Raw genomic sequence first — 143633 nt, 5'->3', positions numbered from 1 at the left:
GAGCTTGATTCCAATCGTGTGTTACATGAATGCTGCTAATTCCGAACTTTATTTCCTCAGGTCCCCCCTGCTCGGCAATTTGCTGTTCAGGTCTATAGTCAAATGGCCATGCGTCAGGCACTGGATGCAGCTAGACAGGAGATAGTGAGCATTGCCCGAGCTCCCGCCCCAGCAGCAGCAGCGGGGACGAACCAAACGGCGGGTTTTCAATATGCACAAGTATTTAAGGTACGATTTAATACTCTTCCGATTGATATGAAATACTAGATGTTTGCCACAGGTGCGTAAATTTGATGCATGACTTACTTTATACAGGATTTTGTCAAGAGAAAGGCTCACAAGCTTTTGACGAGCAAGAATCTGAAGGTGTACAGTTCCGATGTTCTGCGAGGAAGTCCAAACACTCTCAAGGGCTTGTTGACACTTGTGATGGTATGTGGCTTAGGAGGGCCTAGTCTTTGTTTCTGGGGGAATGTCGGCCGACTTACATATTTCCTTTCTGCAGGAAATAATAAACAATCAGCCAAACCAGTTTCACACCGATTATCTTCCCTGTGGGTACCATGTAGGTGAGCCGACCGCTGTGGACAGCGTATCACGGTTTGTCCGATGCAAGCTTAGGAACAGCCGAGGCAAATTGAGAGACTTAGTGAGCCAAATAAGTAATGTGTTGCAGGCTGACCTTCCAGCTAACGTACTGTGTTCGGTACTTGTCTCCCAGCTGCTCACTGGCATCCAGGAGGTGCCGGGGAGGGACATTAACCATCCTGTTCCAAGCATTTTGGCCTTGCTTGCCGAGGTGAGCTCTGATTTCAAGTAAGACCCTGTTGGCCTGTTGTGGCAACTGATACTTGCATGCTTTGTCCGACTCAGATGAATTCAAGCTTGCTTCCGCCTTTGCCAAACAATCATGGAGGGGAAGCAGCAAATAGACCGGACGCTCCGCGCGGTAATCAGACCCATCTGAAGGCTCGGCTGGCTTACTTGTGAATCCTGACAATTACTCAGCTGCACGGTAGAGGCCCAAGGGATTCTGGGAAGCAGTGGATTAATATTGATGCTCACTTGCGTGAACTGGCTACCAAGGGCCGAGCTTACCGCACTGCGTGAGTCTTATATCTGAGCAGGCTGACTCACATTTAACTCTAACTGACAAGGAAAAGATGTGTTCGCAGTTTCTACCAACTTGTCTTGGACTTTGATCGTGTCACCTTTGGTCACAATACGTTTGATGAAATGGATCCGGATACAATCAAGCTCCCTACGGATGAGGAAGTGGAAGCCCAAATGGCACTTGCCGATGCCGTTAATCCAGGTGTGGTTGCGGATGAGGACGATGAAGGTGGCGAGCTTTGAGGTAGACTTTTCAGCAGAGCGGCACTTGGAAACGAGGACCCACTTCTGGTTTCACTTTTTCTGTTACGTTTTGCACATTTTTTCTTCAAGCCTCTGAAGCACGGTAACAAACGCTGTGATAGTTGCATTTGCCGGTCAATTGTTACTGCACCGGCACAGCTGGGGGGTCATACTTTCAGTTTCTTGTTTCATATTTTTTGTTTTTTGTTTTTGTTTTCTTTTGGCTCCCGTAATGGATGCCTATGTCACTTGTTATTTTATGGCGCGGGTTTCCCTGTGTCACGGGTTGTTTGTAAGCGTCCCAGCGGTGTGTCTGCTGGGCAATAGGCACATATATACATATTTATTTATGTCAATTGGCGTAGCGGAGCTACCTGGCAAATAGTGTAGACGAGTGTCACAGGGGTAACCCAGTGGGCAATTGTGATTACGAGCGTGTCTTGGCTATCAGCGGGATGTTGCGGTGCCGTCCGCCATTTGGAGTTCAGGGAAGACCCGCTTCCAACCGGCTGTCGCGCTGCTGCATAATTGGTATCCTCTGCTGAAGAGTGTGGGCCAGGTGCAGCGCTGGTCTACCTGTGGCACGTGGTGGCTGGGTGTCATGAGGCTGCCGTGTATGGCTGTCGCTGGGGTGATTGTAATAACCCGGAAATGGATGATCCTGGGTTGCCTACCTCGCTACCGCGGATCATCCCGCAGATGGTCCACTGAGGGCTGTACCAGGGATACCAGACTGCACCCGCGGTGTAGACGGGTGAAGAAGATGAATCCTGGCCACGGCGTCGTCCATTTCTGTCACCCCATGAGTCTTGAGAATTGCTTGGGCACCGCCAAGTCAGAATCTCCTACAGAGATTTCCCGGTTTCTGAAAAAAAAAATCCAACATTTCTCTCTCCTGAAGGCTACCCATGTGAGTCTGAAACTCGGGCGCCTTGCCTCGACCCTCTTCCCGACAGCCTCTATTTATACCTTTTCTCTCCCCCATATCTACAACGTATTCCCAGTACCCTACTTCAAACCTTTGTTCTTCTCTTCTGGAAATTGATCTTGTTGTTTGTTCTCTGCATCAAGGAACTCTAACCTTAATTTTGACTATTCATTGTACTTCCTTTACCTCAAAACTGAACTCAATCCTGCACCGTACGAATGCACAACCGGGCTGATCCTGGCCAATCGTGAACCACATGCAACAACTCTCTCACACAGCTTCCAATAGCAACTCTTTTTGTGTTACATACATAGAAAATGTAATCTTTACAATACCCTTAACAACAATAGGAATTCTTAAACTGACTATCATACCTTTTCAAAATGTACAACAAAAAAAAATCCTTTATGAGACCATAAAACAACATCAGCAATAATTATTAGACGTTCATTCCTTTTCCGAGCCATAAAACAAAACTCTCCATGCCTTTTTTGACATCACAACAACAGCATATCCGGTCATCCTCTCGCTTGCTTATCATTGCTCAAAACAAAGCACCAACATGGCCAAACGGCGAATGATAGCAATAATTATTAGACATTCATTCCTTTTCCGAGCCATAAAACAAAACTCTGCATGCCTTTTTGGACATCACAACAACAGCACACCCATTCATCATCTTGCTCGCTCATCATTGCTCAAAACAAAGCACCAACATGGCCCAACAGCGAATGATGATACTATTTTGTTGAGTTTTTCGCCCTGACAGCTCTGCAAAAGGGCTGACTCGTGTAGAATTTGAAATAGTCTCTCAGTTCGCTCACTCCATCCATTGGTTGACCTCCTTCAATCCCTCCCTTCCTTTGCTCTCCCCAAAAAACCACTATCAACTATCCTCTCTCTCTCAGTCTTGACATCGCTCAAGACATAATAAATCTCAGTCTTGACATTGTTCAAGATTGAATCTTCAAACCGCTACTCTCTCTCGACATCGTCCAAGCACTCTCTCTCAACATCACTCAAGCTCCTTGGCAATCATTGGATCGGCTCTTCTCTCCAATTTGGTGAGAAAAGAAAGGTGTTACTCTTGTTCCCTTCCTCCCTTGACTAATACCTTTTCACTTCTTTCTATTGTTCTTCAGTGTCGTGGTCCCACCTTCTCTCCTGTCCTGTCCTTGGTTGTCTCATTGTCTTAAATCTATTGTGGTGTCTGGTTCTAAATTCTTCAGCAATACAGTCTAAATCTTCACACTATTGTTTGGAAACTCCACATTGCTGGCCCACTTTACAATTACATTATTCACCTCTCAACCAAAACCAATTTCAAATATTCTTCTCACCCAATCACTGGTCCTTCCTGAAAATCTCCCCTCACTGGCTTTCAGAAACCTAATCTCCACCTCCGTCATAGTGTTTCAAAACACTAACATCAAGCCCATTCCCTTTACCCAATTGCCAGTCAAATTCACTCCCCTTGCACAATGACCGGACCTGTTGTCAGCACCTGTCTTCTTATTTCAAAACTCCACCTTGTCACTTTCACCCCTTCATCCATCACATACTTGTACTCATCCGCTTCACTTCCCCCCTCTACAACTACTGATCCTCTGTACAAGATCAAACTCCACCGTTCAACTGAAACATCACATTACCTCAATAATTGGCTGGTCTTCAAAGGCCACCTCGATCTGTCAACTATTAATTCTACATCCATCACCGCCCACGTAGATGTAAACTCACAATCCTGGACCTTTGCCAAATATCCATCCCCCACAACTCATAATCAACTTGAAATTGCTGGCCACCTACGCCTCTTAGCAATAGAACCCAATTCCCTTGAAAGTCAACTCTACCTCAGTATGCACATGGGAGCCTTGATCAGCTCTGCGCCTGGACCTGGATCAAATAGACTTGACTGTGTGGGACAAGATTTCACTGCAGAATTGACTCTTGGTAGAAGCAGTGGATAGGTCTTTTCGTGACTTGAAGGGGTGCAATGTTCCATTTGGTGGCAATTTTTGACAAACTCTACCCATTGTTAAGTTGGGGGACATGTTCTCACAATATAAATTATGCATGTTAAATTCTTCATTGTGGAACAAAGTCCGGAAATATCACTTACGTTGCAATGCTCAATTATTGGGCCCTCGGGCTGGGTCAGTCCCAAATGGAGCTGTCCAATTCAAAAAATGGCAGCTCAACGTTGGCGAAGGTACAATTCAGAGGGAATTGGTAGATCAAATCCCGTTGTGTTTTTGGTCTCTGTTCAGGAACAGTTCAATCAAAGCCCTGTTTTCCAACATAATCAACTTTGTATATGGTGATTTGGCCACAGCTGGACAGGACTTTTCAGAAGAGTTTCTGACAGGGTATTACAAATCACAAGCAATAATTGCGCCTTTAAATAAATATGTGAAATATGACCATTGAAACTCCACACCTCAGCCGCAATCAATCAGATAACTGATTCTTCTGAAAAAGCTCTGCCTGAAGAAATTCTGAACAAGATTGACACAGCCAATTTTCCTGAATACAGCCTGGAATTGAAAGTTGGGCAGCCTTTAGTATTACTGCAAAACCTATGTTTAGAGGTTGGGCTAGCCAATGGAACAAAGCTTCTCCTCCTTGACATTGAACGTACTGTTTTGTGTGTCAAAGTTTTGACAGGTACTGCAGCAGGAAAAATTAAAGCTTTGCCTTGAATAACTCTTAAATACAAACCGGATATGGAGTTTGCCTGTACCTTTACTCAATTCCAGTTTCTGGTTGCCAGCGCTTTTGCGATGACTATCAATAAATTTCAAGGCCAGTTGTTGGATCATGTTGGGTTTCTTTGCCAAGGCCTGTTTTTGCTCATGGGCAATTATATGTCGCCATCTCCAGGGCTACATCTGTAGCAGGGTTAGGGATTGCCTATGTTCCCAAGCAAGACACTGAAGTGACCACCAATGTTGTGAACAAAAGTTTGCTCTCATCACATCTGAACTCATGATTTTCAACTGTGCCCATAACCTGTCATTATGTTTTAATTCTCAATATTTGTGTTTCTATAATGATATGTTCAATGTGCCTGCGATGGATTTGTTATATATATATTTTTTCTGAAGTAACAATCATCGGCATGTTCCGCGGCGCAGCCGCGATTTCCCTAGTCATTCGAATAAGTCAGCGAGATCAACAAAATAGACGAGCTTGAATCATCTTTGTCCGAGGATTCGGCTTCTTCTGCCTCAACCGCTTAGCCACACTTAACATATACACAGACCAAAAAAAGATGCCACAAAAGTCAATGAGGAAATCAAGAAGTTTCTGGTCCCAGAAAGGGAGCATGTGTAAAACACTCACCATCCTTCCTCAATAGTAGAGATAGCGAGTGTAACATAGTGAACAACGGCAGGTGAGCAAAGGCTACCAACACTTATTCTGCTGCTTGAAGATGGCATCAAAGAGATTAATGAGAGTGTCTGCACGATTACCACCCAGACTGCTGGCGAATGAGGCGCAGCGTGGACGCTGATGAATGCTCCGTTGGTGATGTTCGCACTTTTTTTTTTCCCAATCCGGGAAGGCTGCCTGATTTTCGACCAGGTACAAAATGCGCATCCCAGCCGTAGCGCGATGGCCAGAGCTGACACGAAGCCAAGAGTATCTACATGAACCGACAATTGTGTTCAGAGTCTTGCCTGCCGCCTTCAGCTGGGGCAGGACGGGCTGGGCTGATGTGGTGTACAAGTCAAAAGCCGGCGTCGTTCGATACTGCCACCAGTAAGTTGGATCAATAATCCGCTTGCTCGGATGTTTTCATGGCGGTGTATATGCCGGAAGATCAGCAAGAAATCAGGAATTGATAGAGATTCATTGACATTGTTATTTGGTTGCAATCGAAGTCAAGCGGGGGTTGAGATGGACAAGCTGTCAATGATGTCCAGGGGGTAGACCCTCCGCAGGATGATGGCGGTGTCGACACCGTGGCGTGACCGGGCTGTTGCAACGTTGGGCAAGGCGGTGGTGATTTTTACTATACATAGGTTCAAAGGGAAGCTTGCAACCATGCGGGTGGTAGGTGATGAAGCCAGGGCAACAACTGTTGGCAGCGAGGCAGTGTGGACGTGAGAGCTAGTGTCATGAGGTGGCCGCAGGGCAATGGTACTTAAAGAGGTGGAGGAGCTGGGTCAATCCCCCAGGGGTTCCGGTTTCGTCCTACCCCCTCCCTGGAAGCCCCCTAGTTGCTTGATTAGGCCCCTCCTTGACAGCTCTTTCACAGAGTCTTTCAAAACCGGCCCTTTTTTGCTTGTTGCTCTGGCACAGCTGGAGGGTCATCCATAGGGCCTTTGGGTCTTTGGGGATATTTTCAACTGCTGTGTGTATTGTCCAAATTGTGTGCTCTTCTGTTGTGTTATTTTTTAATTGAAAATACGCCAAAACTCAGATCTAGGTTTCCGCGTTTGTGTGGATTTAATAAACTTGGATTGGCAGGCCATCAATTTCAACATGCAGCACCATGCTGTGAAATTTTTGTGGCTACTGGGGCACAGGAAGCGGCATTACAGCTCCCTGCCTCATTAAAATATTGCTTTTTCTTCTCAATGCTCTCCAGGCTCAAGGAGACCCCCAAGTGACTTGATTATTTTTTTGGGGCTTTATGAAGGGTTGTTCTATTGATTCGTGAAAAAAAATCCAGAGAAAAAGGAGCCGTTCTTTCGGGGGAATGGGCAGTGCGCAAAGAGCCGTGGCAAAGGCGCGCACTGGGGTCTAGACGTCGAGCGGGCGACCCTCACAGTGCGCGAAGAGTTTTCGGCAGTGCGCAAAGTAAGTCCGTTTCATGAAAGAATATTTTCAGCTATTATGCACTTATTTTTTCCAAAAACATTACTTATATTCATTCTTTTGAAACCTTTCTGTCCATCCTCCCAATAACTCAGAACTTAAGAGGCATGGTTTGTAAGTCTCCTATTCAAAAGAAATGTCATGAAAACTTTCTTCCAGGAACTGTACACACCCTTGATGAACGGTCATTGAGAGGGGTGCACACCCTCGATGAACAGTCATTGAGAGGGGTACACACCCTTGATGAACGGTCATCAAGAGGACATACCCCCACATCCCACGCGATGATCGGGCATTGAACGGGGTGATCACAATGGCCGGCCACTGAGCGGGGTGTGTACTCCGCTCGATGATCGGCCATCAAGAGGGGTGCGTACATACCCCATTCAATAGGCCACTTAAAATGCAGTGGCGGTACCCGCGGTACCTGCCTCAAGTACCGCCGGTACCCGTCGGCGGGTGCCGTGTCTGGGTCCAGGTGTCCAAAACTGGAGAAATTTGTAGCAAGTACCCGCACCCGTCGCGGGTACCCGGACCCGTTTGGCCATCTCTAGATAGAACTCTTGCCAACCTAGCAAGTTTATCTGTGTTCTATAAAATCTTTTAAAATCAATATTATTTCTCACTCAACAACTTCATGGTGAAAATTTGCAGTCACCTCAGTTTCAGTAACCTGGTTCTCCTCAAAATATGCTTCTCTTGATGCCTGGAGCTGACCAGCCATCAGCGGACTGTGTGTATGTCCTCTCAGTGAACAGTCTGTCTGGCCATTAAGAGGGGAGTAAGTCATTATTTACTTGCTTTGGGGCTTGGGGATGAGTTTTGATGGAAAAAAATTGGGCTGGTACCCGTCTAAAAGACCACTGGTACCCGCCAGGCGGTGCCGGATGTGGTGCCAGGTGCCAGTATTTCGCAAAAAAATGTTCAGGTACTGGTGGTGCAACGGGTACCTGTTTCCAGTTTGACATTCACTAAATTACAGCCTGGCACTCTCTAGAGGGTGCAACACTTTCCTCCCTGGTGTGGGTTTGGTGATTTTTTATGTACAGTGGAGAGTGAATATTTGCTAATGGTTTGTTTTTGGGTTTTTTGAAAGGGAATCTGATGAAAAATTGGGGGCTTGATGCGCAGGATTGGAGAAATAATTGAATCTATGAATTTCTTTACCAACTCTATCTGAAGATCAGAACAGAATGCTATGGACTACCATCTTGCAAGCTCACACAGAACTTGTATTTGGGGATGCCTGTCACATACATGACATCCCCCCTATACAAAAAGAATAGAAGGAGAAAGAAACCAGACCACTGAAGAAGGAAGAGAGGATGAAAAAAGGACAATGATATATAAGATGAAAGAAAACACGAATCATAATAAACCCACATGATATCTGTGTTAGGACCAAGAAAAATAAGAAGAAAGAAGAACAGCAAGAGTTAAAAAACAGAGAAGCTGAGAGACAGTGGAGGTTGAGAGGTCTGGGGGAGAAGTCTGAGAAGTGAATTTTGAGGCTTGAAGATGTTGTGGAAAATGATGAAGCTTGATTGTATTGAACTGGAGTATCTGAAGGCTGATGATCTCGAAGTTGCTGGTGGTAAACTAATTTCCTGACTGGCTACCAGCTTGGACACCACACTGGCCAGTAGGTAAGGGGGGGGGGGGGGGGAATGTGATTGAGATATTTGTTGGCTTGAGATTGGTTAAAGATTCAAGTGTAGTCCATTTTAAAAATAGTGACTTTGTGGTTCAAGGAAGCTTCAAGGGATCAAGATAAGTCTTCCATGAGATTTCTTATTTAGTACCATAGTAGATATTTAATACTTGAAACAGCCTATATAAGGACAACCACTATTATACCCATGTGAACACTTTATACAGATCCCTTCAGCCATTGAATCATTTTCGCCATGAAGTGCATTTAGTGTAGTGGCTAAAACAATCATTACTAGAGTGATATGACTTAATGCTGACATCACTTGTAAGGGTTATGTATTTATAGAGTACTGAAGTAAGGGTGTTTTGTAAATCTGGGATGACTGTAACTGGTGAGTGATGGACTGAGGGAAAGAAAACAGAGAGGGAGAGTTCCTTATATAGACAAATGTGGGGGAATCTAGCCACAAAGGGGTCCCTGGGTGATCTATTTTAGCTGGTGGGCTGGGCATGTCATATATTTGGTACATGCATAAAAAAGGTGGGGAAATGTCAAATACAGGGGTCTCTCATGGATGGGGTGCATGAGTGAAGCAATATAAAATAAAGGGGATCATTTTGCAGGGTGTGAATGCATGATTTCAAATTGATGTAAGCAGCGAAGAATTGGGTCAGGGGTCTCTCATGTATGGGGTGCATGAGTCAAGCAATTTCAAATATAGGAGACCTCTCTGAAGGGTTTGAATAAATAATGTCAGATTGATGTAAGGAGTGAATAATTTGGTTGCTCTCTCATGTATGGGGTGCATGAGTGAAGCAATGTCAAATACAGTGGAACTCTCCTCAGGGGGTGAATAAATGATGTCAGATTTATGTAAGGAGTGAAGAATTGGGTTCATACATGATACAGCTGCAAGAGGACCCTGGAAACCCTCTATAAATGGGGGTAATGTAAAATCTGGAATTTTGCCAAAATCCATGCATTTTCTGACTCAATTCATACATGTTTTATGTGTACACTCATGGGATTTTCCAGTTTTTCATCCAAGTTTATGAAAACTAGAGATTTGTAGAAACAAATTCAAGGCTTTCCCCATATAATCCAAGTATATTAAATTCTGTGAATTGTAGAAAAAAAAAACAAGCGTTATCCCTACAAATTGACCAAAAACACAAAAAAAGGCCAAGGGTTTCCCCTCCCACAAAACAGCAAGCAAAAATCAGAGTATACCCATACGAATGAAAATATTACAATGAAACAGTCACATTTACAAGAACACAAAACCAAGCCTGCACCCTGCCACCCAACGTCAGCAAGCTGATGTACCGTGGCCCACTGCCCATCCTTGTCTAGCAAGGTTAAAAGGGTCAGCCTAAATGCACTCCAAAAAAATCCCAAAAGCACTCCAAAAGTGAGTGTATGGAGTGTGCACTCCAATGATTGTTGGAGTACAGACTAGAGTACTCCAAGTCAATTGGAGTGCAGAACCGGGGACTCAACACTCTTTGGAGTGCACCACAAAGAACTCCAGTGGCCAGGAAATGTAATGAGTGCCCATGAGTCTCACTCCAGTGAAAACAACAAAAGGGGCCAAGGGAGCCCTCAAAGAGGGCAAAAGGTACTGCTAGCTTGCATGGCGGAAAAGCGCACACGCTACAGGAGGTTGTATACTGTAGAGACCTCAGGGAAATGCGCGCAGAAGAGCAGATGAGTTTTATTTCTGTCGAAGCCGTGGATATATGAGCTATTACAAGTGGAGGGGCCAGAATGTGGGACAGAAGGTGAACTATGCATATGCGATCTGGAGGGAGTGAGGGCGTGACAGGGAGAGGAAAAGTGTGACAGGGAAGGGAAAGCAGAAGAGGGAGAGACCGGTAACACTGGAACTTCAACACCCATCTGGGGACTCCATGTTTTGGGAGTACAAAATCAAGGCACTCCAACTTTTTTGGAGTGCTGGCCCCCCAAAGCCAAAAATGTGGAGTGCACGAAGTAAAAGTTTGGAGTGCATTTAGGCTGACCCAGGTTAAAAAGCAGTGAGAGGAAGACCCCCAGTCGTTAAGCACAAGGGGGGCCCACAAGTATTGCCCCACCAGACTGTGCAAGTGCAACAGCGGACAGGGGTGAGACAACCCCCCAGCTGGAAGCCAGCCCGGAGAGTTGCCTGAGGAAATATCCATACCAGGTGGCTTCTATTTACAGGCATCCAAATTATCCTCTTCAGGCACTGGCCAAGCGCCCACGCCAATGCCCCACCCAAGCCACCACAACAGTATCACCTCTCCTTGCCAGCGACTGCCATGCCGCACAACACAAACAGGCCCCTCCCACAGCATCCTGGCCATGATGTTTGGCGGTCAAATACCAGCAACCAGCCAACAATTTTGGGCCATCGCCACCTGCCCCGCACTCCCACCTTGCTTTGAATGTGCTCCCTGGCCCCCGGTCGCCACGTCGCATGTCATACACATTCCTGTTACCCGCCGTGGCATCCTGGCCCTGCCCAATACCCCCCACAACCAGTTCTTGTTGTACATACCAGCCCAATCAAATCCTGACTCAATCTGTAGCAAGCAGGCAAAAAAAGTCTTGAGATGACCTTTGCAAACATTTTCTCCTTGTAAGCTGTTTCCAACCGGGGTGTAAGGGTCCAATGGACCCTCACTGATAGACCGATAAAAAAGAGGCGCGGTGAACGAGCTATAAGCTGTCCAGATGAGTTCTAGGTCCAAACTATATGGGATTGGATTTCAGAGCTAGCCGGGAGAGATCAGTATCTCTCTATTTACAATGGATAAGGAATCAACAATGAAAAGGAGAGCGAAATCGCTGAAGTGCTTACCTAGCCAGGAGAGATCAGTATCTCTGCCGGACTAGGGAAGCAAGGGGTCGAGTATCTATAGTCATGTCCGCGCGGGGGGTCACCTAGGACTGTGACCCTTTGTGTGAAGTCCCAATCTGGAGGGGGCTTCACATGAGATAAAACCACTCGCATTTCCTGGTTCCAATTTCCTGTTCTTGAGCATTTGGGGGGACTCAAACTCCAGGTCCCAGGAATTTTTTTTGGCGGGGGAAATTTTTCCTGGAAAGTTTAACCTGGAAGACTTCCTGGAGGCGGTTTGAAACCCCCTAAGATTTCTAGGCTGTGATCTGAAGTTTACACAAAAGAGCCATCATTCACCATGCAAGCTGTTGTTCTTGTATATATTCATACAATTCCATCCTCACTCAGGCTCGGCATCAATCCTAGTAAAAGTATAATTATTGTAGCCGCGCTATCCCTTTTCACCCAAACATCCCTTGGTATACTTTTTTCTTTCCAAAGATTTTGGTCTTCTTGTTTAACTCCAGTAACTCAATATGCACTTTGTCAAGTCAATGATTAGTGCCACAGCACTTTTTGGGCTGCCCAGCGCGTTTGGTTATAAGAACTTGAGTTGACTTGTACGTATCTCTTACATAACAATGTGATGTATCCCAATGCGTTTTGCGTAACGGTCCATCTCAAATTTGGTGCATCCCAGTGGTTATGTGAGTTGAACTCCCCTCTCCAACCCAGTACCTCTTGCATGTCTTCCTACACCACAGCCGTTGTAAGACTCAAAAGAGGTTGCAAAACCCTTTTGCTGAATGGAGAAGGGGATAATGGAGGTGCAAACTCTTCCCTTCTATACTATCAGATAACAAGACCCACCAAGCTAAGCTTGGCAAGTTTTAATCAAGTGATAGGTCTGGTCTAGGAAGTTTTTCAATGACAGGTATGTGAAAGATGAGAGAGTTTTATGAGGAGTGGAAAGGGTAAAAGTTGACTTGATGTTTCCGGTGGGGATTGAACACAGGTCCTCAAGAGGGTGATATATAGAGTTGAGAAGAGTGCCTAGGCTGAGAAGGGTATATGACTCAGTTTGTAGTTGAACCAGGAACCGTGTAACTTGTGACAGGTATGTGATATGCCAACCAAGAGATATGAGAGTATGAGAATATGAGAGTGAGCTCAGTGGTTATTGCAGATATGAGGGATGATATGGTATGTTATAAGGGTTGTTATAAAGTGTAAGGATGATGATAATGACGGATGGATGGTATCTGTATAACTGGTGCCAGGTGGGTACTGAACTGAGGGAAAAGCAGCTGGGGGAGAGAGCTCCTTATATAGACAAATGTGAGGGATTTTAGCTACAAGGGGGACCCTGGATGAGGCATTTTAGCTGGCGGGCTGCGTACAAGTGGTTTCAGAAGATACTAAATACAGGCAAAAAGTGGGGTGAGAAATGAAAGATGATGTCATACTAATGCAAGGAGTGCAGAAATGGGGTCAGAAGACTGCATGCAGCTGCAAGGGGTGCATAAATGAAGCGGGGACATGTCAAATACAGAAGAAATGGGGTTGGTCACCTGCATATGCAGTGGAGATAAGTAGGTGTTTGGCTGGGGCTGAGTATGTATACCCTGGGAAAGGTGACTTGAGGGGTGTGACAGGTTGATGACTGGGGCTGGCCGTGTCCATGAGGGTCCAAGAGGGTGTAACCTCCAATCCAGCAGGGTTCCAGCAATGCTTTCAGTGGTGAATAGGGGTAAAATTGGCCGTAGAATCCATTTCTGAGGTCAATTTGGTGGTATATTGAGGCCTAGGGTGAGTAAATATATGTATGAGAAAAAACCTTTGATTTTTTACTTTTCCGTCTACCACATTGGTGCAACAGTTCTTGGGCTTTGACTTCTTTCAAGTATTTGGAATATTTGCTCGAGGGAATGTGGTATTGTTCAAAGGCTTTTTTGACAGCTAAAGAATAAGATTGCTCAGGGCCATCAACAAGATCTTCTGGCTTAAAAAAGAGGGCAGTGTGTACCTTGATCAAACGTGATCAGCTCGACGGACTTGGTCCACCACCTCTTCATCTCATTGATCTCATTGCCCAACGCGCCGCGCTCCTCAGCCTGGATGATTTCCTTTGCCCAGGCAATATTTTGATGATGAGGCTGGGCGGTTTGGAAGCCCAAGATGAAGCAATGGTTGCAGGGGTCATGGTTGGAGCTGATGAGCTTAGCGCTTTCAGCTTTGGTCTGGCCAATCAAGAGGGTCTTGAGGTCCATGATGTCCCATTGCATCCGTGCCGCTTGCATGTCGGCACCAACACTTTGCCCGCTTGGTGGCTGCATTTCTTGCCCCCCACCAGCTGGTCTTTGAAATGCACCCTGGCTACGCCAGCTTCATGACCGTCGATAGGCTCCTGTATCTGTTGTCTCCCTCGGCCACAATTGGCTTGAGGTAGTCCACAGATGGGCGGCCCATGTCGGGCTCAGACGCGTGGGCATCCCATTCTTTCCGCTTGTGTAGTTGCTGGGATTTGACAAGTCTGTGGACGGCTGTGAGCACAATGTGGTATGGATAGTCTGCTGGGTTGGGTCCGACTTCGTGCATTCTGGGCACAAAGGTGCTTGAGGCTGCCCAGCCACTGACGTAGATGCAACGGTGGGCCGCTACGCTACATTTAGTCTGTAGTTCAGCGCAGCGTAGCAGATCTAAACTACAAATGATGGGGTTTTCTGTTAGCGGACAGTTATTGCCCGCTACCGCTAACAGGCACCCCTTGAAACTACAGGGCCTCTATCGCCGCTATCAGCGCTAGCAGTGCTATTCAACCGCTAAAAAGGCTAATAGCGCTGTTAGCGCCTGTTAGTGTAGCGTAGCGGCCCGTAGCAGGCGCTACAGCTAACGGCACTGTGTCAGGAACTACGCAATGCTAAACTAGCGGATAGCGCACACCACAGATAGTTTAGCGTAGCGGCCCACCGTTGCTTGAATAGATGATTGGAAGATGATGGGCCATCTGGGATTGCTGAACTGGGTCGAGTGCGCCCATAGTCAGGACTGGCTGGTGGGTTTGTTGGGCCTCAACAATCAGTTTCCGCAGCTTCCGTGCTTGGAGGTTGGCATAGCTGTCCAGGCTGCCCCGCTTGGTGGAATACGAGCATTGAGTGTTGGCAAATCTGGGTGAGTCGAACCACTCCTGGATGGACCCAGTGAGCTGGGCAAGGTTATCAGCATGAGCTCCAGTCATGATTGGCCGGATGGTCTGGGGCTTCGAAGCAGACCGGCTGAGTCTGTGCCTCGATCATTGTGGTGTGGTAGTGCTGGGCAGTTGGCCGGAGACTGGCCGGGACTATGACACAACTCCCCCGGGGGAACAGGGCAGCGTGTATGCGCCAAAAGGGCCAGTTGTATTTAGGTTGAGGGAAATTACAGCCATTCCGAAAAAGCTTGGTTCCTTTGAAAGGAATTTCCGCTGGGAATTCCAGTGGGATTTTCCAACCTTGTATGCAAGGAAGTATCAAGGTTGGACATTTGGATATCTATGCCTACATCATTGGTATATGCAGGACACATATATCACGAGTAGGTGAGCTCAATCACTGACTTCTACTCATTTCCCCCCTTTTTTGATTCCAGAATTGGAATCCTTGACCAATTTTTACCCCGGTCTGCCATCATGATGGACGCACCCAGGTGTCAGGATGCCGGTCCCCCCGCTGCCAGCATTTTTTTTTGCTACCAAACGGCTTGGCCAGTAGCATCCTCTAAGCGGCTGCGCTTGTGGGGATGGATATCCATCTGTCCAACCTTGTTGTTGGATACACACAAGTTGGAAATTCCAAAAAGAATTTCCACTGGAAATTCCCTCCAAAGAAGCCAAGCTTTTTCGGAATGGCTGTAGGTGGACAAATACAATAAAACAACACCACACAGCAATACGAAGCACGTCTAAGGAACTAAACGTTCAAAAAAAGAAAAAAGGATGACAATGGGAGGGAGAAAACCATGAGATTTAAATACTATGATGAGCTGAGGAGAATTGAGTGGAAGAACTAGCAGGGCCTTTGACCCATCGAACCACAGCCAGTTTGAAATCCCTGCACAGGTCCTTCGCATCCTCCAGCAACTCTTCAAGGTCCCCGCCTTCATCAGTCTCATCTTGTCCATTGTCCTCATCATCATCATCCTCTTCGCCGTGGCGCGCGGAAGAGGGGTCATCATCAAGTCGCAAGCTCCGGCCCGGCCGGCGAGCACCAGTCTTCGAGCCCCCGTTTGCCTCGTACCTCAGCAGATCTTTCAGCGTAATCAACCCGACTAACGATCCATTAGACTCGACCAAGACCATCCGAGGCCTAGGATGAAGACGACAGCCACTTCATCAGCCATCGATTCAAAAACCCGATCCAAAAGCAAAATCAAAACCCACCCGATCTTCTTGAAGAGTGAGACGACCATCTCGAGCGGTTGTTTTGGATTGACTCGGACTGGAGTCGGGTTGACAAGATAGGAGAGATCAAGCCGCTCGAACATCCGACTCCGTCCTGATTCGACCCCCTCCTCAGACCCTTCATCCCCTCCTCCGCCTTCACACTCCCTCTCTTTGCCTGTCTTTCGTGAAAGGACCACAATCACGTCTTCTGAAAACCTCGTCAATGTCGCATCATCTAACAAAAACCAATCAAATCATAACATCGCATCAATACAATGGTCCCACAGAGAGAGAAAAGGAGGGGGGCACTAAACTGATAGTTTTTGTGAGATCAGCGGACGAGACGTAGCCCAGGATAGACAGATCGAGCGCATCAGAGACGACAGGCCAGCCGGAGAAGCCCTTAATGCGCCCATTGCGTTCGGTCCCAAGGATGGTCTTGAGTTCGTGTAGGGGGAGCTGTCTAGGCAAGGCTAAGGCGGTACTATGAGGATGAAGATGGCCTGAACTCGCCGAGAAATCGACCCGATGGGTCTCATTGGCAAGCTTCACCCCATGCGTCCGACCTGTCATCACCGCCCCAACGGCCAGTCCGTGCAAATGATCTTCTTTTTCAAGACAGGGGAAACCGTTCATGTGGATCATCTTGTCTGCGATTCCTCCGTGCCCTTTAACCAGCTGATCGGAGACTGCTTTGGTGACCAAAAGAACTACCTATAAAAGATAATCAAACATCACTCATATAAGACTTTGTGTTGGATAGAAAGATGTTTACCATTGTGGGTAAGATATAAGTCAAGGCCCCAGTGAGCTCGAACATGATCACCACGACCGAGACGGTGATCCGCATTATTCCTCCGAGGGCAGCGGCAGAGCCCAGCAAGGCGTAAGTGCCAGGCGTGATACACGGCTTCTCAGGATCACAGGAGGAGAACATTGCCCAATGGGGAAACGCCCTAGGAGTCAAGCGCAACAATAAATGATCAAATGCTTGCTATGTGAGACGATTGGGGAATGTCTGCTGCAAAGGATAGAGAGCGAAATGAGCTTTTGGTCTTACCGGTAAAGAGCCTTCACGAGGATGCCTAACATCCGGCCAAATGTGGCACCGACGGCCATTGAGGGAATGAATATCCCAGCGGGAACCCGGCAGCCAAAAGAAAGTACCACTAGACACGCTCTGATGACTGTTGCAAGCAGTAGTGAGTTGACCATCTGCCACTGAGCCCAAGACCTTTTCGCGATAAGAAATGAGCATGAAGCCAAGAGAAAAGGGGTGATGATCAGATCAACTGGAGAATGAAAGTGATTGACGAGTGCACTCACTGACACAAACCGTCGTAGTCTCCGCCGCCTTCACATTCACGGAACAAGATCTCGAGACTTTCAGTCATATCGATCCTCAGAAACATGTTGAAGTATCCGATGATTGCCGTCAGACCGGCGAGGAAGATAGCCTCGGAGATCGCTGAGTTGGCCAGATGACGCCGTCTGAAAACGGCCACTTGCAGGTTGTACTTCGTCACAAACGCCCCATAAAGGCCCCCGAAGAGGCCGATCAACACAAAAAATCCTAACTCGAAAAAGTGCCAGTCTCGGTCGTACGACACTTGAAACAGGACCAGCTTTCCCGTCCGGAATGGGTTGACGGCCTGCATGCCCATTTTCCGTGATTTCAGTGGGTTCTGCTCTGTTCTGTGCATTTACCGAATATCACAGATAGGGAGCCAACTGACTGATAGGGTGACTGTCGCAATCAACGCACAGAAGAAGCTTCGCCACATGGTTTTGATCGGAAAGGAGATCGTCATTTCCTAAGATAGTAAGAATAAGGTCGCCACCAAAAAAAAAAGGCAGAGTTGTTAGAAAGGTGGACAATCAAAACAGAAAACAGATAAATAGATTTGAAGAAAGAGAAGTAGAGTGACCCAACTGATTCATACCTCAAAAGCAAACAATACGCCACCGACCGGACTACCAAACGCGACCGCGACGCCAGCTGCGCTAGCGGCGGTGACGAGTTCCCTCATTTTGCGGCGACTCTTGCTGAAGCGCTGGAACTGATTAGCGAGGACGAAGCCGATGGAAGCGGCCATATGGACGCTGGGCCCTTCTTTTCCGATGCTGAGGCCACTAGCGATAGCGAGGGGGAGGGTGAGGCTCTTGATGGCGAGGGTAGGGAAGCTGAGGAAGCCGGGCTTGTCGAAGCCTGAGAGGATGCATTTGATTTCTGAGATGCCTGAGCCGGCGGCGGCGGGTGCGAAGCTCTTGACCAGCTTGGCCGACGCGTAGGCGAACAGGACGCAATAGAACACATAGGCCAGGTAGCGCACCGGCCCGAACCGCGTCCATGTCTGCCAGTCCTCGCACCCCTCCTCCGTCCCCCCCGCCCCGATCACCCCACTCGCTCCACCCAGGCCGATCATCACTTCTTCCCGCGAATGTGTGCTTCGCTCGATCTCCCAGCAACAGAACTTCTCGTTCAGCCACCATCCCTGCTGACAATATCCCATCTTCAGATTCGATAACCACGCAGTGATGATCGAGATCAACGCCGCATTCAGCCCGATCGTCGCTCCTATACACAACATTCCTGGTTATTCCTGCACATCCGTGCCTACAGTGGTGGATGCTCCGCTTACCTACTAACCCTACTACCAGCCAACTCTGCGCTGAGCCGTACAGATTCACGATAGATTTAATGGGCGCCGAGCTGGAGTGATAGCGGTATTCGAACTTGCGCCGATTGCGTTCCCGAAAAGCATCCTGAAACCAATCTGTGTGTGGCAGGCAAAAAACCAACGCCGTGTTAGTGTGGGGTAAGATAGCAGTGCATTTGGGACGGACCGATGGTAGTGAATTCCAGGAATCTGTCTGGACGCGTTGAGGAGCTCGACGAGGCCATCGAGCCGATAACAGGTGGATGCCGTGGATCAAGCTGGCGGCCTGGTTCGATATGGTCCGGACTCCGATCGCTTGATATGTAATTGGATGGCCTGGCTGAGTTCTGCCGTCGGGTGATTGGTTGTTGTTCAGGATGCAAATGGGTCGGGTCGACCCGGAGGCGACCCGAGACCCGGCGGGTCTCGGGTCGGGTTCGGTCAGCCTGACAGCTGAAAAACCAATTTCCGACCCGACCCGGCAAGACCCGATTGTCAATCGGGTTCGGGTTTGGGCAGGCCGATTCCACTTCGGGTCGGCCCGATGACCCGACTATGACCCGATTGAGTCAGCTGTAATCGCCGATCGGTGACTTAAGTCTGAGATATCTGATATCCCCTCAACCCACAGTCACACAATCACCCATCCTGCGCCGAGTCCCAACCATGCGACGGTCCAAGAGGAAACAACCGGCCGCGGTAAATTCCAGTTCGTCTGATGAAGAGTCTCCGATCGAGGTTTCCCAATCCCAAGTCACCACCAAGGGCCAGTCTCAGCCGCCAAGCACTCAAGAGGTTGCAAAAACCACCGAAAAGGATCCTGAACCATCAAGTGCGCAAGAATCTCAATCTACCAGTCGAAATTTGAAAAAACAAAAGACGACGAGCGACATTTGGGAGCACTTCACCAAAAAAGAATCCGGCAAGTCTCCTTGTTTTTGTGTTTGTGGGGGCCACTTTTGAAGAAGCTTTCTGATAATTTTCTTTTTTTAACAGGTCAGGGTACCAAGGCACACTGTCATTACTGCCAAGACCAACTCGAGGGTAAGAGCTCCAACGGCACCAAGCACCTATGGCGTCACCTCGAACGTTGCAGCTCCTACCTCACCTCCAGCAAGCAAACCATGTTGAAACTCTCGGCACCCGCGGATGGATCAAAACCAACCAACTGGATATTCTCTCAGACGACCTCGCGCGAGCTTCTTGTCAAAATGGTTATTGCTCACAAACAGCCATTCGTCTTTGTCAAACAGCCGCTATTCCGCGCCTTTGTCGCCTCACTACAACCAAAGTTCAAATTCTTTACTCGAACGACCCTCAAGACCGAAGTAATGGCTTTATACAACTCGATGAAGGAAAAGCTAGCTGTTGAGATTTCTGGTGTAGATCGAGTTGCCTTAACAACTGATCTCTGGACCTCGTCTAACCAGTCACCTTATATGGTAATTTTGGCTCATTTTATTTCGTCGGACTGGACGCTGAAGACTCACATCATATCCTTTAAGGAGCTTCTCACTCCTCACACTGGTGTCGCTATCGCTGAACAACTCGTCAACGTGATGAACAAATGGAAAATATTGGATAAGGTGGCATCTATCACCGTCGATAATGCCGCAAGCAACGACTCCGCAATCACTCGAGTAATATCGTCTATTTCAGCCCGGAGAAGTCTTCCCCTTGAAATGAAAGGAATTTATTTCCATGTCCGATGTCTTGCGCACGTTATTAACTTGGTCGTGAAGGATGGCCTGAAGATCTTCTCCGAAGCTATCAACAAGATTCGGGACAGCGTTCGTTACACCAAGAGCACCCCTTCGCGTAAACAATCCTTCAAGGAGGCGATCGATCTTGTTGGAATGGACCAGCGAGCTCTCCCATCAGTCGATGTTCCCACCCGCTGGAACTCCACTTTCCTCATGATCAAGTCGGCCCTCCCGTATAAGGAAGCGTTTGATCAGCTCGCCATTCAAGACGCTAACTACACTCATTGTCCTAACTCAACCGAGTGGGAGGAGATTTCAACTATGAAGGATTTCTTGTCTGTTTTCCACTCGGGTACATCATTTCTTCTTTGTGATCATTGAATTCCCACAGATCAATTAGCTGACATTTCATTCACTGCTTGTTTGATTTAGCTACTTTAAAACTTGGAATGACACGATACCCTACTGCACATCTTGCCTATAAAACGATGAAGAAGATTGACAAACAGCTCAAAGAATCCCGAGAAAATGGCTCGCCCGAAATAATCGAAATGATCCAGCTGATGCAAGAAAAATTCGACAAGTACTGGCTTCCGATGGAAGACTTCACGGCAATCAACCAGGTTTTCGATCCCCGTTGCAAGTTCCAGCGCATAGAATTTATTCTATCTGAAGAGGTTGGCGAAGATCAAGCTACACTCACCATCAACAGAATCAGAAAAACCCTTGCCAGCTGGTTCGATGACGTGATTGGCAACAAAAACAAGCTTTTCTCCAAAATTCACTCGAGCCTCGATTGCAATGGAAACAACTTGACCATTCAAAACGACGCTACTGCTGATGAAGATGATCAGCGCTTTGAGCAATACCTCAAGAGGAAGAAGGTGGCCCAATCGGTATCTACTACGGCTGAGCTTGACTTGTATCTCCAGGAGCCTCCAATTCTCATTGAATTGGCTAATTTTTCGGTCCTCACCTGGTGGAGCACCCACACCGATCGATTCCCAACACTCGCCATACTTGCAAAATCTGTTTTAATGACTCCGATGACTTCGATCGCATCAGAATCAGCATTCTCCACAGGTGGAAGAGTCCTTGGCAGTAATCGAACCCGAATGCAACCAAACACTCTTGAAGCACTTGTATGCGCGCAAAACTGGATCCGCGCTGAAGAGGGGATCATAATGAACGAAGATGATGACTTTGATAATGTATCTGAGTCTGTTTCTGGCTCATCATAGTATCTTTTCTTTGATTTTATCCTCATAGGCTCCCCTGTTGTATATACACGAATGCACCAGGACCAGATTGCTGAAAATTGGCACAATCTTATTTCCTTTCTCATTCAACGGCCCAAAACGCTCGGGTCACCCCTGACCCGACCCTGACCCGACCCGACCCGCTGCATCCTTAATCGGGTTCGGGTTTGGGCAGCCTGTTTGAGATTTTGACCCGACCCGCCCCGACCCGAGATTTACCTCGGGTCGGGTTCGGGCACTGTTTTCCGACCCGAACCCGACCCGTTTACATCCTGAGTTGTTGTCCCTTGGTTGGTCGATCGGGTATCCCCGGAGGACACCCCATTCCCAGTTCCAACAACGCCACGGGCTGTGCCACCCACATGGGGATTTTTTTTTTGGTGTATCATACATACTATTTATGGTGTTCAAAGTTGGTTTGCATAATTTTATACATGCATAAATCATAAAAATATGTTGGTGAGGAAATTTTGTATTACATAATCAAACAGTTATATCCCCTGCAAAAAAGATTTTATGATTTTATGATTTATGCATGCATAAAATTATGCAAACCAACTTTGAACACCATAATTGTGTTTTGAAAAAAGCTTGGACACTTTTACACGACTAGTTCTACAGTGGAAAGTCTAAAAGCTACACTTTTGGGGTCTGGGAGGCACTATTAGTTGGATATGAGCAGAATCTGTGGGTGAACCCCATTTTTGGAATACATCAAGTGAAGTTGATGTTTTTGTGATGGAGGGGGGGATTGCTCAACTGTCCAAGAATTATTCAAAACACAATACATAGGCCCTGTTTGGCACCAATATAATCAGCGATGTATTTCACAGATTATATTGCTGAAATACCGATGGTGTTTGGCGGAGCAATATATCCAATTTCCTGTAATTACATTATTACCCCTCGATACAGCAATAGCGAAAAAGCTTGCGGGTGGGCGAGGCTGAAAATCCAACAGACAAAAATTTTTGCTTCAGCCCCGCCCCCTGTATTCTTCCAAATCTTCTCAACTTCCAGCCCCTTTGCACTCGACCATATCCCATATTGCCTCCCACCTCCGCCATCAGAAATGGCCCCCGACCGAATTCCCCCCGCCGGACCCAACCACTGCCCAGCCGCCAGCCAGGAACTGATCCAGCAGCCGCCCAATTTTTTTTTTTCACCGGTGAGTTGGCCCCCTTTTTCCGCATCCATGATCAATCTTGATCACTCACGTCCGCTCTGCAACTGCCCAGCCGCTGCAAGACATCCCAGCCACCACCCAGGATCCCATCCAGCACCCCCCCGGCCCCCCAAAAAAATTCAACGGTGAGCCGCCTTTTTCGCATCCTTTGACCGCCGCATCAACCACTGACCAGAGGTTGTTTGCTCCCTCCTTGTCCCCGGCCCAATTTTGTAGCTGCTGCCTGATTATTGTGAGTGTAGTTTTTTATCCTCCCCACCCCGCCCCGCAAACCATTGCTGACTCAAATCGTACCCCCAGACAATGTCAATTCCATCATCCAACAACCGATTCAGCGTCACCCGCTGAGCGGACCCGCTGCCGTTCGCCAATGTGCATGGCGAGCCGCAAGAGTCATACCTGCTGCCGAGTCAGCCGCCTGACTCTCAGGCGCAGGCCTGCCGGTTGTTCTTCGAGGATGGCGACCCAGCGGCGGCAGCGAATTCCACTGAACGAACCGCGCCCGCGCCCAACGGGGGCCGACCCGTCCCAGCAACTCCTGGCGCTCCCCATCAACCCGGCCGCGGGCCACCCTCCACCCCAGCTACCCGGGTGATCACCGTGGAGCATCATGTGTTCATCCGAACCCCTGCTGGCCAGCTAGCTCTGGCCAATCCAACCGCCCCCATCGCCTCAACCACCAAGATTTGGGAGCGGGTCATTCCAAAGGGCGAGGCAGTGCTGAAGACAATCCTCCAGCACACCACCTGGCCCGATTTCAAGACGAACTGCATTGCGGCAATTGATGCGACGATCCCCCTCCTCAGCAAGCACCTCCTCTCTTGCGAGGAAGAAGGCCTGCTCAAGTGGCAGGGGATTATCCCGAGGGACGAGGTGTACGGCAAGGGAGTCAACGCGATGATCATGGCACCCGATGATTTTTGTGCATTTGTTGATGCGTGCCTCGGCAACCCGTTGCGCAAGGTGTTGGTGAAGGTCTCAATGGCGGACCCGGGAAAGGTGGCAAAGGCCCTAGAGGTGGTGAGTCTGCTCCTTCACTCTTTTCTCCTCCCCACCTCTCAATCATGTACATCACTAACCACTATTCCTTGCACACGCTGGCCTTCCCAGGAACGCGCCCAGCGTGATAGCTTGGAAATGGGCTACCACTACAAACATGGATGAATTTGGGAAGGCATATATTGATCAATATGGCATATATTGATCGTATTATATTGATCATTTTTTTTTCGGACATACTTCGCGCACTGTGAAAAACACTTTGCGCACTGCACAGTGCGCGAATTCCCAAACACTTCGCGCACTGCGGGTAAAATACGCAACTTTTTGAAGCTTTTTTTTGACCAATCAATAGACAGGCTTCTCATTGGCCTCTCTGAATTTTTTGGGAGTTTTTTGAAGCATTCTTCTACGTTAAAAAAATCATTAAAAACCAGCAGAAATGTAGGATTTGGGCGCCTAAAAAACAAGGTTCTCATAGCCCCAAAATTCCAAATCATTTATTGAGTAATGAAACATGCAAGAACACCTACTTCAGAAGTTTTTAGCCACTTTTTGCAAGAATACAGGTCTGAAAAATCAGGATAATTTAGATGCAATGTGCTAATATGTGGTGAAGTTTGTTATTTTTCAGACCCGTATGCTTGCACAAAGTGGCTGGAAACTTTTGAAGTAGCTTTTCTTACATGTTTCAGTACTCAATAAATTATTTGAAATTTTTGGGCTATGGGAACCTTGTTTTTTAGGCGCCCAAATCCTACATTTCTTCTGGTTTTCAATGATTTTTTTTAACATAGAAGAATGCTTCGAAAAACTCCCAAAAAATTCAGAGAGGCCAATGAGAGGCCTGTCTATTGATTGGTCAAATAAAATCTTCAAAAAGTTGTGTATTTTACCCGCAGTGCGCGAAGTGTTTGGGAATCCGCGCACTGTGCAGTGCGCGAAGTGTTTTTCGCAGTGCGCGAAGTATGTCCGTTTTTTTTTTTTTGAAATTTCCCTTTAATTTGTTTCCTTCCTGCAACATTATAACCCTTCTATCATCTCTCTTTCTCTTGATTTCCTCCTTTCTTAGTTTTCAACCATAGTAAAAGCTTCATTTTGTTGCCAGATCAAATAGGTCATTTGTACATACTCATATGAATTATTCCTGAGAAAAAATAGTCTATTAAGTCAGGCAGGGAGGGGAAGGGGGGAGGAGGAATGGGGAGGCATGAATTATTGTCACTTGAACCTTGCAGAAGTGTTGAAATATACTTTCCAAAAAAAAAAAAAAAAAACAATCAGTCTCGATATATCATGCTACATCAATTTTGTTCATATTTAATGGCTTGTATATATGACTCATCATATCCAATATCATAAATTTCTACTAGGCCTGGGATTGATTTAACATTTGTACCAGATTTGAGTAAGGTGTCTTATATCATAGAAGAACTCCCACGCGGCACTGAGATATAGTGGGAGAAACACCAGGAAACTACCAAATCAGTGATATTTGGCAACTGATCACATTGTGGTTGCTACATTTGGAGGTTTTGAGGTCATTAGAGGTACACCATGATCCGTTGAGGCCATTTGGTCATTTTTGTACCAATATCATGGAAGAACTCCCACACTGCGCTGAGATATAGTGGCAGGAACACCAAGAAACTACCAAATTAGTCATATTTGGCAACTGATTACATTGTGGCTGCTACATTTGAAGGTTTTGAGGTCATTCAAGGTAAACAATGATCCCTTGAAGCCATTTGATCATTTTTGTACCAATATCATGGAAGAACTCCCATGCTGCGCTGAGATATAGTGGCAGAAACACCAAGAAACTACCAAATTAGTGATATTTGGCAACTGATCACATTGTGGCTGCTACATTTGGGGGTTTTGTGGTCATTCAAGGTACACAATGAACCTTTGAGGGAATGTGAACATTTTGGTACCAATATCATGGAAGAACTCCCATGCTGCGCTGAGATATAGTGGCAGAAACACCAAGAAACTACCAAATTAGTGATATTTGGCAACTGATCACATTGTGGCTGCTACATTTGGGGATTTCCTGGTCATTCAAGGTACAAAATGAATCTCTGAGGGAATATGATAATTTTTTTAGGAATATCATGGAAGAACTCCCATGCTGCGCTGAGATATAGTGGCAGAAACACCAAGAAACTAGCAAATTAGTGATATTTGGCAACTGATCACATTGTGGCTGCTACATTTGGACGTTTTGAGGTCATTTAAGGTACACCATGATCCCTTGAGTCCATTTGATCATTTTTGTACTAATATCATGGAAGAACTCCCATGCTGCGCTGAGATATAGTGGCAGAAACACCAAGAAACTACCAAATTAGTGATATTTGGCAACTGATCACATTGTGGATGCTACATTTGGGGGTTTTGTGGTCATTCAAGGTACCCAATGAATCTTTGAGGGCATGTGAAAATTTGGGTACCAATATCATGAAAGAACTCCCATGGTGTGCTGAGATATAGTGGCAGAAACACCAAGAAACTACCAAATTAGTGATATTTGGCAACTGATCACATTGTGGCTGCTTCATTTGGGGGTTTTGTGGTCATTCAAGGTACTCAATGAACCTTTGAGGGAATGTGAACATTTTGGTACCAATATCATGGAAGAACTCCCATGCTGCGCTGAGATATAGTGGCAGAAACACCAAGAAACTACCAAATTAGTGATATTTGGCAACTGATCACATTGTGGCTGCTACATTTGGGGTTTTGTGGTCATTCAAGGTACAAAATGAATCTCTGAGGGAATGGAACATTTTGTTACCAATATCATGGAAGAACTCCCACGCTGCGCTGAGATATAATGGCAGAAACACCAAGAAACTGCCAAATTAGTCATATTTGGCAACTGATCACATTGTGGCTGCTAAATTTGAAGGTTTTGAGGTCATTCAAGGTACACCATGATCCCTTGAGACCATTTGATCATTTTTATACCAATATCATGGAGAAAATCCCATGCTGCGCTGAGATATAGTGGCAGAAACACCAAGAAACTGCCAAATTAGTGATATTTGGCAACTGATCACATTGTGGCTGCTACATTTGGGGTTTTTGTGGTCATTCAAGGTACACAATAAATCTTTGAGGGCATGTGAACATTTTGGTACCAATACCATGGAAGAACTCCCATGCTGCGCTGAGATATAGTGGCAGAAACACCAATTAACTAGCCAATTAGTGATATTTGGCAACTGATCACATTGTAGCTGCTACATTTGGGGGTTTTGTGGTTGTTCAAGGTACAAAATGAGTCTTTGAGGGCATGAGAACATTATGTTACCAATATCAGGGAAGAACTCCCATGCTGCGCTGAGATATAGTGGCAGAAACACCAAGAAACTACCAAATTAGTGATATTTGGCAACTGATCACATTGAGGCTGCTACATTTGGGGTTTTTGTGGTCATTCAAGGTACCCAAGGAATCCTTTAGGGCATGTGAGCATTCTGGTACCAATATCATGGAAGAACTCCCATGCTGCGCTGAGATATAGTGGCAGAAACACCAAGAAACTACCAAATTAGTGATATTTGGCAACTGATCACATTGTGGCTGCTACATTTGGGGTTTTTGTGGTCATTCAAGGTACCCAAGGAATCCTTTAGGGCATGTGAACATTTTGGTACCAATATCATGGAAGAACTCCCATGTTGCACTGAGATATAGTGGCAGAAACACCAAGAAACTACCAAATTAGTGATATTTGGCAACTGATCACTTGGTGGCTGCTACATTTGGACGTTTTGAGGTCATTCAAGGTACACATTGATCCCTCGAGGCCATTTGATCATTTTTGTACCAATATCATGGAAGAACTCCCACACTGCGCTGAGATATAGTGGCAGAAACACCAAGAAACTACCAAATTAGTGATATTTGGCAACTGATCACATTGTGGCTGCTACATTTGGGGGTTTTGTGGTCATTCAAGGTAAACCATGATCCCTTGAAGCCATTTGATCATTTTTGTACCAATATCATGGAAGAACTCCCATGCTGCGCTGAGATATAGTGGCAGAAACACCAAGAAACTACCACATTAGTGATATTTGGCAACTGACCACATTGTGGCTGCTACATTTGGGAGTTTTGTGGTCATTCAAGGTACACAATGAACCTTTGAGGGAATATGAACATTTTGGTACCAATATCGTGGAAGAACTCCCACGCTGCGCTCAGATATAGCGGCAGAAACACCAAGAAACTACCAAATTAGTGGTATTCTAGATTTGGGCGTTTTGAGGTCATTCAAGGTACGCAATGTTCCCTTGAGGGGATTTGGGCGTTTTGAGGTCATTCAAGGTACGCAATGTTCCCTTGAGGGCATTTGATCATTTTTATACCAATATCATGGAAGAACTCCCACACTGCGCTGAGATATAGTGGCAGAAACACCAAGAAACTACGAAATTAGTGATATTTGGCAACTGATCACATTGTGGCTGCTACATTTGGGGGTTTTGTGGTCATTCACTGTATCAATGAATCTCTGAGGGCATGTGAAGATTTTGGTTTCAATATCATGGAAGAACTCCCACACTGCCCTGAGATATAGTGGCGGAAACACCAAGAAACTACCAAATTAGTCATATCTGGCAACTGATCACATTGTGGCTGCTACATTTGGACGTTTTGCGGTTGTGATCTGTTGCCAAATATGACTAATTTGGTAGTTTCTCGATTTTTCTGCCACTATATCTCAGCGCAGCATGGGAGTTCTTCCATGATATTGGTACAAAAATGATCAATGGCCTCAACGGATCACAGTTTACCTTGAATGACCACAAAACACCCAAATGTAGCAGCCACAATGTGATCAGTTGCCAAATCTCACTATTTTGCTAGTTTCTTGGTGTTTCTGCCACTATATCTCAGCGCAGCATGGGAGTTCTTTCATGATATTGGTACCAAAATGTTCACATGCCCTCAAAGATTCATTGTGTTCCTTGAATGACCAAAAAACCCCCAAATGTAGCAGCCACAATGTGATCAGTTGCCAAATATCACTAATTTGGTAGTTTCTTGGTGTTTCTGCCACTATATCTCAGCGCAATGTGGGAGTTCTTGCATGATATTGGTACTAAAATGATCAAATGGCCTCAAGGGATCTTTGTATACCTTGAATGACCACAAAACCCCTAAATGCAGCAGCCACAATGTGATCAGTTGCCAAATATCACTAATTTGGTAGTTTCTTGGTGTCTCTGCCACTATATCTCAGCGCAGCATGGGAGTTCTTCCATGATATTGGTACAAAAATGATCAAATGGCCTCAAGGGATCATAGCTTACCTTGAATGACCTCAAAACCTCCAAATGTAGCAGGCAAAATGTGATCAGTTGCCAAATATGACTAATTTGGTAGTTTCTTGGTGTTTCTGCCACTATATCTCAGCGCAGCATGGGAGTTCTTCCATGATATTGGTACCAAAATGTTCACATGCCCTCAAAGATTCATTGTGTACCTTGAATGACTACAAAACCCCCAAATGTAGCAGCCACAATGTGATCAGTTGCCAAATATTGCTAATGTCAGCCTCAGAGTCAACACAGCTGACCTAAAAGCTGCCTTTTCTACCTTTCTACAAATGAATTACTTCATATCTTTTTCATCTTAAGAGATAACCTTGTTTTGACTTCATATTCTGTTTTCCCATGCAATTTTAACCCTAGTTACAACTTACCACTTCTTTGTAACTCTACTCCTTCCCTGAGTACTTGAGTTATGGCGCGCATGCGCAGTTGTGACGTGGCAGCGCTACCAGGCGCGCCAACCACTTGTACATATGTAATTATGTAAGCAAACTCTGAAAATTTTTGAAGTCTGGATCTCCCACTGCCTGAGGAGGATCTACAGACTTCAGCACACCAGAACCATACCCCAGAGACATCCAGGATCACTAACCAGAGGCCACTTCACTCCCAGTATCACCACAGGATATTGACAGTAAGTACCCTCTTCTACTGACCTTGTTTATCTCAGAGGAAAATCTGTTGCTCTTGACTGCTCTCTCCCTGCTTCTGTTTCTCTCTTCTGCATCAAAAGATTCACAGGTTATCTCTTGTTAAGACCTTTAAAACCAGAGCAGAGTAGTCATCCTACTTCTGAATCCCACCACCGTTTCCTTGGTGAGAGTGGAGACTGTTGCATTTCTAGCACAGTTGGCAGCCTACTTTGCCAGGTAGAGCTTGGCCCATATTAAATCATAATTAAAACAGATCAAGTTTCACTCTTCTATTTCTCTTCTCTCCACTGCTTGTATTTCTTTATCCCAAGAAATTCAATCAGTGTCCCCCTTTTTTCTTGTGTCCTGTTGTCACATAAGAGACTCAGGCTCACAGCTAATTTGGTAGTTTCTTGATGTTTCTCCCACTATATCTGAGCGCAGCGTGGGAGTTCCTCCATGATATTGGTACAAAATTGATCAAATGGCCTCAAGGGATCATGGCTTACCTTGAATGACCTCAAAACCTCCAAATGTAGCAGCCACAATGTGATCAGTTGCCAAATATGACTGTTTTGGTAGTTTCTTGGTGTTTCTGCCACTATATCTCAGTGCAGCTTGGGAGTTCTTCCATGATATTGGTACAAAAATGATCAAATGGCCTCAAGGGATCATGGTGTACCTTGAATGACCTCAAAACGTCCAAATGTAGCAGCCACAATATGATCAGTTGCCAAATATGACTAATTTGGTAGTTTCTTGGTGTTTCCGCCACTATATCTCAGGGCAGCGTGGGAGTTCTTCCATAATATTGAAACAAAAATCTTCAAATGCCCTCAGAGATTCATTGATACAGTGAATGACCACAAAACCCCCAAATGTAGCAGCCACAATGTGATCAGTTGCCAAATATCACTAATTTCGTAGTTTCTTGGTGTTTCTGCCACTATATCTCAGTGCAGTGTGGGAGTTCTTCCATGATATTGGTATAAAAATGATCAAATGGCCTCGTGGGAACATTGTGTACCTTGAATGACCTCAAAACGTCCAAATGTAGCAGGCACAATGTGATCAGTTGCCAAATACCACTAATTTGGTAGTTTCTTGGTGTTTCTGCCGCTATATCTGAGCGCAGCGTGGGAGTTCTTCCACGATATTGGTACCAAAATGTTCACATGCCCTCAAAGATTCATGGTGTACCTTGAATAACCACAAAACCCCCAAATGTAGCAGCCACAATGTGATCAGTTGCCAAATATCACTAATTTGGTAGTTTCTTGGTGTTTGCCACTATATTTCAGCGCAGCGTGGGAGTTCTTCCATGATATTGGTATAAAAATGATCAAATGCCCTCAAGGGAACATTGCGTACCTTGAATGACCTCAAAACGTCCAAATGTAGCAGGCACAATGTGATCAGTTGCCAAATACCACTAATTTGGTAGTTTCTTGGTGTTTCTGCCGCTATATCTGAGCGCAGCGTGGGAGTTCTTCCACGATATTGGTACCAAAATGTTCACATGCCCTCAAAGATTCATGGTGTACCTTGAATAACCACAAAACCCCCAAATGTAGCAGCCACAATGTGATCAGTTGCCAAATATCACTAATTTGGTAGTTTCTTGGTGTTTCTGCCACTATATCTCAGCACAGCATGGGAGTTCTTCCATGATATTGGTATAAAAATGATCAAATGCCCTCAAGGGAACATTGCGTACCTTGAATGACCTCAAAACGTCCAAATCTAGCAGGCACAATGTGATCAGTTGCCAAATACCACTAATTTGGTAGTTTCTTGGTGTTTCTGCCGCTATATCTGAGCGCAGCGTGGCAGTTCTTCCACGATATTGGTACCAAAATGTTCATATTCCCTCAAAGGTTCATTGTTTACCTTGAATGACCACAAAACCCCCAAATGTAGCAGCCACAATGTGGTCAGTTGCCAAATATCACTAATGTGGTAGTTTCTTGGTGTTTCTGCCACTATATCTCAGCGCAGCATGGGAGTTCTTCCATGATATTGGTACCAAAATGATCAAATGGGGTCAAAGATTCATTGTGTACCTTTAATGACCACAAACCCCCAAATGTAGCAGCCACAATGTGATCAGTTGCCAAATATCACTAATTTGGTAGTTTCTTGATGTTTCTCCCACTATATCCGAGCGCAGCGTGGGAGTTCTTCCACGATATTGACACCAAAATGTTCACATGCCCTCAAAGATTCATGGTGTACCTTCAATGACCACAAAACCCCCAAATGTAGCAGCCACAATGTGATCAGTTGCCAAATATCACTAATTTGGTAGTTTCTTGGTGTTTCTAGTGCCACTATATCTCAGCGCCGCATGGGATTTCTTCCATGCTATTGGTACCAAAATTTTAACATGCCCTCAATGGTTCATTGGGTACCTTGAATGACCACAAAACCCCCAAATGTAGCAGCCACAATGTGATCAGTTGCCAAATATTGCTAATTTGGTAGTTTCTTGATGTTTCTCCCACTATATCTGAGCGCAGCGTGGGAGTTCTTCCACGATATTGGTACCAAAATGTTCAAATGCCCTCAAAGATTCATGGTGTACGTTGAATAAACACAAAACCCCCAAATGTAGCAGCCACAATGTGATCAGTTGCCAAATATCACTAATTTGGTAGTTTCTTGGTGTTTCTGCCACTATATCTCAGCGCAGTGTGGGAGTTCTTCCATGATATTGGTAACAAAATGATCAAATGGCTTCAAGGGATCATTGTTTACCTTGAATGACCACAAAACCCCCAAATGTAGCAGCCACAATGTGATCAGTTGCCAAATATCACTAATTTGGTAGTTTCTTGGTGTTTCTGCCACTATATCTCAGCGCAGTGTGGGAGTTCTTCCATGATATTGGTACAACAATGATCAAATGGCCCCAAGGTATCATGGTTTACCTTGAATGACCTCAAAACCTCCAAATGTAGCAGCCACAATGTGATCAGTTTCCAAACATGACTAAGGCCCCGTTTGGACTCCCAGTGTTATATGATAAATTGCATCATAATATACATACCACCCAATGTGCAATCCAACTGTAATAAAGCCAATCAAGAAATGATTAGATTTATAACATGGCTGTTTGGTGCATCCGCTCCAGAATAATGTCGGAGTCCATTTATAACAGGCTGTTTGGAGAGCAGACAGTATCATACATGTACACACACCTAGTACACATCTCGATGACCTGTTCAACTGGATATCCGGAGGAGTAACACCCTCTCGATGACCGGTCATCTGGTCATCGAAAAGGACTTCACCTCTCAATGACGGGTCAACCGGTCATCGAAGAGGACCTAACCTCTGGATGAATGATTCGGCCGGCCATCCAGATGAGTTCACCTCTCGATGACTGGTTGATTGATCATCAAGAGGTCAAGTCCTCTTCGATGAACGGTCCATCAAGAGCGTTCAGCTCTGACCGGCCATCCAGAGGAATTCAGCTCTTGATAACCGGTTGATCGGTCATCAAGAGCTAAACTCCTCTTTGATGAACGGTCCATCAGGAACGTCTCTTGGTCCATCAAGAACGTTCACCTCTCTTGATGTCCGGTTGATTGGACATCGACAGATGAACTCCCCTCGATGACCGGTCAACCGGACATCGAGAGAGCTGAACTCCTCTCGATGTCCGGTTGAGAGAGCTGAACTCCTCTCAATGACCGGTCAACCGGACATCGAGAGAGCTGAACTCCTCTCAATCATCCGTTCATCGAGAGGAGCCCACCTCTCGATGTCCGATCACCCGGTCATCAAGAGCTGAACTCCTCTGGATGGCCGGTCAAACCGCTCATCTAGAGGAGTTCAGCTCCTGATGGTCGGTTGAACCGGTCGTCCAGAGGGCTTCAGCTCCTGTTGACCGGTTGACCGTTCATCAAGAGCTGAACTCCTCTCAATGACCGGTCAACTGGTCATGAGGACACAACCTCTCGATGACCTGTTGACTGGTCATCAAGAGGTGAAGCGGTTGACTGGCCATCGAAGAGGACACAACCTCTTGATGACCGGTCATCCAGACTCCCGAGGTTATGTCCTCTTCGATGACCGGTTGACCAATCATCAAGAGGGTCTGTCCTCTTCAATGACCGGTTGGCCGGTCATCAAGAGGGTGTGTCCTCTTTGATGACCGGTTGAACCGGTCATCAAGAGCATGTGTCCTCTTCGATGACCGGTTGAACTGGTCATTGAGAGCATGTGTCCTCTTCGATGACCGGTTGAACCGGTCATTGATAGGATGTGTGTCCTCTTCGATGACCGGTTGAACCGGTCATCAAGAGGTGAAGTCCTCAGGATGGCCGGTCAGAACGGTCATCCAGAGGTTGTGTCTGGATGGCCGGTCCAACCGGTCATCCAGAGGTTGTGTCTGGATGGCCGGTCCAACCGGTCATCCAGAGGTTGTGTCCTCAAAGATGATTGGTTGACCAGTCATCAAGGGGTTGTGTCCTTCTTGATGACCAGATGATCGATCATCGAGAGGTGCAGCTTGATGACTGGGGGGTGAGTACATACATATGTAGTCACCGATATATCACCCAGAAATAGAGGTCCTGACCTCTATTTCCAAAATGGCGGGGGTGATATTTTTTCGGTGATGTGGGGTAATGCATTTTACAATATCATTGGCAGCCCCAAACACCAAATAAAAAAGTGTGATACCCCGGGCGCCCCCCGTTATAAATTGCCCAATTTATCACATTACATCGCGCGGCCAAACGGGGCCTAATTTGGTAGTTTCCTTGTGTTCCTCCCACCAACGGTGCAAGAGCTACGCTACGCTACAAAAAGCGGCGCTTTTGGGTAGCGTAGCGGAAAACCGCTGCTCTCAATGCAGAGTAGCGATAGCGCTAGCGGGAAAACACTACATAGAGCGGTAGCGAAGCGCTACCACCGCTACTGCAAAAATCACCTGCGCGTAGCGCAGCGATTTTTTTGCGCTTTCGCTACAGAATATCGTAGTGAAAGCGGTGTAGCGCAATGGTGCGCTATTTGCCGCTATCAGCGCTAAATGGCGCTAATTAGCGCAAAAGGCGTAGCGCGTGGCCCCGCTTTTCCAGCTAAAAGCGCCAAGAGCGTAGCACAGCGGATGTCTTTGCCTTTCCAGCAGAAAGCGCACGAGGGGCGCCATCCGCTAAAGCGCAGCTATTTTTGTGGTTGTACATACCAAAAGTCTGCCCACAGGTTGAACCAAGATGATCACATATATAAATTCCGCCTAAATTCCAACATCAGTAGTAAGCCAAAGTGCCATCAGATCCCCTATCCCCTTGATTTTATTGCCCTTGCCCTTCTGCCTTGCTTCAAACTTTGAGATTTCTAGCTGACAAGTCACCCCAGAAAACCAAAAGGGCTCAGATATCCATACAGTTGGTGATGATACCCCTAATCCGTCCATCCCAATCCGTCAATCTGCCCGAAAAAGAACTGTCATCGTAACTCCTGGCTTTGTTCCTACTCAATCCGACTCCAGACGGGCTCTCCATACTAACGTCCCACCCAGACCCAAGGGGCCTGTAACCTCTGCTAGTACATCTACTCGGAGTTCAACTGCAGCTTCAAACCTCCAGACCTCTCAAGTGAGTAATATTTTGGTAGAGCCTCATTTCATGTCAGTGTAGTATGTAATCTGAATTTAATTGTGATAATGTTTAATATTTATCAACTGAAATCAGGATCATAAAAATTCCACCCCAGAATCCAACTCGAAAGAACTCTACAACATTAATCAAGACTCTGATGAGGAAAACGCCAAGGCCGCTGAACGCTCAATGAATTTCAAGTCCAAGAAGACCTCGCAAGGACGGCACCAATAGCGTACTTTTATATTTTGTGCAGGTGGAGGATACTACGTCGTACACCTGTTCCTGGTGTCCAAAGATTGTGAAGGCCTCGAACTTGTCATACTACAACCTGAAGATCCATCGTGACGGCTCGAACTGCAAAGGAACCATTCGCGCTGCTTGTGCTGGTCGAACCCAAGCGATTGCCGATGGTGCCAAGCTTCCTCTGACTGCCGCTCAGGCCGATACTCAGAATAAAACCGAGTCCATGAACAAACCGGGTACCACAATTGCCTCATACATGACCAAGGGCCGCTTCGACAACAACACTTTCAACAAGCTCATTGTTTTCTGGTTGCTCCAACACTCCCTCCCATGGCTTCGAGTTGAAGACGAAACCCTTCGCATTGTCTTTGATTACCTTCAGCCTTCAACCTACCTCCACTCGCGAACCTGGGCAGCAACAACTGCACACAGTCTGTATCTTTCGCTTCAGCGTGGTGTCTTGGAAGGTATCCAGGTGTGTTGAATCTCAGTCCAGCGGGGCTCATATGATTTCATGTTTGATTTGTTTTTGGATGATGCACTGACCAAGTTTCATCAAATCTTTAGGACGCCGAATCAAAGATCAGCTTAGTATCTGATGTGTGGACGACCAAAGGGGGCCATAAAGCCTTTTTAGGCATCTCTGTATGCTACATCACCAAATCTTGGGAATATCGTTCACACCACTTATCAATAAAGTATATCTCCTGGCATCACAACGGAAAGTATCTCGCTTCCCCGTTTGCCAGAGTCCTCATCAAGCACAATCTCCACCAAAAGATACGTACATTTTACTACCTCTCTTGTATTTTACCAATGTAAGACTCAAAAGTGGTTGTGAAACCCTTTTGCTGAATGGAGAAGGGGATGAAGGAGGTGCAAGCTCTGCCCTTCTATACTACCAGCTACAAGACCCACCAAGGTAAGCTTGGCAAGTTTTAATAAGTGATAGGAGTGGTTAGCTCAAGATAAGTTTCTCGTGACACAGTATAAAAAGGTTGTTATTCAGTATGTAAGGGTTGTTATATGTAAGTAAGAGGGTTGAGTGGGTACATAAGTGTTTTGGGTGATGGGTGAGTTTAAAACTTGATGAGTAATAAACTGAGGAACTACAAATGGGGGGGAGAGAGCTCCTTATATAGACAAATGTGAGGGATTTTGGCTCCAGGGAAGCCCCTGAGGGAGGTATTTTAGCTGGCCTGGGCTGTACAACATGAGGGAGTTAAGAGGGAGTGGCTGTGTACAATTTATGCAAGGGGTGCATACATGAGGAGGGGCTGTGCCAAATGATGTCATAGTTCATGCAAGGGGCGCATAAGCTGTGCAGGGAATGATCATGTGATGTAATAAGACCAAACAAAGTGGAGTTAGAAGGAACTAGAATGTGGGGAACCATTCAGTTGAAGGGGCACAGCCTGCAGGGGCAGTGCTGCATGATGTCATGTACACAACAAACAAACCCAAACCAATATATGTAGTGGGGATAGAATGGTGCGGGGAATGTGTCTTGAGGCACCTGACAGGTGGTTGACTGGGTGCTACAGGTTGTCCAAAGGGTCTAACTTCCAGTGTAGTGGGGCTTCAGTGATGCTTCCAGGGGGGACTAGGGGTTACTTTAGCCATGGAGTCCATTTATGGTGTCCAATGGATGGTATCTTGAGGCCTTCTGTATGTACATGAGAAAAACTTTTGATTTTTCCACATTTTTGCGTACCACACCGACCGCAAACGTTTCTAAATCTTCAATAAGCTCACTTTACGGTTTTTTTCTTGTTTACATCCTTTCGAAGACGACTGATTCAGGTTCAAACAACTTCACCATGGTGAAGGAGTTATCAAAGCTGATCAAACAGCACGATGGAACTACCTGGGACCCTTCGGTGAGCCACCAGCGCTGCTTTTGCCACGTTGTTGCTTTAGTTTGTGGTGCAGGCCTCGCTGCAATCAAGCTTTCCACCGCCGATGGTCCCCCCCACTCAAAAAAACCCAAAAACTTCCCAACCCTTGAAACGATCAGCAAAGAGGGAGAGATGATCAATGATGGCATCAAGGCTTCAGAAGCTGAGGACGAAATTGATCCCAAAGATGTATCTGATGAAGAGTCGCAAGCCGAATCCAAATCTGAAGTTGATGATCAAGACAGTTCCGGGGGCGGGGTGACTAGTAGTAGCAAGAAGTCCAAAGCAAAGTACGCAACAAGTGGTATTGGTTCCACTTTAAAAAAGGTCGGTCCAATCAGTCTCCATATGTCATTTCAGTCTCATCAAGCTAAGTCAACTCGCACCTTTTGCTTGATCCCTTCTAGATCGACTATGTATGTCGCCGAATAGCTAGTTCCCCTGCGAAACAGGCAGAGTTCCAAGTCTGGGCGCATAAGTTGGGCTATGATGGCCCAGGGATCATCGGAGGCTATGGTATACGATGGAATATTGCATACGAGAGTAGGAATCGAGCATACCGAGCGCGAAAAGTAAGTTGAATGCTTTCTTTCAGTCAGATTGACCGACCATCAAGAGTCTTAGACTTGATGTTGTAGGTTGTGAATCAACTCTTGGCCAACAAAAGTGAGAACGGTAGGGGGAACTTTTTCAAACGGTATGAGTTCTCATCCGGAGAATGGGACAACATCAAGGTTTTGAACAGCGTTCTCAAGGTACTCCGCAGCTTTTTTATTGATGCATTTATGATACTCACGTTGATCGTTTTCTTTAACTTACCCACGACAGATATTCCTGGAACTGACCAAACGAATGGAGGGTGATGGACCCTCTTCCTTGATGGTCCTTTACGAGAACAGCCGCCTTCTCAATACCTTAGATCAGCTCAAGACAGCATGTCAAGGCAACATCTTGGAAGCTATGTTTGATCCGATGATCAAGGTGGCCACCAAATATCAAGATCTTGCTCTTCAGTGCAAGCCTATACTGATGGCCACGGTATTACGTCCTGCATGGAGGCTACTTTTGTTCACTAACAAATTCCCTTCACATCTCGCGACCGTTCAAGACCTCCTCAATCAAAAATTTAAAGAATGCCAGCTGTTGCTCAAGCCAACCACATCTCCATCAACCAAGGAAGCATCGCAAATCGTGGCCCCCGACGATGATGAATACAATTTTTACCCAAGCAACCTTGGACCCGACAATGATGAACAAGAACTGAGATGATACCACGAAACAAGCCTCTCCCTCAGTATCAAAGGGAAGGTCTTGCTCTGGTGGAAGGTACATGTCTGCTTGTCTCTACTTTTTGTCTGATTATACCCTCTAGAACTAACACTCATCTTTGCCAATCCTGTTGTGTTTACAGGCTCAGGCCCCATCCTTCCCTGTCCTCGCCTCCCTTGCCAGGGACTACCTCACATGTGCGAGCAGCTCAGCCTGTGTTGAGCAAACGTTTTCAGCGGCTTCTGACATCGCCACAACTGGATGTGGCTTGCTTTCACCCCGAACAATTGAAAGGGGCATAAGCAGCCACTTGTGGCTTCGTCAAGGGGTCAGGGCTGTGGGAGAATTCGATGACTGTATCGCCGTTCTCGATGCGGCCAAGAACAACAAGAAGTTCCATAAATCCCTTCAAAATGAAGACTGCTCTGCTTCATTTGCCCTCATTTCACCAAACATACCATACACAAGAATCTTGTAGTAGAAACACAACACATATACACGGAAACCTTAGATTTCAATGAAATATTTTCCTTTTTCTCTGCCCGCCGCCCTCTTGCTAAATAAGCGTCAAATAAATCGCTAAAGTAGCGTTATTACCGCTACTTTAGCGGCTAGCGAAGCAAAAAGCCGCTCCGTCAGCGGCAAGCGAAGCGCCAAGCCGCTACTGGCCGCTATTATTAGCGCGCAATTTTCCTGTGTTTTTTCGCGTAAAAAAAATCAGCGAAAATTGGAGCGCTGAGCCCGCTACTTAAAGTGTAGCAAACAGGGCCAAATTCGCTACGCTGCCGCTTTGTGTAGCGTAGCTCTTGCACCGTTGCTCCCACTATATCTCAGTGCAGCCTGGGAGTTCTTCCATGATATTGGTACCAAAATGTTCACATGCCCTTGAAGATTCACTTTTTACCTTTAATGACCACAAAACCCCACAATGTGATCAGTTGCCAAATATGGCTAATTTGGTAGTTTCTTGGTGTTTCCGCCACTATATCTCAGCGCAGCATGGTAGTTCTTCCATGATATTGGTACCAAAATGATCAAATGGGGTCAAAGATTCATTGTGTACCTTGAATGACCACAAAAACCCCAAATGTAGCAGCCACAATGTGATCAGTTGCCAAATATCACTAATTTGGTAGTTTCTTGATGTTTCTCCCACTATATCTGAGCGCAGCGTGGGAGTTCTTCCACGATATTGACACCAAAATGTTCACATGCCCTCAAAGATTCATGGTGTACCTTCAATGACCACAAAACCCCCAAATGTAGCAGCCACAATGTGATCAGTTGCCAAATATCACTAATTTGGTAGTTTCTTGGTGTTTCTGCCACTATATCTCAGCGCAGCATTGGATTTCTTCCATGATACTGGTACCAAAATGTTCACATGCCCTTAAAGATTCATTGTGTACCTTGAATGACCTCAAAATGTCCAAATGTAGCAGCCACAATGTGATCAGTTGCCAAATATCACTAATTTGGTAGTTTCTTGGTGTTTCTGCCACTATATCTCAGCACAGCATGGGAGTTCTTCCATGATATTGGTACCAAAATGTTCACATGCCCTCAAAGATTCATTGGGTACCTTGAATGACCACAAAACCCCCAAATGTAGCAGCCACCATGTGATCAGTTGCCAAATATCACTAATTTGGTAGTTTCTTGGTGTTTCTGCCTCTATATCTCAGCGCAGCATGGGAGTTCTTCCATGATATTGGTACAAAAATTATCAAATGGCCTCAAGGGATCATTGTGTACCTCAAATGACCTCAAAAAGTCCAAATGTAGCACCCACAATGTGATCAGTTGCCAAATATGACTAATTAGGTAGTTTCTTGGTGTTTCTGCCACTATATCTCAGCGCAGCATGGGAGTTCTTCCATGATATTGGTAAAGAAATGATCAAATGGCCTCAAGGGATCATGGTTTACCTTGAATGACCTCAAAACGTCCAAATGTAGCAGCCAAAATATGATCAGTTGCCAAATATGACTAATTTGGTAGTTTCTTGGTGTTTCCGCCACTATATCTCAAGGCAGCGTGGGATTTCTTCCATGATATTGAAACCAAATTGTTCACATGCCCTCAGAGATTCATTGGTACAGTGAATGACCACAAAACCCCCAAATGTAGCAGCCACAATGTGATCAGTTGCCAAATATCACTAATTTGGTAGTTTCTTGGTGTTTCTGCCACTATATCTCAGCGCAGCATGGGAGTTCTTCCATGATATTGGTACCAAAATGTTCACATGCCCCCAAAGATTCATTTCGTACCTTGAATGACCACAAAACCCCCAAATGTAGCAGCCACAATGTGAACCGTTGCCAAATATCACTAATTTGGTAGTTTCTTGGTGTTTCTGCCACTATATCTCAGCGCAGCATGGGAGTTCTTCCATGATATTGGTACCAAATTTTTCACATGCCCTCAAAGATTCATTGTGTACCTTGAATGACCACAAAACCCCCAAATGTAGCAGCCACAATGTGATCAGTTGCCAAATATCACTAATTTGGTAGTTTCTTGGTGTTTCTGCCACTATATCTCAGCGCAGCATGGCAGTTATTCCATGATATTGGTAAAAAAATGATCAAATGGCCCCAAGGGATCATGGTTTACCTTGAATGACCTCAAAACCTCCAAATGTAGCAGCCACAATGTGATCAGTTGCCAAATATGACTAATTTGGTAGTTTCCTGGTGTTCCTCCCACTATATCTCAGCGCAGCGTGGGAGTTCTTCCATGATATAAGACACCTTACTCAAATCTGGTACAAACGTTAAATCAATCTCAGGCCTAGTAGAAATTTAGGATATTGGATATGATGAGTCATATATATAAGCCATTAAATTTGAACAAAGTTGATGTAGCATGATATATTGAAGCTGATTGTTTTTTTTTTTGTTTTTTTTTTTTGGAAAGTAGATTTCAACACTTCTGCAAGGTTCAAGTGACAATAATTCATGCCTACCCATTCCTCCTCCCCCCTTCTCCTCCCTGCCTGACTTAACAGACTATTTTTTCTCAGGAATAATTCATATGAGTAAGTAAAAATGACCTATTTGATCTGACAACAAAATGAAGCTTTCACTATGGTTGAAAATTAAGGAAGGAGGAAATCAAGAGAAAGAGAGATGATAGAAGGTTTATTATGTTGCAGGAAGGAAACAAATGAAATAGAAATTTCAAAAAAAAAAATGATCAATATAATTTGATCAATATATGCCATATTGATCAATATATGCCTTCCCAAATTCATCCATGTTTGTAGTGTACGGGCCCAACGATACTCGATTGGCGTTGGAACGCACGGCGACTCGGCTGGCCCGTAATGTAAGCCGCTCCGGAATTGTGTGGTGAGGGTCTGTGAGCCTTGACTGACTTCGTTTGTGTTTGGTCCAGCCGCATGCCGACGTGACTGAGGGCGAACGGTCGGCTGAGCGCATCAAGATTTGTGCAGAGCTGCAGCTCTACCTGAAGGGGAAATACAGCGGGAATGACGAGTCACTCCAAATCAAAAATCCGGCTGATCCCGCCACCTCTATCCGCGTGACTCGGGACGGGTTGAGGTGTTGGAGTAGATGCATACTCCACGAGCTCAAGGGGGTCGATTTCGACAATCCCCCTGAGGTACCTGATCTCTTCACCAAGGACCCGCGGCCGGCGCCCACGTTGGCGGAGTTGGCGGAAAAACAGACGGCACGCCTCGATGTCCATAGGTCGGCCTCCACCCCTTCAACGCCTAAGGGGGTTTCCGCAGGCGGTCCGCCTTCATCTGCGCCAATGGTCGCTGGGTCGCCACTCAAGCAAGCCCACTTGGCTGCCCATCCCGCTGTTCTCTCTAAAATTTCGGAACCTGGGACAGCGGCAAAGATTTTCACTCCTCCCTGCCGATTACCGTCAGGCCAATTCGCCCCGCCACGCCCCGTGGCGAGTCCAGCTGCCCAAGCTCCTTCAGGTCCTAAACCCAGTCCACGATCCGCAGCGCTATCCAAGCCATCTGCAATCCCTGCGGGTGGGGCTGCATCTGCCATTGCGACCGACCAGACTACCCCTACCCCGGCCATGCGCACGGCGGCTCCTGCGCGGGAGGCTGCACTTGCTGCACTCGTCCCTCAAGCAGATGAGCTAGAGTCTGATCCCTCGGACGACGAAGTTGAAATGGTCAGCCCGGCTACCAGGGCCCCCAGTCCAACGAGCTCAATTGAGCTCATGTCACCGCCGGACGCCCGAGATGCAGATGTTCATCGGTCCCCAGCCCGAAAGGTCCCTCGAGGCCGAGCCGATGGCATTGTGCACACAATCAGCCGGCTCGAGTTGGCCCGACCAAGGTTGCCTCCCCTGTTTGCTCGATCCCAAAAGGTGCCCACACCTAAATCCAACACCCTCAGTCTCAGCTCTTGGATCAGCAATTCGTCCCCAACCATGCAACTCCAACTGAACGAGGCGGGCAGGCAATTGAAGATGAACCAGTTCCTCAACCTCTGCAACTTCAAGGCCGATGATCCCCTCCCACGCGGTTTGATCAAACTGGCCCACATTGGGAGGTGGGATTTCTTCTTGGAAACCAACGACACCCAGCTAAGACAACTGAACTTCCCACTGGCCGTGGCGTCCCAGCTCATGAAAGGAGCGCGCTGGTTAATTCCAACGCATGCGATATCCCCCACCCCTGCCAAGCATATGCCGTCCGTTGCCCATGAGGAAACGCAAGCGCCCCCGCTCTTGGGAAAGATAGGCGCCCCGCAGGTAAACACCGACCCCTTGATCTCCCTCCCCCCTGCGGAGACTGGCAAAGCTGCTCTGGCCTCGCCTGATACCGTAGGCGCCCCCCAGCCTGGATCCACCAACCCCTTGATTGCCCCCTCCGCCGCTTCCGCCAAAGGCACACCTGCCCCGGGTTCACCTGAATCCGAGCCATCCCATAGTATGGTCCTGCGGGCCCAAGCTGAACCATCTCAGGAGGTCTGAGGTAGGCCAATTGTGCTCAAGTAAATCGGGTACTAGACCCGTGGTAAGTTTTTAGATTAGCTATATAGTTATCATTGTTTTTCCCTTCCATCGCTGCATCTTATAGCAGCCGCGACAGCAATGAGACACATTCCTCACAAGCTTGCGCCCCCTCCCCCGCCAATCTGCACCCCGCAAAGCGTGGTGCAGAGGGGACGCCCGTGAGATGGTGTTAAGCCACCCAGGCATATGTGTGACCCCAAGGCGCAGCCCCTTGATTGGCTGCCACTCAGAGAGGCATTGACACCAGCGCGTGGCAGGAGTCAATGCCTCTCTCAACTTGGGGCGGACATGCAACTTAGCCTTGTATGATTGCACCAGCGTATGGGCAGCGAACCGGTGACTTGGCCAAATCCCTATCTTTTGGCCGGACCGCGCCACAGAACCGGGGACTTGGCCATATCCCTTAAGGGAAGCAAACCGGTGACTTGGCCTAATGCCTATCTTTTGGCCGGTTCGGCCGGACCGCCCCACGGACTTAAGCGGTTGTGGCTCTCCCCTCCAGGGCAGCACCCCTGGGACTTGTGTTGGGAAGATTATCATATCTTCATTGGCCATAATAGAAAGAACAAATAGACAAAACCAAAAAAAGAACAAGAGTGACCCCGCATCTGAAGGGTTAAGAACCCATCAGATACAATGGAAAGAGCCCCAGACTTGCCATCAATGTGCGCCCTCAGAATAACCGCTGCCTTGGTAGAGGCCCCTCATCAAGGCCGGGGTGACAACCGTGGGCAGGAAGGCCTTGACCAACTCTGCGTCTGCCCGAGTACCGGTCAGAATCTGGGCGCGTTTGAGCTGGGACTTGAGCGCCAAGAACACCTTCTCTATTGGGTTGAAATCCGGCGAGTAGGTCGGGAGGTACTGGAGCAAAACTCCCGCGGCCGCGCAAATCTGCGGAACCCGCCCGCCATGATGAATCCGCGCGTTGTCCAGCACCAGCATTGAGTTCCAACCCGGGAACGGATTCATCTCGGGGAGCTGGGGGAATTGACAAATACATAACATCACACGCCCAGTGAGCATGAGCAAAACTTCCCAGCAAAGGTCAGAGAGGAGGGTGACAAGCTTACCAACATGTCTTGTATGAAATACTCTGTGTCCACGCGGCTCATCGAACCCACTTGGGCTATGCAGCCCATCAAGCCGTCTAACGATACGGCGGGCATGACCGTGACCCGATTCGCGCGAATGGGCTTTGGGATCCTTTTTGTGCGCCGGCCCCAAAGCGCCCAAGCAGTGTCTCGGGAGTGGGACCCCAGGGAGACACCAGCCTCATCTGTTCCAAGGGTAGTATCAGCCACCCATAAAATCCATAAGTTTCATGGGTATGTTCAAGGGAACTTACCCATGAACACAAGATACTCAATGGGAAACCCGCCGATCCTGTTGGTATATGCAATCCGAGCCGCCTCATCTTGGTTCGGGTTGACTGTTCGGGCCTTCTTCTTGGTCAAGAGCAGGCGGGCCCTCAACTCGTCTCGGATGGTGGAGATTGGATGTCGAGTTCCGGTCATGGCGTGGATGTGATTCTGGATTTTGTCCAGGTAGAGTGTTGGTTTGGCCTCGAGTGCGGCCAAGACAAACTCCGCCTCTTCACGGGTGAAGGCCAATGGGCGGCCCTGCTTGTCGTATAGGGCCGGATCCCTCACGACATCTCTGGTTTGGCGGTACAGGTTGTTCCAGCGGGTGAGCAAGTCGGCCGATATGTTGTAGTCAATCAGGTTGTTGATCTCTGCGAGCGACATCCCTCGCTGGCTGAGCTTCACCACAATGGCTTTGACCTCCCGCGGGTATTTGACAAACGCCATTGTACCTCTAACCTAATCAAAAGGACCAAAGCCTCATCAGCTAATGAGTCACACACCAAGATAGCGGCAGGGGGCGCACCGGAAGGCTGGCGGCTGGGGTGCCGGGTCGATTTGTGAGTCGTGGCTGGGCGGGCTGGGATGTCTGGCCCCGGCTAAGCAATTGCGGAGCAGATTTCAATGGTTGATCCGGCGGGTGATGGGTGCAAAAAATGAGGAAAAGGGGGGCGGCTTACCGGTGCAATTTATTTTTGGGGGGTGGCTGCTGGATCGGTTTGGGCCGCGGCTGTGCAGATGCAGAGCAGGCGTGAGTGGATTATCCACGGGCAATCACTACCAAGATGGATGAATTTGCAATGTTGTATATTGATCAATATAGCGTATATTGATCAATTTATATTGATCATTTTTTTTTTTTTTTTATTATTCCTCTTGATACCTTTGTCTGTTTTCCATGTCTCCTTGATACTATTCTATGATCTCTCTCCTTCTGCCTGTGTTAGCTTCAAGCCACAGGAGTTTTTTTTTCTTTTGCCTGATAACATTCATAAATTTCTACATACACCACTCAATTCTTCCTGAAAAAAAGAGCTTGCAAGTTTTACGATTGATCCAGGGTAGCTGAGGGGTCTCAATTTTTTTTTCTTTTTTTTTTACTTCAACAATTGATGTTATCAAAAGTCTCCAAATCGACTTTTTTTCAAAAGAAGAAAAACATTGACCCCTGACCTCTCTCATGATACCATCCTGCACACATTTTGAATTTGGTTGGTTGAACTTGCTCAAGATATTGCATATCATACTTGAAGTGCTACATGCATAGAAGGCCTTTTTGAAATTAGTTTACCATGGTTTAGCATATTTTTGTCAGGTTCTTTTTTTTATCTACTTTTGTTATCAACCACAGGTTAATGAGGAATATTTCCACATAAAATTTCATTGGACAACTTTTCTGCATATAAAACCCAGAAATATTTTAAAATATAATTTATTTGGGGTTGCATCCATTATGCAGCAGCAACAATGTGATCAGTTGCCAAATATCACTAATTTGGAGTTTCTGCCACTATATCTCAGCGCAGCATGGGAGTTCTTCCATGATATTGGTAACAAAATGATCAAATGCCCCTGAAGATTCATTGTGTACCTTGAATGACCACAATACCCCCAAATGTAGCAGCCACACTGTGATCAGTTGCAAAATATCACTAATTTGGTAGTTTCTTGGTGTTTCTGCCACTATATCTCATCACAGCATGGGAGTTCTTCCATGATATTGGTACCAAAATGATCACATGCCCTCAAAAATTCATTGGTACCTTGGATGACCACGAAACCCCCAAATGTAGCAGCCACAATGTGATCAGTTGACGAATATAACTAATTTGGTAGTTTCTTGATGTTTCTGCCACTATATCTCAGCACAGCGTGGGATTGCTTCCATGATATTTGTACCAAAATGATCACATGCCCTCAACAATTCATGGAGTTCCTTGGATGACCACAAAACCCCCAAATGTAGCAGTCACAATGTGATCAGTTGACAAATATCACTAATTTGGTAGTTTCTTGGTGTTTCTGCCACTATATCTCAGCACAGCGTGGGAGTTCTTCCATGATATTGGTACCAAAATGATTAATCACCCCTGAAGATTTATTGTGTACCCTGAATGACCACAAAATCCCCAAATGTAGCAGCAACACTGTGATCACTTGCCCAATATCACTAATTTGGTAGTTTCTTGGTGTTTCCGCCACTATATCTCAGTGCAGCATGGGAGTTCTTCAATGATATTGGAACCAAAATGATCACATGCCCTCAAAAAATCATTCAGTATCTTGGATGACCACAAAACCCCCAAATGTAGCAGCCACAATGTGATCAGTTGCCAAATATCACTAATTTGGTAGTTTCTTGGTGTTTCTGCCACTATATCTCAGCCCAGCGTGGGATTTCTTCCATGATATTGGTACCAAAATTATCACATGCCCCTGAAGATTCATTGTGTACCTTGAATGACCACAAAACCCCCAAATGTAGCAGCCACAATGTGATCAGTTGCCAAATATCACTAATTTGGTAGTTTCTTGGTGTTTCTGCCCCTATATCTCAGCCCAGCGTGGGGGTTCTTCCATGATATTGGTACCAAAATTATCACATGCCCCTGAGGATTAATTGTGTAGCTTGAATGACCACAAAACCCCCAAATGTAGCAGCCACAATGTGATCAGTTGCCAAGTATAACTAATTTGGTAGTTTGTTGGTGTTTCCGCCACTATACCTCAGCGCAGCATGGGAGTTCTTCCATGATATTGGTACCAAAATGATCAAATTCCCTCAAACATTCATTGAGTATCTTGGATGACCACAAAACCCCCAAATGTAGCAGCCACCATGAGATCAGTTGCCAAATATAACTAATTTGGTAGTTTGTTGGTGTTTCCGCCACTATATCTCAGCGCAGCGTGGGAGTTCTTCTATGATATTGGTACCAAAATGATCACATGCCTAAAAAAAATGGAGTACCCTGGATGACCACAAAACCCCCAAATGTATCAGCCACAATGTGATCAGTTGACGAATATCACTAATTTGGTAGTTTCTTGATGTTTCTGCCACAATATCTCAGCACAGCGTGAGAGTTCTTCCATGATATTTGTACCAAAATGATCACATGCCCTCGAGAATTCATTGGGTACCTTGGATGACCACAAAACCCACAAATGTAGCAGCCACAATGTGATCAGTTGCCAAATATCACTAATTTGGTAGTTTCTTGGTGTTTCTGCCACTATATCTCAGCACAGCGTGGGAGTTCTTCCATGATATTGGTACCAAAATGATTAATCACCCCTGAAGATTTATTGTGTACCCTGAATGACCACAAAACCCCCAAATGTAGCAGCGACACTGTGATCACTTGCCCAATATCACTAATTTGGTAGTTTCTTGGTGTTTCCGCCACTATATCTCAGTGCAGCATGGGAGTTCTTCAATGATATTGGAACCAAAATGATCACATGCCCTCAAAAAATCATTCAGTATCTTGGATGACCACAAAACCCCCAAATGTAGCAGCCACAATGTGATCAGTTGCCAAATATCACTAATTTGGTAGTTTCTTGGTGTTTCTGCCACTATATCTCAGCCCAGCGTGGGAGTTCTTCCATGATATTGGTACCAAAATTATCACATGCCCCTGAAGATTCATTGTGTAGTTTGAATGACCACAAAACCCCCAAATGTAGCAGCCACAATGTGATCAGTTGCCAAATATCACTAATTTGGTAGTTTCTTGGTGTTTCTGCCCCTATATCTCAGCCCAGCGTGGGGGTTCTTCCATGATATTGGTACCAAAATGATGAATCACCCCCGAAGATTCATTGTGTACCTTGAATGACCACAAAATCCCCAAATGTAGCAGCCACCATGTGATCAGTTGCCAAATATCACTAATTTGGTAGTTTCTTGGTGTTTCTGCCACTATATCTCAGCACAGCGTGGCAGTTTTTCCATGATACTGGTACCAAAATGATCAAATTCCCTCAAAGATTCATTGAGTACCTGGGATGACCACAAAACCCCCATATGTAGCAGCCACAATGTGATCAGTTGCCAAATATCACCAATTTGGTAGTTTCTTGGTGTTTCTGCCACTATATCTCGGCACAGCGTGGGAATTCTTCAATGATATTGGTACGAAAATGACCAAGATGAATTGTTTACCTTGAATGACCACAAAACCCCCAAATGTAGCAGCTACAATGTGAATGGTTGCCAACTATCACTAATTTGGCAACTGATCACAGTGTGGCTGCTACATTTGGGGGTATTGTGGTCATTCAAGGTACACAATGAATCTTCAGGGGTGATGAACCATTTTGGTCCCAATATCATGGAAGAACTCCCACGCTGTGCTGAGATATAGTGGCGGAAACACCAAGAAACTACCAAATTAGTGATATTTGGCAACTGATCACATTGTGGCTGCTACATATGGGGGTTTTGTGGTCATTCTAGGTACAAAATGAATCTTCAGGGGCCGGTGATCATTTTGGTACCAATATCATGGAAGAAATCCCACGCTGTGCTGAGATATAGTGGCAGAAACACCAAGAAACTACCAAATTAGTGATATTTGGCAACTGATCACATGGTGGCTGCTACATTTGGGGGTTTTGTGGTCATTCAAGGTACACAATGAATCTTCAGGGTTGATTAATCATCTTGGTACCACTATCATGGAAGAAATCCCACGCTGTGCTGAGATATAGTGGCAGAAACATCAAGAAACTACGAAGTTAGTGATATTTGGCAACTGATCACATTGTGGCTGCAACATTTGGGGGTTTTGTGGTCAGCCAAGGTACTCAATGAATCTTTGAGGGCATTTGATCATTTTGGTACCAGTATCATGGAAGAACTCCCATTCTGTGCTGAGATATAGTGGCAGAAACATCAAGAAACTACCAAATTAGTGATATTTGGCAACTGATCACAATGTGGCTGCTACATTTGGGGGTTTTGTGGTCATCCAAGGTACTCAATGAATGTTTGAGGGCATGTGATCATTTTGGTACCAGTATCGTGGAAGAACTCCCATGCTGCGCTGAGATATAGTGGCAGAAACACCAAAGAACTACCAAATTAGTGATATTTGGCAACTGATCACCTTGTGGCTGCTACATATGGGGGTTTTGTGGTCATCCAAGGTACTCAATGAATTTTTGAGGGCATTTGATCATTTTGGTACCAGTATCATGGAAGAACTCCCACGCTGTGCTGAGATATAGTGGCAGAAACATCAAGAAACTACCAAATTAGTGATATTTGGCAACTGATCACATTGTGGCTGCTACATTTGGGGGTTTTGTGGTCATTCAAGCTAGACAATTAATCTTCAGGGGCATGTGATAATTTTGGTTCCAATATCATGGAAGAACTCCCACGCTGGGCTGAGATATAGTGGCAGAAACACCAAGATACTACCAAATTAGTGATATTTGGCAACTGATCACAGTGTGGCTGCTACATTTGGGGGTTTTGTGGTCATCCAAGGTACCAAATGAATATTTGAGGGCATGCAATTATTTTGGTACCAATATCATGGAAGAACTCCCATGGTGCGCTGAGATATAGTGGCACAAACACCAAGAAACTACCAAATTAGAACATTTGCCAACTGATCACATTGTGGCTGCTACATTTGGGGGTTTTGTGGTCATCCAAGGTACACAATGAATCCTCAGGGCCATTTGACCATTTTGGTACCAACATCATGGAAGAACTCCTGGGCTGTGTTGAGATATAGTGGCAGAAACACCAAGAAACCACCAAATTAGTGATATTTGGCCACTGATCAGATTGTAGCAGCTACATTTGGGGATTTTGTGGTCATTCAAGGTACACAATGAATCTATGGGGGCTTTTAAACATTTTGGTACCAATTTCATGGAAAAATTCCCAGGCTGTGTTGAGATATAGTTGCAGAAATACCAAGAAACTAACAAAGTAGTGAGATATGGCAACTGATTAGATTGCAGCTGCTGCATAATGGATTTGACCCCAAAAACATTATTTCTGGGTTTTATATTCAGAAAAATTGTCCAACAAAATTTTATGTGGAAATATGCCTCATTAATCTTTGGTTGATAACAAAAGTAGATAAAAAAAAGAACCTGACAAAAATATGCTAAACCATGGTAAACTAATTTCAAAAAGGCCTCCTATGCATGTAGCACTTCAAGTATGATATGCAATCTGACAAAAATATGCTAAACCATGGTAAACTAATTTCAAAAAGGCCTCCTATGCATGTAGCACTTCAAGTATGATATGCAATATCTTGAGCAAGTTCAACCAACCAAATTAAAAATGTGTGCAGGATGGTATCATGAGAGAGGTCAGGGGTCAATGCTATTCCTTTTTTGAAAAAAAAGTCAATTTGCAGACTTCTGATAACAGATCAATTGTTGAAGTAAAAAAAAAAAGAAAAAAAAACAATTGAGACCCCTCAGCCACCCTGGATTAATCCTAAAACTTGCAATGTCTTTTTTAGAAATTTATGAATGTTATCAGGCAAAAAAAAAGATTCCTGTGGCTTGAAGCTAACACAAGGGGAAGGAGAGAGATTATAGAATGGTATTAAGGAGACATGGAAAACAGAGAAAGGTATCAAGAAGAATAATAAAAAAAAATTGATCAATATAAATTGATCAATATACGCTATATTGATCAATATACAACATCGCAAATTCATCCATCTTGGTAGTGATGTTGAGGTGGCTCATCTGTTGTGTGCTTCGATCTTCTCTTTGTGTACATGTCACATACAGTGACATATTGTTTTCATTTCACATATCTCTATTTAATCTGGAGCAGCAGTGTTGGTTGGACTCTTTTCCTCATCCTTCCAACACACTCCCTTCGGTCGATTCTGCTGCTCCAGGTAGGTTTCATTTTCTTGTTCTCTTTCTCATATTTTCCTTTGCCTATGTTGAAATGATTATCATCCTTCCAACACACTCCCTTCGGTCGATTCTGCTGCTCCAGTCTATCGCAACAGGTTATGAGTCCCAGCTGCACTTAAACCAGCGCAACCTCTTGAAATAAAAACAGACAACCAGAACAGCAGTGTGTTCAAATCATCAAGGATCAAAACTATCTTCGTTTTACCATCACAACGAATTCTGTCACCATGGCAGAACAAGCTCAACCCATTGCTCCCGACTCTTCAGACAACTCGTCTCTTAGGGTCACCGGGATCCCTCAACTTCAGGCTCCGGAGGCCGACTCCAACTATCTCAAGTGGAGTTTTGTCGTCACTGTCCACCTGAACTCCATCAACCTTGGCTACCTCCTCAAGGAAGTCAAGCCCGAAGACCGTACCGCCAAATGGACCAAAGATAATGCCGATGTGTGTTCATTCATTGTCCGAACCATTCACCAGGACAATCTCCATCTTATTCAAGCATTTCCCGAAGACGCTAAGGGAATGTGGGATGCCCTTCACGAGGCTCATTTGGATTCCACCGCGGGGGGTCGAATCTACTGGCTCCGCAAGCTCGTCCTCCTCCGTCTAGCTGGGGACGACGTCGAAAACCATATCAAAGAGATGGCGTTATGCGCCGAGCGACTCAACTCCCTCATCACCGCGAAGAAACCACTCACTGTCGACGACATTCACGCGACTTCTCTCCTAGGTTCACTCCCCGCTGATTGGCTTCACTGTGTGTCCGCCATGATGAACGAGGAGAACGTCACGCCGGCTCGCATTGTGGCAGCGCTCAAGGCGGAATCTCTTCGTCGCAAGGCTTGTGTAGAAGGCAATGTCTCTGTCTCGGCCTCCAAAGCAAGAACTTCCTCTGGGGGTAAGATTCAACCTCCCTTTGATGACTCTCTCTATTGCTCTTTCTGCCGCATCAGAGGCCACGAATTACCTGCCTGCGATTCTGCCGCTCGCATTCTGAATGATCACCAGTCAAGACGCCAGGATAATGATCCCAAACGCTGTTCTGGTTCGGAGAGAAGTTCCAACCGCCGTGAAGGGACTAGTCGTTCCTCTTCCAACCGCAGCCGTCCACCGTCTCAGCCCACCGCCAAGGCTGGCCTTACTACCGTTGTCGAACTCGGCAGCGACTCTGAGAGTGCCTCGGATCACTCCGGCTCTGAATACGCCAGCAAAGCATCCGCTGCCGTCCATCTTGTCCAAGCGCACAAAGCTTCCATGGACGCCAATATCGACTCGGGCTGCTCCATGAGCATGACACCCGACGTAACTCAGGTCACCAACATCAAGGTTTCCACCACTCCCGTACGCCTAGCAGACCACTCGGTGGTTCATGCTACTCACAAAGGCCTCTCGTCTCTTCCTCTCGCCGTTCCCAAATCCATCAAAACCCTGGTAGTCCCGGATCTGGCCGAACCTCTTCTCTCCGTGGCCGCAATGTGTGACGCCTCTCTCCGCGTTGTCTTCACACCCACTTCGTGTGAGGTCTACGACGCCAAGGATTTTGGTACCACAGGATCCGTTGTTGGGCACGGTTACCGAAAGGGAAACCTTTACTATCTCCCTTCCGCCGAGGTGACGTCCCGGTCTACTTCCTTGGGCGCCACCCATTTGGCTGACAATTCTCTATTGGGTTACCACTTCCGCCTATCTCACCTAGGGCTCAAAGCACTCAAACGACTCCTCAGTTTGAACAAGATCAAACCCTCAATCATGAACGAGTTAGAGGTTCAACAATGCCCTGTTTGCATACAGTCTAAAATGCACCGTTCCCCTTTCTATTCTCGGTCTTCTTACCGCTCCTCTCTCCCCGGTGCTCTGATCCACTCGGACGTAGGCTCTTTCAAATATGTATCTCGAGAAGGATATAAATACTTTGTAACCTTCATTGACAACTGTTCCAAGGCAGTTTCCATCATGCCTATGAAATGTAAAAGTGATGTTTTTCGCTGCTTCAAAATCTTCAAAACCACTTTTGAGAAAGATGGTCGCCACAAAATCCTCTCCCTGCGCTCGGACAATGGAGGCGAGTATCTTTCAAAGGCCTTCGAGAATTTTCTGCTCGAGTCCGGCATCAAACATGAGCCGCGCCCTCCTCACTCTCCCGAGCTGAACGGCGTCGCAGAAAGGGCCAACAGGACGTTTGGAAATCTCATTCGCTGTCTGCTCCTCGGTTCCAAGCTGCCCAAATCATTCTGGGCTGACGCTCTCCGTCACATCCTTCACTCTTATAACTCCATTCCGCTCTCCACACCCTCTGGCTTCCACGCTCCCAACTCCATTCTCGGTACTGATCCAGTTTCTCTCCACAACCTCCACCCTTTCGGGTGCCTGGTGTGGTATAAAGTCCCTGAGGCAAACCGAAAAAAAGCTGGATCCTAAGGCCCGAGCCTCCCTTTTCCTTTCATATCTCTCGGACGGCAACGGGTACCGACTTTGGGATCTTCAGACCAAGCAGGTTCTCAAGTCACGAGACGTTCTTTTCAACGACGCCGTTTTTCCCTACAGCCATCGCATTGTTGGCCTGACACCTGAGATACACGTAGAAATTCCTTGGCCCCAGGACTCCTCTGCTCGCTTTTCCCCTGGTTCCCTTCCCCCTCCTAACCCCTTCTCTCATGAGCCTGCTCCGCGACCGTCCATCCTGGATTCTCCCCCACTCCACATTCCTCTTAAGGATTGCTTTGACCAACGATTGACCGCTTCAATGCACGCTCCACTCAACCAAATCCGCCATCCCTCCCCCGCCTCTTCCCTCAGCTCCCCTGAGTCGACTTCTTCGGAGGGTAAGTCAGCTCCTTCCCCGGTTTCTTTACCATCTCCTTTCCTTCGGCCGGTGTCGCCACCCCCCCTTATTCCGTCTCGTGCTGCCACACCGCCGGCTCCCTTATCGTCTTCTGATGCCCGCGGTCTTCCCTCCCCAACTCCCCCCGCCAAACCTGCCTTACCTCCTCCTGAATCTTTCCCTCTCCCGCCCTCTCCGCCTCGTGTTCTGACACCTCCGCCGGCGCGTCGCTCTAACAGGTCCCGGAAAGCCCCAGATAGGTACGGTCAGTGGTCCAAAGCTGCAGTGTCTTCGGAGGATGTTGATACTCCAAAAACGTGGCGTCAAGTCCAGCGCTCCCCCAACAAAGATCGCTGGCTGAAAGCTGCTGCCGATGAGTTCTCTTCACTCGTGGGTATGGACACCTGGCGTCTCGTGCCCCGTCCGGACAAGCGAAAGATCATCAAGTCCAAATGGGTCTTCAAAATCAAACGCCGCCCGGACAAGTCTATCCAGAAGCTGAAGGCACGACTAGTTGCTATGGGGTATTCTCAAATTCGCGGGGAGGATTACGACAAGGTGTTCTCCCCCACCCTTCGGATGGAAACACTGCGACTGATATGTAGTCTTTTAGCTGTGCGTAAGTGGACGGGCCGACAGGTTGACTTCAAAACCGCCTTTCTCAACGGCCAGCTTGAAACACCCGTATACATGGAGCAACCCGCCGGGTTTGAAGACTCCGAACACCCTGACTATGTATGTGAGGTCTCCCGTTCTCTTTACAGTCTGAAGCAATCTCCCCGTCAATGGAACCACAAACTCCACGCAGCTTTCCTCGATCTCGGTCTTCAACAGTCCAAATATGATCCAACACTGTATTTCCGTCTTCAAGAAGAAAAACTCATTGGAGCGGTTGTTGTGCACGTGGATGATCTCGCTGTTGTTGGCGAAAATACATATGTGGCAGACCTGATCTCTGCTCTCGGGGCGCGGTTTCAAATAGGTGCGGACGAAGAGCTTCACCATTTCCTTTCTATCAAACTCACTCGAGATTTCGACCATTGCCTTATGTACATGTCTCAATCTCACTACATTAATGATCTTGTTGCGCGGTTCTGTCCCGGAAAATCTGTGTCCACGTCGACTCCAATGGATACAATGTTCAAGGATCTCCGTCGGCGGAGACCGGAGGATCCTTCATCTCCTGGTCCTTACAATCAAATTATTGGATCTCTTCTCTGGGTCGCACAATGTACTCGACCTGATGTGTCGTTTGCGGTAAATAAACTATCTCAATTTCTCAGGGATCCCTTGGCTGCTCACTGGTTTGCTGCGGTTCGCGTTCTGAATTATCTCCACTCTACCAAAGACCTCCGTCTTCGTTTGGGCGGTACACTTTCATGCAGCGGCTTCTCAGATGCGGACTGGGCTGAAGATCGCGAGGACAGACGTTTGACATCAGCTTACACGTACCGTATTGTTGTTGGGGCAATCTCCTGGAAATCAAGAAAGCAAGCTACTGTGTCACTATCCAGCACTGAGTCGGAATACAAAGCCCTCTCCGACTCCTGCAAAGAGGGACTTTGGCTCCGCAATGTCCTGACGGAACTACGTCTTTGTCCCCAGCAAGCCCTTCCCTTGCATGTCGACAACGAAGGCGCAGAGGCTCTGGCAAACAATCCCAAGCACCACTCCCGCACAAAACACATTGATGCCCGGTATCATTTTGTTCATGAATGCGTTAAGGACGGCAAGATACAAATCTTTCACGTATCCACTCATGATATGCTAGCCGATATGCTCACTAAACCGCTGCCACGGGTCCTTCTGGAGAAACACCGGTCCATGTTTGGTGTTGTGTAGTGTCTTTTCTTTCCATTTCTTTGTTCTTCTGTCTGTCTCTCATCTCAGTTCTCAGCAAGGGGGGGTGTTGAGGTGGCTCATCTGTTGTGTGCTTTGATCTTCTCTTTGTGTACATGTCACATACAGTGACATATTGTTTTCATTTCACATATCTCTATTTAGTCTGGAGCAGCAGTGTTGGTTGGACTCTTTTCCTCATCCTTCCAACACACTCCCTTTGGTTGATTCTGCTGCTCCAGGTAGGTTTCATTTTCTTGTTCTCTTTCTCATATTTTTCTTTGCCTATGTTGAAATGATTATCATCCTTCCAACACACTCCCTTCGGTCGATTCTGCTGCTCCAGTCTATTGCAACAAGTGAATGGGTCAGGAAAAATGGGGGGGGGGGGGGCAACTGACCAGTGAAAAATGTTTTTGGGCGGCTGCTGGATCGGTTCCTGGCTGGCGGCTGGGGGCGGCTGGGCAGTGGTTGGGTCCGGTGGGGGGAAATCAGTCGGGGGGCATTTCCGATGGCGGAGGTGGAAGGGGATATGGGATATGGTTGAGGGCAAAGGGGCTGGAAGTTGAGAAGATTTGGAAGAATACAGGGGGCGGGGCTGAAGCAAAAAATTTTGTCTGTCGGATTTTCAGCCTCGCCCACCAGCAAGCTTTTTTGCTATTGCTGTATATCGGCAGCTCAGACCCGGCACACACATACATATCATACACCCTCTCCACCGGTCATGGAGAGGATTGACCGGTGCTCAATGTGTACACCACCTCTCGATGATCTCGATGACCAGTCAACCGGCCATTGAGAAGGAGGATACATACACCTTTTAATAGATGACGGGTCACACAAGTCATCCAGGTGTTGTATATTCCTTCTTGATGACCAGTCAACCGGTCATCGAGAGGTTGGGTTCCTCTGGATGACCGTTTGAACAGGCCATCCCAAAGCCTCTTGATGGCTTGTTTGACCGGTCACAGAGATCGACCGGTTGATCTTGTTGACCGGTCATCGAGATCGATCAAGAGGACTTCAACCTTTTGATGACCGGTTGACCGGTCATCAAAAGGGTGAAATCCACCAGAGACCAGTTTAAAGAGGTCAAGTTTCCTGTTTTTGCTTTTGACGACCGGTTGAGCGGTCATCGAGAGGGAGAAGTTCCTGGCAGGGATGACTTTTTGGAATGGTCATCCCAAAGGTGTACAATCTGCGTCAGACCGGGGTGAAGTGTACATAATAATTATTCCGCATGTACTGACAAACGCTAGCAATATATTAATTTAATTTTTATTTTGGGTGTAATAATCAGCATGTCACAGATTATATCGCTTGTGATTATTTCACTGATTATATTGGTGCCAAACGGGGCCATATCCTCACCGAGATTGGAGACCAAAAGAAATTGAGATTGGAGACCCCAATAGCTGATCTGCGACGGGACTGTATCAACCAGTTTCCCATTTGCCAAGCCCATACAGCATCTTATACTCCTTAAATATTCAAGCCCTGCAAACTTTTGTCCAGGGCTCTGTAGGCGTCTCTGGTGCCACGCCCACCATATCCTCGACAACCCCACGCCCACTGCATCATTGCCAACACCACACCAAGACCTTTGCAGCCGCCCCCGCTCAGCTCATCTTCTTAAGGCGTGCAGGTATGTAACCGTCGGATTCCAGTGTCCCACTCCCCCTCAACAAATTCCTATCATGAAAAACAAGCACGACTGCAATCCTGGCGAGAAGCCCTTAGAAAACTCGGATACCAAGCCCAGTACCTCGGAAACATCCGACGCCAACTCGGCAGCAGATCTCCAATATGCCAATAATTTGAGAGAAGATTTGCTGAAAGCTTTTGAATCCATCACTACTCCCGGGACGTTTGCTGCGTGGGAGGCGCTTGCGACCCCTCCACCTGCTGGGCTCCACGTCGAAGGAGCGGGCAACATCGCGATGCCTATGTGTGAAGAACAAATCAAGCAACTTATCGCCAAATCCCACCAGGCCCCCTTTGGCTGCCGAAGCGAGACACTGGTTGATGTTTCTGTCCGCAATACTTGGGAAATCAACGGAGACCAGCTGCGCTTCTCCGACCCGGCATGGCAAACTTACACCCCGGGTGCACTAGAACGTCTGGGGACGGGCCAATCCTTACGTCTCACGACAGGACCTCCCCCGCAACAACATACGGCCCAGTCACGGGCCCCGTGCCAGGCCCCACGACGGCTTCATGAAGCCGTCTCCCATTCCCTCGCCCAATCCGCCGTCCAAACCCCACATCACCAGACGGAAGCAGCCGACGTTAGTCGGCTGCTTGCAGCCTGTCCACCAAACGGGGTGGCCAGAACAGACGGCCAATACACAGTGGCCCATAAACCTCACGGCCAAAACATTGGACGCCATAGGTACAGCACCCCACCACAACTACCGCGTGCAACCGTCCGCGGCAAGATGAAACTGGCAGGTATTGCCCGCTCGCTCGTGGACCTGGTAGTGGGGCGCGATGTGCAACGCGCAATGCCACCAACAACTGTGAGAAATGTTAGAGACAGTCATTGTTTTATTGCGCACACATCCAAGGCAGGAAAAAATCTACCCGGAAAACACAATACAACAAAAAAAATATTGTACACAAAAGGGAAGCTGGAGGCGAGGGAAGAAAACAGAAATACAAGAGCTATGTACAGGGGGGGTCAGAAATTTGGAAATACATGTGTACAAATGTGTACAAGAGGCTCGCCGGGAGGCAGAGCAGCATTTTTGCCATCTTCACCATGACTTCGAGCTCGGTAGGTGAATGATGTCCACATCAAGGTGAGAGGAGAGAGAATCCCCTGTGGCCAAAGAACCAAGCTCCTTTTATGCAAACTGACCACCTGCCACCCGTGGAGCTGAACAGTTTGGCCTCTTGGCGACACTTTGATAATGCAAACAAGGATCATCGCTGACACGCTAATCCGCAACCCACATCAAATTTTCTTCAAATTCCAGCGCTCATCATCCATGTCCATTGCAGGAGGGTGTGCAGCATCAGCCACAGATCGGGTTTGTGTTCAGCGGAAAGAAGCCTAGGAAAACAACGCCACTGTGGCACATGAAGATGCTGGTACACATATTTGTTGTCAATTCTGGCAAATTTCCCGGGAATAAGGAGGTCGCCAATGTCTCGAGGGGAGAAGAGCACATCCAACACCTCATTCTGATGTTAGAGGGAGGATTGGCTGCCTGGCTTGAGGCAGGTGGGAGTGTTTCCAACAACGAAGAGGCCGCGGAGAATGAATGAATTCAGAATGCAGAGTTATGGTCTGTTATGGTTAATTCAACATTGTTACATTACAGTTTTTCTGTACAAACAACTGTTTTTATTTACATATCTATGTACATAAATGCGTGGCGGGTAGCCATGCCCGTGATGGGGCTGTGCTGTGATGCCATGCCCGTGATGGGGCTGTGCTGTGATGCCATGCCCGTGGCTGGGTGGTATTCTTGCCGGGACGAATACAGGGCATTTTGTTTTGGACAGTGGGCCAGCACAGTTTTGCAGCACCGTCGTAAGGTGGTGAGATTGCCGGCTCATCGATGGCAACTCCTGCCCGACGGGGCTAGGAGGTCTGCTGTGCGGAAGGCTAGCCTTACCCCGTCCGGAGATGGTGATTGGCGGTCTTGCCTCACTGGGACCGCTTTTTGCCGTAGCTGCGGCGAGTCGATGTCAAATCATTGCCTTGGGCGGTTCGACGACAAACTTTGAAAATTATGCGCCCGTGGTGTATTTACTTGACATTAACAAGCGCGTCGCGACCAGTCTCGGCATTGATGTGCCCATTCAATCGGAGCTGTACAAGATGCTCATCTATGAGGAGGGGGCAATGTTTAAGCCCCACACTGAGTAAGAGTCATGTCTCCTCCCCTTTTCCAATTTGGGTAACTGACTGATGGTGGATTGTTTTTTGATCGCAATACACAGTACCGAAAAAATCCCAGGCATGTTTGGAACTCTAGTAATATGTTTGCCGTCAGCGCACACCGGCGGAGAAGTTGTTGTGAGGCACCATGGCCAATCCAAGACTTTGAAGACATCAGACGCAAATCAGTCCTTTGCGTGCTGGTTTTCAGATGTGACTCACGAGGTTCTGCCGGTGAAATCTGGCTACCGATGCGTCCTGACTTACAACCTGGCCCTTCAGCCTGGTATTACCCGACCACTAGCAAGTACACTCGCCACAAAGAAGGAACTCCTCCGAAAAACACTTAAGATTTGGCACCGGGATCTGGCTAGCGGCATCAATGTCGAAGATGATCATCTTTACTATCCCCTTAAACATGAATATACTCAAGCTTCCATCTCCCTCCAAGCCCTCAAGGCTGAAGACTTGGTGCAGGTACAGGCAGCCCAAGAGCTTACGCACGAGCTTCCTTTTGTTATATTCTTGGCGTTGCTGGAGAGGGAAGCGTGGGGATGGGTCTACTATGAGGAGGGTGATGATGAGTGTGTGGATGAGATCCATCAACTTGATAAAGCGTTGGAGTTGAAGGATACTGTGAAGTCACTTCACGCACTGGACGGTACTGTCATTGCCGAGAATTATCACTTGTATCGTGATCAAAGTCTGGAATACGATCCCTTCGAGGATCTGGAGGTCGCCAAGGAAGACTACAAACCTTACATGGGGAATGAGGTATGTCTTTCTTCCCTGTATGGGTCCCCAACATTCCAGAGCAACATACTCATCAATATTTGTGCATTTACTCATATAGGGACCTCATGCCACACATTGGTATCGCCGTGCAGCTCTCGTCATGGTCCCATATGGAAGCCAAGTTAGAGCCTATCCGCCTAAGGGTACATTTGACAGGGCACTTCAAAAGAATTATATACCCCCGGCGCTTTCCTACCTTGGCCAAATGTGCTCGCTTCCTTCAGTCCAGACACCTCTGCTTGATGCCTTAAGCAATCTCTGCAGACAAGAGTCCACTGATCACCTACCCCCGGCAATAATGGCGGATATCCTGAAGGCCGCCTTACAACACACTCACTACGCACTATTCAAAACAGTCGCAGGACGCCACCATGGCAAGTTACCCGCAAGCTTCTTTGACTGGGCCAAGGAATGGCTAAACAAGCTATCAGATGCGGACCGCGCTGAAAAGTATCAGTCATGGTGCGTAGAAGTGCCAGTATATGACTGAAAATATAGGGTCAGCCTAAATGCACTCCAAACTTTTACTTCATGCACTCCACATTTTTGGCTTTGGGGGGCCAGCACTCCAAAAAAGTTGGAGTGCCTTGATTTTGTACTCCCAAAACATGGAGTCCCCAGATGGGCACTCCATGTTTCTTGGAGTACACAACTGGGTACTCCAAAATTGACCAAAATAGGGGAGTGCAGCTAGATGCACTCCAAAAAAAATGGAGTGCAAGCCCAAGCACTCCACCTTTTCAGTGAAGGATTTTGGCTTTGCACTCCAGCTAGCAAATACCAAACGGAGTGCATTGGGGTGCACTCCAAGTCTCCTTTTTTTTGGAGTGCCCACAGCAATCACACCTCTTGATGACCCGTCTGGACCGGTCATTGAGGGGACTCACACGACCGGTCATCCAGAGGACTCATACCTCTTGATGACCGGCGCGGACCGGTCATCAGTCACACCTCTCGATGACTGGTGTGTACCAGTCATTGAGGGGAGGTGCTACTCTTGATGACCGGTCTTTACCGGTCATCGAGGGGACTCCCACCTCTCAATGACCGGCGCGGACCAGTCATCAGTCACACCTCCCAATGACCGGCACAGACCGGTCATTGAGAGGACTCACACCTCTCGATGATTGGTCAGATCGGTCATTGAGAGGACTCACACCTCTCAATGACCTGTCATCACCGGTCATCGAGGTGAGTCACATTTCTCGATGACCGGTTAGACCAGTCATCCAGGGTAATAACACCTCTTGATGACCGGTGTGTACCAGTCATCAAGGGGAGGTGCTACTCTCGATGACCGGTTGGTCTGACCGGTCATCGAGAGGAGATGTTACTCCCCTCGATGACTGGCACAGACCGGTCATCAAGAGATGTGACTCACCTCAATGACCGGTCATCACCGGTCATCGAGTGTTATTACCCTCGATGACCGGTCTGACCGGTCATTGAGTGGTGTGAGCGGTGTGAGCCCTCTTGATGACCGACCAGTCATCGGGAGCATCGAGAGGTGTGAGTCCCTTCGATGACCGGTCTGTGCCGGTGACCGGGGGGAGCAGCACCTCCTCTTGATGACCGGTCAGACCAACCGGTCATTGAGAGTAGCACCTCCCCTCGATGACTGGTACACACCGGTCATCAAGAGGTGTTATTACCCTGGATGACTGGTCTGACCGGTCATCGAGAAATGTGACTCACCTCGATGACCGGTGATGACCGGTCATCAAGAGGTGTGAGTCCCCTCAATGACCAGTCTGACCAATCATTGAGAGGTGTGAGTCCTCTTGTCAGCCTTAGAGTCATCACAGCTGACCTAAAAGCTGCCTGTTCTACCTTTGTTACATATAAATTACTTTATATCTTTTTCATCTTAAGAGATAACCTTGTTTTGACTTCATATTCTGTTTCCTCATGCAATTTTAACCCTAGTTACAACTTATCAATTCCTTGTAACTATACTCCTTCCCTGAGTTACTGAGTTATGGCGCCCTTGCGCAGTTGTGACGTGTCAGCGCTACCAGGCGCGCCAAACCACATGTACATATGTAAATTACATAAGCAAACTGTGAAAATTTTCGTAGTCAGGATCCCCCTTGCCTGAAGCGGATCTACAGACTTCAGCACACCAGAACCACCACCCAGATAACCCCAGGATCACCACCAAAGAGCCTACTCTACTCCCAGTATACCTACCGTCACAGGCGCCTAGGATATTGACAGTAAGTAACCTCTTTCACTGAACCTTGATTATCTCAGAGGTACAACTCTGTGTCTTGCTTGATCTGCCTCTTCTTCTTGCTTTGCTTCCTCCTTGATCACAGGGCTGTCCCTCCAAATCTATAGGCCTTTGCCTCCATCTTGATTACAGGGCTGTCCCTTCTTATCCTCAGGCCTTTGCCTCAAAATCTAGGTTCAGGGCTGTCCCTCAGGTTTCCCTTTAAGAACCTTGACTGTCCAGAGAGAAGTCTAAAAAACTGTGGCTGGATTAAGACTTATCTAATCCAGATACCCTCCTGAGAGGAAGCTGTAGCACTTCTTGCACAGATTAGCAGCACTCTTCTGAAGAGTAGCATTGCCAGTGGACGTGCATTCCCACTAGAATAACCTAGTACTTCTCTTCCTTCTTATCCTGCTTGGTTTCTCTCTCTCTTTCTCTCTTTTTCTTTTATAGTTGTAATTTCTTTATCCCAAGAAATCCAACTATTGCCCCCCCATTTCTTGTGTCCTGCTGTCACTATAGAGACTCAGGCTCACAATTGGGGGCCTCATCGGGAAAATTACTCACCTTTTCATAATTCTAGACTGCTATAAAGCCAAAGGACTGATCATCCTGACTAAATCAAACAAAAAACTCTTAAAATTCGAAAAAACCACTTAAAAATTTTTCTACATATCCTACTAACGCTGAAATTCTCCCAAAATTATCTAAAATTGCTTTTATATTGATAAATTTCCTAACTGAACCCTTGAAAAAATTTTTTTACGTCCTGTGTACTCGTGAAAGTGCAGAATTGCGACTCCTCCGTGCCGCTATTCACCCCTTCGTCGGACTTATCCTCCCCAGAACCCTCCATATCTTCGAATCAAGAGGAGATAGAGAAAAACGGAGTACGCTCAAAAGATTCTCCTGCTTCTCATCTACAATTACCGCAGTTGACCGTAAAAAAATTCTTGACGGCGCAGAATAGCGCAGACGAAGAAAACTACGACGACAAAATAGTAGCAAATCCTTGTAACGGAAATTTGATTAGTAGCACCGCGTGGACTCCTATTGCTACCGCAAAAGCGCCGAAAACTCGTCGAAAAAGGACCGTAGCTCCTGTTAACATAGCCGAGTGGACCTCTAATTCCTCTGCGAAGCCAAGCGCAAAAGAAAACAAGAAAAAATCGTCTTCTACTACTAGGAAAAGCAAAAGGATTTCCGCTAAATCCAGATCTTCAGGTATTTAACTTTAAACAACCCTTAATCCTCCTTTTTACCGCTTAATTACCCTCTTTTCTTACATATAATCATCATGCCTCCTCACCTTAGAAATGGCCGAGACCTCTCCGAAGAGCTCCGCCACCGGTACCGCCTTAGCCCAGCCGCCGAAGAACGGCTTCGAAGGGCTAGAAGCAGCCTTGCCGCCTCTACAGGAGGATTTCCTCAAGCTCCCGGAAGAGGAGCCGCTCCCCCCAGATACCGGGATCCCTCCGGCCCTATACCAGCCGAGGGAAACTTCCATAGCCCTAGCGTCGAGCAGATCCACGCCGGTTCCGCGGCCTATCGACAGGGAACAGATAGACTTGACGGTGAACCTTCCTCCGACGAGTCAACCGCCCTCCCAGCCTATCAACCCAGAGGGCATGAGATCCACGGCGCCGCCCAATCTAGCCCTCCTTCCGTACACTCAGAGCCCTCGACGGGAGGAGTCCTCCGGTCCCATGGACCTTATCCCGGAAGAGGAAGAGCTCTCCAGCCTCATCAGCATGTTCAACGAACAGTTCGACCTATTTGTCCGCGCCAGGGAGGCGCAGAACACGTTAACCATGAGGCGCCTCCTCTCCCAAGCAGCTATGACGCAGGAAATGATAATAGAATTAGTTGGGAGGAAAGACGGTATCCGTCTCTGTCAAGAATGGATACCCAGAGACGAGCTACACAACCTGGAAGTTTCTCTAATGAACCGGAACAACGGCCTAGGTCCGCAGAACTCCACGGCGCAAGTATCCCGGCCTCATTCGCAGCTAGCTTTAGTGCCGCACGCCAGCCAGCAACCCATTCTAGCGACGCCAACGCCAGAACCCACGGGCTCTCAGCTACGAGCTATAGCGCAGGAGTTCCAGGGTCCTATCCCCTCCAACCAGGCTCAGTTTCAACAGCAGCCTCAATCCCAGCCGCGCCTAGAGAGCCAACACTATCAAGGAACTCCCTTGCCGCCGCCGCCACCGCCGCAGACGCTCCAAGTGAGGCCGCCACCAGCTTCTATACCGCGGGAGGTAGTTCAATTATTCCGCCCCAGCCCGCATCTTCAAACTGGCGGCTACAATCCACCCCATTATCCTCAAATGCCGCAAGAATTCGCAGGCCACAACCCCTCTCATCCTCAAAGCAACTGGAGAGGATCAGGGAGGAACTGGAGACGCCCTCAGGACGACACTCAGAGAGTTCTGGAAATAGGAGAATACTTGATGAGAGCCACCAGAGGAGTGAGGAGAGGCTATGGACGCGGGAGAACCAGAGGGAGAGGCCCCTATTAGATGAATCCTTGCCTAAAAGTTCCTTAAGCAGTGATTCACCTCTAGGCCTCAGTTTAGATATTGATAACCTCTCTGATCCTTCAAATAGAGAATTTTTTCTAAATAATCTTAACTCTGAAATGTCTCGAAATGGTCCTTTGTTTCTAGAAGAAAAATTACAAGTCTTGTTCTCTAAATTTCTCTCTGAATTATCTGGTACTGTTGAAACCATCCCTGGTACTCTTCTTGAATCTTGTGTCAGCAATTTTAAAGATGTCCTGAATCATTCCATTCTTGATCTGTTTAAAAATGAATTCATTCCCTTTTTGCTTGATCAAATCCTGAACAACATAGGTGAAAGTGCCAGAGAGAAGTCCACAGTGAATAACAATGTGTTAGAACAACTGAAGAAACACATAGATGATAAGTTTGAGACTGTTCAAGATTTGATTCTGGTAAATGAATCACAATGTCATTCTAACATGGATACAATTGGCCAAAATCTGAAAGATTTTGAAGAGAAAGTGAGCAACAATCTTACTTCCATTGGTAATCAGATCAATGACCTTCATGCCAATGAGCACAACAGATTTGAACAATCTAAGAGAAGATTCAGTGACATATCTTCTGTAGTAAACACTGTGAGCTCAAAGCTGGATTCAGTGTTAATACCAGATGACAGAGACCATCCCCCTCATCTCTTATACAATAATCCCTTCCAGAATGTCCACCATGAGCAACAACATGAACACAGACCACCTCCTCCTGTTCCTACTCCTGAACCCCAGAGACCACCAAGAGATAGCTTTCCTAAACCTGCTAGCAATACTCCTGACGCTAAGACCCAAGAGGAATTCCCCTACATTGATCATGGAGCAATAGACTTTGAAATGAGGAAAGAACTGTGGAAAAGTATCCCCAAAAATGGAGACTGGGAGAAATTCTCTGGAGAATTGCCTTACAATCATGAGCTTTGGATTAAAAATACTGATATCCTAGTCAGAGACTACTTGATGCTGGATAACATGATAATCAGTAGATTAACAATCTTGTTAACTGACACTGCAAGGAATTGGTACCTAGGCATTAGAGATGAATATGGAAACAAATCTTGGGCTTGGTGGAAGAATGCCATCAGAAATAAGTTTGGCACTGAGAACTGGAAATGGAAAATGCAACAAGAGTTTGAGAATGATCACTTCACCTATGATGGGAGGAAAATCCACAAATGGTTTGGTAATCAGAGAGAAAGACTGAAAGCTTATCAACCTGAACTCAATCAGTATCTTATTTGTGAGAAAATCTTAAAGCAGTGCCCTCCAAACCTTGAGCATGCTATTAAAAGCAGATACAAAAGAGATGCCACTGAAATGAGTTTTGAGGATATGGTTATAATTGCTGAAGAGGTTATAGACAGAGTCATGAAAAGGAACAAGCCTGTGACAAACAATTATAACACTCCAAACAGATCCCAATGGAGAAGCAATCCTGCCCCTGAGAAAACTGATAAGCCAACTGACTCCTCTACCAAAAAGAATCCTGTCTCTGCCCCTGAGAAAGAAAAACTTATATGCCATTTCTGTAAACAAACTGGCCACTTCTCCAGAGAATGCCCTAAGAAGAAGAACAGGATCAATAATGTAGGAATGGATGATGATGATGATCCCAAGAGTGACAATGGAGAAGATCAAGGTGAACCACATAAATCTGAATCAGAACTAGATGAAGAAGAAGAGAATCATAGAACCAATCACATGATTCTTGCCATGGACAATGGAAATGGTGCCAATTATGATCCATTAGTTGATTTTGACTTTGGAGCACATGCTGTAGAGTGTGAAATAAACCAAGATTTCTCCATTGCTGAAATTCAAGCTGAAACTCATCAACCTCAGACCTGGGACAAATCCTGTCAGTCTTCCCACATAGAAGATGCTAGACTGATGAAATGTAAGCCTGATAGAGGAAAAGCTCATCTTACTGGAAAAGCAAATCTTACTACTGTCCTCATTGAATCCAGAGAACAATCATGTCTTCTTGATAGTGGAGCCTCTTGCTCAATCATCAGCAACAAATTGCTAGATTCTATATTACCAGAATGGGAAAATAAGCTCATGCCAATTAACCATGCTAAATTCCACAGCTGTAGTGACCGATTACAGCCCATGGGCATAATAGAAATGGCTTTGATTTTTCCTCACACTAAAGGTTCCATTAGAATTCTAGCAGAATTTGTAGTCATGAGAAATGCAAGAATTAACTATCTTATCCTTGGAAATGATTACATGTCTCTTTATGGCTTTGACATCACAAACAGCAAAGAGAGATTCTTTACCATTGGGAATGAGAACAAGAGGAAGAAATTCAGCTTTAAGTCTCATCATCTGGAGAAAATGAGCCCTTCCAATGAAATTTCTGCTGTAAAGAAGTCCCATCCTCAACTGCAGAAATTTATTATAGAAGAACTCTGTGAAGCCAAGTTCAGTGATAAGTTGACTATTGAGCAAAAAGAGAAGCTGTTTGAAGTCCTCTACAATAACAACTTTGCCTTCTCCAACACCAACCAGCCCCTTGGTGCCATTAAAGGTCATGAAGTTCATATCAAGCTGACAACTGAGAGACCCTATCCTCCTCTCCTCAGAAGACCTCCTTATCCTGCCAGCCCCAAAAGCAGAGAAGCTCTTGAGCAACACATTGAAGAGCTAGTAAACCTGAATGTTCTAAGGAAAGTTGGTCATAATGAAGTAGTTGAGATCACTACTCCTGTAATCATTGCCTGGCACAATGGAAAGTCCAGAATGGTAGGAGACTTCAGAGCTTTGAATTCCTACACTGCTTCAGACAGATACCCCATTCCTAAGATCTGTGAGACTCTGAACAACCTGGCCAAAGCTAAATATCTGACTAGCATGGATGTACTCAAAGGTTTTCACCAGAATGTCATTGCAGAAGATTCCAGACATCTACTCAGGATTATCATGCACAAAGGAATCTATGAGTACCTGAGAATGCCCTTTGGGATCAAAAATGCCCCCTCTCATTTCCAGAGAATGATGGACATTGAATTCAGAAAGGAAATTGATGAGAAGTGGGTCATTATCTACATTGATGATATCATCATTATGTCAAACACCTGGGAGGAACACCTCAGTAGGATAGACAGGATCCTGAAAGTTGTCATTAACATGAACATGAAAATCTCCTTGAAGAAGTGTAACTTTGGATTTGATCAGATCAAAGCTCTAGGCCATCTTGTGTCTGGTATTGCCATAGGAATAGACCAGAATAAAGTAGCTGCTGTCCTCCAAAAGCCTGTGCCTAGTAGTAGGAAAGAAATGCAATCATTTCTTGGTTTTGCTGGTTACTACAGACAACACATTGAGAAGTTTGCAGAGATAGCAAAACCTCTGACTGAACTGACAAGGATTGATGTCATATATGAGATGACTCATCATAGAATAGTAGCCTACAACTTGTTAAAAGAGAAACTGACCACAGCTCCATTGCTACTGTTTCCTGACTGGGCCCATCCTTTCACACTATATGTAGATGCTAGCATGACTGGTCTAGGTGCTGCTTTACATCAAGTCCAAGTCATTGAGGGAGTGAGAAAAGAAGGACCCATTGTTTTCATATCCAGACAACTGAAGGACAGTGAAACAAGATATGGTGCTAGTCAACTTGAATGCTTATGTCTGGTTTGGGCCCTGGAAAAACTCCATTACTACTTAGATGGCAGTGTCTTTCATGTTGTAACAGACTGCACAGCTTTGAGATCACTGCTGAACATGAAGACTCCCAACAGACATATGCTCAGGTGGCAGATTGCTATTCAGGAATACAGAGGCAATATGACCATAATCCACAGAGATGGGAATATTCACAAGAATGCTGATGGACTGAGCAGGTGGGCTTTACCAAATGATCCTAGTAACCCTGCTTATGACCCAGAAGACAAGGATGATGATAGATTCCCCATCATGGGCATACATGTCTCTACTTTCAAGAATGAGTTCTTTGACTCAGTGAGAGAAGGCTACAAGCAGGACAAGAACACTACCATATTGTCTGAACTTTTGTTGAAAGATGCTAAAGATGCCCAGCTAAAAAATTCCTTACAAGATCCTTGGAGAAAGCTATATGATGAAGGAAGATTCTCTATATTTGATGGCCTCATCTACTTCAGAGAGAAACACAACTCTGTCCTAGTCCTAGCTGACAAAGAAAGTATCAACACCATCTTGCATGAATGCCATGACAGTGTCTACTCTGGTCATCTTTCTGAAGATAGGACTTTAGAAAAAGTAGCTGATACTGCTTGGTGGGATAACTGGAGACAAGACACTAGTGAATACTGCTCTTCCTGTGATAGATGCCAGAAAGCAAATAAAGCCACAGGCAAAAGATTTGGACTGCTCATGAAAATTGAGGAACCTTCAAAACCATGGGATGTTATTAACATGGATTGGGTAACTTCCTTGTCCCCTGGAGGAGCTGCTAGTTTCAATGCTTGTCTGGTAATAGTGGACAGATACTCTAAGACCCCTATATTTGTACCCTGCTTCAAGGATGACTCTGCCATGGACACTGCCATTCTGTTTTGGAACAGAGTAATGCCTAGGACTGGCATCCCCAGAATCATCATCTCTGATAGAGACCCTAAGTTCACATCTGAATTCTGGACTGGTTTACATAGTATGTTAGGAACAAAACTCTCTTTCTCCACTGCTTACCACCCTCAAACTGATGGATTAGCTGAAAGGATGATCCAAACACTTGAAGATATGATCAGGAGGTTTTGTGCATATGGTCTAGAATTCAAAGACAATGATGGTTACACTCATGATTGGGTTTCACTTCTACCAATCCTTGAGCTAGCATATTGCACCAGCATACATTCAACCACTGGAAAACCTCCTGCCATCCTGGAAAAAGGCTGGATCCCAAACCTTCCCAGGAATTTCTTGAAGCAAGACTCTGTAGACATTCATCCTACTGCTCTTGCCTATGGAAAGATCTTTGAGAAAGCTAGAAAACATGCTGAGCAATGCATAACAGAAGCTACATCTTACAACAAAGAGAGATGGGACAAGAGTCACAAAGAACCATCTTTAAAAGTTGGTGATAAAGTCCTAATATCCACAGCAAACTTCAACAACCTGTCTGGCCCTAAGAAGATGAGAGACTCCTTCACTGGACCATTCCTTGTAAAAGCTTTACATGGGAAGAATGCTGTAGAAGTGATACTGACTGAAGAGTTTAGCAGGAAACATCCCACATTTCCTGTCAGCTTGGTGAAACCATACAAAGACCCCAATCCAGACAAGTTCCCTTTGAGACAGAAAGTCAAAGTTGTCATTCCCCCCATGGATAAGACCCCTCAGAGTAAAGTCATACAAAAGATTCTCAGAGACAAGAGATTGAGAGTGGAAAACAGAGATGTTATGATGTACTTAGCTAGATACAAAGGTATGAGTGCTGATCATGATGAATGGCTCCTTGAGAAAGACATCCCAGACTCTGCTATCCTTCTCAGGAAATTCAGAAGTGAGAAGAGGTCTAACCCTGTGGTTTAATTTCTTACAGAAATCCAACCCTTTTGGTGGTAGGGAATGTCAGCCTTAGAGTCATCACAGCTGACCTAAAAGCTGCCTGTTCTACCTTTGTTACATATAAATTACTTTATATCTTTTTCATCTTAAGAGATAACCTTGTTTTGACTTCATATTCTGTTTCCTCATGCAATTTTAACCCTAGTTACAACTTATCAATTCCTTGTAACTATACTCCTTCCCTGAGTTACTGAGTTATGGCGCCCTTGCGCAGTTGTGACGTGTCAGCGCTACCAGGCGCGCCAAACCACATGTACATATGTAAATTACATAAGCAAACTGTGAAAATTTTCGTAGTCAGGATCCCCCTTGCCTGAAGCGGATCTACAGACTTCAGCACACCAGAACCACCACCCAGATAACCCCAGGATCACCACCAAAGAGCCTACTCTACTCCCAGTATACCTACCGTCACAGGCGCCTAGGATATTGACAGTAAGTAACCTCTTTCACTGAACCTTGATTATCTCAGAGGTACAACTCTGTGTCTTGCTTGATCTGCCTCTTCTTCTTGCTTTGCTTCCTCCTTGATCACAGGGCTGTCCCTCCAAATCTATAGGCCTTTGCCTCCATCTTGATTACAGGGCTGTCCCTTCTTATCCTCAGGCCTTTGCCTCAAAATCTAGGTTCAGGGCTGTCCCTCAGGTTTCCCTTTAAGAACCTTGACTGTCCAGAGAGAAGTCTAAAAAACTGTGGCTGGATTAAGACTTATCTAATCCAGATACCCTCCTGAGAGGAAGCTGTAGCACTTCTTGCACAGATTAGCAGCACTCTTCTGAAGAGTAGCATTGCCAGTGGACGTGCATTCCCACTAGAATAACCTAGTACTTCTCTTCCTTCTTATCCTGCTTGGTTTCTCTCTCTCTTTCTCTCTTTTTCTTTTATAGTTGTAATTTCTTTATCCCAAGAAATCCAACTATTGCCCCCCCATTTCTTGTGTCCTGCTGTCACTATAGAGACTCAGGCTCACACCTCTCAATGACCAGTGGTGACCGGTCATCGAGAGGTGTGAGTCCTCTCGATGACCGGTCAGACCAATCATCAAGAGGAGGTGTTATTAGCCTCGATGACCGGTGTGACCAATTATTGAGGTGTGAGTCCCCTCGATGACCGGTCTGTGCCGGTCATCGGGAGGTGTGACCGGTCCGCGCCGGTCATCAAGAGGTGTAAGTCCCCTTGGTGACCGGCACAGACCGGTCATTGAGAGGAGATGTTACTCCCCTTGATGACCGGCACAGACCGGTCATCAAGAGGTGTGATTTCTGTGATTTCCCTCAATGACCGGCGGTCCGGTACAGACTGGTCATTGAGAGGAGATGTTAATCCACTCAATGCCGGTCTGTACCGGTCATGGATATCAGGAGGATCAAGTTGGGTGTGTTTGTACATAGCCCAGTTGAAGTTGTAGGCACTCCAGCTCTGGCTGGAGTGCACAGTACTGCACTCCCCTTTTGAGGAGGAGAAATATCAGGAATGGAGTGCTGGGGGAATGCACTCCAATCTGATGGAGTGAGACTCATGGGCACTCATTACATTTCCTGGCCACTGGAGTTCTTTGTGGTGCACTCCAAAGAGTCTTGAGTCCCCGGTTCTGCACTCCAATTGACTTGGAGTACTCTAGTCTGTACTCCAACAATCATTGGAGTGCACACTCCATACACTCACTTTTGGAGTGCTTTTGGGATTTTTTTGGAGTGCATTTAGGCTGACCCAAAATATATACCAGAGGTCAAATCAGGAGCTCACAATTGTTGTATTTGCATGCTCAATAGGATACCATTGCTCATTCGCGGTTATCCAACTCCGACTCAGCGCCTCAACGCCATCGAGTGGATTTCTGACCCAACTGGTGACGCCGTTGTTCCAGATGCAGCACCCAGAAGCAAGCCCTGGGCGGAGGACCTGATCCGTGAATGTATCACCCTCTTACTTTCAACCACTCAACCGCCGACTGAAGCCGACGCGGCGGTAATTGTGTCTGCCGTCTTTAAGCTGAATGATATGTGGACAAACACATCTGCGCTGTAAGTTCTTGATTGGTGATGAACTCCATTAAATCATGTATCTGGGCGATCTCTGAATTCTGTTTATTTCTGTTTTACTCAGTCTCACATCGATATATGAGCGCTTCCAACAAGAGCAAGCGACTCAATTCTTGCTCGCTTTCCTGTCTCAGATCAAGATTCTTGGAGAAGCGGCCCATGTCCCAACTTCCGACATCATGGAACTCAGCCGAAGCCTGAGCGTGCCCATTTCAACTGACAAGGAAAGCCTCAGCTGATAACCGAAGAGAACACTCGAAATAGAGTTTTCTTTTCTCAGTTGTGTTAAGGGACAAGCCTACCAGTTAAAAAATCTTAAGGAATGAATGTACGGCAGCAGTTTTTCACACTGAGTTGGTATCTTTTCCTTATCCATAGCACAAGGATTGTCAGTTGTATCTTTTATTCTTTTCTTCAATCTCCTCTAGGCGTGCGGACTACAGGCCCGTTTTAGTTACTTTGTTCCGTAGGAGCTTTTCTGGGTCCTTCTCCAGCTCACTAGAACATTCTTGCCACACAAGCCGTAGTACTCAACTTCAACCCAATTTTCTTATACACCATCCATTCAAAAAAAAAAAAAAAAAAAGAACTCGGGAAATGTTAACAATCACAACAAGAAAAGATTAAACAATTGAGGATGGAAAAGGTCAATTTGTTCTCAAGCCTTCACGAGTTTGAGTGACCAAAAGACGCAGCTCGGCCAGCCGATCAGCCTTCCGTTTCTTCTTGTTGCGTGGACTAACTTCCTCGACTATTTGATGATTGTCGGTATCTCTGACGGATAAGGTATCCGATATCCTGATGGTTTGGGTAGTGATTAGGGGTAACAAGAGGCAAAAGAAACACGTCGTGATCAGAAAGAAGATGGCGGGAAGGATTGTCAATCAATATCGAAATACGTGAGAAAAAGGAAAGAGGCGATGATATCTTCCCAAGTAATAGTGATGAGAAGGGAGGATCTTACATTGCATGATCAAGAGTGAGCGGTCTGGGGAAGATGGCAATGACCTGGCGTTGGAGGAGCTGGAACAATGAATCGAGTTTTGGACGAAGTTGAGCTTGCTCATGGAGCCCGGAATCCGTTTTCCGTGGGGACACGAGCACCCGAGTCGGAGTTCTTGGGCTATCCAGATCGCTGTCGGTGGAGGACGAAGTCTGCAGATAGGCGGTGACGGAATCTAGCCAAGCCGCTAGTAGGTGTTGCCCAAACAGCTGAAAAAACTCCACTGTCCCCATAACCAACCAGCCAAACAGCAGCTCCAGCTTTCGGTCAGTTCTCCCATACCTTAGTGCAACAGGCTATATGTACTGTCTGCGCGCAAAGAAGATTCAAGGTACTCACCTAGAGACAATTGTGTTTGTGACTCGAATAGATGCAAAAGGTTGAATGAGAACGTGCCAAGGGGCAAAGAAGATTGGTATTCGGATAAAAGGCGATCGACGTTATCCGGTCGTCTGTGAGTACATGATTATGGAATTGAGGATCCAAGTTCAGGTCTGCTAATCGCTGATTTGATAGGCAGCTTGAACGGAGTGGTAGAGCAAAGAAACGGGCGTACATATCCGACAGATGGGCTATACGTAGTGCTTGGACGACGGATGAAAGCAGGGCGTCGTCGGGCGGATGTAGCATCCTGCTAACGTGCTCAGTTATTCCCTTGAGAACGTCTACACTAAATTTCAGGAGCCAAGTCTTGAGTTGTGACTTGGTCTCAATTGTCACACCAAAGTCGTTGACGGGGACATATGCGTGCAGGAGGCTGACGGCTTTCCGGTGCACGCCTCTCCAACTATGCGTCAGAGGCAGCAGCCGATCTAAGCAGGGAACGGTCGTACGTGGTTAGACAGACCACCGCGTGTCTAATCGCAAGAGTCCTTGGGGCGTAATTCTCACCTGCATTGTTCATCGACAGCGCTGTGTTGACTAGTGGGACTGGCCAGCGATCTTGAAGAGCTTGCTCGAGCTGAACTTCGGGTGTTTCTAGGGACAGATAGACTTGATCGAGCCCATCCCGCCCGTCGGGGTACGGAAACATGTTGGGCTGCTGAGTTTGCCATGATATACCAAGACAACAGATATGGTGAAGGGATCGGGCCTGGAGAGTCTCCATTATCTGAGTGGAAAATCTGTGGTAACACATTAGCATGCAGACGCGTGGATATAATTCATTCAGCTGAGCACGGTCACGTACAAATTTGTTTGATCGGTAGGCTCTTGCCAGACTAAAATTAAATCATAACGAGATAATTCCTAACAAACGGTCTCAATGGCTACTTACATAAAAGCGAGAATGAAAAAATAGGATTAAAGTTTTGCTCACCTGTAGATCAACATGTTGGTCGACAAGTTCCATGGAGAAGGAAACCTCATTGATGCTCGATTGAGTGCGACTCTGACCGGCGGCGATGTCGAATTTACAGCGGAGCCAAGCTTGAACAACAGGGGCTTTGATCGGAGTGATAACCAAGACCCGGATCTCTCGGATCGAGAGCTGATGGGTCGAGAGCACCTTTCGGTACAAGTACTGGCTCACAACTTTTTTCATCTTTCCCGGATTCCAAATCGAAGATAAATCACCCACCGCCTGGAGTGTGCAAATAGTCATACCCATTTTTCTAAGTTCCCTTTTTCGACCATGAAAAAATGGTTGAATGGCATCAAACTTACCAGGCTTTGAACCCTCGCTGAACTGATCACTTTCCAGGTGAGTTTTGACTTGCACGAACGAGAGATGGTCTTCCACTTTTGAAAGGTAGATTTAAGTAAAGCGCGCTGTTGTTTGGTGTGGTGAATAGCCAAAAGAGATGAAGATGCGAGGTCGAAAATGATGTCCTCCACCACCTCTGATAGAACCCGCTCTTCTAGGCTGCGGGAGAAATGAGAGATGACTTTTTCAGTCATCATTTTTTGCTCAGCGGATGCTTTTATGGACCTTTTCAGGAGGGTATTCTGTGCCACTTGTGAAATCGATGATTCCAGGATATTTGATAGCAGTTCCGCGCTAAGCGTGGCGATAGCCTTATCGTGATTGACCACTGGTGGGCGTGCCGGTTGAGTTGCAAAGGGTGATGGGGGCACAAGAGATGAAGCAGGAAGTGAACCAGGCGGGAGTTTTTTCAAGGCGGATGTTGAGCCAGTTGGACTGGGAATGGCGGGAGAAGCCTGTATTGATTTCAAAGACGCAGATCGCTTAGTTCTTTCTCGGGTCAGGCCCAGCTCAGCAGATCTAAGGTTTACAGGCGACAACTGGAGAGCGCGTGATGGGGTTGCGTGGACCGTAGATGAGAGAGTCATCGAAGGATTGCTTTTGATCGGCGAAAATACTGATCGGTCGACCGTTACTGACTTTTGTGCCGAAGGGGCAACAGAGAATGTGGGAGAAAAAAGAGGCGAGGCAACTGATAGCGTAGGTGGGCGTTGAACGGATTTTGGAGCTTTCAAGATTGCAATAGTCGGCGGGAGAGGAGACGCAGCAGGTTGGGCTCCATCTATCAGGTCTATGATTGCTAGATGGGCTCCCTTTGCGGTGACGAAAACCGACTGGCCGGTCCGAAAGGTGACAGGCTTATCTGTGGTTGTGTGGGATCAGCGAGATGGGATGGACCAAGTCGTTCAAACAGGGATAGACTCGCCATCAAAAGGGGCATGTCTATGTAGCGCCACCGTACATCTTTCCAACTCTTCTGATGACATGGTCAGGCCACACGCGGTGCAAAACCCGTATGATTCTTCGAGTGACATGTAACACAACTTCGCGATTTCAACCAGCGGCACATGAGCGCCGTACTTGCGGGATTGGGCCGAGCGTAGGGCTTTGAGGGCAGAGACACGGATCTCGCTGAAATGAGTTTCGAGGAGACATGCATTGAGAAAGGAGGTTTGTGTGGAGCTGACTTTCTTGAACAGACGGGTGAACGCATTCAAGGTTGCTGGTGAATTGGCAGGTCTCCGACCGGCAGCTCGACTCATATTTCCGCATTGCGCCAAGATTTGTAACTGTAGAGCCGATTGTAGCCTTTGATCGCTGAACACCTTTTCCGGTAGGCGCTCGGTGGCACGTGCAGCATCCGAATCTCTCAGATGAGTTAAGAGATAATAGGCACGAAACTCGGCTTCGTTGGGACAAAAGCAATCCGATCCCCGATAGTCGTCATAAAATTCGTTGAGTGACTGCAAAACTGTGAAGACCCATCAGTCCACAGATCACATTGTCATGACGCGTTGGGGCAGGAAGACTAACCTTTGCGGACCTGCTCGAGCTCTTGCTGTTCCTGATAGCTCCCAACGCCCTCCTTGTCGCGCAAGAAATGTAGACAAAGGATGTGGTAACGCGCGATCCGTTCGTGACATTCGATTGCTATCGGGCCCCGATCGTTTTGAAGCGTAAAGTCTTGGCGGATTGAACGTGTTCGATCACGAATGAAGCCGTGAGTATCAAACAGAGACTCTTTCGCGAGTAAGATCTTGAACAGGTAGTCCAACGTGCTCTGAATTTTCCGAAATCAGCGTACAAAGAAAAATCCCCGTGGATGTTTGCTAGTTGAGACGTTGCTTCAGTACCTTAAGGATACCAGGAGGCCGGACATCTGATGGTAAGGGTTGATCGTTTCCTGCAGCTGGCCGATGGAACGCTTTGACAGCTTTTTTTGGGTCGATGCGATATGTGCCGGGATACTAGCAGTGGTGATAGATCTCAGCTTGGGTCCAATAAACTAACGAAAAAACGATGCAGAATGGAAGCTGGCGCACTCGTTCCCATCTGTCCGAGTTGTTCTGATATTCCCTCTCGTGTCGTTCGAACTCGGGGCACATGTCAAGACAAGTGCCCAAGAAAGGCAACGCCTCATCCAGTCGGCGTGGCTTGAGCGGATCAGGTATCAGCCCCTCACGGACCGCACTCTGTCTTTCGGCCTCGCGGTGCGGTTTCAACTAGGAAAATTGAAGACAAGATACCATAAGTTTCGGCCGGCAGAAGATTCAGGCTAATTTGAATTCTTACCTCCAAGAACCGATTGCCTGGGAAATCAGATCTCGACCGCGAGGAGAGTTCTTCCGAGACTCCCCCATGAAGAGAGTCACTTTGCATGTCTTGAATTGCTTATTCCTCCGTTAGCTGCTGGGGAAATGAGTCGCCAGGATTGAGTCGGAAAGTCTTGAGGGAGTATGTGTGTTGATTAATCCCCGAGTGGCCGAGTACCACCGGGGCCTTGATAGGCAGGCCAAACGGGGCGAGACCGGGACTGACCGGGACCGACGGCAGTTTCAAAAGACAAGGGAAATTGCCTAAACTACACAAGACCCTCTTTGGAGGGCCTGGTGCAGCCTGGCTGGCGCGGCCTCCGAAGGAGGGACTTGCGCCGTATACCCCCCTACCTGCCCTACTCTTTTTGGCATTTGGCAGGGCATTATTTTAGAAACACTATCAAATTTGATCCACTCAACCTTTTTTTTTCTTGTTCAGTGTCCCATGACCACCTGCTTCTCCTCTACAAGCATGCCAAAAATCAAGTGTGCCGCTCACTTTAACATTGGTCTTTTTCATTGTTTTCCATTGGCAATACATCTGCAGGCTGCTTACGTGATGTAAAGCCACCAGTCAGAGTACAGGGAGTGGTGCCATCAAACCTGAGCACTTTGAAAGTCTTATTACAACAGTAAAAAATGGTGAGAAGGTCCAAAAATAATGCTACATATTCTACAAGATGCAGGAGAAGGAAGTGGTCATTTGGCTCAGCGGAACCTTCATGCTATTCCTCACAACTGAGGAGGTACAAGCAATAGAATGGAAAACAGCAAAAAACAAAAAAGAGTAGGGCAAACACTGGCACATAGTGTATAAGTCCCTCCTTTGGAGGGTCCCTGCGGGACGGCGTTCCCCCTCCACAAAGAGAGGGTCTTAGTTAAGTTAGGGAAATTGTGAACTTAGAGCTTCTTCACCCAGGGAGGTAAAACTGGGTTGCTAAAACCCCAGGATGGCAACTCAATTTTTGCATATACAGCCATTCCAAAAAGGCTTGGATGCTTTGGAGGGAATTTCTACTGGAAATTCCTGTGGGATTTTCCAACCTTGTATGCAATAAAGTCACAAGGTTGGACATTTTGATATATTCAGGATGCCTATATCAAAATCAGGCAAGTTCAATCAGAGACTTCTGTGAAGACCCCACACACAGCGAGGTTTCACAAGAGATATCACAGGCCCAAAGGCCCCAGTGTACTTAGTTCAGCTCCTGCTTCCACATCCTAGCTGGTAGAGATCCTTGTTTTCCCATCTCTCCCGGCTAGGTAAGTTAACCCATTCTCTTTCTTTTCCCTTCTTCCCTTCTTCTTCTCTCTCTCCTCCATGCCCCTTCCTAGTCCATTAAAGTTGTACTCACAGAGAGATCCTTGTTTTCCCATCTCTCCTGGCTAGCCCCTTGCCTATCTGCAATTTCAGAGACCCGTGAACTAGACCTTGAGTCTCTGTGCCCTTCTCAAGCCATCTCAACAGTGAAGGAGATCCCAACTCCTTACAACTTCTGGTTGGTTTTCCTGTATTTTGATTCCAGAATCAGAATTGGGGGTGTATAGTATTGCAATACTGCCCAATCCTTAGGATTGGGATTTTATTGTCTTGCCAATACAATACACTTTATTGGCAGGCTTATGTATCACACATCCAATCCAATACTTTGGATTTTGCCCATGTGTATCTTGCGGAGCAATACAATCCCGCCTAAACCCAATATGTATTGGGCTGTATAGCCCCAAGCACCCTGGCACCGTTGTGTGCCAGGTGTCACATACATTTCCCTGCATACACACTTGACCATATCCTATATCCCAGATCTGCTGGGCCTGATTGCCTCCTCCCGGGCCATTGTCAGCACCAGCTCATCCATGCTGTCCTTGACACCCAGCCCAGTCTTGCCGACGCCGTCCTTGCCCTTCTACCCATCCCAAGCTCCTCGCCCTGACCGAGCCATCCAGTCAGTTCAAGCTACTTGCTTGGAATCTCCGCGGGCCATCATCAGCACCAGCTCATCCGTGCCATCCTCAAAACTCAGCCCAGTCTTGCCAATGCTGTCCTTGCCCTGCTACCCATCCCAAGCTCCCTGCATCTTCCTCCTTGATCACAAACAAGAACCTCCCACCCAACCTTCTTTGTGTATTGCCCAGGCCTTGTCAGAAATGGCCCAATCATCTGCATTGCCTTGTCAAACCCCATTGCGGCAGGCATCCCGTCGTTCCACTTTGAAAAAAAAAATGAGCCCTAAAGACTTACAGTTGTAATTTTTCAGCCGTATTCTCTACATCCTTACTAGTAGCAAGACCAACAGGTAATTAAGCAAAAAACCCATCCTCTCAATCCTATCTGGTAGCAAAACCAGCATGTAATTAATCAAAAAGAAATCCATGTGAGCCTGGATTGATAATGTATAGGTATTGCAACACAATACAATTAAAAACAATACTTGGTATTGGCTTCTCAATACAATACCATAGTATCAAGAAGCCAATCCAATACATCTCTTTCTGATACAAAGTATTGGAAAACCAATCCAATCCTCTGTATTGGCCAATACCTGTATTGGATTGGATTGGTTGCAGCGTTGGTTGCGCAAGGACTGTACATGGGCTTCTGCGAGTGCACGCAAACTTACTTGGACATGATGTATTGAAAATTTTATGGTTTCCACTTTAGGGTAATAGTGTTCAAAATTGCATACCCTAAGCCTAACCCTAACCCTATTTCTTGTACTTCATTATTCACCATCAAGGTATCTTTGTTTACATAAAATCATACAGCCACTTTTGGCTGGGAGATGTCAGCGTGCATCAACCTTGAAGAAACATCTCCCAGCCACCATTGCAGCTTCCAATTCTATGTAAAAAAAGGGGGTTAATAAACGTACCTGGTTTTTCCACATTTGTACCCGGTTTTTGCGTACCCCCTTTTCCGTGTATGTACCCGGTTTTTTTCTACTCATTTCTAAACAACAAAAATATTATCAAAATTCATCTAAATTGATGAATGGTACCCAAACCAAGGCACGGGGGAGAGTACCTATGTCCATGACCATTGAAGGAAACGGACTGTGCTTAGTTGGATTGGAAGGCCAGCCCAGGGAAGCGGGCCTGAGCGCACAACTAAGCCTAGAGCAAGTGTGTAAAGTGATATACATAGGACGGCAAACAGCCACTCAAAATTCTCACTCACACTACCCGCTCCACTCAGACCGTGTTTCCTCTACCAATTATTTCACCTCAGCTTGGGATAATCATCTCTCTAATCAGCTTGGGATAATCATCTCTCTAAAAAATAATTAAACTTATAATTATCTCTCTCAAAACTCTTAAAATTCTTATTATCAATCACAGTATTGAGATGGTCGACGTAACTTGCGCAAAATTGAAGAATTCAAAGAACGCAGCACGCAACAAAAACCACGTAGAAGATGGAGTAGTTCCCCAAAGAGAGGAAGAAGAGCGACCGGAAGGGCAACAGGGTAAGTAATTCTTAAATGAGTACCTGACAACTGTGTAGCATAGCTCCAGGAACGTGGGAAAACATATATAACCAAGCAGCTGTGTAGTTTTTTACTCCAGGAATAAGGCATTAATTTTTGGTTCTTCCTTTTTTTTGTGGAAATCAGATGAGAGGAGTGGGTCAGAACGAGGAGTTGCTCCAGGAATTGAACCTGTCAAGAAAAGCGCGGAAAACGATTTACAATTTGAAGAAGATGAGATCATCAAGACAACCCTGAAAGGGAAGAACATTGTTGAAGATGATTTCGTCAAGTACATGAAAGCCGTACCGGGTGAGTAGTAATTCTATATGACAATGTCCGAGCCTGTTATTGAACTTCCTATGAATGTTTAGACACACCGTCAACAGGCCAACCAGATACGAGATCTAAATTGGTAGATCAAGCTCTACTTGCCTTAGGTGGCAGAAATTCAAATTAAGCTACTTTATTGATGGAAACGGTAGCGGAAATGAATACCAACAAGCAATCAAAGATCATTGAGGTTGGGGATGGAGAAAATGAAGACAATAAAGATGGTGGTCTTGTTTATGCGGATGGTATCAGTACTTCTCACAATCACGTTGGTTACACTCATTTTTTGGACAAAAACATTAGAAAATTAAAAGGCCCTTTACCTTTAACAATATTCAATAAGATTTGGCGCCAAAACGCAATGGCATGAAATTTAGAGAAGAGACCAAAATCCAAAGATTCAGTCAAATTCAACTTATAAAGGTTTTCCGTTTATTCCAGAGTGGCATATGACACACATGCATTGGACGTCCGTTTATTCCAGAGTGGCATATGACACACATGCATTGGACGTTCAACCACAGGGATTTTTATAGAACTCTAGCTATGGTTTACGATAACAAGAAGTTTGCTGAGAAGTTGATTGAACACAAGAAGAACATCGATTTCACCTTGGACACCAGATGCTTCATGATTGGTTTTTGGTACAATATGATAATGAGATCAAACACCTTTTCATCTAGAGTAAATGATTGTGGAGTCATGAAGATACCAGATATTTCAAAGATTAAAACCAACTAGAGTTTAAGGCGGCTACGCCGCCGCAGGGGCACAACCCGCCGCGCCCCCACCCAACTGTATTTGCAGCCCCCCCCCCCCCCTACCCACCGTCAGAGGATTCAATAAATGCATTCGTTCACCAATACGCTCAAATCTGAGAGGCTCCACGCGATCCAATCTTCCATTTGGGATTGTTCACACCTGCAATCAAACTGGAACTTTTGGGCAAATTGAAGTGAAGTTTATGGGGATAGAAGGTCAGGCCTGAAATGCTGTGAGTTATACACATAATGTGTCTAAAGATGCCAACTTTTATGGGCGCAGACACACGCTCAAAACAAGGTTGCTGGTGTGAGATACGCTCAGTGGGATTAATTGGCTTTGCGTGCCACTTCGAGGGGGCCGCGTGGCGGGCAAAGCAAGTAGTGCCCGTGGTTTACTGTGGCACGCAACAACGCAAAAGTAGGGTTGTAGATTAACTGAACCAGGTTGAAAGGGAGATTATTGTTGCTTGTTGCTATTCAGGCAACGTGATCCGTCTAACCTGTTCAATTGTTGTGACAGAAGTTTGTCTCATTCATTAGACTCCATGTTTTGGCACTTTGGAGGGAATGGAGGAGTTGTGCCTATCACGACACATGGCATGCACGACCATCAGTGCGGCCGTGCCATTGCAATAGGTGGGTACATGTTGAGTTGTATTACGTGTGGCTAGTTATCAACCGACTCAATGACTTATTCACAATTTGTGTCTACTCAATTGACTTGTGTCATCAACCATAGCTCTGATTCAACCTCACTCCTCATCTTAGAGCCTCCACAATAGTCAAGTTAACAATACAAATTGAAGCAACAGGGTTGATGGGAATGGTTGTGGTAAACAGCTGTGGGCCACGACAAGTGTCAAGCTTATTGCGAGACCACTCATATTGGTAATTACATCTTCATTGACGTTGAGTGTGTCGGCCTCTGCTCAAGCGCCTGCAAGAGTTTTGCGCACCTGTGAAGTGATATAATTCAAATTACTTACTGTGTTATCAGAGCTTATACTAAAACCAGCTACTCACATTACTGGTAAATAATTGGCGGTGAACGACATTGACAACACCGGACCTCTCTCGCAGCTTAGCAATGAGTAAATTTTTGACGTTAGAAACACAAGAAAGGGCAACATAGAGTTGGCCATGCAAAACAACATTTGTACTAAGAAACACACCAACTCGGCTGAACGTGTGTCCTTGCGCTTTGTTGATTGACATAGCGTAGGCTGGAATAATAGGAAATTGATAGCGAAAGAAACTCAATCCTGAGCTGGGAGACCCCTTATTATGCAACTTGACACGAGGCAGCATGATTGTCCTTCCTTTGAACGGTCCCGTCATGAGTTGTTCCTGAATATAAACATGAGAAAGGTCTAAGATGAGCATTTGGGTTCCATTGCATATGCCGCCGTTAATGTTCATATTCCTGGTAACCACCACCGGCATTCCCCGCTTCAACATTATTGAATGATCAGGGAAACCGGTGATTGAAATTTGAGACATGGGTATTCGATCCATCGGCTTTAAACCAAAGATAAATTTGCCATTATCTTTGGTTTGGAACCAATGGGAGGGCGGAGCTGGATGGAGCTGGGAGGAGCTGTGTCAGAACTGCGGAAAACAAGGTTAACACACGCTTCTGAACCCCTAACCCCTAACCCCTAACCCCTAACCCCTAACCCCTAACCCCTAACCCCTAACCCCTAACCCCTAACCCCTAACCCCTAACCCCTAACCCCTAACCCCTAACCCCTAACCCCTAACCCCTAACCCCTAACCCCTAACCCTTAAACCTAACCCCAAAAACCTGCCCCCAAAAACCTGCCCCCCACCTGCCCCCTCCTGCCCCCTATCCCCCAAATGGGGGATGGGGACAGGGGGGTTAGATTGAACCAGCAACCTGCCTATTACCTGGTTTGCAGCAGAGCTGCAAACCACTAGGCTATGAAACATTTTCTGCCTGGGGCTGTTTGGGGGAATTTATTACCCAGGCCAGCTCCAATCAGCTCCAATCAGCTCCATCCAGCTCCGCCCTCCCATCGGTTCCAAACCGAAGATAATGGCGAATTTATCTTTGGTTTAAAGCGGAAGAATTGGATTGACACAGGTGTGAAATTTTGTTGAGGCACTCTTTGGGGAGGCTATCACAACCGTTGGGATTGGGAGTGTCAATGGACTTTACTTCAACACCAGGGAGACTATCCATGATATCTTGATTGATTTTTTTAACGTCGTGGTTGAGAGGAGCAAGGATGCACCTCTCATTGAGGTATTCAATAACGTTGGCACCGCTTCGGGTCGCGAGGGTATTGAGTTTGTTATAAACAAAGTCCGTGAGGCGAGTACACATCGCCGCCGTGCTTGCAAAAGACTCCACAGCCATGCCATCAAGGGGGATGATGCCGAAATCAGTTGTTTGGTCCTTACCTTCGCCAAGGCGGAGGAGAGCAGTAGCAAATACTTGATTTGGGTGATTCGTCGCGCCCCGTAGGGCGGCTGCCAGCCTCATGTTCTGATGGAGTTTGAATTGGGTGACGGTTTCCCATACCCCGGACGATTTGATGGTGGCGGAATAGGACGGCGGGAACTCATTGTACTTGACTACAGGGAGAGTTTGGCGAAAATCACCGGAGAATATAACGGTTTTGCCGCCAAAAGGCAGAGAGGAGGATGTGAGACGCTGGAGGGTCCGGTCAACGGCGTCGATTCAGTTCATGTGGATAGCTACCACCTTGTCCCAAATGATGAGCCGCGCTGATATCAAATTTTGTGTGAATGCGGAATCGGTTTCAATAGGACACTCGACGTCCTTCATAGTGTCTAATGGGATTTTGAAAGCCGAGTGTGCTGTTTGGCCAAAATGGAGGAGAAGAGCTGCAACACCCGATGACGCTGTGACAATATGTTGAAACCGCTTGGTTTCAGCGAAATCAATTATGGAGTTGAGAACAAAAGTCTTGCCAGTTCCTCCGGGCCCATCTAGGTAGAACATAACTGGTCTTTTCTTTGTCAAAGAATTCTTGACACTGTTAGAAAATATCAGTTGTGCAGCGTTGAAGCGTGCTTTGTTGACGCTGAGGCGAGAATAAACAACGGCTAGGTCTTCATTCCCTAGGCGTTCATGTTCTAATCGTGCAAGGGATTGCTTGTCGGCACAGCTGATACTGATGCCGCATGCTTCTAAGTTGCTTCCCATTTTGTTGAGAAGCTCTTCAAGGCAAAAAAGAGCGAGGACCCGTCGTTCCTCAGGCCTGAGAGTTCGGGAGTTGCGATCCTGCATGTCAAGCCTCGGCGAATCATCAGTGAAAGACTTGAAATGATGCTCAAATAGTGCCTTTGGGTTGGAAGGTGGCAAATTGATACACATCATCGCGTACATTTTGGCTAGCTGATATCCTGTTTGCGCGGCGGAGGCTTCCGTAAGAGTTTGATCATAGAGATAGTCGTCCACAAGCAACCCAAGCCAGTTACAGGCAGTCTGATATGTGTAAGCGCGGCGGCTCTCATGAGTTCAAAGTTTCTTGTGCGATTGACAACCTTTCCTATGCAAGAGCAGAACACGCATATAAAATTTCTTGCCAGCTAAGAATGACACTGAGAACATCCTTCCTACGGCTTCCGACTTTGTTTTGCGGGGGAACCAGGCCTTCTTACCCTTGTCCCACTAAAAGAAACACGGAATCTCCTTGTAGAGGAGCGATCGAGCTTCGCGGCCTTCGGCTCCAATTGTGTTCTTCTGGTTAAGTTTGAAATAACAAGTCTTGGCAGCGTAGGTGAGGAAATGCCAGGCCGGTCACGACTGCGACGGATGGGCCAAGAGTGATCGGGCGTGGTCTGGTTGGTAGTGGCGGGCCGATCGAGGAGCGGTGAGTTGATAGAATAAAGACAAGGGGCGCAAGTGACACATACAGTTTAAATTAATTGTGTAGTCCTAGCGCTGTTGGGCGGAGTGGGAGTAGTGAATGGCCTGATGTAGGTGAGTGGAGGGCAGACGTCTAAGGTTGAAGTGGTCAAAACTGGCGTGTATTGTGCCCTGGTGAAAGATGAGGAGGCATTTGCAACTGGGACCATGCACCACGGTCATGTGATGTGGCGCAGGGGTCAAATGGACGGTTGGTTGGGAGTGGGACAACGATCTGGGCAGATGGCGGGCGAGAACGTGCAGGCAGGGATTGGTGTGGACCGTGAGTTGGGCTGAGCGTTGCAGTTGAACGTGGCGATGGTGGGGGGGAGACTGTTGGCGTGGTGATGGATTGAGGAACACGCGACGAGTGGCTAATGTGATAAATTTCAGAACACTGAGAGCATATTTCTTGTTAGATAAAGGTCTATCTGACAATCTCAGAGACATAGAGGAATAAGAAAACAAGAAATATGTACCTGAGAGCGGAACAATAGCCGGCTCTGGTATAAAGAAAACAAATAGAAACTTTGACTGCTAAGCAGCTTTGACCACGAAATCGTGGTCTGAATGATCCTGCCTGAGGACAGCAGCTGAGACGGAAGTCAGCGCTTGGACTTCCCGGTGGGAAGCTGGATAACAGAGACAGTTCTCTTACAATAGCTCGTTCAGGCTTGCGACCTTATAGTCCGCCGATACAAGTGCGCAGTGTGCCGTGACTGTTCAGGTCTGCTGTATTAACAGCACCTCACATCAGCTCTTGGCTACTGGTTTATTGGACACTACATTGATGGACTTACCGCTTGTAGAGTTGGTGATCCTATTGATGAGGCTAGGGACGCTGTGGTCTGATTCGGCTTTGGGTGCGTGCTCGCTGAGGCAGAAACAATTTCATTGTTTATCAGCGGCAGACCTCTCGGCTAAGGGCAATCCCAATGAGCATCACTTACCTGTTTGGTCGAGTGCTTCTTTTGGGATGCTTAGGCTCTTCGTCGGTTGTAGACGTGGCTATAGAATATGAACAGAGTTTCAGCATTAGCTTGCTCCTTCTGTCTGGGAGTCACATGCATATGCATGGACCTAAGAGATGCGCGGACTTACCGTACCCCCTTGCGGGGTTAGGGTTTCGTTCCTTGCGCTTCCTTTGACCCGGGACAAGCCCTAAGTCTTGACATCCCGCCATGCTTTGATCCGGGAGGGTCGAAGCAGCCTGAGAAGAGGGCTTGATGCCGATGATTTCCAGCGCACGTCGAATGATTAAACGCCCGACTGGTTTTGTCAGAAAATCTGCTGCATTTGCCTCGGAGCGGATGTAGCTGAGTTGAATTAGTTTGCGGACTACCAGCTCTCGAACGAAGTGGAGCCGTATTGACATATGTTTTGTGCAAAAGCTGTTCTGCGAGGTTTCCGACTTTGCAAGGTTGATGGCTCCCCTGTTGTCAACTAGAACTTGAATGTTCGTTAAGTTATCACGGATCTTGACTTCAGATATGAGGTTGGAGAGCCAGGCGAGTTCCCGGCCCAAGTCTGACAAGGCCTTGTATTCTGCTTCCGTCGTTGACAAGGACACAGTCGCTTGCTTTGACAATTTCCAGGCGAGCAAGTGCGCTCCCGCCATGATGGCAAATCCGGTAGAGGATTGTCTAGTGTCGGGGCAGTTCCCCCAGTCCGCGTCTACGTAGGCTTTGATGGAATTGTTGGCATTCTTGCGGTATGTGAGTCCGAGAGACTTGGTGCCGGCCAGGTAACGATAGACTTGGATAGCCGCATGGTAGTGGAGCATACCCGGATTTTCCAGGTACTGAGATAGGGAACTGACGGCGTAGGCTATGTCGGGGCGCGTCAGTACGCTCAAGTAATTCAGGGAACCAATCAGCGCCCGAAAGTTGACGCCGGTTTTCTTGAAGTCTACTATCTCCTGTGCCGAGGCCTTCTTGAGGTAGACCTTTGGGTTAAGCGGGCATGTTGCGGGGTGGAGCTTGTCAAGACCAAATTCGACCAGTTTCCTCTTGATGAACTGGGATTGATTGATGTGTATACCGTCTTCGCTCCGTTCGATGTTCATTCCTAGTAAGAACTTTGCTTCGCCCATATATTTGATCTTGAATTCGAGCTCCATCTCCTCTTTGAAGCAGAGCGGTTTCTTGCTTATGAAGACCAGATCGTCCACGTGGGCATAGACAATTGTGTCTTCTCGCCCTGGGACGTTAGCCCAATAGAACACGCACGGGTCGGCCACTGATATAGTGAAGCAGATTTTCTTGAGGTAATTTGAAAGACGAGTATACCAGACCAACGGCGATTGCCTTAGGCCATAAATTGCTTTCTTGAGTTCAAGGACTGTGTTCGGAGGCATGTCTAAGCCGGGGGGCGGAAGGAGAGTAACCTTGTCATCCAGCGGACAAGTAAGAAACGCACTTTGGACGTCAAGCTGATGAATTTCGAGTCCGTTGTCCACCGCAAATGAGATGATCAATCTGAGGGAACAGGGTCTACCGGTCGGCGCATACCAAGCCTCATAGTTCAGGCCGTACGTCTGCCTGAACCCCTGTGCACATATGTGCGCTTTATATTCGGTGGCCTGGTTGTCGGGACCCAGCTTTTTCCGGAAGGCCCAAGTTGCGGGTATTGGAGAGTCATTTGAAGTCCGCTTTCGCTGAATCCATACATCATGTTGAATCATGTTAGCTACTTCTTTCAGCTCGGCTTCTTTCCAATTAAGCGACTCCGTTGAACTCATCGCTTGTTTGTGATTTGTTGGCTCCACCGTCACTGTAGCATGATACATTTGACGCCTGGCGTATGTCCTAATGTTCGCCGGATCAATGTCGCTGTTGATAAGCGTTGGGTGTCGGGGACCGATTACTTTCAGACAAGGACGTTGTCTTGGTTCACTAGGGTGCTCTTGGCGACTGCTTTCTTCTTGGTCGATTGAAGATTCACTGCGGCGATCCTGCTGGTCGTCACTGTCATCATCATCCAGTTGAGGTCCGGGCGGCAGGTCATTGAGGATTTGAGCAAGGTCGTTCTCTTCTTCCCTTGCTTCTTCATCAGCTCGGAGTTGGTTTTCCAGCTCTTCTTCCTCACTAAACGGTAGTGGTTCGGCTTCGGTGAACAACGGTAGCTTGTTGATCCCATAGGCGTTGACACTTCTGTTCAAGGCCTGACAGTTGGGAAAAGTCCGCTCATCGAAATAAGCCTGTTTTGAAGTCACAAATGACTTGTACTCGGGTCGAAAGATCCTATAAGCTGTAAGGTCGTTGTCGTAGCCGAGCATGATACCATCCCACGCGACTGCACCGAACTTGGTGCCCCGGTTTTGCTTTGGTTTTACAATCCAAGCCTGGCAGCCAAAAGGCTTAAAGAAGGACATATTGGGCTTGATCTTGAACATCAGCTCCATCGGAGAAGCCCGAGACTTGCTGAGGGAGGGCAGGCAATTGGTTGTCGCGGTAGCTGACTTCACCGCTTCTCCCCACCACTCCGGGGCCATGTTGGCCTGCATTAGCATCGTCTGGGTCATTTCAATCACAGTTCAATTTGCGCGTTCAGCGAAACCGTTGTGTTGAGGTGTGTAGGGCGGCAAGACATTGTGCTGCACACCAGCGTCTTTGAGAATTTCACTCAGGGCCTTGCTGACAAACTCGCCTCCGCCATCTGTTATCAGTTTTTTGATGCGGTTGCCGGTTTGGTTTTCAAAGAAGGCCTTGTACTGCAGTATGGCCGCAGGAGCGTCGCTTTTCTGCTTGAGTATCTCCGTGTGGATGTAGCCGGAGTACTGATCGACAAGTGTGAGAAAGTATCAAGCGCCATTATTGGTTGCCGGTGAAATGGGCCCGACTAAATCCCCGTGGACAACTTCAAGCTGGCTAGTGGTAGCCTTGAAGTGGCTGTTGAACGGAAGACGCGGGACTTTGCCTTTCATGCAGGCTTCACAAGCTCGCGTCGCCTCGTCCGGTAGTTGCTTTTCAAGCATAACTTCAATCCGCTTGCGGCTGGCGTGTCCGAGTCTGCGGTGCCAGAGATCAAAATCGCTTGGTTTGGCGGTTGGGGCGGCCTTGGTAAGATTTGCCATTGCCGCTGCTTCAGGTTTTTGGAGGCCGACAATTTCGAAGATTGAGTGCGTCGTGTCAATGCTTATGACAGTCTGATCATCGATCTTCACTTCGAAACCACTCGGGGCAGGGGAGATCACTGCCTTGTTCTCCATGAGTTGAGCGAATGAAATCAGGCTGCGCAAGAGATTCGGGACATATAGAGCGTCCCTCAAGACGACTTTGGAACTGTTTTCCAGAGTGAGGGTGGCGTTTCCTCTTGCGACCGCAAATAGTTTGTTTCGATCCCATTTATTCCCAGTCGCTATACTGACCCTGACTGGTGTGGTTGTGCTAAACAGGTCTAAGGAGTTTAACATGTGGTGGCTAGCACCTGAGTCTAGTACCATGCTAAGTTGATTGTCCTTAGCATTGGGTCCCGTTAAGTAGCCGAAGGTTGGTTGAACTATGTTGGCTGACTTGGTTGGTTCCGACACCGTGGTAGTGACCAGACCTGTGGGGGGGTTTTGCCGAGTCTTCTTATACAGCCCTGGATGTAAGGTCCAGCAATTCTCCTCAGTATGCGTGGTGGCTAGGGGATTGTGTTGCTTGTTGGTACACGGGTGAGGATTGATGCGCCTCTTCTTTTGGTTTCCGTTTCGACTAGATGAGGATTGCGCCTGAGCATTCAAGGCTGTTGATGATCTGGTGATCATTTTGTCTTCGCGGTTCATTGTGGCAGATACGGCGTCATGATGGGTGATGTCTCGGAGTTTAGCGATAATCTGCTTTGGGTGAGAGAGCATCTTGGCATTGCTGATTAGGGTCTCCATTAAGGAGGGTTGTTTACGGGATATTCTAGCAATGATCGTGCAACTCAGGATGGTACCAGGAACCTCCAGGCCCATCGCGGCGAATTCAGCTAGCATTGATTCTAGTTGAGTGATGTAGCGGTTGATATCATCCTTGTATTGGATATCTTCCCACTTCCTCCACGCGTGGCAGATGGCTAGCACCGACGCAGATGCATATTCTCCTTTCAGTTCCTTCCATAGAGTGAAGGCATCGTTAATGTTATCGTCGGTGATGATGTGGTTGTAGATATCATCTTTGATATGACCGCTGATAACCGCCGCTGCTCGCACGTACTCCAGTTTCGCTTCATCCGTGGCATTTGGGGGTAGAGGCTGCTTGATACATTTGAGGAGGCTCTTGACTGCCAGGTACGTCTTCACTTTTCGCTGCCATATAGGAAAGTTCTTCCCGTCAAACGTCGGACATTTGAAAAGGTCACGATTGTCGCTAGCGTTGGTAGTGGCAGAACTGGTGGCGTTCGAAGAAGAAGCGGCAGGAGTTTGGCGAGTTCCGGCCATGTTGTTCCGCTCTCAGTGATGCTGATGAGGTCGGGTGGTTCCGAGATCCGAGACTGTAAATCTGATAAATTTCAGAACACTGAGAGCATATTTCTTGTTAGATAAAGGTCTATCTGACAATCTCAGAGACATAGAGGAATAAGAAAACAAGAAATATGTACCTGAGAGCGGAACAATAGCCGGCTCTGGTATAAAGAAAACAAATAGAAACTTTGACTGCTAAGCAGCTTTGACCACGAAATCGTGGTCTGAATGATCCTGCCTGAGGACAGCAGCTGAGACGGAAGTCAGCGCTTGGACTTCCCGGTGGGAAGCTGGATAACAGAGACAGTTCTCTTACAATAGCTCGTTCAGGCTTGCGACCTTATAGTCCGCCGATACAAGTGCGCAGTGTGCCGTGACTGTTCAGGTCTGCTGTATTAACAGCACCTCACATCAGCTCTTGGCTACTGGTTTATTGGACACTACATTGATGGACTTACCGCTTGTAGAGCTGGTGATCCTATTGATGAGGCTAGGGACGCTGTGGTCTGATTCGGCTTCGGGTGCGTGCTCGCTGAGGCAGAAACAATTTCATTGTTTATCAGCGGCAGACCTCTCGGCTAAGGGCAATCCCAATGAGCATCACTTACCTGTTTGGTCGGGTGCTTCTTTTGGGATGCTTAGGCTCTTCGTCGGTTGTAGACGTGGCTATAGAATATGAACAGAGTTTCAGCATTAGCTTGCTCCTTCTGTCTGGGAGTCACATGCATATGCATGGACCTAAGAGATGCGCGGACTTACCGTACCCCCTTGCGGGGTTAGGGTTTCTTTCCTTGCGCTTCCTTTGACCCGGGACAAGCCCTAAGTCTTGACATAATGTGGTGTTGTGATGAAGGCGTGTTGAGTTGATGGCCAAAAGGTATATAAGGGGGGGTGTGGAGTCAAAGGAACCCCAGGGGATTCGGTTTTGTTCCGCCCCCTCCCTGGGAGCCACCTAATTACTTGATTAGGGCCTCCCTGGCTAGTTTAACAACCGGCCCTCTTTTGCTTGTTGCTCCGGGACAGGTGGAGGGTCATCCATAGGGCCTTTGGGTCTTTGGGGATTTTTCAACGTCCGTAGTTTTGTGTAATTGTAGTAGATTTAATTTTCTTTTTTGACAATTTTAGACGCCAAAACTTAGATCTCAATGTCCAGAATTCTGTGGATTTAAATTAGTTGGATATTGTGGAAGATTGCTATAATACTTGTAGAGATTTTGGCAAACTGAAGTGGGATGAAAATTACTACGCCCCTGGTTACGGACAGTGCCACATTAATCCGGTTACTGATAATCTGAAGTTAAATTTACAAGCAAACAACTTCCATAACTCGGCAAGTCAAGCTCAAAATTCAAACAATCACGCTACTCAAAATCATCATGGATTGACTGGTGGTGGTGGATTTTGCGCTCAAAATCAAAACCAAAATCAAACTCAAGATTCAAAGAAGAGATCAAGAGGAAATTATAAAGGATCTAAATTTGTAGAAGGTTACAAAAGACAAGCTGCGTCTAACCCTCCAGTTGCCTTGGGTTCAAACAAGTAGGTAGAACCATTTGTTTTTAAGGAGTTTTTGAAGAGTTTACTAGTCATGTCAACAGTTTCCTTCCGGTTACGTTTTATCAAATATCTGATTATACATTTGATCTATACATTGGGATGTGATGTTTTTCAATTTCTGATACAATTGTTTCTTTTTGTATTCTTGTGTTTTTCATTTTTGTTATCTTATGAGTTGCTAGGAATTCATTAGTCACATCTGGTTTAGATGCGAATGTATTGAGTAACAACAAGAGTGCAACATTTTGGCCAGAGAAGGTCAAATGCAAAATGAATCTTCCTTTTTGGGAGTTTGCACTTAAGAAGGCATGTTTGGAGCAAGTTCATGCAGATGTGACATACAGTTTCAAAAAAGGGTTTGATCAAGGTATTCCGGCTCATAATCTAGGGAACGCGAAATGGTATACCACCAAACCATCATTCAGCTTCACTTGCTTCAGAGAAGATAATGAAGTCTTTTCAAAAGGAGGTGGCGGCACGTAGGATGTTTGGACATTTTTCTAAGGAAGAGTTATCCAAAAAATTTGAATTTTTCAGATCTAGCCCGTTGGGGGCAGTGGTCAATAATGATGGATTGGTTCAACCAATCAACAATTTGTCCTTCCCAAGAAATCATGTGAACATACCGTCGGTGAATTCTTTTGTAGATGCAAAGAATTTCACAACAACATGGGATGATTTTAAGACGGTGGCGAATTTCTTTACACAACTAATTTATCCAGTGAAACTTGCACTGTTTGACTGGGAGAAAGCCTACCGTCAGATACCAACTTACCCATCTCAGTGGCCATTGCTGATAGGACAGGATTTAAACGACTTGTTATATCTGGATACAAGGATAACGTTTGGTGGGAGAGCGGGTTGTGGGTCTTTTGGCCAACCAGCAGACGTGTGGAAAGAAATAATGGAAAATGAATTTGACCTCATAAAAGTTTTTAGATGGGTTGATGATAATTTATTTATAAAGTTGGAAAACGCAAATACAGAAATGACGGAAATAGTCCGATATTCTTCAAAGTTAGGCGTACAAAAAAATGAAGAAAAATTCTTGGAATTTTCAAACAAACAGAAGTTCATTGGTTTCATTTGGAACAGAAAAGAGAAGAGGGTACGGCTTTAATGGAACGGACGGCGCAAGTTGCAATCTTTCTGATTGAAGTCCGGATTTTCACCTACAATAGGGGGTTTCAAAGTTGAATTCAGGTTGCGCAGGAACTCAATCAGGTCCGATTTCCAGGAAAAAAATCACTGCCAAAAACACCAACCTGGGGGCTCTACTTTGAACGCCCCCAAATGCAAGAATCTCCTGATCTTGCACCCAGGAGTTCTCAACCTGCAAAAATTTGGGCACAAATCGCTTTTGTCCCTTGCCACCGGGGTCCCGGAAGGACGTGTACACAGCGGTTAAACATTGCTGTATTCAAATCAAACTCAATAATGCCCCCGCAAGGCCGGTCCAGGCCCAACCGGCCATCAAGTGTTGTGTCACTTGATGGCCGGCACAGACCTGACCAGCCATTGAGTGTTGCGTCACTCAATGGCCGGTACAGACCCAAACGGCCATTGAGTGTTGTGTCACTCAATGGCCGGTACAAACCGTACCCGGACATTGAGTGTTGTGTCACTCGATGGCCGGTACAGACACGACTGGCCATTGAGTGTTGTCTTCACTCAATGGCCGGTACAAACCCAACCGGCCATCAAGTGTTGTCTCACTCAATGGCCGGTACAGATGCAAACAGCCATCAAGTGTTGTCTCACTTGATGGCCAGTACAGACCCAAACGGCCATTGAGTGTTGTGTCACTCAATGGCCGGTACAAACCCACCCGGCCATTGAGTGTTGTGTCACTCGATGGCTGGTACAAACCGTACCCGGCCATTGAGTTTTGTGTCACTCAATGGCCGGCACAAACTATACCCGGCCATTGAGTGTTGTGTCACTCAATGGCCGGTACAAACCCAACCGGCCATCAAGTGTTGTCTCACTCGGTGGCCGGTACAGACCCGAACGGCCATTGAGTGTTGTCTCACTCGGTGGCCGGTACAAACCCACCCGGCCATTGAGTGTTCTGTCACTCAATCGCCGGTTGAGACCCAACCGGTCATTGAGTTGCGTGCGTGGTAGTGTGTGCTGGCTCACACTCAATGGCCGGTATGCGGGTGTGATCGGGGATAGGTGAAAACACCCTTGAGGGGGTGTTTCTGACATTTTTCCTGCTCCTGGACCTGATCTCCTGGAGCCTTTTTCAAAGAAGGAAATCAGGTCCGCAGGAGAGGTTCCAGGTCCATTTTTTTCCTGATTCCTGGGACCTGCGCAACCTGATTTTTAACTTTGAAACCCCCTAATGAAGTCAAGGTTTTGGCGGGACGTTTAAATCATATCACATACATGTTACCGCAATTAAGGGCATATTTGAATAGCCTGTATAAATGGATGGCCAGATCGCAATACCAATTTGCGCAGAGATTGGCACCAGTGGAAGTTCTGGAAGATATGGAAATTTGGCATGCAGCATTAACATCATTTGACAAAACTAGATTAATTCCCGTGGAGAAACCGGTGAACATTGAGTGGGTAGGAGACGCAAGCACAGGTTTTGGCATTGGCGTGAAAATTGGAAAGCTATGCAGTCAGTTCAAACTCTATGATACAGGTGTTGAACAATGGAGGAATATAGCGTGGCTTGAAACGGTTGCAATCAGATTAGGATTGCTAATGTTGGAGGAGAAGGGTTGACTACGGAAAGGGTCAAACTTAATCGTATGGAAGGACAATAACACCACTTTGGCGATGATACAAAACAAGAAATCCAAAGATAAGGCGGTTAACAATGAATGGAAGATAATTCAAGATTTTCTGCTGAAAGAACAAATTGATTTGACCGCCATGCGGGTGAAATCAGGAGACAACGTGGCGGACGCACTCTCAAGGGGTTTGAAGGGTACACACAAGGAGGAAAATAGGGTAGTCTTGGAAATACCGACCGATTTGGCTGCAGTTATGTTTAGTTTGTCAGTCTGAAGATAGGCAACTGTTGCTTAGCTTCAAGTAGTTGTGTTTTCAGGGTGAATTCAGGCAGATCAATCATTTATAAAGCAGCGGTTCCTCATTTCCATGGTCCAAAATTATCTTTTGTTTTTTACGCATACTTGTCCACATATCTTGTCTTTCCAACAATTTTTAAATGAGCAAAACGGATTAAGAAGAAAAACTAAGTGCTTTCTTGAAGAATGGTTTGGTTCCAAAGAAGTTGAGATTTATCAATAGACACATACTAGAACACTGGTTGATGTTGACTTTAACAGGGTACAATTGTGCTGCCAGAAAGTTTATGATTTTCAAACACCCAACAACGGCAACGGATTTCACCTTACCAATCACCGCGGACAATTTAGAAGAATTTTGCTTTTGGGCAGGCCAAAATAGATACACAAACAACAAGCACAAGATTAATTCAAACTTGATTAGAAACTACATATATGGGCTGAAAGCGTGGCATGCTTTCCACAAGGCAAGTTTTCCAACAGTCTTGGATAAGAGAGTGGAGGGAATCCTGAAGGCATCCCTCAAGATCAATGCAACATTACTGCCAAAACCAAAAAAACCAGCCATTATGATCCAACATCTGGTATGGTTGTCAAAAGCTCTGTCAGAGGGTACCAAGGCGGACAAGGCGTTACTGGATCTGTTAATCGTGGCTTTCTGGGGTATGGCAAGGTTGGGCAAGATCACTTATGAGTCAAGTCTTGGTGATCTGGCAATGGAAAACTCGGTTTTAACATCAGACGTCCGGCAGTTACAAACCACTTTAGGCAGGAAGATGTACTTGACCATTAGGAAGGCAAAGACAGCAAAACCCGGTATAACTCAGAAACTGGTCCTACAAAGCCTGAAAAACATGCTTTGCCCGGTTGAAGCCATCAAACTTTGTTTAATGGAGGCAAAAGGGGCTGTTACTTCACTGTTTGGGTATTACAAAGAGGGCCGCCAACACCACGTGACTAGGGCCTGGGCGGTGAAACACATACAGGCTATCCTCAAACAAGGGAAATTTGATGGGATTATGGGGCATTCTTTCAGAGTTGGCGGGGCATCTCTTCAAAATGCCCTGGGGGTGTCTACTGAAGACATCTGCAAGCTTGGTAGATGGAAATCTGCTTGCTGCAAGCTATACATCAGGCATTATACTCAAGATGAGCTTAACAACACAAATAAGATTTTGGATCACCTTAACGGGTTGTGGAAAGACTAGACTGGGGTTAACCCAATTGTGATTGACATTTTATTTCCTTTCTTGTGTACATTTTGAATTGAGTGTGGGGTTTTGTGCCAAGGGCTCAGGCTCTAATTAAAAAATTCTACCCCGAGAAATAGGTGCTTAACGCGCAACCCTCCTCATTCACAAGTCACAAACTGTTTTTGGACTGTTGTTACTCTTCTAGTCTGAATTGAGTTAAAAATGTTTTTAACTCAACTTATTCCCTAGACTTGGGTGGACTGAGAAAACTGCATAAGTTTTCCTATACTCCCTAGAGGAAAGATAGTTTTTCTTATCTTATCCTTGACATGAGTACTAGAAGATAGTACCGCGATGGAGAATGGATGAACATAATTATCATGCAATCAGAAATTCAAAGAAACTATTTTTTAATTAATTAATTATTTTTTGCATACCCCCTTTCTGGGGTACATACTAAGGAATAAATTTTGGGTCAGCCTAAAGGCACCCCAAACTTTTACTTCATGTACACCAGTTTGGGGTGCAGAGCCAATGCACACCAGAGGGGTTGGGGTCTTTGCGGGTCTACCCCAATAATGTTGGGGTACAACATGGTGTACACCATATCAGCTGGGGTGAGCCACATAGCACCCCAAAAATCTCAATTTCCGTGGTGTGCACAGACAAGGCACACCATCATAGCTGGGGTGCCTAATTCCCGCGCACAAATTCTTGATAGAGCAGTAATCTGGGAAAGGGGTTCCCCACTCGGCACCCCAGATATACCTGGGGTGTTACACCCTGCACCCATGATTCCTGGGGTGCCCAAGCAACCGTCTGGCTTCCCATCACCCATCACCCAGCTTAACAACACTCTGCAACCAGCTCTCCGAAGACTTCACCCCACTCAGAAACCATGTCAAACCCTCCACAGCAGCTCAACAGTAGCACTGGTACCCCATCAACAACCGGAGTTACTGTACCCCCAGCGGTTTGGGAACAGATACAAAACTTCCTCACAATGTTTGGTCCTCAGGCTAGTGCTAATTGTTTGGCTGCCATTACTCCCCCCGCCTTGGCTCCTATAATCACTATGAACAGCTTATCCATATGGTCTTCCCACGTTTTGGTGAAGATAACTAGGTTGTCTATGTAAACAATCAGCCACAGTTGACTGAGCTCTTTGTGGAATTCATTATCCATCATCCTTTGGAAATGGGATGGAGCGTTCTTGATTCCAAATGGCATTCTCAAATACTTGTGGACCCCCATGTGAGATATTATTTGGAGATACTTCCTACTATCTTCTTTCACCACGTTTTGGTGGAACCCCTTTAACACATCCATACAGGTAATGAATTTTGCGCCATGCAGCCTGGTCAGGGACTCTGTGATCTTTGGCATAGGGTACCGGTTGGGCGTAGTATACGTATTCAGTACCCGAAAGTCACCCACGAGTCGTGATTTCTCCTTATTCCAGGCAATGATTACCGGTGTCGTAATGTCAACACCCTTGTTGGACCCTACCTTGCGAATAATATCCATCTTTGTCAAGGTGGCAATATGCTCCTCAATAGCTACTCTGGTGCGCGGACTGGCCGGGTAGGGTGCCTTCTGTAAAGCAGGCGGATAAGGCTTGTCCACCATAAGGGTTATCTTCACCTTGTGGCCCTTTATAGCACCAAAAGGCTGGTCCGCGCTTGCGAACACTACTCTAAACTTCTCCAATGTGATCATCAGGTTGGTCTGTTGTATAGCGGTTAAATCGTTGGAAATCTTAGAGTCTCGGAGGACTTCCTGTCTGAATGAGTCTCTGGACGACTCCTTGGGTGCCACCGCATTGATAGATTCATCGAAATCAAAGGTTTTTCTACCAATAGTAAACTGCCTATGCTCCCCATTGAGAAGGGAAATTTTGTAGTGTGCTAGATAGTCATTACCCACGATAAAGTATCTGGAAGACATGTTCTCCATGACCACAAACCGCATCACCATTTGCATATGTCTGAGCTGCAATTTAATATTCACTACTCCCAGCGGAACAAGAGCTCCCAATGCGCTATGAAATTTTCTGGTCTTGATTGGCAAAATGAATTTCCTCCAACCCGGGCAAAATCATTGAAGGTAATCCTTCCCCACCACTGACCGCACTGCACCGCTATCTAGGAGGACCATGCAATCTAGCTCGCAGCACCTCATTTGCACAAGATTATTCTTTCCGGACGGGGGGCCAATAGCAAATGCTCCTTGCAATGTTTCACCTATGATGGGACCTTCAGGTTTGTAAACGCTAGCTTTGTCCTCTTCATTGGCTTGAGGATCCTCTTCACTAACATTATTAACATTCTTAGGGCATTTTCTTGACGTATTCCCGGTCTCCTTGCACGTGTAACAAATGATGGCCCCCGTCACCGCCGGTGCTTTGGCCTTTGCGACCGGAACGGCGGACGCCTTGTCCATGTTTGATACTCTTGTCGCAAACCGCTTTCTACCTATCCAAGTTTTGTCGCAAATGTCTTCCAGAATGTTTGTGAATTCACTAAGATCCGCCGCGGGGTTCCTCATGGCTGTCTTAACGGCAAACTCCACTTCGCTATCCATCAAGCGAAGTAACTTAAAGTTGACAGATTCCTGTGATATACCTGGTGAGAAGCATTGGAGCCGGTCGTACTGGCGCGTGAACCAATCCGAAGGGACTGTGTCCCCGGGAATGAACTTGTCAGCGTCAAAGGCATCCTCCTTCTTTCGCTTCCAGCTTGAAGTTCCATACTTCTTGCAGATCTTGGCTCGCCGAAAACTCCATTGTCTATTTTGATGTATAGCTTCCATCGTCTTGAACCAAGAGCGAGCCCCGTCAGTGAGAGCTGTAAGCAACTTGAGCACTATCACCCCGTCGTTCAGGCGACTGTGGCGCTTAGCCGAGTCAATCGATGTGGTCATACTTGCCCTTACCGGAGAAGGTAGGCCAGTCCAACTTTGCAATGGCGTTAGTCAATTGTTTTTGGACCTCTAAACTCACAGTCTCCTGCCCATCACCTGAGTTTTCTGCTTGGCCTTGATCTTCTGGCTGGCAAGGGATGGTCTCTGCGACATTTGCGGCTTTCACTAATTTAGCTAGGTTGCTAACCTTGGTCCTCAGCCTGGCCCCTTTGGACCGTTTCTGACTCATCATGGTGTCAAACGGTTCATTGAGCTTAGAAAAATCCCTTTGCTGGCCTTTGCTGGCCTCCTCAATGCGGGATTGTAACTCCTCAGTTATCTCTGCATCAATGTTTGCAGGCTCTGTAGCTTTAGCAAGAGCGTGGTCTATCTTATGCACATAAGTACTCATGGCTCGCTCTACCGCAGAAGCCACTTGCGCCCCCACATCAATTGCTGCAGGTCCTGCGACCAAATTGATTGCCAGTAACTTATCCAACCGGCTGGTCACCTTAGCCATTGTAGCCTCAATGGCCGCCGCCACGCTTTTTCCATTGTCTACCGGCCGTGACTTGGCCTCAATAATTTTTTCCAGGCGCTCTAGCCGACCCACTATGTCCACTTTGAGCTTCTTATTATCCAAAATAAGAGGCTTCAGCTCAACAGCCGCCTGCAAGCGATGCACCTTAGCATCCAGCTCTTGAAGAACCTGTACTACCTTAGCCAAATCACACTGCGGGTGAGATTCCAATGCCGTCAATATAGACTCATTGGCGCTACGAAGGGAATCAGATAGAAGATCTTCAAAGCCCGTCGTGTTCTGCACCGCTCCGGTGACAGATGACGACTGCAGAGCGCTCACAGACTTGCTTAACAGCTTAAGGTCTCCAGCTACTCCATCGATCTTTTTAACAGCCAAATGTGCGGCTGCAGAGGTTGTATTAGCCCAGTTCACGTTGGCGACTTTGAATCTATTTTTATCTGATTTTATCATAAAATTTCGACAAATTTTTCAATCATCAGGAAAAGTGGTTTCAGAAGAATCTGACCAACTTGAAAAAAATGATTAATTATAATGATAAAATGGATAAAAATGGCCTGAAAAATCCAATGTGAACCGGGCTATTAGCCATAGCAGTCAAGTTGGTTAGAGAAAATGTTGCTGATTTAGAGTTAGTCACAATTAGATCCTGTAAATAGGATATCTTGTTGGACAAGGGCATAGAGACTTCGGAAGAAAGACTAGAAATAAACTTTGTCATAGATTTATCAAGGTGAGCAACTACTATCTTAGAGTTCCCGTCCACCACCTTCTCAATCTGCTGGAACATGTAAGAAAGAAGACCGCTGGCCTCCTCCAGGGTAAGTCCCGCCGGTTCCCTCGGTTCCGGCTTTGCAAGTGATTGATTGCTTGGTAACCCCCTTGGATTGTGCGACTCATGCAAAAGAGCTTGCCGTACACCTGGTTCCAATACTGCTGACGGCCGTGCATCCGACCCTGACCTCTCTGGTTCACCTGCGGTGCGTGTGCTGGTCTCCTCTGTTGGTCCGGCTGGCTGTGCTGCGGCGGTTGATGGTTTCTCACATTCCTGACGTTGGGGCGAGCCGCTGCCGGTTGGGCCGGCCCTCTTGGAATCGGAGCCGGTGCTTGGGCGGGCCTGGGGCGCGTGTTGTGAGGGTTCCAACCCTCCACTATGTGGGATAACCCCTCCCACCCAATCAGTCTCACTAAGGTGTCGTGGGTCGGGATCAATTGGTCCCTGAAAAGCACCATCTGCTTGTAGTTTGAGGCCGCCATTGCTTTCTGGAACGCTTCCCGGAATTGCAGGTGGGTCTGGATGATTAGCTCTATCGCCGGACTGAACTCAACATCCTCCTGCTCCTTGCTTAAATTTGCCGGCTGGGACGAGTTTGGGTTTTGAGGCCCTGGTGGAGGTTGATTTAGGACCAGGGTTAGTGCTGGTCTTCTTTGGAGGAACCATGACACCTGGGTAGTATAAGAGGCAATGGACTAACTATCAACAATAATCTCTGTGCCGGCTTCTGACTCCGGTTGAGGGTGAACAGCTGCAGCAGGATTTCCGCGCAAATCTTGATCAACAAGATCAGTTGATCCTACGGACTGGATCTGGTTTTGTGTAGATGCCACTGGCTGGGGCGCTGGGGGAGCTTGGGCGTGAATGCTATCGATGAATTGTCGCAAAACGGGGTTTGCTGCTGGGGTGACTGGAGGGTCTGATCTGACTGATGTTGCGGTTGACGGCGCCGGGCCAATATTTGCTGGTATGGCCCCTGTAGCCTGGTTGGTACTGGCTGGAACTCTAGCCGTATTAGCGGTAGGATGGAACAATGAGTCGAATAGAGCTGCTACTCCGTTATTGTTGGTTGGTGCCTTGTTTGCCGTCGGGGCATTGGGGTTAGATCTAGTATCTGCTGTCTCTACTGCTGGCGGAGCCAAACTTTGATTTTTAGGGGCTGAAGGAGTCCCACGGTTCAACACAAAGAAGTTATGTAGTGATGTCTGACGGGGCGCCACTACACTTGTTTTTGATGAGCTTAGGCCTTTTTAGAGAAAGGGACTAAAGAATGTCCGCTTACTGATAACGCAACAACGACGTAGACAATCTCGCTATTTGAGCAAGACAATCACGGACAACTGTGGTCCTAGCTGAGCTCCTGAGGGATGGAGGAAATACAAAAAGAAAAAGGTGGAATAAGCTTCTAGTCAAAAGGAACTGGGCTTAATGAGTCCAATAACACAGTTCTGGGTAAATGGGATGAGGCCCCCAAATGTCAGAGTAGGTCTCTAGAGTGAACGTACCCTGAATAAAAAGGAGGTTGTTGTACAACCAAGCTTGGCTCTAAGGAGCAAGAATACAAGCAGCTAAAACCCAACTCTACCAATGACGGGAGGAGGAGCCACACCTCTTATAGTAAGAGGGGCCTGGGTAGAGCTTTGTCGTACCGGAATCCAAGGGATCCACTCAAAAGGGTAGTTATATAATAGAGATGAAGGAAACCCGGCTAGCTTACCTGACCGGAGAGGGAAGCGGATCCGATGTGAGCGAGCTAGTTCCGGAGGGAGTAGGTTCTAGGATGAGAGACGGAGAAGGTGACGTAAGGGTAGTAGTAGTGAAAGAGTGGTGGTCGAGTTAGTGCTGGAAAGGCCCCAATTGTTGATGATGATCAACAATGTGGTCGGGCTTGGTACCAATTAACTCTGGGGAACTCGCTTCAGGCAAGAGCCCCATACTATATAGGAGGAGAGGTCCTCGACCTCATCTTCCAGCCTCTTCTTGCCCGCTTTTAAGCGGGCATATAAACTCAACTAGCGCACGACTTCTGGGTAAGTCCTTGCCGTACGCACTACTTTCTGGCTGACTTGCCCGGCAGTTACATGGATCCTGCTGACGGAGACACCTTTGAGTCTCTTTGTTGGCTCTCCGCGCTGTCTGAGTTAGCGGAGGGCTGACACGCACACCCCTTATATCTCATGTTTTTATGCCACCCCATTGCTCAAACTTTCAGGGCACAGAGAAAATACAGATTTTAAAAATCCCTGAATTTTTTTAGACTGTTTGAAGCTGTACCAAAAAAATTATTCAGCTAGCAAGAATTTTCCTACTAAGCCCGCCACGCACTCCCTGAAAGTCTTAAAAATTTCAGGGAATGCATAATATACACAATTATAAGTGCCCTGCAATTTTTTTGTGTCTGGAAAATGTAAAAAAATAGTTATTCCATTAGGATTTACCCCAGAAAAGCGGGTACACAAAAAACTGGGTACATTAATTAATCAATTAAAAATTGAGTTTTTTGCCATTCTGATTAAGCGATAATTATTTTCATACTTTTAGATGAATTTTGATATAATTTGTGCTGTGTACACCACGGGGCGGGTTTCTGGGAAACCGCCCCATCTGATGGACGCTTGGCGTCCAGAGGATGCTCCCAGAGCATCCAATGGACGGTTTCAAAAAGCGTCCAAGTGCCGCTTTGCTGGCCAAAGCATCATTTGGACGCCCAAAAAATAGCATCCATTGGACACTCTCCTCCAGGAGTGTCCGATGGACGCTTTTCACGCAGATGTGTGCTCCAACAATTGGACACTCCCGCCGGAGTGTCCGATGGACACCAAACAAGTTGCCCAGCGGACACTCTTGCTTGAGAGTGTCCAATGACTGCAAGAAACACTGTGCATCACCCTTGATTCATGAGGGTGTCCAATGGACTCCAAAAAAAAGACCCTTGGACACCCTTGATCAAGACTGTGCAATTGATCTGAGTTTCCAATAAACTGTTGGACAGCGAAGGGGTGTTGTTTGTTGCGGTCTATTAGTGATGAAGGTGGGGATATTTCAAGGTGCTATCTATGTGGTGTAGTTGGGAGAGCAAGGCTCCCCAGGTGATCAGATGTGCCACAGGTTGCATGTTTGACTGCCTCCGCAAGCAGTGGTGCATGCTGGCCAGCCGGGCCACCCACTTTTTGATGCCTGCTGGAGTTTGGAGCCATCCAGCGGATGGTCCTCCAATCATCCGCTGAACGTTCCCTGGTTGGTACATGGGATGGTTTGTCCAAACCATCCAACGCAAGGGAAGTTCAATGTCCGTCCAAAGGATGGACTCCCCCGCGCAAGAGCCGGACAGCCAAAGGTGCAACCATCAGGCCAACCAATGGATGTCATGGATGGCCCGTGGTGTAAAAATGAGCAGAAAAAAACCGGGTATGTACACGGAAAAGGCGGTACGCAAGAACCGGGTACAAACGCGGAAAACCTGGGTACATTTATTAACCCCCTAAAAAAAATCTGACACAATGTGTGGTGTTCAAAGTTGGTTTGCATAATTTCATGCATGCATAAATCATAAAATCATAAAAATTTTTTGGTGAGGAAATTTTGTATTACATCATCAGACAGTCATATCCCCAGCAAAAAAGATTTTATGATTTAGGCCCCGTTTGGCTGCCGCGTTATCCAAGTTTCTTAAATCCACACAAATGTGGAAACTTAGATCTAAGTTTTGGCGTATTTCTAATTTAAAAAGAACACAACAGAAGAGTACACAATTTAGACAATACACACAGCAGTTGAAAATATCCCCAAAGGCCCAAAGGCCCTATGGATGACCCTCCAGCTGTGCCAGAGCAACAAGCAAAAAAGGGCTGGTTGTGAAAAACTCTGTGAAAGAGCTGTCAAGGAGGGGCCTAATCAAGCAACTAGGGGGCTTCCAGGGAGGGGGCGGACAAAACCAGATCCCCTGGGGGGACAATAGACACCAACACCCTCCCTCCTTAAATATTCAAGCTCAGCCCATCCGTAGGCAATGAGTTGTGACTCTAGCGGCATCCGGCGCCATGGCCACCGTGTCCTTGCCAACGACACGCCACCCAGTTCCACCCAACCAAAATGTTACCCTTGCATCAAACTTATACCAGATACTATGATGATATCGTCTCACTATCCTGGTTGCCTTGCTCAAATTATCTCCTGACAACCGTCTAGACATGACGGTGAGGATTTAAATTTTCAATCTGGTCAAGGGCTACCGCAAGCCACAACAATACCGTCCTTAAAACCTGGCTCATTGGAAACCTCTCAGACCCGACCAATGAGCCCCGGGTGATCACTGTCAGTAAAGATGGAGCATGTTTTGTGTGGAGGAACAAAGATAGGCTCAATCCAGACAATGGATCAGATGGTGAGCAGGATGAGTCTTCCAAAAACTCCATCACCTCAAAGAATAATTGTCTGTCTTTAGACTGGATTTGCTTGGGAATATCTTTCTGCCATTATTTCAACATTGCAGGCACTTACATTGCCACTCTACTTTGAACATGCTAGCGTTCTCCTCCGATGGACGGACTATTGTGACCAGTAATCAATGCCTTTGTTCTTTTATATCACTATGCCAAACATCAATCATCAGTTTCAGTCGTCAAGTTTGCAAAGCAAGGCATGGTGATCTTTTCAGCCTTGCTCGACGTGATCATTCGAGCCTTTCAATTGATCTGCTACTGCAACTTGAAGACCAGAACTTCTACTTGTTCCCTTTCAACCAGTCTATTGCCCATTTGCTCGGCATCAACATTGATATCACCCTTGCCATGCCCTGCCATTTTTGTTACCTTCCACACATCCATCCATCCTCATCATCCTGCCTCAATCCTAATGATGTCTTGCTTTCTTTCTTAGATCTCATTGTTGACGTTAAGGACGCTGTTGCAGATCCGATGTACATGAACTAGGAATTCAATAAAGAAGGTGTGCGTATTACGCCTTCCATTGCCTCTCTCTTGCTCCAAAAAAAAAAACACATATCGCCCTCACACATACCACCTTCAACATTGGTGATGCCAGGCGCATCAAGTACATCTGCTCATCTCCCCCATGCACTCCAAAAACAAGACTATATTATTTCTACTGGATAATCAACGCACTCGCCGTCAACCCCTCTGTTGATCGGCAAATAAAAAAATAACCACTCACTGCAAAAAAAACTTGGTCAACTGCTTTCAGTTGACATGCAGAGAACTCAAGCCAAGCTGCCATTGTAACTCCACCTGAATGCACAAGTGTCTTTGTTGGCACAGTCACTGTGCAAGGTGCACAGTGACTGTGCATTAAAGCTTGGGTTGAGTCAAACCTTGAGTAAGGCTGGTGTAACACCACAAGCTTCCTCAGAGTTACCACATGTCAACTGCTCACAGTTGACACAGTTTTTTTTGCAGTGACTTCCTCCAACTTGGCGGGATCTTTATGTCAGCGAGCTTGACGCTGTACTCATTCCGGCCAGCCTGACACTGTACGGGCTCTTACTTGCATTGACCTCCAATTGACCTTACTCAAATTGCTCTCAAGACATCCCCAATCAAAAAGGGTCAAAGCTCAACAGGGAGAGCCGCCGATGATTTCAATGCATTCTGCGGGAGGCAAGCAACCAATGCCAGAAGAAGGCCGGCATACAAGCTCCTTAGGGTTGATCCTGTTTGGGCAGGGAAAAGGCCTGTTCCTGCTGGTAAACAACCTGAAGGCCGCCGGTGCTAATTTGCCGCTCACCGTTGCCTTAATCAAGTCTAAAGTGGTCACAGTTGGACCCAATCTAAGAGCAAAAAATGCTAGCAATCCTTGAGTGGCACCGGGCAAAGCAGAACCTGCTGACAACATCGGAGTTGTCATACGACTTTTTAAGGGCAGAGAGCTTAAGCCTCTGATTCTCTCAAAGGCTCTCAATAAAGCTGACCTCAAAGGTGAACAGGAGCTGTACAGATAATTTGGATGGATTGCAAGAACGGATTCTTACTCTGAGACAGATGTTTTGAAAGCAGTACAGGAAGGCAAGTTGCCCTATATCCGTCCTCCCCGCTTGCTCCGGCAGACAGAGAGAGAGACTAAACCCTACTAAACTGCGCTGCTGCTTGATCTTTCTGACTTCAAAGGTCCTGGGCTGAGCCTTGCATTCTACAACACCATTACTCAGAGGGCTTCAGGTGAGCAGCCCAAATTCCAGTCCACCTGAAACTCTCAGCGGAGCAATCAAACATGCAGAATGCGCCGGTGGTGCTGTTCCTAATGAGCTTATCCCATGAGCATGAGTAGATGCTCGTGCGAGCGCTCAACCCAGCTTCTCAGCAGCCGCCTCCAATAAGCATCTTTGCATTGGCCTCCACAAGGCCAATGTCCTGTTGGCTTTCCATTGTTGCCATCAACTCCAGCAGACCACATGAGATGGTCAGCCATCAGTGCACCGGATTTGTCATCCCCCTGATTCCCAGAAACAGGCCGACCAAGTCCACAACATTCCTAAAATGGACAACCAACAATGAAAAAAAATTGAAAATGCTGACTGCACTAACTGTACCCTTGAGCTCTTCTTCAATGATATTATGGGTAAACATGTTGAACTTGTGATCCATGATATCCTGAACCGTATCTGTCAAACCAAGTTTGTTTGCAATAAGGACAATAGGATTCACTAAAGATAGAACTCTTTTCATATGAGATTGATGCCTGTGGTGTGGTGTCCACAAATGGAGTCAGCTTTCTCAAAAGGAATTAATAGAAAAAAAAATGTACACTCATCAATATCTGAATTATCAAAAGGCTGCTTTGTAAATATCTTGAGTAACAAGCAGGTAAATATCTTGAGTAACAAGCAGGTTAGTAAACATACTCATTGGTCTAATTGGTTGCAATCTTGTTTTCTTCCATCAATCATTTTTTTTGAGTTGAATTGAATTACAATTTATCATATCTCATCCCTTATTAGTTACATATGATGTGTGACTTGAAGTACCAATGTGTCAAGAAAGAATGCACAAAAAATCATTTGATGAGAACAGATTGGATCAAAATGGCTTGTTGCATGGTGACTCTGGCCCTGGGTATGGAGGCATCTGGGCCATGCCTTAGAAAACATAACAGAAGGGCAAAAATGTGCTGTAATTCCTCTTGTGCAGATGTGCATCTAATTTTGCAGATTGGTTTTCAACAAATTTGTTGGCCAAAACAAATCATGCTGACCAGAGGATGCAGTGCAATGTGGCTTGCATGTGCCTATGGCACTTGGTGTTTCAGAAAAAACTTGAACAAAAACTCACAAAAGTGGATGTGAGGCGCATATAACCACTTGGAACTGTGCTCATGGATTTGGTTAACTTTATTTTGCTTCTTCCTATTATTGCACATTTCACCTCCAATTTGCAGCGGCAAAGCCGCCTTGGCCTCTAGTGAGTGTCATAAATGGTCAAATTTATGACGCACAACCCCCGGGGGTTTCAAAGTTTTGGTGGCAACGGGGGGCAAACTTTGGGTTGCAGTGTCATAAATTCAACCATTTATGACGTATAACGCAGCAGCCAAACGGGGCCTTATGCATGCATAAAATTATGCAAACCAACTTTGAACACCATAATTAGGGTGTTCAAAGTTGTCTTGCATAAAACCACAACACCACAAAATTCAAAGCTGGAAAAAGTATGTTCCACCCAAGCACTCAAATTAGAGCAACATTTCTTGCATGGCACATATGAAATGATCACTGGAAAGCTTGATGATTTTGTGTATTTAGGGTGTTCAAAGATGACTTGCATAAAATCATGAAATTCTGAGGTAGAAAAAAATATGTACAGTGGGTCATCTAATGTTTTTGGCACTGCATTTTTTATTGCAGAAGCTCAGGCAACAGACCCAAAGTCATGGGATTGGCTGCAGAGGTGTAAAATAAGCTCCCAAGAATGATTATGACAGAAAAAAAAAATGAGAATGAAAAAAATGAAAAGTGTGAAAATTTTTCAATTGTGTGCAGGTTTCTCAGAATCTTCATTATTGCTCAAACCAAGGAGAGAAAATCACAGAGCACAGTATGGCATGTGACAGGAATGATGACAAATGAAAAAAAACTGAGAGGATTTTCAATGATTTTTTGGGTGAATGAGGTATCCACCCATTTGAAATATAAGTTGGCACCTGCAGGCCAAATCAACAACTTGACCAGATTTATCAGATCCAACAAAAATCATTGAAAATCGTCTCAGTTTTTTTCAATTTTCATCATTCCCGTCACATGCCATACTGTGCTCTGTGATTTTCTCTCCTTGGTTTGAGCACTAATAAAGATTCTGAGAAATCTGCACACAATTGAAAATTTTTCACACTTTTCATTTTTTTTTCTGTCATGATCATTCTTGGGAACGTATTTTACATCCCTGCAGCCAATCCCATGACTATGGGTCTGTTGCCTGAGCTTCTGCAATAAAAAATGCAGTGCCCAAAACATTAGATGACCCACTGTACACCCAAACACTCAAATTAGAGCAAGATTTCTAAAATGGTACATATAAAATCATCTATGGTATTCAAAATTGCATAAGATTTAATAATAAGGGTGTTCAAAGTTGAAATCATAAAATTTTCAATGCATAAAATCATAAGATTATAAAACTTTCAAGTGATGATTTCATATGTACCATTCTAGAAATGTTGCTCTAATGTGAGTGCTTGGGTGCAACATATTTTTTCCAGCTTAGAATTTTATGATTTTATGGTGTTATGATTTTATGCAAGTCAACTATGAACACCCTAAATTGTAAACTGCAATTTTGGCTGGGAGATGTCACTTTAAGTTCCATGCACGCTGACATCTCCCAGCCAGAATTGGTTTTACGATTGTAAGTAAATAGTGACACATGCACTTTTGAATACCCATAATCATTGATTGAAAGTTTCATGATTTTCTGACTTTATGTAAGGAAACTTTCATGATTTCAACTTTGAACACCTTAATTGTAAGTTTTATGATTTCAACGCTGAGCACCAAAGGTCTCCAAGCCTGATTTCCGGACCCCATTTTCGACAAATGCACGAGATTGATCAACGCAGCAAGAGGAGACAAAACCACCAAACGCTTGGCCAGGACCCTGCGACCTGGAGCAGAAACAAGCTGTCCCAAACCACACGAGTGTTTGTGTTTGCACAGCAGCGCAAACGGCGAGTGAGGCGGGAGACGAGCCCACAGGCCAAGCCCACTTGCACGAGTCCAAAAGTGCGCCAAGGTTTTGTGTGTGTACACAGGGGTGTGGACTGCGAGATTGGCGTCGGAGGGGGGAGGGGCTAGAGGAGCGCGACGACGGCGCGGCCGCCGTTGCCCGCGACGTCGGCGGCCCTGGCCGCGACGCGGGCCGCGCGGCGGTCCTGGGCGTTCTTGAGCAGGGCGAACGTGCGCGTGGTCGTCTTCTTGAGCTGTCTCCGGGCCTGCATCCGAAGCGGGTCAGCACAGGGACAGCGGGAGAGGGCAGAGGGAAGGACGCACGGCGCGGTCGGCCTTAAGCGCGGCCTTGCGGGCCCGCTTGGTCGCGGGGGCTTCGTTGCGGTCGCGCGTGAGCGTCTCGCGGGCCGAGTCTGTCGAGGAACGGGAGTCTGGAGTCAGTGTCGCAGGCCTCAACAAGCGCCTCGCCTTCCCACCAATCGAAGATTTGGCAGTTGGAAATGTACCAGAGCTATCGCCATCGCTGGCCTCGTCGTCCGGGTCCTGCACGGCGGACGGGTGGCCGTTGACGACGTTGCCGTTGACGACGGGGAACCCGGTGGCCCTGTCGATGCCGATCGTCGGCTGGACGCGCGCGCCGGGGGCTTGGTCCCGGGGGGTGCGCTCGGGGGCGCCGATGGCGTCCCTGATCCTGATGACTCGCGGGTGGTTGTCGAGGTTGGAATACGTAGCTGCCCAAACCCAAAGAGACGTCAGTCGTTTTCGAGGGTGTGAGGAGGAATGGGAGCGGGGGGGGTGGGGGGGGGGGGGGGGGGGGGGGGGGGGGGGGGGGGGATTACACAGGATGGTCTGGCAGTCCCACTTGTCCTGGGGATCGTCCCGCTCGAGGGTGGAGTATCGGTCCCTGGCGGCGGCCTGGGAGGGCCGGGCGTCGTGGGCCTGTTGGTCGGCCTTGAGGTGGGCGAGGATCTGCTCCTTGACGGCGCGGCGTTCGCGGAGGGTGTCGGGCTGGGCGGCGGGGCCGAGGAGCTCGGAGCGGAGGGTGTCGAGCTTGTCGAGGGGCGTGGTGCCGGGCATGACGGGCTTCATCTTGCCGCCGAGGAGCTCGAAGCGGCCGAGGAAGTCGTCCATGATCTCCTCGAAGTCGGCCCGCACGGGCGGCCCGGGCGTCGCGGTGGCGTTCGAGGCCTCCGAGCCCCCCTCGGACTCTGTGTCCGACGACTCGTACTCCTTCTCGATCTGCACACACGTCAGACTGGGGGGCTGGGAGAGGGGTGGGGAGGGGGGGGAGAGACTCAACTTGGTCGAATCGGTCGTCGAGGTCGGTCAGGCCTTGGTTGCGGTACATGGCCGAGCTGCTCATGCTGAACGCAGAGCCAGCGAGACTGCCGCGGGCGGAGGGAGGGACGGATCTCAGGGACGATCGGGGCTGTTTGGAGGAGGTGGTGGGCTGGCGGGGGGATGCGGCGGACGAAGCGGCGTCGTCGAGCGGGGTGTTCCTGGATGAGGAGAGTGCGGGGATGAAGCGGGCCATTTCGGCTTCCCATTGGGACGCGGGCTGTTGGGGCTGTTCGATCCAGGCGGGGGGCTCGTCGGGCGGGCGCTCGCCGTCCCTGACGATGGTCCCGAAGAACTCGTCGCCGGCGGCCAGCTCGTCCACATAGGCCTCGTCGTCGAGCGCCTCGAGGACCTCGCGCAGGGCAGGGTCGTCGTCGAGGGGCAGGAGGCCGTCGTCGGGGATGGCCGAGTGGGCGGGGAGGGCGTAGGTGAGATGGTCCTGGTAGGACAGCATCTGCTCGGTTGGGGTGGGCTGGACCGAGTCCGGCAGACGCAGGGCGGGCTGCGAGGGGCCGTCGTGGGCGCGCAGCTCGATGGGCTGGCCAGGTTTGGTGGTGGTGGTCGATGGCTTCTCGAGCAGGACGGCATCCTTGGCCAGGCCGACGGGCTTGAGATGCTGCATGTAGTCGTACTCCGAGTCGTCGTAGTAGATCGCGTACATGGATGCCTCGCCAACATTGGGCCGGATGGTGGCTGGGCCGTCGCCGAGGGAGGCCTCTAGCTCGTGCCGGGTGAGGCCCTGGGGGGGAGAGCGGCCAGTCAGCTTGGGCGTTTGCGTTCGGTGGATGTGGGCTACCTTTTTCTTGCGCTGCTTGTGGGCGTCGTTCTGGCGCTGGACCGGGTGGAGGACGTGGGCGCTGGCGTCGGGGTCGTTGAGGAGCGGGTCTCGCTGGGAGCGGTGGACGAGGGCATAGTGCTGTGCGTCTGGCCCGCGGAAGACCGAGGGTGGGGGCATGGTTGGCTGCTGGGGGAGTCGGTGGGGGTGGGGTGGGCAGTGGGGGGGTGGGGGTTGTGGTTAGCCCAGGCGGAGGGGGCCTATCCATCAGGCGGCGGGGGCTTATCCAATATGCATACCCCACTATGCATAACACAAAACACAAAAAACCCAGCAAACCACTTTCCAGGAAAACCCACACTCACACCATGGACACCAGCAACAGCATCAGACTGCTCACCCTCCTCAACGTCGTCGCCGCAAAACCAAACAGCAAACCCAAACACCACAGAAACTGGGCAGACATCGCAAAACAAGCCACCACACCCACCAAACCAACACCACCACCACCACCACCACCACCACCACCAACAACAACAACAACAACAACAACAGAAACCGAACACCCTGACGCAGTCGACCTCTACCACTACCACTTCGCACCCCAGACTAGCATCCTCAGCCCCACCGCACTCCAGCTCGCCCAGGAGGAAGACCGATGGACAGTCGCATCAAACACAACAACCAGCGACCACCGCCGCACCGTCTGCTTCCAACTCCAGCCGCCCACCCCCGCTAACACCGCCCTCAGAGTCAGTCCCCACACCCCCCTTGCCCGCATCCATCTGCGCCCTGACCCCTGCCCGCCCGTCCCAGCTGCCCAAGACCCTCCAGCCGGCCCTCGACACTCTCAACCAGCACGAACAACAGCTCTTCGACTCGATCAAACACTACCAGGACGTCTGGCACACCGGCATCCCCTACGACCACAACCGGGGCCACCTCCGCACGGCGGCATCCCTGTGGGCGCTCCAGCATATCCTCAAGTGAGTCCCGCTCAGCCCCTCCCGTCCCGGCCAAGGGGTGCTCATCCGCAGCCTCCGCAGAACCCGCGCCGAGATCATCAAGAATAACGACCATCTCGCTCCCCACCCAACGTGCACCCCCGAGGCGGAGGGCGAAGACCCGGCTGGCAAGAGGCGCAAACCAACCGCGCCAAACGCCGACCGCGAGATCCGCGACCAAGGCTTCACACGCCCCAAGGTGCTCATCCTCCTGCCCTTCCGCGCCGCCGCCCGCGACTGGGTCCACGCCCTCACCGCGCTGCCCGCCCCCGCCCCGGCCGTCAAGGGCCGCGAGCGCTTCGAGAAGGAGTACAGCCTCCCCGAGGGCACCCTCGACAGGCTCGACGCCCACGACGCCCACCTCCACTACCCGCTCGACCATCGCATCATCTTCCGCGGCAACATCGACGACGACTTCTTCCTCCCCATCAAGTTCACCCGCAAGGAAATCAGGCTCTACTCCGACTTCTATCAGGCCGACCTCGTCCTCGGCTCCCCCGTCGGCCTCCGCAAGTTCATCGAAAAGGAAGGGTCCGTCTGCTCCATCTCCCCCCCTCCTTTCTATCCAAGTATCGAATCGTCTGGTTTGGTTTGGCTCCAGGGACGCCGACTTCTTGTCGTCGATCGAAATCGCCATCGTCGATCAGATGGACGTCATGCAGATGCAAAACTGGGACCATGTCGAAGTGAGTCTCTCCGAGTCTGCCGCCCAAAACAAGACGCCCGAAGAGTGACGGTGTGTGGTGTAGTTTGTGGTTGAGCATCTGAACCGGCTCCCGACGAAGCCGCGCGACACGGACTTCTCGCGGGTGAAGCCGTGGTACCTGGACGGGCACGCGCGCCACCTGCGCCAGAGCATCCTGTTCTCGGCGCACGTGTCGCCGGCGCAGACGGCGCTGTTCCGCGGGCTGGCCAACGTGCGCGGGAAGGCGCTGGTGTTCCACGGGACGGACGCGTGGCGGGCGGGCGTGCTGGGCCGGGTGCGGCCGGGGCTGGTGCAGACCTGGCTGCCCGTGGACGTGGGCCCGGAGCCGGCGGAGGAGCCCGCGCGCCGGCTGGCCTTCTTCCGCACCCACGTCCTCCAGCCCCTCCTCCAGTCCGCGCTCGTCAAGGAGGGCCTCGGCGGCGTGCTCGTCTTCGTCCCGAGCTACTTCGACTTCGTCCGTCTCGAGGCCCTCTTCCGCACCCTCGACGTCTCCTTCGCCGCCATCTCCGAGTCAGTCTTTCTCTCTCCCCCCCTTTGTCCTCCCCGGCTGACCGAGCTGCTTTGCACAGGTACTCGAGCGTCGCCGAGACCAGCGCCGCACGCTCGGCCTTCTTCAACCGCCACGTCTCCTTCCTCCTCGTCTCCGAGCGCTTCCACTTCTTCACCCGCGCCGCCCTGCGCGGCGCCCGCAGACTCGTCTTCTATGCGCCCCCCTCCCGGCCCGAGTTCTACCTCGAGCTCGTCAGCCAGTTCCCCTTCCTCGCCCGCAACCCCCGCGTCCCCGCCAAGCCCCCGTCGGACGAGCCCCTCCTCGAGCCGAAGGACGTCGCCGCGACCGTCCTCTTCTCCCCCCTCGACCAGCCCTACCTCGAGCCCATCGTCGGGCTCGCCCACGCCCACAAAATGCTCCGCAACAGCCCCGCCGCTCACAGCTTCACCTTCGTCTGAGCGCGCCCTTGTATCATCTTCTCTTTCGTCTCGTCGTTTTCCGTTGTTTTCTCGTAGTCGGTTCCAAGTGATGAGAGGGAGTGGAAAGTGTGGAAGGTGTTTACACATCCGGCCGGGGGTGCAGAGGATTTGGCTGCCCCCTCCAGGCCTCGCGTTTCGGGGGCGGAGGACCCTGCGCCACGGGCGCAGCCTAATCCCTCCCGAGGGACTTATGCCTTGTGTGATTTTGGCCGGAGAGTTATGCGCGAAATGGTTGCCTTTTTTGAAAGATTTATGATTTATGATTTGGATTGCTAGATGGAGCCAACACACTTGAAGAGAAACAGGTTGGAGATGACGAACAGACAGAGAGAATTGAAACTGGGATCAGATCAACAGGGAGTTGATGTGAGGCAGGATTTGCAAGATGGACTGTCGGAAGTGAAGGACAAAGGTTGGACAATAGACTACGAACAAGGTGATCAGTTTAAGGTAGCGTGGGAGGTGTGTGTCGAAGTATGGGCTCGCCAGGCAAGAAGGATTTGGGTTTGATTGAAGGGAGAGGATAAGGGAGTAAGAAGGGAACGAGAATGCTCGTGTGAGGAGAAGTCGAGGAGTGAGTTTGGTAGTCGAGGATTGAGGATTGGTGTCGATGAGTTGATTGGTGGCGATGAGAGTGCCGAAGAAAGGAATGGAGGAAGAGGGGATTGGGAAAAAGAAAGAAGAAGAGTCGAGCGAGAACAGAGGGATGTCACAGGTGTGACATGAGCGTGATTTTTACACTTCTGTGCTAAGGTGTATCGTGCTGTCTTTCACCTCGTACACTTTTTTCTAGAAAAGTGTTGTTTACGCAAAGAGCAGAAGCGTGGCGTCTCCAGCCACCTTGGACTGGGGTATTTTTCTCCTTCACAACCTTGAGATACACGGATTGTAAGCCCCAAAATCCCATCCTCGAGAGCGATCACTTGTGTTCAACCTGGCTGCCTGGGGACAGCCAGAAATGGATGGCCATAGGGCCTGCAGCTTTCCGCCGTTCGCAGATCTGGCAGAGCAGCGATCAGGCCTGGATGTCGATTTTCTTCCCGGAGGCACGTGGAGGATTTGGATTGAAAGGGCTGGTTGAGCGGTCTCGACTGGGGTGGCTTGAGCCGTCCACCATCGTTGCTGGGTCATTGTGAGCAAGACAGGTCTTCTGATGATAGCCATGCATCAAGAAAGATGTGGAGGGCCCTCTGGGCCAAGAATAATCCTCGAATCCGCCGAGGTGAAGGAGCATCGGAACGGTTGCCAAAAGGGTGGGTTTGGCCTTTGCTCCCAGTCCTAAATCACCAACACCCCATACGTCCCTCTGGTGGAGGCGCTTTGGCCCCCCCCCCCACCCCGCCGGGACTTCGGTGAGCTGGCCGAGGAGCAGCCCATGTCTAACTTATCAAAGTCCCTCCCCATGCTAACTTAACAAAGTCCCCCCTATGCGGGGCTGAGTGGTGAACGAAGTGCCGCCGACCGCAGGGAGGGACTTAGGACTAAAGTGGGGGTCGTGGCGCGTAGGCCATTGCGGGAATGGGTGGTTCAACTTACACAGGCTGTAGCCCACTCGGTTTGCGAGCTACATATGAGGCCCCGGGCATCGATAGATACCCTGGCATCTTGGCTATCGTTCTGTCTGCTCCGAATTCTGATACATCTCGTCAAACAAAAAAGAAACAATGAAGAAGCCAGACAAAATCTGGGTGTGCTCGGACCCCCGGACTCAAGCACCGCGCCAGATGAGGGTCGTTCTGGCTTGCCTTGACTCATTTCAAAAATCCACCAAAAATAGTCCGGTGGGTTGATTGATGGGGGGAGAGCTCTAAAAATCGGCGCCATGGAGGAGCTTCTAAGTTCCGGTAGCTGGAATGGCCAGCGTTGAAACTACAGGCTGCAAAACTCGAAGACTGCATTTCTGCCACTTTTTGGTGGGTGGCCTACGCGCCACGACCCCCACATTAGGCCTAAGTCCCTCCCTGCGGGAGGGGTGGCTTCGCCACCAGCCAAACTTAAGCTCCACCCAAATGAGCTACCACCCGAACCACCACCCGAACTCCGAACTCCGACCTCCCGCATAGGGAGGGACTTTGATAAGTTAGCTCCCCATGCGGGAGGTCGGAGTTCGGAGTTCGGGTGGTGGTCCGGGGGGTAACTCATTTGGGTGGAGCTTAAGTTTGGCTGGTGGCGAAGCCACCCCTCCCGCAGGGAGGGACTTAGGACTTATCCGACTGTTTGGGTGGGAGACCACCCACCAAAAAATGATGAAAATCTACACTCTGAGTTTTCCAGCCTGCAGCTTAAACGCTGTCCCCCCCATTATTGGAACTTAAGAAGATACACACTTTACCAATTTTTTAAGCTCTTCAACCCAACACGATACCATCAACAGCTGTTCTAAACATTTTTCAAAGGAATCTCAAAGAATTTCAAGCTCTAGGCCGACGCAGCCGATATGTATAATCTTCTTTTTTTCATTCGGCCCTTTTCCTTTCCCTCTTTTTTTCGATCATCTCCTCTTTACGTATCAATATATATCAATTAAACTCAACGGTCCCTCTTTCGAATCTCTCCCTTTACATACCCCGCATATAGCCATCACCCCGCCATCACCTCCCTTCAAAAGCTATCCGACTTCTCACAATCTCAGCAATGTCTCAAAATACAACCACCTAATCGACTTCAAAGACGACTTCAGAAGAAAGCAAACTCAAGCAGATCTCGGACCTCATTGAAAAGTTCAACTGGGAACCAAAAAGCTACCTCGATCACTTTTTAAATGCAACATCGTCCGCTTCAATTTACAAACGCCGACTCTGGGGATCGCCGAGGCGAGGTTGGAACTCAACAAAGAAGCTCTTGCAATCAATAAAAGGCGTTGTTGGGAAGTATGTAGAGGGTCGACATCTTTGGGATGATTTCATACTTGAGGAGGTAAGTCTGTCGTACAACATGTTTTCCGCCTTCCGCATATCTTTTTCTTGCAACTTACATTGTATGTTGTTTCAATACATAGGCCGCTATGATCATTTGCAGGCAGAGCCCAAAGGCTGGGTATTTCCCAAAAGGCGCATTTTACAGCTCGAACAATTTGAATGAGGTGTTTTTCTCTGAAGAGTCACGGGCAGAGCGTTCAAAAGATACTACGGACTTGATGCCCTTTTTGTACAACCTACTCATGATTAAGCTAGCCCGACCGGACGGTGGAGAGGACTTGGACAATGAAGAAGAAGATAAAAATCCTGATCCTGTCGACCTTCCGCCATTGGAGCCGCCTGTCCCACCTCCGGATGAGCCACACGTACCCCCGTCTGATTCTGATTCGGCAGAACCAGTGGATCCAAATGCCAAAGTTCCGATTTCTTTGTCCAAAGACGACGTGATGGAAATCGACATTAACATCTTGCGCCCAAGTACCAATCCCAAAATACGAAGGCAGAAACAAAACGAGGACATGGCCCAAACAATCTGCTCTATGGTTGCGTTTGGACGAAACCGGCGCCACAATGGACTTCAAATCACAAACGGATTGCTTTTCATTGCCTGCGGGGTCACCGAACGAGTGAACAAGTACCTCAATTACATCGGACTTACTTGTGCTCGGAGGACTGCCCATCTTGGGCTGGCCTCACTGGGAGAGGAAGCTGAAGAAAAAATCAAGACCCGATTCTCCAACCCAAGCTCCAAGATCTTTCCCCCGTCGATCTGTGTCGATAACTTGGATTTTCAACAATCCATCCATACTAAGTCTGTCGGCCGCTCGAGTACAATGTTTCATGGGACATGGGGCTACATTCATCGCTTGCCACGCCTTTTTTTCGATAGCCTCAACCATTCTGAACTCACACTCACAGCCTTAAAAACCGCACTCAAGAAGTCTATCAACCTCGAAGTTCAGCCACGCCATTTTGGACCTACCTTCGCCAGTGATCAGCACTTCGAAGCAACCCTCAAGTCTCAGCTAACGAGCGTTTTCCATTGATATGTGGGCACATCAAGCAATAAAGAACAGTCCCTCAAAGATCGCCCACCGCTGGTTCGACCAGTCAAACCGGATAAACCAAACCTGACAATGTTGAAGCTTATGATGGCTTCGGACAACTCATCCGAAGGCATTGGCGATTTCCTCACGGGTTTAACTGAGCAAGCCGGTCTGACTAAAGAGGAGTTTTCCAGCCGACTGCAGGTCCTTGAAGGCGACTTGGGGACTTGTATGAACGTTGCAAGTCTTCGCGAGCTCTGAATCCCAGCCGGCTATTCACAAACAAGTCTTGGCAACCTTATTTCAATCCCTGGCGCAGCTCACACGATGTGGAACTTTGCCCAGTCTATCTTCTTACATCACTGGGGCGATCAGACAAATCGAAAGGATACTGGCGCTTGGAGAATCCTCAAGGCACTAGGAATCCCTGCAGACAAACCTGTAACCAAGCGCGATTTCACTCTCATGATATCAAATATGGAGAAGATCCACGATGCTGATCTCCTCTATTGCATCCTGTAAGTTGTTTCTTTTCTCAATTTTTACACATTCAAAACCTATATTTATTCAATGCTGTATATTGCCTCATGTGGACAGACTTGTAATGGGAAAAGAGGGCGAAACACTTGCGGAGGAGCTTCCAACAATGTCACCGCCGTACATCCAGGAAATAATTGACAAGACCTATGATCGTTTCTTGTCGGGTGTGGCACTCCAGAACGCCATTGATAGAAAACAAACAAAACTGATCAACCTCCTTCTGCGGCTACGGGATTTTTCAACCGTTGTTGAAGTCAATCGGGCAACCAAAGAAGGCGATACCGGCCACCTTCTCTTGATGTGGAAACAATGGGCTGTGATGGGCCAAGGATTAAAAAAACTTGTTCATTATTCTCGCCACCTGCCGCAGCTCATTCTGTCACTCGAAGTCATCCTCCCGAAGTCACTAGCTCAAGTCATCGAAAACACACTCCTTCTATGTCCTTTGGGGAGAGAAGGACACTTTGTAGCGACTGACTTCTACCTAGAAGTTCAAAATTTTTGGCTAAAGTATTTTTACAATCATTCTGGCATTGGAACTGTCATTGAGCGCTTACGGGATGTTTTTTCGATCAATATCCCAATTGTAAGTCACAATAGTCCTTTTTAATTATTCTACGCACTTCAATATCTAGACTGAGTTTTCAAATTTAACAGCTAAAACATCTGATGCATTTGCTGAATATTGAGTCGGGCATGAATGTGATTCAACAATCACACAAGAATAAGATTACAAATATGTCGATCAACTCATTTATCAGCTTCGCAAAACAATACAATATCTGCTTAGCCAAAGAGAAGCCCGACGAATACGTTCCAATCCCAATTTCAGACGTTTACCAAGATGGCATCAACGTGATGAAAGAGGACTTCAAAAATTGCAAAGGCGGACTAGATCGATTGAAGCCATCCTACATGTTTGACCAAGATATGGATGTTGATTCCGCCAATGCCGACGATTCCAATGATTCTGATTGGTCCAAAGATTCCAGCGCAACCGATGATTCCGACAATTCCCAGAGTTCCAATACATCTGAATCATCTGGGACATCAGACAATTCAGATTGATCAGGTAAGCGTCTGATTCTCTTTTTCACCTTCTCTAGTGTGTCTATCTGCGGCTTCAGCGGCTCGAGCTTTCTTGTAACCCTCCAACGCGAGAGCATCTTCTGCTCGTTTTGCCGCTTTGTCGGCTTTAATCTTTTCTTCCTTTTTCTTTTTATCTTCAGGAGACAATCTGATGCGTTTTGCTTTTGGTTGAACTGTGACAGGATTGGAAGAAGTCGCCGGCAAATCCCCTCTAGCACGCCTTTCCTCGGCTTCAACGGCTTCGGCAGCTCGGACTCGCTTGAAACCTTCCAACGCTTGCGCATTGTCTGCTCTCTTCGCAAGTTTCTCAGCTTCTTTCTTTTGATTTTCTCGTCGTTTCTCTTCTTCATCGTTCTTCTTCTTCTGTAGTTTTTCCGCTTTTTCGTTTTCCTTTTGTCTTTTTCCCTTGTCCACCTCGTACACAATCTTCTCAAACCACTCAGTTTTTCTGTATTTTTCAATAAACAAACACATGTTATCGACCTGGTCATCAAAAAACTCCCCACCAATGATTTTTGCAATCAATTTAGGTTCTTTTATCTCTTCAATAGCCTCAGCAACTGCGTTGGCTTCCGCAGCAGTGAAAAACTTTTCTGGTTTGGATCGGGGTGTCGGGCCAAAAACACCATGATAGAATAGTTCGAAGCTAGCTACAAGATCATTGGCAATCTTCTTCACGTCTGGTTTGGAGAAACGGCTTTTATATTTGATTTTTCGATGTTTCTTCTTCTTTGGTTTAACGTACTCGGACATGCCCTCCGTGAAATGGCTAGGATTGCTCAAGATGTCGTCAAAAGTATCCTTTTTGAACAGGTGTGCCGAATCGTGGATCTGTTTCGCGGCCTCTGGCTCACAGTTAGAGCACTTGCAGGGATCAAACTCCTTTTGACAAGCTTTCTCCTCGTGATAATTTGGGTCATCTTTGGAAACAGGTATGTATCCGCAACTTCATAATAGAAAAGAACTTGATTAGCTCGAATCGAAACATGATACAACATCAAACAGAACATACAGATTATCGATGGCGTTAACTATCCTCAGACAGCCAGGAGTCACGGCATATGCGTCCATTCGATCGTCGTCGGTGAGCTGCTTCTTCCCACGTTCAAAATCCTTCACGCTGTTCTTCCCTTTTTTTCTAATTGGCTCCATGAACAAAATGGCTAATCCAGGCCTTCCATCTCGCCCACAACGTCCCATCATTTGGCTTATTGTCGACGGGTCGCCTCGACCCATGTGTATGACACAGCGGACTCTCTTCCAGTTCTGACCTAGGCCGAGTGCCATTGTACTCGAAAAGATTGGGAACTTCTCGTTTTCAAAGTCTTCCACGCAATCTGCCTTGTCTTCGTCTCCGGTACAGGCGTGATAGCGTCTAATCAAGTTGCTTTTGCTGTTGTAAGCATCCATTTTTTTCCCTCGTGCTCTATTCAAGACATTGATTACGGTTAGGGTGGCCTTCCGGGTGCCAGAATAGATCAAAGTAGGAAGTAAGTCTTGATCCTTTATCTCAGTTTCTTTTGAGAACATTCTTATTAGGTCCTCGCACGATTTTAGTGGATATTCCATGTAAAGTCTAAGAATTCGGATCTCGGGTCGTACAAGTTCACCACGAAAGAAGCTGATATCGACTGTCTTGAGCATTAAGCTCCCGAGAATCGAATCAATGGCAACTGGACGACAGGTTGCGGATAGTAACAGTATTGGAATGCCGTTGTTGGCCATCAAGCGATCGCCGAGTTTGCCATACGATGGATGTGAGCCTGAGTCTCTATAGTGACAGCAGGACACAAGAAATGGGGGACAACAGTTTGATTTCTTGGGATAAAGAAAATACAACTGTAAGAGAAAAAGAGAAAGAGAGAGAAAGAAACCAAGCAGGATAAGATAGAAGAGAAGTACTAGGTTATTCTAGTGGGAATGCACGTCCACTGGCAATGCTACTCTTCAGAAGAGTGCTGCTAATCTGTGCTAGAAGTGCTACAGCTTCCTCTCAGGAGGGTATCTGGATTAGATAAGTTTAATCCAGCCACAGTTTTTTAGACTTCTCTCTGGACAGTCAAGGTTCTTAATGGGAAACCTGAGGGACAGCCCTGCAACCTAGATTTTGAGGCAAAGGCCAAGTGATTATAAGGGACAGCCCTGTGATCAAGATAGAGGCAAAGGCCTGTAGAATTGAAGGGACAGCCCTGTGATCAAGATAGAGGCAAAGGCCTGTAGAATTGGAGGGACAGCCCTGTGATCAAGGAGGAGGCAAAGCAAGAAGAAAAGGCAGATCAAGCAAGACACAGAGTTGTACCTCTGAGATAATCAAGGTTCAGTGAAAGAGGTTACTTACTGTCAATATCCTAGGCGCCTGTGACGGTAGGTATACTGGGAGTAGAGTAGGCTCTTTGGTGGTGATCCTGGGGTTATCTGGGTGGTGGTTCTGGTGTGCTGAAGTCTGTGGATCCGCCTCAGGCAAGGGGGATTCTGACTACGAAAATTTTCACAGTTTGCTTATGTAATTTACATATGTACATGTGGTTTGGCGCGCCAGGTAGTGCTGACACGTCACAACTGCGCAAGCGCGCCACAACTCAGTAACTCAGGGAAGGAGTATAGTTACAATGAATTGATAAGTTGTAACTAGGGTCAAAATTGCATGAGGAAACAGAATCTGAAGTCAAAACAAGGTTATCTCTTAAGATGAAAAAAATATAAAGTAATTTATATGTAACAAAGGTAGAACAGGCAGCTTTTAGGTCAGCTGTGATGACTCTAAGGCTGACAATGGATGGAAAATACCGTAATCTTGAAGACTATCCCGCACTGACAGGAACTTGGCCTTCCCTGATTCCGCAAGGCCCCAAACATACACCATGTGCGCCTCATCCAGAACCATCAAGACGAGACAACTCTGGAATTCACTGCTAAAATACAATTTGGTAAAAAGACCATTATTTAGGAAAACCTCGGGGCTCTAAAAACCCAACCAAATCAGCTGTCTTTCAAGAAATAGCAAGGAAGAGAAATGATAGCCGGACAAACCAGGTAAACAAAAGAAAAGTCTCCTCTTTTTATTTCTTCGACCAAGCTCTTTGTCAATTTCATTTTTCCAAGGCTGATCGCCTTGATTCCTGCTCTGTTCTTTTCTCGAACCTACACCATGCCAATGTTAATTTGATTTTCTTTTGTTTATAGATGCAAAGCCGCAAGACTCACCTGATTGTCACCTAAAGAATCCAACGGGTTCAGCACGAGCACAACGGGCTTCCTCTGCGGCGCATACAGGTGAAAGTACATCTCCGCGATCCTCGACTTCCCGTACCCTGTTCCCGCAAGAACAAAGCTATGGTACCCACGCGCGAGATTGCAGACGGTATTGACTTGGAGTTTCTTTGGCGCTTCTGCATATTCTTTCTTTGATTTGTCTTGCACATACTCGATTAGCTTTTCGTTGTCCGGTCCTGTTATCTCCGGACTCAGTTGCAACGGCCTCTTTTTTCCGTTTGCTTTAGTCGGCGGCAATTTCGTGTTTTGAACATCTGCCTCTTGAATATTTTGTGCCAATATCGCTAGCGATGATCCGTCCATCGTCTACAACAGTCCTTCTGTTTTCTCGTCTTCAATCCGAAGGGGTTTGTTGGATCCTTTTCCATACCACAAGCCCGTCGATCTCAGTACCCTCAGGGGGTTGCATGCGCCCATCGGCCTTAGTAATCCAAATTAATTATGTATTTACTATTCTCAACGGCTCAATTTGCCCAAAAAGGATTTTACTGAGAAGAGGGGGACACAGCGCTACCCCCAATTACCTCCTAGCATGTTTCTTGGGAATAAAAAGTAAACTACAAGGAAAATTTTAAAACAGACACCATGGCTGGATTGCCAGGATGCAAGCGCATCCATCGGTGCTTGGGACCTCATATGTAGCTCGCAAACCAAGCGAGCTACAGCCTCTCGAAGTTCAACCAGATTTCCGCCCGATGCTCTCAGGCGAGCACCCCCGCTTTAGGTCTAAGTCCCTCCCTGCGGTCGGCGGCACTCTGCTCCCCACTCAGCCCCGCACAGGGGGGACTTTGTTAAGTTAGAGCCCATTTCAGCTCGTGGAAGGACCTGGAGCTTGCTTGATCATTGTGCTCTTTGCGCTGGGCAAAGTTGACACCCGGGTGGTGGATTCTTTAACCAACCATTGGTTTTGCCAACAGTGGGTAGTTACATTTAGAGATGTTGACTTCAAACCCGTTGCGGATAGCGGATGGGGATGCGGATGTCTGGGTTGCTGTTATAACCCAGCGGGTACCCGGGTATTCAGGCGGTTATCCGCTCATCCCAGGGTCTTTGTGCGCCGCAGCTGCGCAACACACAATCTCTCACCCAGCCTATGTACTCTTGGCCCCGCACCCCGCCTCCCCCTTGGCCCCGTTCCCCAACCCCTGCTCCCCTATATGTCCTCCATCCCCAACTATATCCTCCAATTTGGAATATATCATCCTAACATCACATCATGAACCAACGCAAGCGGCCCCGAACAATCATTCCACGGTCACCATCACCAGAAGAAGAGGCCAATTGAACCACCTCGGAGCCACACGGTGAACGTGACGATGCAGAATCATCCACCCCTGTGGCAACCGATTCGACCGACGAGCAGCGCCTTGGTAAGTACTTCACCAATATTCTAGTGATTCATCATCCATCAAGCCAACCCTTTTGAATGTAGATCATGCGCAGAGGCTCGCACGCAACCAGGTCAGCTCAGCTTATTCTTCCTATGAGACACCAACACTTTCCAATCAGCTTGATAAATTCAAACACCGCATGATCGCATGGAAGTGTAAGACGTAAGTTTATTTTCTGCTATTTATATCAATGGATAAAAACTAATCAAACAGATGCACCTTTCAGATTTTCTAAGACTATCAATCAACCAACATACGAATCATCGTGCAGCAATCTCCTCACGCATGCAGGCCGATGTCTGAGGAAGCAGCAAATACCATCAAATAACAAGACACTGGCATCGGTGGGCATATCCGGAACAGGAGACATCGACCCACGGGAGGTGGGTGTTCTTTAATTAGTCAAAGGTCATCTTTTCATTCAACTGAATGGTCTGTTGACTCTAACTCTCTTTAGGTTACGCAAAGATGTGCCATCTGGTGCGCCGAGGGTGCCAAGCTGTTCTTGGCCTTGGAAGATAGAAGCCTCAAGAATGTTCTACATCCAACAATCCTCAAGTATCTACCGAGTCGAAATACGGTCGCCAAGGCCGTCCACATGCTATACTTAGCGGTTCAGGAAAGGTTATGTATGGAATTGAAGGTGCACCCATATTTCAGTTTCTTTGATTTCCTTTTTGATTGACTATTGCTCGAGATATTCAGATCCATGAGGGCGCACTGTACTTAGGAGTGGATGCATGGCAGACTCCCAATGGGTTTGACATCATTGGCGCGGTGATATACCGCCTTTCCGACAATAGTGCTGGTAATGTTGGATTAGAAGCAACCCCGCTTGACTTCGTTCAGCTTAAAGAGCGGCACACCGGTGAATACTTGGCTCAAATGGTCCAGTATATTGTTGAGAAGTTTGGCTTGACCAATCGGGTGAGAATTGTCTTTTCATATTCCGGCTTGATTTCACTTTATACCTGCTCTCTAACCCTGCTCTTCGCTCTTGTTCTCTCTTTAGATTTTTGGTATTGTCTCTGACAACGCGGCAAACAACAGGACAATGATTGGTGAGTTGGCCAAACTCAATTGGAAGCGTTTCAAAGGGGAGACGCAGTGGATACAGTGCTTTGCACATATCCTAAATCTTATTGTCAAGGCCATACTTCAACCGTTTGCACGTGTCAAAAAAACGACCCCAGGGGCTCCTGAGTTTGAGTATTTGGATGAAGAAGAGGAAGCATGTGATCTCATTGAAAGGTATGCCAATAATTGACACTCGAAGTTCCTATTTTGGTGTTCAAATTAGCTGATATGATCATTGCTTCTACAGCTTCCAAGATCCTGATCAATGTGAATCAGATGATGAGGAGGATGCTATTGGAAGCAATGAACCAGCAGAATGCAATATCGATGAACCTGCAGAAATTGATGGTGAGCTCGCTGACGAAGACAAGCTCACTTTGGCTGATCTGGAAGACCTTGAGGAGGAAGGCCCAGGAGATACTTATACTTCGGAAATGTGTCGCCGAACCCTTGCAAAGGCAAGTTTTTTTTGACTCAGTCTCACAAGATCGTTAAATTATCTTCTGGTAGTTAAAAATGACCCAACGGTTCCCTACAGTTCCGTGGGATTGCAAACAAGCTCAAGAAGTCTCCAAACTCCAAAGCCAAGTTCGTCGAGGTTTGCAAAGAACATCAAGTCAAAAAACCGCACAGCCTTGAGCGTGACGTCCCAACACGCTGGAACTCCACCTACCTGCAAATTAAGAGCATCGTCCGATGTGAGGATGCCCTGTAAGTCCAATTGAATCGTTCGTTAAAACTCTGTGGGTCATTGAACCTGACATCTTGTTCATACCAGCATCATATGGCAGCGCGACAAGCAGTTCGGGACGCCGCGCAACCTTCATGTGACCCAAGAGGACCTCGACTTGGCGGCCGACCTGGTCCATCTCCTCAAGCCGTTTTACAATATTACACTTCAAATATCAAAAAAAGGATCAGCTCGCGTTGCTGAGGTGGTTGTGATGATCGATCAAATAACAGAAAGTCTTTCGACGGTGATAGCAAATCCGCATGAACACTACCCTCCTGCTTTAAGAAATGCCTGCCGCTCCGGTCTTGCGATCACAAACAAGTATTACTCTCTTACTGACTGCTCACCAATTTACAGGATAGCCATGGGTGAGTCTTTTCATTGAGCCCATTTCTATTTCATGATAAATGTTTCCAATCAATTCATTTTTTTTCTAAACATGAAGTGCTGCATCCATCTTGTAAAGATGAATACTTTAAGCTAGCTAAGTGGCCTCAGTCGTGGATCGACGAGGCAATAGATCTCACTCGGGACATGTATAATACCTGGTATAAGCCAAGACAACCTACTGCAGCACCAAAACCAGCCAAAAAAGGATCCCCAAAGGTAACCAAAAGCTCTCGTTTTGATTCATTTTCCTTGGCTGAATTAATCTTCCTACAGCCATATGGCGTTTTGGCAGGGCTAGGGGCGGCCGCAGTAGCCAGATCAGCTGAAGCTTCATCGGACCCCGTGGATATATGGCTCAGCGGTGGCCTCTTTTTGGAAGACGGCGAACCAATTAATGGTCTCACTTGGTGGGCGGAGCAGAAACGCAGCGGAAATACACATCATGGGCTCTTACAAATGGCCCTCGACGTCTTGTGTTGCCCAGGTAGGTGAGATGGTGCTCAAGTATCACACAATATTATGGTTTTCTGAACGTGATCTCTGTTCATTTATAGCGACGACAGTTGATGTGGAGCGTACCTTCAATTTTGGCCGGGAGTATGTCTCTGCCAGGAGACACAACCTCCATCCAAAATCGGTAGGTCGAGGCATGGCCTTGTCATTCTAATCAAAGAACGACAAGATTCCACCTCTCGCTCTTCACGAGTACGTAGAAAAGCGCCAGAACAAGATGAAGTCAAGCATGAAGGATCCTGTGGTGACAGTGGATTGATATGCTGTCACCGCAGTGATGACATATAGCAATCCAAACATTATTTTTGTGTCTTAAGTGAGTTTTGAGGGGCGGGTATCCGCTGATACCCGCCCGTGTACCCGCCCAGAAGAGCGGGTACCCGCCATCGGATGCGGATACGGTTACGGATGTGAGAAATTGGGAAAAAAAGGCAGCGGGTATCCGAACACGCGCGGGTACCCGGATGCGAAGTCAACATCTCTAGTTACATTGCCAATACCAGTAATGCAACAATTTTTCAGCTGTTATCGTTACTGTTATTTGTAACGGCAGCACGTTACACTACCCCTGCAACGTGACAGAAAAATATTGATGTTTGTTGTGTTACTCCTAGCACGAGGAAAAAACAATAGTCCCTTGGAGACAAGTGACATTTGACAGCTTTGGTTGCAGCTCCAAAGTGGCTCTGATCCTGTGCCACCTGTGTCCTTGGTTCTCAGTGTGTTGTAGTGGTTTATGTCCATACATATCCTCATGGCTCAGTGCTCACTGGCCCAGCTCAAGGATCCCCAGTTCCACCCAGCATTGTTCATTCTGGTACAGTTCTGCACTAACAATGCCCCACTGAGCTAGGAGCCGATGACTGTTGGGTGCAAGTTCAACAAGCCTGCCGAGGCCTGCCTCTTGCTATGTAGATGTACATACAGCAAAGGAACGGAAGTTTGTGCTGCTACACACATGTGTAAATACTTCCCCTCATGCACCTGCCGGCCAAGGGGCTCTCGGTGAGCAGGCTCAGCGGGCAGGTGTATGTATCCTGCTTGCCAAGAGGTAAGCCCCTTGGCAAGCAGGTATACTTGCACCTGCCCGCAGAGGGGCTCTTGGTGAGCAGGTATACTTGCACCTGCCCGCTGAGGGTCTCTTGGCGAGCAGGCACAGGGCACGCCCCTGCACGCCCATGTAGGGGCATGCACGCCTTTGCACACCCATACAGGGGCATGCATGCCCTTGCACCCCCATACAGGGGTGTCCACGCCCTCCGCAAATACAGGGTGTGTGGCCCCACACACCCTTTTTGAAGGGTGTGCGGCCCCACATGCCCTTTTCAAAGGGTGTGAGAGTGCACCAGGAGGACGGACATGGATTTATCAATGCCCTTGTCCCAGTGCCAATGGGGGGGTTCAAAGTTGACTCCTGCACTGTTTCAGGACCAAAATTCAGGAAAAAAATGGACCTGAATTCCTTCCTGCAAACCCGATTTCCTTCACGAGGAGGGGATGCAGAAAGGGCCTTCCTGAATCAGGAAACACCCCAAATTCCTGAATCCATGGCCTCCAATAGAGAAAAATCTCTTTTGGACACACCTCATCAGATCCATGGCCTCAAGTTCAACTGACCGGTCATTGATTCAATAACAGATGCAGTCCACAGAATACTCCCACGTACACCACTCAATGACCAGGTTGGGTCATTGAGTGGATACACAGCTCACTTTAACCAATACCCACCACTCGATGACCCGATGACCCGACCGGGTCATCAAGTGGTTGCTCTCCACTCAATGGCCGGACCCGGTCAGCGAGCGGATACACACCCAACTCAATGGCCGGACCCGGTCAGCAAGCGGATACACACCCAACTCAATGGCCCAGTCATTGGGTGGACACCCGCTCCACTCAAAGATAGGCTTGGCCATCAAGTGAAGTGGGTATCCACTTGATGACCGAGTCAATCATCAAGTGGGTGTGTATCCACTTGATGACCCAGTCCGGTCATTGAGTGGATACACACTCCACTCGATGACCGGGTGCCCGGGCCATTGAGTTGGGTGTGTATCCGCTTGAAGACCGGGTGACCGGGCCATTGAGGGGAGTGTGCACCATCCACTCAATGACCAGGTGACCGGGCCATTGAGTGGATGGTACACACTCCACTCAATGATCAACCCGGTCATCGAGTGGAGTCTGTATTAACCCAAAGACTGGGTGATCGGGCCATTGAGCACTTGATGACCGGGTCAGGTCATTGAGTGGTGGATTATTGGTTAGCCACTTGTGAATTGACGACCAGACCGGGCCATCAAGTGGGGTTTATGTACAAATGGACAGTGTTGACCGGCCATCCAATGCAATTGATGGACAGTGTTGACCGGCCATCCAATGCAATTGATGGCCGGTCTGGACTCTGGGCCAGCCATTGGGTCATGATGAGATGGGCAAGTTTTGGGCTTAACTTTTTTCCTGCTTGTGTGGGTCCTGAATGGATTGCAACAACAGATAGGATAAAATGGGGGATTCAAAGTTGCAGAAAGTTCTGGAGATTTTTGGCTGGGACTTTTTTTTTTCCTGAATTTAGCTCCTGAAACAGTGCAGGAGTCAACTTTGAACCCCACCAATGTAGAGAGGGTTGTTGAACAACTCAGGTACCTGTTGCTTGAGCAGATTAGTCCTGAGAAGATGCACATCACAAGCTGTGTGTGCACATGGCAGAATGAGCTACACTAGCCGCTGCTGGCTGTGCAAGGCAAACAAATGGATACTCAGTTATTGCATTTGTGCTATGATGTACCAGCTGTGGATAGATGCTGGATAGAGGGCCAGAGCTGTTCAAATGTCACTTGCTGCCAATGGAAAAGTGTTTTTTCCTGGTTTAGGGACAAGGGCTTGCATAGGTGGAGCCAACAAGCACATTGCATAACACTCAGATTGCACGCTCAAGACCACATGGATAGAATATCAGGAGCTGTGTCTTCCAAACACTTTTATCTTTCAAACAATTGTATCTTTCAAACAAGTGTGATTTTTCAACAAGGTAAGTAAATGAAAAAGTAATATGGACAAGGGAAATAGAAGTTGGAAGGCAAGTAAACAGAAAAGTAATATGGACAAGGGAAATAAAAGTTGGGATCTTCAAACAAAAGGAATGGAAATGGAAATGGAAATGGAAATGGAAATGGAAATGGAAATGGAAATGGAAATGGAAATGGAAATGGAAATGGAAATGGTTTCAAATTTTTTCATTTTTTATCATTCTTTTTGCATGTCACACTTTGCTCTCCAATTTTCCCTCCTTGGTTTGAACAGTAATGAACATTCTGAGAAATTTGCAAGAAATTAGAAAATTTCCACATTTTTCATTTTTTTGTTTTTAATTTTTTTTGTTTTTACTTTTTTTTGTTTTTACTTTTTTTTGTTTTTACTTTTTTTTGTTTTTACTTTTTTTTTGTTTTTACTTTTTTTTACGGACTTACTTCGCGCACTGCAAAAAGCTCTTTGCGCACTGTGCAGTGCGCGAAGTTTGCAAACACTTCGCGCACTGCGCGTGAAGGGCGCAACTTTTTCAAATTATTTTTTGACCAATCAATAGAAAAGCTTATTATTGTCCTCTGTGAATTTATTTGGAGTTTTTTGAAGCTTCTCTGTATGCTTGAAAATTCCACCAATAAAATAAGTACAGTCACTTGGGGACCTGGAATCCATATTCCCACCAGTCAAAAAATCCAAATAATTAAGTGAATCATGATACATATGAATTCAAACTTTTTAGAATTTTTTGGCCACTTTGTGCAAGAATAAGGCTTTCAAAAATTAGGAAAGTTCACCGCTTACTGGCGCATTTTGGCATATCTTGAGAAAAAGTCACTGGTTTTTGAAAGCCTTGTCCTTGTACAAAGTGGCCAAAAAGTTCTAAAACTTTTCAATACATATTTAATATGATTCACTAAATTATTTGGATTTTTTGGCCTGTGGGAATATGAATTCCAGGTCCCCAAATGGCTGTACTTGTTTTTTTTATTGGTGGGATTTTTAAGCATACAAGGAAGCTTCCAAAAACTCCAAATAAATTCACAGAGGACAATAATAAGCTTGTCTATTGATTGGTCAAAAAATAATTTGAAAAAGTTGCGCCCTTCACGCGCAGTGCGCAAAGTGTTTGCAAACTTCGCGCACTGCACAGTGCGCGAAGAGCTTTTCGCAGTGCGCGAAGTAAGTCCGTTTTTTTATTTCATAATCATTCTTGGGAACTTATTTTCCACCCCTGCAGCCAATCTCATGAATTAAAGGCTGTGGCCTGAGCTTATCCCACTTTCTTAAATCCACAAAATCCTAGACCTCTGGATCTAAGTTTTGGGGTGTTTTATTTAGAAAATCACAAAAAAATAGTGCACACAAGTTGAAAATCCCCAAAGGCCCTATGGATGACCCTCCAGCTGTGCCGCAGCAACAAGCAAAAGTGGGCCGGGTGTTAGAGTAGTCCAGGAAGGCCCTAATCAAGTGATTAGTGGGCTCCCAGGGAGGGGGTAGGACGAAACCGGAACCCCTGGGGGGACAATGGACACCAAACCACCCCTCCTTAAATATTCAAGCTGCACCCCTTCGCCTGTGAGACTGTGACTCAGTAGCTGACTTGGCGCCGCGCACCCCTTATCCTTGCCAACGACACGCCCAGTGCCACACCAATCATGACCCTTGTCAGCGCGTCACCCACTACCCTTGCAAACACCACACCAACGCTCACGCCCGCCGCGGCAAATACAGCTGCGTCCAACAACCGGCTGTTCAAGTGGATCCAACCCTAGCAAAGCATGGTAAATGGCGAGAAGGGACGCGGATTGTCAACAGCCTTGATCACCTCCATCAGTCGGCCCTCCAGCCCCTCCTCCAAGATCAGCGCCGCCGCATTCCGCGAGGCCCGAGCAGCCCGGCGGCGGAACTCGCGCGCCAGCATCTCCAGCTCCTTCTCCGACATCGCAGCCATCCCCAACCTCATCCACCCCAACCCCCCCTCCCAACAGCAACCACAACAACCCATCACCAAACATGCCCGGTTCAAGTCGTCCCCTGCGAAAGCCGTCTCCGATTACGGCCACCCGCCCTCCTCCAGCCCCGTCAAGAACTTCAACAGACCCCACCAGCAACGGTCTGGTGCGCCCTCGCTCATCAGCCAGATCCCCGACCGCCACGCCGCCTCGCCCATCCCTCCATCCCCCGCCGGATTCCCGGCCAACAGCGGGCTGTATGCCAAACACGACATCCTCATGCCTCCCCGCCCGGCGTTCTACGGCTCCCGGATGTCCGTCCGATCGATAAGCTTGGAACAGTCGCCCTCCAGGCAATCCTACGCCGGCCCAAGGATCTCCGCCACCCTCAACTGCGCCTCCACTGGCGCTCCTGCAGGCCTCTACAACAACCCGCGCACATCCTTGAGCAACGCTAGCGTCCGCTCCGTCCCCGTCGTCCTCCGTCACCAACAACCCCACCATCAACATCCTGCTAGGCTCCGCTCGACTACGACGACGACGACGACACCAAAGAAGAGCCAGGGCCAGGATCCGCGCCACCTCGACCAATGGCACTCCGACGACGACGACAATCCCAAGCCCGCTTCCGCTAAGCCTGTCAGGGATGAGGACGAGGATGAAGACAAGGTGACGCTCTTGAAGCTCCAATGGCACTCCAACGACGACGACGATCCCAAGCCCGCTTCCGCTAAGCCTGTCAGGGATGAGGACAAGGATGAAGACGGGGTGCCGCTCTCAAAGCTCAAGAAGAAGTCCTGCAGCTCCCTCCGCGACCCGCTCCGCACCATCTCACCGGCCCAGACTGTCAGGGCTCGTCTATAAAGAGGCGGAGCCCTGAATGAGGATGGTACTTTTAGTACCCTTAAGAATAGCGCTGGCAAGGCGATCAGAAGGAAAAACCACGAGAACTAAGTCTCTCTCAACTCGACCGGCAAGGCGGGAGGAGTAGCCACACCGCTTCGCGAGAAGCGGGGCCTAGCAGATCAAAGATTGCTGGAATCTGTGCGATTCAAAGCCGGAGAGAGGGAAAAGGGAGAGAAAGAGAGGGCCTGTCAAACTTACCGGCTCGTAGACTTACGAGATGTCGTGTGGTAAGGTCGAAGGCTAATGGAAGGTGGGAATATAGAGAAAACTTAGGAAAAGGAAAGGAAGTCGGTGGTTGAGTATTAAAGGTAAGGCCCCAATCGCTGATTCTAATCAGCAATGCGGACGGGCTTGGTACCAAAAACTCTGGGGGAAAAACCCTCTCTTCGAGAGGGTACCCGTACTATGTGGGAGGGAGGAGGTTCGAGCTTCCAACCTCTTCTTCTCCCAACTTCCAGCTCGCTGTTAAGCGGGCATAATACTCAACAGTTGTACTATGTGTCATTTGTTGCGCGCAACTCATCTACCATACTATACTGTAACAATATCTTTCCTGCGCTTCATGCCGGAAGGGAAGCAGCATTTGCGGCTCCTTGTCGGCACTCTGCGCTGTCCGGACTAGCAGAGGGCTGACACAGACCCTCATCCGCACCCGCCACCAACTCCACGCCTCCGTCATCCATCCCTTCTCCTCCGCCTCCTCTGCATCCGCATCCGTGTTCTCTAGCTCCGGCGCATCCACAGATGATAGAAGGGCGTCTGTTGTTTTGGCTCGCTTGGGTGGAGATAAGGCCGCTCGACACCTTTCTCATAGTAAGACACCCCATCACGCCCGTCCAAAACACCCTTCCCTGCACATCTGTCTGATTGATTATCTGTAGTTCCTCCCCTCCCTCTGCTGCGCCCCGACCTTCCCCCAGCGGCCTCCTCGTCGACAGCGCTGAAGTCTCAACAGACTGGGAATGGGAATCTCGCCGGCCATCCACGGGGAAACAGCCCCGCCAGCTCGAGCTCGGGGGGCTCTGGGTTGGGGTCGGGGTCGTGGAACTTCCCTGCTACTCCAAGAGACTCGTTCCTTCCCGTCCCGACCCACATTCATCCCCACCCTCATCCTGCTTTTGCGCTGCTGGCCGGGCCGGGCTATCTCATGCCCGGCCCGCCCGGATCATCAGCTTCTACTCAACCAGCTGGTGGGCCCGACCTATCGATCTCAGACGGACAGACCTTCGGCGCCGGCGGCGAGGGCGCAGCAGCAGTCGGCGGAGCAGGCGGAGGCTGCCCACCACCCGTTGGCCCCGACGCGTCTCCCAAAAATCCCGCAGGGTACTGGTCCGCTTCCCCTGCTCCGCCCGCTCCGGCGGGCAGCGTGGACGAGTGCCCACGCCCGTCGGCGTCGATCCCTATCTGTATGCCGGCCTGGACACGGCGCAGAAAATCGCGCTCCATCAGCGCAGCCAACTGATCCTCCAGGTGGAGTCTCGCTTCTCTTCTCCTCTACCCTCCTCAGACCAAGAAGCTGATGGTTTTCTTCTGGGGGATGTAGATGATGGCTGTGCAGGCGCAGACGGCGGCCCAGATGCACGCGCTGGCGGCCGCGAACGGCCCCGCCCATTCGCTCGTCTCCTCCGCCCATGGCCATAGCGCGTCCGCGTCGATCGTCAGTGTCGCATGTTCATCTTACCAAAATGTTAGAATTTTGTTGATGAAGGTCTCAAATTTACCTCCAGAAGACTTTGGGGGAGGATCACACATTTGAATTGGGAGTTTGAACACCTGGTTTTTTTTTTTTTTTTTTTTTTGGGGGGGGGGGGGGGGGGGGTGCTGGTGCTGGCATAGAAGGTGTCCCAATTTTGAGCTGGCAGAGGTTCAGCAGCCTTGAGCCCTGCAGCGGCGAAGCCGCCTTGGCCTCTAGTTCCTTTAATGTGATGAAAGTTTCCTTGAATTTACCTCAGAAAATGGCTAGAATATCCCAATCAGAGATTTCCCAGTTTCTGGAAAAATTTCTGCAGCATTTCCCCCCGCTGAAGGCTTCCATAGCGAGCCTGAAACTCCGGAGCCTTGCTCCATTTCGTCACATCAAGAGCCTCTATTTATGCTTTTCAGAACACACCGCCCCCTGCACATGTTATTGTTCCGTCAATCCTATTGTGTACTTATCAGCCTATTGTTCATGTTTATTGTTCTTCATATTCAAATTAGTGTTCAATTGTTGTTCATCTACACAATGCGCCGATTTGATGTCTATCACACATGTTACCTGATCTGATTTGACTTGAACACAAAATTGTGTTGTCTATCACACATGTTACCTGATTTGTAGTATTCCGAGTCCTCTTCTAATCGCTATTCCCTGGACATGTTACCTGATTTGTAGTATTCCGAGTCCTCTTCTAATCCCTATTCCCTGATGCAACATTTCCGCAACATTCAAAAATATACTCTCTTCTTTTACCAGTTCTCGAAGGTATCTCACATTGCTAAAAACAACAGGTTCCAAATCCCTCACCCGGACATCTAAACTTCTCACCCTCACGATTCCAGCTCCCCATAGCAATTTGACGCCTCACGAATCATTCCCCTCCCTGAAAAAGCTTTGTTCCTACTTCATAACATTCCTTCTTCAAGACCGGGACTGGAAATTATTTTCCACAGCTTCTTCCTCCAAATCTCCCGTGACATGTGCAATTCTCTCTCTAGCCAATCTATTCCAGCTCCTCCACACATCAATCTTGACAACTCTCTAAGCTCCTCCTCTCCCGACATAAATCCTAACAGTGGAATAAGCTGTATTGCAATCTGCAACAACAGCATACCACTTTCATCGCAATTCCTCACGCCAAAATGGAGATTCCACCCACTACTGTTATGGTTGGTGATCACTGAGGATTCATTGCTCCACCCCGCCCGCCTCTTGAACACTCAATACTCCAAATGTGGAGTTTGCCCACCCCACATCACAACAACTACCATTACCGCCATTATTCCTCTCTCATCCCTCCGCTATGTCTCCTCTTGATCCCAATTCCTCACATTTCTCTATGCCACATCCGCTGTCAACATCCATCCCTCTCCCACAATAATCCTAAATCCTCTCTACAAGATTAAACTACGTCACAACTCCGAAATTACATTACCTCCTGCCACTTACTTATCCTTCAATGGCACGCTAGATTTATCTAAGGGATGTTTTGGTCTCAGGTCCTAAATAATGAAACTGGAGTCTATTTGAGAGAGGACCTGCCAATGTTGTTGTTCTAACAGACCCCAGGAGTTCAGGGGGTGTAGCTCGCGATTTTGAGCCAAGTACCGCCATACGTGTCAGGTGTCTGGCAAGGGGGAATAAGGCTATTTGACCTCGGACTACACACTAACGTCGATTAGGAAAAGCCCCGGATCAGTCCTCCTGTTCGGATGTGAAAATGCTATTATCTCCATTAAGAAGTGGCATCAAGCCACTTTAGCAAGCCCGCTCTCTTCCCCTAGCATAACCACTGACAGAGCTTATTTACCCTGTCCCTCTATAGGATCCAAAACGTGAGTCAGGGTAGACTTACAGTTATTATAACTTGGCGCATATGCTGCTTTCAGATCCGCTGTCCCATAATGATACTGGCTCAATTAGCCACTTACGAATTAGTGATTTAGCGGCGAGCGAACACTATCAATATTCCAGTGGCCTGGGAGCTTAAAAATTCATGTTCAAGGTTAAATCCTAGATTTGGTTTCCATTGAATAATTGGGAGATATTACAAAACAGGAGACGTGACGCTATCATGCATCGTCCTGATAACTCCTCCGCTGTTTTATCCAGTGAGGTTATCACTGATCAAAGCTCTGCGCAATCATTTGATTTGGAATCGTCGAGTATTCCTGCTCTGGGTCTGCATGACTGACTGTTGTGCCGCGGCGCAGCCGCGATTTCCCTAGTCATGTAAAAGGGGCAGAAAACTGGTTGAAGTCAAGACTGGCTTTTATTTGCCATATTTTGTATAGAGGAACCAACAGCGTTACACAAATCAGCCGCTCAGTTGTGTTGTTGTTCATGTTTTTGAAAATTCCAGATGCATTTGCATATGAATCTGTTTTGTATTTCGCCAATTTCACCCTATTGTTTGCGCGTACAATAGGGTGACAACTGGAGGGCTAGGACACCACAGCAACACACCAGGATTAATTGAGGTAATAAAAGCAAAACCCAGCAGCAAAAATGGGTAGTTTAAGTTACAATACACTATGATCACCGCTGTTATCCGCGTGGTGTAACACTTGCCGTTACTACACTCAGGCGTTATTGGTATCAGTAAAAAATGGTTCAAATCCTGGGGCCGTATTGTAACAGGCCAGAATATCTAATGTGTTACTCGCATTGCTAGTAATGTAACACATTAACCCCTGGATAAAAAGATAAAGAGGGGCAAATTTCGGCCTCTTACTAAGGAACTCTACAATATCTTCCTCTCTTTACCGGCAGATATTGTAATGGACGTCAAATAACGAGTTTCTAAGTTGCAATATTTTAATGCACTTTTGTTACAGCTAACGGTTAAATTAAGAAACAAAAAAAATGTTACAATATTAGCATGTTACCAATAACCGTACCGTACCTACCCACCATGTCCAGAAGTCATCACCCATTTTTCCTCTGCAGCTCCGGAGGAAAAAAATCTTTGAACCACTTCTTTAGTGCTCTGGGTAGCAGCAGGAAATAAAAACTTAGTCAGAATTACACTGTACTTGTATATGATATTGTGATGAGTGTCTGCCATTAAAATGAAACTTGCTTAAACTTTCTACCAACAATGTTCTCTAAGCTACACTACACTACAGGGCTACTTAGTTTTGGCAGATCTGCAGCAACTTGTAAACCCCCACCCCTTGTGGGGTTTCACAAGATCTGTCATGACATTACACAAGCTACTGAGTACTTAGTCTGAATCCCTTCCTTCTCCTAGCCGGTAGAGATCCTGGCCCCTTCATCTTCTCTCTACCGTGCTAGGTAAGTCTCATCCTCTTTTCCTCTTTTCTCCTCTCTCCCCTTTCCCATGATTGTACATACTGAGAGATCCTGGCCCCTTCATCTTCTCTCTACCGTGCTAGTTTCCTTCCTCATCTGAAAAGAACAGCCGTGAACTAGAACTTGGTCTCCGAGACCCGTGCCACTCTCTTTGACACCCAGTGAAGGACTCAATCTCGAGTCCTTACACAACTGTTGCCCTTTTTTTCTGCAGTGTTAGCGGCCACTACCCCTGCTATGCTACATCACTTTTAGCGGCAAAAAAGGCCAAAATGACTCTAAAAAGTGCTGTAGTGCATGATTGCGGGCACTCTTTAGTGGCCTGCCTGCCTAGGGTTAGCACAAAATTAGATCAATTCTGCTACACTACACTGATTTTTAGTGGAACTGCGCTACACCACCTTAATGGATGCATTGTTCCACTTGAGTTATAAAGTGGTTACAGAGATGTTAGCACTGTTCACGTAAGCTAAACATCAGCAAGATTGAAATAAAGTTTATCCCATTGTGCCAGCCAATTTGGCTGGGAAAGTATGCTGATGTATATCTCTCACATGGTCATAGATTTCTTACGTGAACAGTGCTGTTGTACTGTTTTGTTCCAGTTTATTTCCAATGGAGTTGCAGATGACTTCCAGCCAAGTTTTGGATACTTCATGTATAGTTACATATCATTTCATGTTTGATTATACATATGTTGTAGTAGAAATTGTGCCAAGTTATGAAAATAATTCATGGTGAGGCACTCTCTGGGGAGTGCCCCCAAAGCTGCCCTGGTGTGTCATATTCAGCCAGTTCTTGAATCGTCGCTAGGGTCGGAAAATAATCAGGCTTCCTCAACAACGGAGCTTGAACTATTGGATTCTTGAGCTTGAGACTTCTGAGACCGGCCCCCAAGATCAAGGCAACAACGTGGCAGAAACATTGCGCATGATTTTTGAGGTGATGATTGAAGGTGCCCATCCTTTGACAAATAATCTTGGAAAGTTCCTTTGCCATTGTAAAATTGTTGCTACCAGAATCTGTAGTCAGGGAAAGAATGTACATTTTAAAAGAAACAGGTTTAGATATTGATTGAGTCAAGCAGCTAAAAACAAATACTTATCTGGTTGTGAAGGCCATGCTTTACCAAGACGTTTGCAAATGGTGCGGCAAGATATTTTCCATTGTGGTGCCAGGCCACATACTTCAAAGCAAGATGTTGTGAAACATAATCCCAGTTTTTTTTATGTAGCAAAACGAGATGCCTATGAAGGCTTTGTGGTTACCTTTGGTTTTCCACACATCAGCCACAAGTCCTATCTTTGACTCGGACTCCTGATGAAAATTTCTTCAGTTTGAAATTTTAAGGAATAAAGGTAACAAATCAAGAAACACTGCACCTTGATATTGTCAATGACCTGTCTCTGAAGAATGAGGTATAGTTTTTGAGCATGGTTTGCTGCCCAGGTTCGCGAATAGACAATGCAATTGGCATTGCAGTAATCAAATGTAACCCGCAGGAAACAATCATCGAATCGAGCCCAGGGGAGTGAATGTCTGATGACCTAGAGAAGGAGGAGTTTGTTCATGGTTTTGATATTGAATCGGCCTTTCAGGACATATGTGGCCAGAGTGCCAGCCAAGCTGTTATGCTTTTTGGTAGCCGCTGCCTGATCATCTGCACTAGGTGGGAAGTTTCCTCCTTTGGCCAGTGCCTTAGCACGTCCAATGCAAGCTTTGCGTATTCCTCTGTTGGTCTTGGATCCATCGCGGTGAGTTTTGAGGTTGGAGTTTGTTGATGCCGGGAATCTGACTGACTTGGGGCACCAGCGACATTTGTAGGTCAGACTTCCGGTGTCCTGCGTGCATTCAAAATCAAAGAAACAATTTTGTTATACTAATGCACCTGTATTCAGGCACACTTGCCGATAACAGAATGAAAAATACTAAAAAAATACCTGATTGTTGTCCTGAAAGCCATCAAAGAAGTATAGCTTTGGATTATCGAAGCCATTGTTACCTTTTCTTGGTTGCTTTACCTTTGGGGCCTTTTTGTTCTCTTCATCAGAATCTTGTTTGACATCCGGCAAAACTTCAGGTCTACTCAAGGGTTGGGGAGGAGGCTGTACAGTGTATGAAGGTATCAATTTTTATTCTGCATTTTTAAGTATAAACTAGAGGCCATGGCGGCTGCGCCGCTGCAAGGTTGTGGCCCATGTTTGTAGTTCAATCTCCCTCTGATTCATGAAGACATGGCGGCTGTGTCCCTGCAATTTCTGTGCTCATCTTTTTAGTTCAATGAGGCTCTGTTTAAAAAAAGTTTTATGGTACACAGCAAGTGTCTGTAATTGGCAAAAATACAATCAAAAAATACACATGAGCAGAATTGCCATCCAGGACGTAGAGATGTCTCATCATAACACTTCACATCTCCATATCTCATTTATAGCATTCCAACAAATTGGCTTCAACTCTGCAGAGATCCACCTAAATTTAAATAAATCATCTCTGGGTCAGGCTATTCATGCATTTCTTAAGACCAGAGGGGCAGCCTCAGCAGGCTGAAGGTTGATTTCCAAAAAGGGAAAGAAGCAAAAAAAAGCCTGATACAGGCTGATATTCCTGGGTCTCTCAGGCCAGATACAGGTTTTTGCAGGTAAGCCTCTCTGTGAGACAGAGACCCTCCAGGCTGCCTCACTGGGAGGCTTTGTTAAGCTTGCTGTTTTATGCAGTTGGGATATGTCTGCAGAGGCAAGAATGGCCACATTTGTTTGCTTGATTACATGGCTGTTCCTGACTCATCAACCACCCTTTCCTCTTTTCCATGCATGCATGAATGTGAAAGTTGATCTTTGCAAAAGAAAAGCCGCAGATATGAATATAAATCATAACAAGTTTTCTTCCGCCGTTGATTTGGTGATAGCCAATATAATGTCCTCAACCATATTTATCCCACACTCGCCAGCACTTTTTTCACAGCGTTTCAAACACCTGGGGGACACATGTAGACAGTGGGTTGAGTAAGATGATCACCCAGACACCCAGGGTCAGTGCTTTTTCTATTT

The 143633-nt window shown here is 47.3% G+C and overlaps 12 protein-coding genes across 12 annotated transcripts in view; 7 read left to right on the top strand and 5 right to left on the bottom strand.

Annotated features, from left to right (window-relative positions):
* Positions 1 to 1356, top strand: part of PtA15_3A466 (uncharacterized protein) — a gene marked incomplete at both ends in the record, with an annotated part of 15003 nt that extends 13647 nt beyond the window's left edge. Inside the window, 6 exons of the mRNA XM_053167437.1 lie at positions 61 to 228; positions 316 to 432; positions 506 to 649; positions 722 to 799; positions 874 to 986; positions 1158 to 1356. Of these exons, the coding sequence (XP_053018654.1) occupies positions 61 to 228; positions 316 to 432; positions 506 to 649; positions 722 to 799; positions 874 to 986; positions 1158 to 1356 (819 nt within the window). The remainder of the gene's footprint in view (positions 1 to 60; positions 229 to 315; positions 433 to 505; positions 650 to 721; positions 800 to 873; positions 987 to 1157) is intronic.
* A 4336-nt stretch (positions 1357 to 5692) lies between these two features.
* PtA15_3A465 (uncharacterized protein) lies at positions 5693 to 6336 on the bottom strand (the record flags this gene model as incomplete). Its single annotated transcript, XM_053167436.1, has 2 exons — positions 5693 to 6074; positions 6194 to 6336. The coding sequence occupies 2 exons, from the start codon at positions 6334 to 6336 to the stop codon at positions 5693 to 5695; spliced, it is 525 nt and encodes a 174-aa protein (XP_053018653.1).
* Positions 6337 to 13529: 7193 nt separating this feature from the next.
* On the bottom strand, positions 13530 to 13889 carry PtA15_3A464 (uncharacterized protein; the record flags this gene model as incomplete). The annotated part of the gene is made up of 2 exons (XM_053167435.1): positions 13530 to 13536; positions 13627 to 13889. The coding sequence occupies 2 exons, from the start codon at positions 13887 to 13889 to the stop codon at positions 13530 to 13532; spliced, it is 270 nt and encodes an 89-aa protein (XP_053018652.1).
* Positions 13890 to 13965: 76 nt separating this feature from the next.
* On the bottom strand, positions 13966 to 18914 carry PtA15_3A463 (uncharacterized protein; the record flags this gene model as incomplete). Its single annotated transcript, XM_053167434.1, has 13 exons — positions 13966 to 14106; positions 14612 to 14776; positions 14862 to 14929; positions 15835 to 15932; positions 16007 to 16244; positions 16324 to 16723; positions 16785 to 16965; positions 17070 to 17243; positions 17336 to 17661; positions 17746 to 17823; positions 17953 to 18587; positions 18652 to 18786; positions 18857 to 18914. The coding sequence occupies 13 exons, from the start codon at positions 18912 to 18914 to the stop codon at positions 13966 to 13968; spliced, it is 2697 nt and encodes an 898-aa protein (XP_053018651.1).
* Positions 18915 to 58469: 39555 nt separating this feature from the next.
* On the top strand, positions 58470 to 74065 carry PtA15_3A462 (uncharacterized protein; the record flags this gene model as incomplete). The annotated part of the gene is made up of 6 exons (XM_053167433.1): positions 58470 to 58793; positions 60548 to 60645; positions 60724 to 61435; positions 61515 to 61918; positions 73557 to 73808; positions 73891 to 74065. 6 exons carry the CDS (start codon positions 58470 to 58472, stop codon positions 74063 to 74065), a joined length of 1965 nt encoding a protein of 654 aa, XP_053018650.1.
* Positions 74066 to 74473: 408 nt separating this feature from the next.
* PtA15_3A461 (uncharacterized protein) lies at positions 74474 to 78913 on the bottom strand (the record flags this gene model as incomplete). Its single annotated transcript, XM_053167432.1, has 13 exons — positions 74474 to 74624; positions 74791 to 75052; positions 75169 to 75281; positions 75386 to 75641; positions 75721 to 75953; positions 76019 to 76077; positions 76148 to 76411; positions 76495 to 77396; positions 77460 to 78005; positions 78068 to 78314; positions 78388 to 78501; positions 78577 to 78756; positions 78827 to 78913. 13 exons carry the CDS (start codon positions 78911 to 78913, stop codon positions 74474 to 74476), a joined length of 3414 nt encoding a protein of 1137 aa, XP_053018649.1.
* A 3282-nt stretch (positions 78914 to 82195) lies between these two features.
* PtA15_3A460 (uncharacterized protein) lies at positions 82196 to 82776 on the top strand (the record flags this gene model as incomplete). Its single annotated transcript, XM_053167431.1, has 3 exons — positions 82196 to 82316; positions 82464 to 82628; positions 82691 to 82776. 3 exons carry the CDS (start codon positions 82196 to 82198, stop codon positions 82774 to 82776), a joined length of 372 nt encoding a protein of 123 aa, XP_053018648.1.
* Positions 82777 to 101850: 19074 nt separating this feature from the next.
* On the top strand, positions 101851 to 102130 carry PtA15_3A459 (uncharacterized protein; the record flags this gene model as incomplete). Its single annotated transcript, XM_053167429.1, has 2 exons — positions 101851 to 102007; positions 102090 to 102130. 2 exons carry the CDS (start codon positions 101851 to 101853, stop codon positions 102128 to 102130), a joined length of 198 nt encoding a protein of 65 aa, XP_053018647.1.
* Positions 102131 to 112050: 9920 nt separating this feature from the next.
* PtA15_3A458 (uncharacterized protein) lies at positions 112051 to 114218 on the bottom strand (the record flags this gene model as incomplete). Its single annotated transcript, XM_053167428.1, has 6 exons — positions 112051 to 112191; positions 112250 to 112338; positions 112432 to 112656; positions 112765 to 113164; positions 113226 to 114002; positions 114060 to 114218. The coding sequence occupies 6 exons, from the start codon at positions 114216 to 114218 to the stop codon at positions 112051 to 112053; spliced, it is 1791 nt and encodes a 596-aa protein (XP_053018646.1).
* Positions 114219 to 114406: 188 nt separating this feature from the next.
* On the top strand, positions 114407 to 116696 carry PtA15_3A457 (uncharacterized protein; the record flags this gene model as incomplete). Its single annotated transcript, XM_053167427.1, has 7 exons — positions 114407 to 114451; positions 114647 to 114790; positions 114855 to 115024; positions 115085 to 115573; positions 115644 to 115728; positions 115792 to 116258; positions 116318 to 116696. The coding sequence occupies 7 exons, from the start codon at positions 114407 to 114409 to the stop codon at positions 116694 to 116696; spliced, it is 1779 nt and encodes a 592-aa protein (XP_053018645.1).
* A 5263-nt stretch (positions 116697 to 121959) lies between these two features.
* On the top strand, positions 121960 to 122894 carry PtA15_3A456 (uncharacterized protein; the record flags this gene model as incomplete). Its single annotated transcript, XM_053167426.1, has 4 exons — positions 121960 to 122242; positions 122328 to 122364; positions 122493 to 122595; positions 122862 to 122894. 4 exons carry the CDS (start codon positions 121960 to 121962, stop codon positions 122892 to 122894), a joined length of 456 nt encoding a protein of 151 aa, XP_053018644.1.
* Positions 122895 to 132630: 9736 nt separating this feature from the next.
* Positions 132631 to 137119, top strand: PtA15_3A455 (uncharacterized protein; the record flags this gene model as incomplete). The annotated part of the gene is made up of 6 exons (XM_053167425.1): positions 132631 to 132718; positions 134758 to 135143; positions 135222 to 135460; positions 136454 to 136762; positions 136895 to 137047; positions 137116 to 137119. 6 exons carry the CDS (start codon positions 132631 to 132633, stop codon positions 137117 to 137119), a joined length of 1179 nt encoding a protein of 392 aa, XP_053018643.1.
* Between the last annotated feature and the right edge of the window lie 6514 nt (positions 137120 to 143633).

Source organism: Puccinia triticina, chromosome 3A, assembly GCF_026914185.1.
Source record: "Puccinia triticina chromosome 3A, complete sequence".
Taxonomy (NCBI): Eukaryota; Fungi; Basidiomycota; class Pucciniomycetes; order Pucciniales; family Pucciniaceae; genus Puccinia; species Puccinia triticina.
This window is presented reverse-complemented; position numbering and strand designations above follow the sequence as displayed.